General features: G+C 47.2%; 4 protein-coding genes across 5 annotated transcripts; all 4 read right to left on the bottom strand.

The window, feature by feature from the left end:
* Positions 1-7122: 7122 nt before the first annotated feature.
* On the bottom strand, positions 7123-31057 carry LOC144125403 (solute carrier family 22 member 7-like). 2 transcript variants are annotated; one of them, XM_077658759.1, is made up of 10 exons: positions 26009-26233; positions 23370-23788; positions 21655-21758; positions 20585-20739; positions 18335-18503; positions 15302-15431; positions 14887-14996; positions 12651-12865; positions 9615-9796; positions 7123-8154 (listed from the first exon to the last, which is right to left on the bottom strand). In XM_077658759.1, the coding sequence occupies exons 2-10, from the start codon at positions 23709-23711 to the stop codon at positions 7819-7821; spliced, it is 1743 nt and encodes a 580-aa protein (XP_077514885.1). In that variant the 5' UTR covers positions 23712-23788; positions 26009-26233; the 3' UTR covers positions 7123-7818. The 2 variants fall into 2 exon arrangements, with proteins under 2 accessions (XP_077514885.1, XP_077514886.1); XM_077658760.1 differs by lacking the exon at positions 26009-26233 and adding an exon at positions 30918-31057 and having other exon boundaries at positions 7678-8154.
* A 1051-nt stretch (positions 31058-32108) lies between these two features.
* On the bottom strand, positions 32109-50992 carry LOC144123463 (solute carrier family 22 member 7-like). Its single transcript, XM_077656283.1, has 10 exons — positions 50678-50992; positions 48897-49316; positions 46661-46764; positions 43666-43820; positions 41612-41780; positions 40202-40331; positions 39743-39852; positions 38314-38528; positions 35724-35905; positions 32109-34313 (listed from the first exon to the last, which is right to left on the bottom strand). Exons 2-10 carry the CDS (start codon positions 49236-49238, stop codon positions 34041-34043), a joined length of 1680 nt encoding a protein of 559 aa, XP_077512409.1. The 5' UTR covers positions 49239-49316; positions 50678-50992; the 3' UTR covers positions 32109-34040.
* Positions 50993-56789: 5797 nt separating this feature from the next.
* Positions 56790-59986, bottom strand: LOC144124251 (uncharacterized). Its single transcript, XM_077656893.1, has 3 exons — positions 59843-59986; positions 57375-57391; positions 56790-57192 (listed from the first exon to the last, which is right to left on the bottom strand). The coding sequence occupies exons 1-3, from the start codon at positions 59984-59986 to the stop codon at positions 56799-56801; spliced, it is 555 nt and encodes a 184-aa protein (XP_077513019.1). The 3' UTR covers positions 56790-56798.
* A 10150-nt stretch (positions 59987-70136) lies between these two features.
* LOC144125402 (solute carrier family 22 member 3-like) lies at positions 70137-110291 on the bottom strand. Its single transcript, XM_077658758.1, has 10 exons — positions 109013-110291; positions 106932-107035; positions 105317-105471; positions 92479-92647; positions 80689-80818; positions 75325-75443; positions 73554-73768; positions 72571-72752; positions 71012-71211; positions 70137-70301 (listed from the first exon to the last, which is right to left on the bottom strand). Exons 1-10 carry the CDS (start codon positions 109385-109387, stop codon positions 70244-70246), a joined length of 1707 nt encoding a protein of 568 aa, XP_077514884.1. The 5' UTR covers positions 109388-110291; the 3' UTR covers positions 70137-70243.
* Between the last annotated feature and the right edge of the window lie 18047 nt (positions 110292-128338).

Raw genomic sequence — 128338 nt, 5'->3', positions numbered from 1 at the left:
AAGGAAAGGGCGCAGTATCTGTCTCATATATCTTTGGACACCTGAACCGCGCCGTTAGGAAAGGGATAAGAGAGGGAGTGAAAGAAGAAACGAAGAATAGGTGCCGTAGTGGAGGGCTCCGGAATAATTTCGACCACCTGGGGACTTTAACGTGCACTGACATCGCACAGCACACGGGCGCCTTAGCGTTTTTCCTCCATAAAAACGCAGCCGCCGCGGTCGGGTTCGAACCCGGGAACTCCGGATCAGTAGCCGAGCGCCCTAACCACTGAGCCACCGCGGCGGGGCGAAGAAGAAGAAGAAGGCCAGAAAAAAAAACCAGGGTGGAGGTAGTTTTGTTACAAATCCACCCTGGAAGGAGGTGGATGAGGCGGAACAAAAAATAAAAGGAAAATTTTAAGATATGGGGGGCGGCGAAGTGGGGGGGAGGGGGGGGTGAAGAAAAACTTCGATAGAACACAATCCTACCAAGGCAAAAACACCGACGACCGAGGAAGCAAAAAAACGCCACCGAAGACGGGCACAGGAGAAGGAAAAACCTATTTTCTATTACGGAACGCTCATGCAATTGCCTTGGAGCTGTTAATTTTGAAAGCCTTCTATTATTTCCCCATTGAGTCGATAAGCTGTTTTTTTTTTCTGATTATGGATCAGCTCCCGGAGGACGGTAGCCAGCCGAATACATGCATCGAGCACCCAAGCTCCCAGAAATCAATTTCTCCAAGTTACATTGTGCGATCACTGACGTACCTGCTAGTTCGGGCAATGTATACTGCGCCATAGCTTAAGGACATGGAGTCAACTCTGACACTGCATGGCACTAAATGCAACCTGTAGTTCATGGTACATGCGCTTCCCTCTTTTAGGCAGGTTGGCGAGACTGGAAAGCGTAGAAAGCTTGTTTGAGGTACAGAACATCACGTCTACATTGGCGCGTTGCTAATTCTTTTCAGGTGGTGGGAGAAATTGTGGCTGTGACTTACAGACCTACACCGCGTTTACAAACAAAGGAGACGCTCGCGGCAGCCGGAATCTACCTGTGTTGAAGAGTAGGCTTAGCGCCCATAAGAATACAAGTAAACGAATGTTTTCAGGGCACTTTCCTGGTTTCACAGTCCGCATATATGATGTTATGACTTCATCAACAGTAACCTTGTACATTCTAGAACCTCTTGTGAAAGTATGAAACGTCACTCCGAAGGCGTTGTATTTCTAAAACACCATGAAACCTGAGCATGAGAGTCGACAGCCGCTGAGGGTATACGAGGTGATAGCGCGACCCACAGAAACACATGTAAGTGTACACATGTTAAAAAAAAAAAACAGCTTCGAATTGACCTAGCGTACTCTGCCCGAATCGAATCATGTACTCGCCAACTGTTAACGATAAGCGGCCCCCATGGGTGCCGTGTGAAACGAGAAAAATGTATCGGTAAGTTTGGCTTGAACATTTTTCAATCCATGGGTCGCGCACTCGCCTCGTATCGCCAGCGGCGGGTGACTCGCATGCGCACGTTTCGCGCTGCTTTAAAAGTACTCCGCCTTTAAAATGACGTTTCATACTTGCACAATCAGTTCTTGGATGTGCATTGTTACTTTTTACCGCGGGGCGAAATTGCTGTCCCGCTCTGAAATCACAAAACTGCTTTGAAAACTTGTTTCAATGTAAACTTAAAGGCGCTAAACCGACTTTTCTCCCCAGGTCGGCCCATCCGGAGACAGCAGCGCCACCCCATCTTGCTTTAGTCACATATTGGTGTAGGTCTACAAGGAATGGTGGGGTTTATCTTGTTTTTCGACGGATCCTTGCAAGCCACCTGTTTCTTTAACTAAACTTTCAGGTTCCTTGCAGCTGCCAAGGCTTTTAAGATATTTGGAGGGAATCCGGCGGCGGTGAGTCACTCAACGTGTTGGATGAAGCTAGACTTCATGGAGTGGATTCAGGATCTGCTGAGGGCATTAAGAAATCACTTTCTCACAATGGTTTGTTTTATTAGTTTGAAGGGAGTTAGCCCAATGGTGCGATCGAACTGGTTTCTCCTCTATTGATTCCTAGGAACATCAATCATGGGCGGAATTAAAGACTAGCCTTCGGTCAAGAAATTTGATATAGTGTTTTAAAGGGAATTCATTGGTTCCCACGGGGTGGGGGTGGCAAGGCGCCACTAAAACTCTGGAACATCAAACATGCCGGTCTGGGAAAATTCACGGATATTCCCCAAAAGAAGATATACAGACATCGACGTACCTGAAAGTCTTGGCGACTGCTGGGAAACCTTCTAAGAGCAGGGAGAGATATTGGCCCTTAGAAGCGAGATACAGGACACGAACAGCGGCAGTGCGAGATCCAATACACATTCGATTTCGCTGAATAAATATTCCCACCTCCCAAACGGAGAAAGTAGAGCAAAGGTAAAAGTTTAGTAACTCAAGGTCTTCAACGTCCTCTTGAACGCTAGAAGCAATTCTTCCTGAGGGATAGAGTAAAACAATTCCTTAATTGGCGTCGACCGAAAAGGTTGACAGGAACTGGGTCTCATCTAAAACACATCACCTCAGAAAAGCTCTTAATGAAAGCTGGTCAACCACTTGGACGTCCGTAAGTTGTTTTTAGTATATAGGGCAACGGATTTCTTTCAAATTCTCTTTTCAGAAAAAGGAACGCGGAGCGGTCAATCTAGTTTTTATGTTTTAGCTCTGAAGAACTTTTTCATCCCGAAGAATACGCTGTTATTCACGAATTGTGCAAGGCGATAGAGCTTACGTTATGTGCACAGCAGCTTTGCCCTCTGCTTGAATAGCACAAAAAGAAACGGCGAAGACATAAACCACGAGTCTCAAAACAGTCCCTGCACTGTTGGTGAGGGAGCGCGAAAGAAAGACCCTCAAAACCTTCTGTGACACAAAAGGTCAATTGTGAAGCAACGCACGCCGTTTATTAAAGGGTCCCTGAAAAGGGTGTTTGAGGTTGGCTATAATGGGTTTGCATTATGTAGTGTACAGGCCGCCGAGCGTTCGTGCCGCGTACAAGACCTCAAAAGCGAGCCGATCATTTACAATACATTTTTAAAATTTTGCGCTTCTACGCTTCGGGGCGACCAGCGGCGCCGTGCTTGCGCCCCAATAAGCGCTCAACGCGTCATGCAGCGCTCGTTACGTCAGCAGCGGACGGCTATCATTGGTTCGCCGTGCGAACTCTTTCTGATGTCACGGAGCTACCATGGCCGCAGCCGGAAGCTCCGCGCCCGGAGAACTCCGGCGCGCGTCGGCAGCCGGTGGAGGGGTCGAAAGTTTGGGACCAGCGCAGGAGCGCCGACATTTCAGCGTGCAAAAGCGACGAGGAGAGAAAGGAGCGAGAACGCGGAAATTCAAATTTTAAATACAGATAACTCAGCTCCCACAGAACGCATTAAAAAAAATCTTGCTGGAGGGTATTTGTGAAGCGGTGTCCTTTAACATCCTAGGCATACCGCAACACTATTTACAGCCCCTTTCAGAGCTCCTTTGCAGCATAGTAATGACAATTTGTTACTAATGAAATATACAAAATTTCAGGTATCTGGTGCTAACGGTTTCCGAGAACAAAGTGAGACATATGCCTCCCACTGCCCTGTGAAAGCATCGGAAAAAGTGGGTCGTATGTGTCCCACTGAACACTGAAAGACAGTCGCTTCAGAAAAAAAAAAGTAATTTTATCATCCGATGTGAACTTAGCATAGGTATACAAACAACAACTGAGAGACTGAAAACTAAATGTGTTGACGGATTTGCCTGTCTGGTTGGGTTTAATGACTTATAATGAGCTCTGACATCTCCAACCAAAAACTTCAATTAAAAACTTAACATTTGGGAGCCGGCTCGGCTCCTTCTTCAGCGGTCGAAAGAAGGAAAGCGGTTTTAAATTAAATTTTTGGGTTGTGGATTTATCAGAGTTTATTATAAAACAACTGAGAGAACACACGAAGACTTACTTTCTATAGGATATAGTCAATAAATGTTCATGCTACTTCCAGTCGCTGCCTCCATTCGGACAACGGACACTGGCATGCCTGCAGCAGGCGACTTTCTGTTTTGAAAATGCAGGAAGTAAACTTCACAAAGAGAGCACTCCACAAACTTTACTAGTGGATCTTGTTCTCACTTTTCTGAATTTTGTCGAGCACCACCTGATTTTAAAAACATACAGAAATAATTTAGAGCACAGACAAAATATGTCGCTACGTTGTGAATTACATGTTGCACAAATTTTTCAGGAATCAGTGTGGGCAGGACAGGAAAAAACAAAGTAAATGAGGATTTTAGGGGCTCGTGAGTAAGAAACAAACTTTTACAGATACTACTCTTTACTTAACGCATGGAGAGAGCGCTAAACTCCTTTGTAAAACACATGCAGCGCGCTTGAGCGGAATGGTTCGTTTTAGGCATGGGTATGTGCTGCCGCCGGGTGATATATTGTTAAAGCAAAAGCAGAAAAGCTTCTTTAGACATCCACGAGGTGGGGCTAGAGATACGAAAGCAGTAAAGTAGTAGGAAAGGAAAAGTCCCACTGTCCTATAAAGGGTTAAAAGCAGCGAATCAGTAGGGTGCCTCGGAGTTCTGACACCAAGCCCCCAAGCAGCCTTTCATTGAAACAGTCGCGACCATACAGCCGTGTGTAGCCGCTGTCAGCCTTGCGTACAGCAGTGCCTGAGGTAAGGCGACTGTGCGGAGGCGGCATGAGCGGGGACAGCTGCGGGAGGTGGAGGAACCTCTGGCGAACATCCTGCGGCATAAGGAGGATCGTCACAGGATGGGTCGAACAGATCGGTCGTCCAAAGAAGGCGTTTGTGCTCCTGCCATTAAACTGCAGTTCTTCTTAAGTTTTTTTTTATTTAGCCGTCGCCCCTGTGTCCACATTTGTTCTGGAATCGGTTGCGGCCTGGACGAGAAGCTTAAGCCAGGATAGGTATCACCTTTATGACACACCCTCAGCCCATGCATCTTTTCCTCCCGCACTCTCACCTCTTAGCACTTCTGCCCTCCCTCACATTCGCCCTCACAAATTCTTATGCGCCAATCCTCGGTCGCCCTCACCTCACCGAGTGGATTCCTCGTGGCGGTGGCCATCACGTCTGGTCAGCAATGTGTCGTAGAAGTGTGACCCGCCTGTCACCTGGTGCCCGGCCTGTAATTTCTCGGGTGAACTCGTGTGCGCGCTCGTTGCCAGTAAGAGACGCCTGTCTGGAGTCCACGTGACGCGTACCATGGAGAGTGTGCTGGGATCGGGGAGATCCTTGAGTACGTATTGCGCATGGGGAATGAGCAGTCCGAATGCGTACACCCGGCAGGCAGCCTGCACGGAAGTCCTTGACGACGTGTATTGTGCTCCACTCATAGTATGGCGGATGGCTTCGCCTCCTTTGGTCATCTCGTGAGGATATTGTGCATTCGTAAGCGTTTAAGATTGTCTCGCCGTGCGATGTCTTTTTTTATAATTTATTTCTTTCCTTCTTGTACTTTGCTGCTTACAATCTTAAAGCCAGTTTTTAGCAACACTTTTGTTATTATCACAGTTATTGCAAGTTATCTAGTACATGAGCAAGCTTTGCATAAACTTCTGTGACCCGCGTGCCAGGTGACAAGGCGGTACAGGGGTTATCTGCTGCTACAGCAATCGCTTGGGCAAACGCGCTAGCTACGAAGCTCCTGTTTATCCGGTCCGATGCTGTGACGAGCTGCGCAGCCCAAGCATGCGCAGTAACGGTGCATAAGCTGCGCCCGCTCTCCCGACCACCTCTCTCATCCAGCGCATCTCCTCTTGCGTGTGATTTTTGACACCCCGTTAACCTCATGGTAAATCGCGTGGCAAAATAATTACAGCTCTAGTTGTAAAAAATGCTCATGCGATCATATACGATGTTATGTGACAAATCTGGGTTTCAAGTTTAGGTTGCACGTTTCGTTTTCAAACTGATCGCCCTCCCACAGCGCCTTTAAATTTGCTTTCGCCGTAGGTTCCTGTTACGTGGAGGTATCTGGAGGGTGGAGATGTGGGGAGTGGTGGGTGCAGGCTCGTATGAGAGGTGCACTTTTACCGACAGATGCCCGGAGGCCCGCCCATCGCCCGAAATATTAACGCGTTCTGACGACAAAGAGGCTACCTTCAATGAAAATGAAGCTTTTATAAGATAGAAAGGTTCAAAACACTAAATACGGGTGTCGCCACCACCGGTCGATTTCGCAAGTAAACTGAGGGGCGCCAGGGCAGTTTTTGAATGCGGATCCCAGATGATACAGGCTACGCCTCCATTCACTTCAGACCGGCGATAATGAAGTCCTTTTTGCTCTTAACGTCACGAGTGTTTAATCAGGTGTCGGGGAAATTTATAGGTGCAATATTTTGAGCAATAAATGTGTTCTTTGCTGCCGCACAAACATCGACGTGCCCAGGGATCGGTGTTTACCCCCGATTTCCTGCTCTAATCGGTGTTTACCAAGAACAACAATTGGATGAAGTTTTGTTTATAGTCCCCTAATGCACTGGTAATTTCGCAAGGTACTTTCTTGGGAGGGGTAGGTGTCTTGAAAGAGTACAAATTCGTAAACAATTTCTGCGCGTGTTCATAACAGCGAGCAGCGAAGAAACATGGAGGCTCCCACTAATATGCATGACCCACCATGTTCATGGATATCTATCCATTGTGCTCCACCGAACAAGAAGCGACCTGATGTGCCTGCTGTTGTCAGCTACACGCTTTTCCAGAGCACTGGCTTCGGTAACTTCGGAGGCTGCGTACCGATGATTGTGCTGTCTGTTGCAGGCTTCATCGCCCTTCAAGTCTAGTTTTTCTAAAGCATACAGAGTGAAACAGGCGGGACTCAAGAGGACCATTCGACAAACACAGCAGTTGTAGTCTATAGCGTCCTATCTGTTTCACATCAACCAGACTGCCCAGTCCTTCAGCCTCATGATGTCATGTTATTTGAACGACCAGACCATCTCAAGATGGTCCAGCTGTCTCTTTGTGTACCGGCTGCAGTAACCGGCTCGACGCCTCTGGCTGAGCACTGGGAAACACCTCAAAGCTGCACGCTATTGTGCCAAAGTGGCGAGGCTTGTGATAGTTCGTTGTGTGCATGGATGGATGGATGAAAAAAAACTTTATTTATCGAGCGAGTTTGGACCCTTCAAGGGCCCAGGGCCACCGCACAGCCCCCGCATTTCATGTGCGTGTCCAGGCCACGCAGGGTCATGACGCTGGCAGAAGATATGATGACATTACGACAACGACGCCACTGATCTAGACCCCCACCGCTTGACCTGAGACCCCGCTGACCACCCCACATAAGAAAACAGTACCCTCGCCCCTGCCGTTCAAGGAGCCTATGGGCCATCATTTTCGCGCCAGCCTTCATCCGTTCATCGTACTCTCATCTCCTTCACCGTGGCGGCAAGCCCTTCGCCTCCTCTTCTCTCTGCTACCATCCAGCCACGCCCATCGTCACGTCCTGCATCTCTTCGACCGTACCACGTTTTCAATTTCGCGATCGAAATGATCGCTCGGTGTTCTCGGGTCGTATCACGGACTAGGAAACGAATAAGCAGTCAGTGATATTTGCAGAGTGTTCGCGCTATAAGTCTGCGGCCATTTAATGATATCATAACCATCCGTCACGTCGTTCTGTGTTCTTCGGCTTGCCGTCACGCAAAAATATAACCACGATTATCATTAAGCATTTTCCCTCCTTTCGTTGCATGATTCTAGCCGATGAATCGTGCACTTGATGCCCTACCTTATTCGAAATAAGAGCGTTGAGTAAGCTCGCCAACTAACGTGACTAATCTTCCTGGCACTCTTTCAGCAAGCGCTGTGGCCTTTCGGGCGATGCACCCCGGGGCACACTCTCCTCCGCGTCGTTCTCGGTTCGCGCCACGCTTTCCACAAGTCCGCTGCTTGAGCGTCCGTTGCGATGGTCGCCTCGTCTCTTGAGGAAGAGCTCCGCGGCGGATACGGGGCAGAAGCAGAGACCCCGGTCTCTCGCCAGCCCCTCGCCGTCTTCCAGGGTCTGCGGCAACGCCAGGTGCACCGTGTCCGGGAGGAAGAAGGCGAACACCGACGCCGCCAGCGCCGTGGCACCCATCACCGTCACCGGCAGGAACCGGTCCCGCTCGGCCTGCGCCCAGGGTTGGACGGCAGGGGAAGGGATGAGGACGCGGGGCGCGCCTTGTAGCATCGGTCAGCAGCACTTAGCACATCATTGCGCGTTCTCCGCAGTGGCGATGAGCCAGGATCTTGCCAAGCTCCTAGTATGCACCCCTTCCTTGAACACGTGTTCATGTTGACCCTCCGCTGTTTCTCAGTGGCTAGCGCGCTCAGCTACTGAGCCGGAGTACCCGGGTTCGATCGGCCGCGTTTCAATTCTTTGTTCGTATTGTGTGAAAGCGACAGTTTTTGAGCGGAATCGGATAGAAATTCAAGCTGGGGAAAACAGGCTTCGGATGTTGGATTCAATCCAGAATATTTCACGTTTCTTAATAATTTGAAAATGGCGAAAAAGACGAGGTTGTAAATAAGTAATATTTGTATCTTTCACAAATCGCAATGCTGTTTACAATTGCGAGGAGGTAAATGAGTGCTCGCTTAGCTTAGCAGTACACGTAACTGAGCAACGAGTGAGAGGCCACCACAGTTTTCGTTACAGTAAGAACCGCTGCAGTATCTCTGTGTCAATGTAGTTCTTGTCTTCTTGAAAACCGCCACAATATCAGAACAGTTTTTGTTATCATGAAAACCTTCACAGTATTGCAGGCCTGATTTTTGCTATTATGAAAATCGCTACATGGCCGCAGTTTTTTCTATAAGAACCGCCATAATATCGTAAAAATAACCCACAGTTTTTGGTATCGAAATAATAATAATTGGTCTTGGGGGGAAACGAAATGGCACAGTATCTGTCTCATATATCGTTGGACACCTGAACCGCGCCGTAAGGGAAGAGTAAAGGAGGGAGTGAAAGAAGAAAGGAAGAGAGAGGTGCCGTAATGGAGGGCTCCGGAATAATTTCGACCAACTGGGGATCTTAAACGTGCACTGACATCGCACAGCACACGGGCGCCTTAGCGTTTTTGCTCCATAAAAACGCAGCCGGCGCGGTCGGGTTCGAACCCGGGAACCGGCACAGTATCCCTAACTACCACAGTTCTCGGTATCATGAGAGCCGCTGCTATTTCACAAATCAACGGTTCGTGAATGTACGTGCTTAGAAAGGTCTACTGACAAATTCAACGTAAATGTGCAATTCACATGCGAAGAAAATTAAGAAGAGATTTCGTAAGAACGCAACCAGTGTCACGTCTCGTTCCAGCAATAGAATAAAACTGGCTCCTGTATATTAAAAAAAAAAGTATCGGAATGAACCATATATCACACTGTCCAGTCGAATACAAGACAACTAACGAGAGGCATTTGACGAGTAAACAGAATTTCTTCCATGCGCGCACCCCTAAACACGACTTCTTTGTATTTCTTTAGTCCGTTACTGCGCTACTTGCTTGGCATTGGGTGAATTTCTAGTGCGCCAAGCTAAGGGCACCTTTGCAAAGCCGTAAAGCCCCTCTACAAAGCCGCACTCACCAGCGCCGCCACGTGCATGCCAGCCAGTCCTCCGAGCTCCCCGACGAGGCGCTGAAGCTGCACTGACCGACCACGAATCACGGTGGGAAAGATCTCTGAGGACAGCTGGTAGGTGATCATATAGCAACCAGCGAACGCCGAAAGGCACAGAGCTCCCATTGCCAGAGTCCATGATTCCGAAGCTGAGAGAGAGAGAAATAGAGAGAGGAAAAATAGCGGTCATCATCGACTGCCGCGGATGCAGCCTTCGGTGCGCATAAGGTATAACCCCAATTGTCAATCCTAGATAGCGCCATTCTTTCCTGTTTCCGCCGTCCTCTTCACTTTTACTCTTGCTATATATCTTCCCTCGCTTCTGTGCGGCCACGTGGTGTATGGCAATACTAGTGGTTATTTTTATTTTGCTTCGGAAAATGGTCAAAACGTGAATGCATGTGAAATACACGCCAGAGTCGAAACCGAATCCATTAGGGATTGCATGAATTATTAGCAGTGGGAGAACAAAATTTTACGTCAAAACTAATAATAATCGAGGTCCGAAATGATTGCGCAAGTTCGGGTCCTTTCTTTTCAATGCTCTAATTCCAACTATTTTTGTTGGCGCGCTTGGTGCATTGATTGTCAATTACGTTTCAGGAAGCCGGCAGGAAAGAGGACCACAGACATGTAAGCATTCTGTCGCCTCCTTTAAACGAGATGGCGCTCCGTGGCACATGACGGGGCTCCTGCCATTCATAAAATTCTTCATCATCAAGACTCCAGCTGCCATCCTGCCAGCTGCTGCCGCCTCCGTGATGATGATGGGGGTGTCCTCAGGCTTAATGGCACATACCCGCTGCGGGGGATTGGCCAGGGTGCATTGCGGATACAAACGCACTCATGGACAAGGGGTGGAGTAAATGGATAATTTTGTGTCTAAAGCTGGAACCGCATGGCGCGTTTTCTGCGAGCGAAAAACGCGACGCGCGGCGAACGCCCGCGTTGCCGCCGACGCGCGAGCACCCGCACGAAAAAAGGGAGCGGCGCTTTCGCGTCGCGGCGGCATGCTCTCTGCCAGCGAGATAAATACGAAAACGGCGGGTAAACATGCCAAGTTCACACGCTTGTCGAGGCGAATGTACATAGAACATGCAGGGCAGCCACATCACGTGTGCACAGATTCAGATTTGGTGCATACCGTCTACGCTGAGGGCATCTGCTATATCGCTCGCCAAGCCTGGCCACGTTTCATGTCGTTTTTGTAGTTGCGGTCGCGTACGTCCCACAGGACGCGACGCTTCTCCACTTAAGTTATTAGGGTCTAGTTGAAGGTTGCTTTGTCCATTTCAGGTGAACACGATTCGCGAACGAAATCACGGTAGCACGTGTTTTCTTTGACGCACGCGCAAGTTCAGCCGAGCAAGTTCAGCAAGGCCATCTGGTGGCAAAACCACAAACCCAAAATGCCACGTGACTTACCTGAACTCTGATTGGCGGACGCGCCGCGTGAGGCGTTTTTTTCTACTCCGAGTAGGAGCACGCGACGGCGCGATTTCGTGACGGATCATACTGGGCACGCGTCAAAATGACGCGCGCGTCCCACCATCCGCGCGTCAATCGCGCCTGAAATCGCGCCATGCGGTTCCGCCCTTAGACTAGACGTGGTACACAGTTACCGCGCCTTCCTTTTATTCAGAAGAGTCATAAACTCCAACACCACCACCTATTTATGGGTGGGCCAACTTCCAAATTTTTTGGAGTTCTCAGATTTTCGAGAATTTGGTGGTTACCTGTTATTGGTCCACTGGTGGTAATGTGGCGTTGATAACGTCACGACCCTCTCTATCGCAATAGTAAATCGCGGTGAGTCCTCATGTCACTGGTGGCGTAGTGATGCAGCGGTTAAGCGATGCGCCACTGTCCCGGCAGGTGGCTGTTTCAAACACAACCACCGGTGCGGCTATAGTGAGACCCAGGTTGCTCTTCCCGAGCTCCCGTAAGGCTCATGCGCAGCGCCACGGTGGGCGGGTGGCAGTTGCATTCAATATTATTTTAATTACTTTCATCAACACTGGCCACGGGGTCAGGTAGCTCACAACATAGAGTTTCTTACTATTAACTAGAGGGAAAGCTGGCGCCCCGCCTATGGGAGTTTGCATGGAGCTTCCTCGAGACCACCTGTACCACAATGGGCGCTCTAAGCATCATGGGGCGGAGAGCTGCCGACTGCAGAACTACAACTTTTGGACAAAAAATAATGAAAAAACAAACGTTGCTCAATAATTAAGAATGTCCTATCATTCAATATCCTGTCTATAAATTTTAACAAACGAACAGAAAAGCATGTAATTGCAAATTTTGCTGATAATAAGCAATAGCTTGCTCTCCTATTGGCCAAGCATTGCAGACCACAAAAGCCAATATTTCATGCTTAACGGGCGCACTTTTAAAAAGAAATATGTTGTTGAAAAAAATATTGTCGCATCAACTTTTTAAAAGGCTTTTCCATAACATTTTGGAAAGCAAAAACCTCTTATTGGCGTTGTGTGCTGTTGCGTTTTCGCTACTATGGCTTTTGCACACTACGTTTGCGCTGAAGTCGTCTGCGCGCGGAGCGCACCATGGATACGGAATGGAACGTCTTAGTAACGTAACTCTATGTTCCTGAGAAAAACCTACTGTCCCGCACAAAGTAGCTCATCGCCCCATGATGATTTGCGCGCCTATGGAGGTACAGGTGCAGCGCCACCAGCTTTCCCTCTAGTTAATAGTAAGAAACTCTATGGCTCACAACCCGGTGGGCAGGTTGCCACGTGCCATGGTGGCCAAGATGTGATGACGTCACAAGGTCACGTTACCTTTCTTGACCAATCAACTCCACCTGCCACGGTGGGCATTTTGCTCACAATCCAGTGGACAGGTTGCCACCTTCCATGGTGGGCAGATTATGACGTGACCTCTCTTTCCAGTCATGGAAATTCTTGACAGATAAGCCCAAAAAAAAAGTTTTTGTTGAGACGACCACCTAAACGCTATCGCATTAACAGCTATCCTTACTAGTTCTCGCGAGGCCCATGGTGATGCTGCTGATGCCTCCAACAACCAAGAAAGTCACGTTCGGCCAGCGACGACCGAGCACATCCAGGGAGACAATGCAGATTATGTTCACCGGCAGCTCCAAGGCCATGGCGATCGAGTAAGTGGTGTAAATGTTGAGGCCCAACCGGCCCAGCTCAAGTGTGCAGCCGTGGTAGCAGAGGCAGACGGAGAACCTGAAACGCAGACCAAGTCGTGCTGGGGCGTCATTGTTCAAAGGCGGACGGTGTTATTTCGGACTAGCGCGTTTCGTGGGAAGAGGACACAGGCGAGAAAGGCATGCGGCTGCGCTCACCAGCAACCTAACTAGACTTAAATTGGCTTTTCAACGTTTCTCGAGCACAGTAAATAAACTCGGCCAGTCGTTAGATGTGTTGTCCTGAAAACATGAGCTAAATATTGCGCTCCACACCCAGCAGAGAACACAGAATCACGCTTCAAAGTTTGTTCGCTCTTTCATTCGACTTGTTAAGCTCGTGCCCTCTTCATGTAAGAGATCTACATACCGTCTTTTTTTTTAAGTAACCAGGCAACGGGATTTGTTTCTCAGCCACGTAGGGAAGCGCTTATGGCACCCCTTAAGCTCTAAATCTATGCAGCGTAAGGGTAACGCTTGTCCTCACCTTTGGTTACCGTTTAGTCTCTAGGGGAGCCATAAGAGCTCCACTATTCAATTGAGAAGGAAGCTCCGTTGCCTGGTTACTTTTGGAACAGACGATATATATGTTTCGAACAGGTATTTGCCAGGTACCTCCAGCCATCACAGGGACGCGACGCAGAAAGTACAGCGGAGCGGAATATGAAATAACGAGCAGGCAAAGTGCGTCGGCAACCCGGCCAAACACGTGCGCCGCGGCTGGACGTAGCTGCCTTGAGAACTAAAAAGCGAAGTGGAAAAACTAATTATGTCACAATTGCATCAACGATAGCGTTTCACTCAGTGGGGCTGGTAAAGAGGTTCCCAGCTTTGAGTGGGCTGGGAATCACGAGACGAGAATGAAAGTTGCTAAAAGGGCGAAGAGCGAATTTTGATTCCTGATAATTCCGCGTCTATAAAAAGTATCATTCTTTTCTTTCTCTGGAGGAGTTTCATCAACTAGTGTATTTCATCATCGAATGCATACTGCACCGTTTATGAAAAGTGTTTCTGGACTTCTTTAATATATTGGAGAATAGGTTAGTTCACGTATTTAAATTCTAAAGGAGGTGACTACTCATGCCGTAGCTTCTGGCGACGCTTTCTCCTAATGAGTGAACGCTCAGGCGACACTGTCTTACTCTGAATTTTTTTTACGTGAACACGTTCAGTATAATTATCATTTGGAACTTGAACAAATATGTAGAAAGCGATCATCCCAGGTACCTCGTCTCACATAACTTCGACCCATTTACGAACCTTGATTCATTTTAGATTTCCGCTCATACACTGGAGGCCATGACAGGGGCCATGCGCGAAATTCTGAAAGAGGGCGCTGTTTCCAAAGGTACTTTATTTGCAGCCTGCATTATTTCACGGTGTTTTGTTCGTGTTGTTTTTTTGTCTTCTTGTTAATGTTTGTGTACTTAAAATCATTTAGAGGTCATTTTAAAGGTATTGAAAGCTATAAATTGAGTTTTCTTGTATTTCAGAAGTTGTAACTTAAGCTGACTAGCCTTTTAGCTTCCTCGCGAATGAAGTACTGAAGAATATCCCTAGTATGTCAGGCAGTCGCCAAAAATGTCAGACCCCATTTACTTCAAATTACATGAAACACTCGACGCACATGCGTAACCTCTCTTAGGCCCTCGGTAGCCCTACACCAGAGATGACGATGATTCCCGTGTTTGTTTTGTTACTATTTTCACGTATAATTGACGTATTAAATAAGGCTGCGCGCTACTTCTAGACCTGCTACCAGGAATGTCAAGAAGATCTAACTATTCGATGTAGTCAATGCTTTAAGTTGCACCAGTACCCACCAGTAAGTTGCACCGGTGCACCATTAGCCCTCATAGCTCTCCTCATAGTACTTACCGAAACTGAAACTATTCCGCACGTCCCGCGATGTTAACCCCGCGGCCACCGCTCCTCCGCTTTTTTTTTTTCATCAAGCGTTTCACCGTACAAGCTTAGCCTAAACTGTACCAGTCGGTCAGTAGCACACATCGCCTGTCATGGTGCGCATCAAGCGTGCTGAATTCAACTCGAGTCTCATACCATGTCACGTAGATTAGCAACGTCATCCTGCGGAGCCGGGGTAACTTCAGCATTGCCTTGGTACTCTCGTAGAAGCTTGGAACCTTTGCATTTGACTGCTTGTTTCCGCCCTGCGAAATCGAACGTCGTCAAGTTACGTTGGTAGCTTCTTCAAACCTTCACGCCGTAGATTTGAACAGAAGGAAACTATTGTCCGAACATACTGTCCGACATATGGTGCTCTACAGAAGCTCAGCGAACAGGACAGGAATTTTTATAACGTTGAATAACATCCGTGACAAAAGCAACGAAATGTTGAGGCGCTGAGGCATCGTCAGAAGCTCGCTTCGCGATAACGAAGGCAATGCAATTTGACTTGCTATGAGCGCAATGTGATTTTCTACGTAGCTTAGGGGTACACACGTGGCACACTCACAAGCAAGAGTTCCAGGACTGCTTCTCTCGTGACGCTTCTGCCGTTCCTCGAAGCTAGACGTTGTAGGTGATGGACCGCCTCAGAAGTGCGGCCAACCGAAAGTAGCCAGCTTGAGGACTCGGGGAACCACCTGCGACCAACACCCGCATGCATTCGTGCGCTGCATTCTATTAAGCCCGACGTTTGTACTTCAGTCAAGCTTCTTCATAGTTTGGCTGTTTAATCTACGGTAGAATGAAAATTCGCCTGCCAGGTATTACGGCAAAGCGAAGTAAAGAGCACCTACTGGCCAAGTCAACGGAGGGGGCTACGAAGGCCTTACAAATATGCACGTATCAAGTTTCAACTGACCGCTTATTGAGTTGTCGTCAAATTAAGAAGTCAGAGCAAGAAGTCAAAGCCTCTGGAGTTCGTGGCCGCTTTGAGCTGTGTCGGCGAGAAGCGTGTAGGGGACATGCTGAGGACAGGCAAATGATTTTTCGATGCAATATATATTTCGCCAACGAGGCGTTCATGTGGCAAGTTATGAAAGTGGCGAACATTCTGGGGCCCTTATGTCCTCATGTGTTCCAAAGAGGACAAGGTAACCGTAGTACAAGGGACCAAATAGACCCGCCTGAAGAGCAGGAGACCGCCACGACAAGACGCCGGCACGTAAGCTCGCACCGCCAGCCTGTGCGCCGTAAATATCGGCAAATTGTATACGCAGTGCTCGAGAAAACAAAATTTCAAACCATTTTTTTGTCTGTTTACTTGTTCGACCAGTGTATCCCAGCGCACTAATGAGGCCGACAGATTTTACGCCAGAAGTGGGGCAGATTGAACATATGATGGTCGTCTGATGTACTGTCATGGACAAAAGTTTACAGGATGCGGGTTCACGAAAAAAAAAATAAATATGTCTGTGCGGTCATGCAAAGCAGGTCAGTGATAAGCATAGATGCATGAGGGGAACATTCATGTTTCATTTGCTGGAAGAATATCTCCCGCCTGGCTACCGGGACTAAGCAGAAAAAAAACATTTTTTCCGTGAACCCGTATCCCGCAAACTTTTGTCTATGACTGCACTCGTAAAAGGAAGCATACTTGCGTATGCTCACTCGATGGTCAGAGTATCACTCCTTTCTTCCCGTTTTCTCTCCTGTTCACATTTTTTTTAAATCCTCCATTTTCACTGTTTTGCAGGAGGCAACGGCCCTTTTTAAAACAAGTAGTCCTCCGTTCACATCTTCAATGTAACCCTTTTTTTTTCTGTGCAAAAAATGGTTTGAATATTATAAATCCTTTTATGCCAGAACTGTTCTGACAGGCAGTCACGGATGCCGAGGTGCTGAGGTACGTGTTTAATTTCGGACACCAAACATTCCTTACATAGGCACCGAAATTTACGTTCCAGCATTCCGCTCTCGTCGAAAGGCAACAGAATGCAGTATCAAGCCCACGTCTTTGTAAGCATGCGGCATTTTTAATGAAGATTCCCCAAGCAAGCAAGCGCGACGGACCCTGTGAGCGCCTTCCGAACGAACGGCACCCTGCTGCGCGGGGAAGATGCGGGAAAGTGAAAAACAATGAACCCTCCCCCCGCCTTTTATCTTAGTGAAGAGTGATACTCCTGTCCGTAATGTGCACTGTCCTTTGCCGGCATGCCTCTTCCCGTGCCCATGCTTAGAAAACACCTGTGACTAGTTTTGGCGCGATCGTCTCAAGGCTCTGCCAAAACATCACTATAAGAGTTTCCTTCCGTTTGTCAGTGCGCGACAACTAGGCATATTATGCACCACACAATAGATTAAACGCGGACTCAGCAACAGAACACCGTAGCTTCTGCACCACCACGACAAGGGCCGGAAGAAAGGCGCATCCTTTTTGAATCATACGAAACAGATTGGCATGACAACCTTACGGCGGTAGGCAATTGATATGGGAATCATAAAATTGAAGATTCTTGGGGGGGGGGGGGGGGGGGGATAACAACAAACGCCGCATGTCTACAAGCTCCTAGGAAAATTAAAAAAGTCAGACGTATTTGGGTGCATTGATGAGTTTGATCACTTCCGGAAGAAAAATTTTATGCCTCCTCTCAGCAAAGAGAGAGAGAGAGAGAGATCTGAAATAAATAGTCGCGAGATTATCCAGTCTTGAAGCGATCCTACACATACGAGTCAAGAGCTTGCGGGAAAGGATGGAGACAGGAAAAAAAGTGGTAGGGTTTTAACGCAGCTAAACTTGGTAGACGTGCGAAAGCATGTGGTTAGCCTTGTTGGCTTATGGTTTTGATTTGCTGGGTCGTGAGCACGTCTGGCGACCATATTATACTCGGGTCAAGCACTGCTCGAGGTTAACCTGATCTGATCTGTTCGCGCCACAGGTGGAAGTTGATGAAAATGACGGTGTGCAATGCACAGCGCGAGAGTGTGTTGCAGTTTAACACGAGGCGTGTTCATATGCGGCTGTAGTGTAGTGCCCTCGTGCAGGGGCCAGCGAAGCTGATCTGTTCGCGCAGCCGTGGGTTCGTAACCCAGTCGCGGCAATATTTATTTTATTTCTGCATGGGATGTTGCTATGCTAGGTTTTGCCAAGGTAAAGCTTCACACAAACTCTGTGAGCCGGTTAGACCTCGTGAAGTAGTTCTTTCGCAATAAAAATACACACAGTATATATGTGTGAATCTACTGTTAGAATCACTTAATTCTAATGTGATCACTTTAGGCTCAAACCATCCGGATTAAGATGCTCTATCGAAGTTTATTTTGCGAGGTCGAACAAAATACATAAGCATAACTGACTCATCCGCTTCTATATCCTGTATGAAGTGCGAGTGACTGTCAAACCGCGGAAAGTGCATTGGCCGTGGCGAGCTGAAACGGAAACCGATTACCTTCATATCGACTGTGGCTGCACAGGTGCCGACTCGAGCCTTTCTCCTTCAACTGCCAAAGTGACTTACTAAGCATTTAAAAAGTGAAGTCACAGCGCTAACATTTTGGCGGCGCCAAAAGGCGCGACCTCGTCGGATTCCAACAGAGTACTCACGCTAGGCAGGAGAGCAGGAGGACATCGGCAACGACGGCCGCGTACAGCAGGGATCGCCAACTCTGCGTCAGGTATCCGTACCAGGGCGCCACACTGCTCAGCAAGCCCCACATGGTCACCCACACGAAGGACACCAGCGTCCTTCGCTGAGACACCGTGTACTCGATCGCTGCGTTGCGCGTATGCGATTATGAAGCTTCGTAAACGCTCAAGGAACGTTACTGCTAGTTACGCCGCACTGTTTTGATTGTCATTAAGCGTCCAAGCCACACAAAGATAAGCCACGCCAACGCCTTGGTCTTAGGGCCGCTGTCGGATGACGTAGCGATCAGCTGGCAGGGCGAAAAAATATTTCCATTCTATATCGTCATACCAATTGAGAAAAAAAACTGTGTGCCTCCCTTAGGTGCTCTTTCTACTTAACAATTCGCGCAATATCGCCCCTTCAGGAACTGTACGACGTGCATTAAGAGACACATATTACTCTACACTTGCGTTTCCTAGACTCCAAGCGGGTCCTTCGCCAGAAAGCCTGTAAATGCCTAAATGAGCAACAGCATGCACGCTCACACACGCGCACACTGTGTTCAACATCATTGTAATCTTCTATATGGCGGTATGGGAGTCCATAACTTAGTGTCTCCGCGGTAATCGAAAAGTGACGCGTCCTGTTCCCTACCGTGAGTTCCGCGCTTTCAGCTAATTCAAGGCTCGGGCGAAATTTTTTTTTCGCGACATATCTTTCTTGGCTGCATGAGACGGCGGACATCTACCGGAGGAGTCCCATCAGGAGGATGGGGCTGTGTATAGAATGAAAGACTCTCGCTTCCTGCTCGATGGACGCCACAAGTCCAACCAGGGAAATATTGAAGTAAGAGAAAGCGCTAAGAGTTCCAAGCATTTCTTTTTTTTTTTTTTGTAGCGATCTATCGCTGCCAGCTAGGTTGGCAGCGACATCTTGCCTGGCTATACCTGCTCCTTGGAAGGCTACGAGGAAGTTAGTCAAGCTACAGCTTTCAAGCCAGTTGCGCCAGTTAGCCGCAAGGTCCGGTCAGCTAGCGTTACTTAAAACCTAATTAAGTGCCTAGCGGTAAAGGCCTCCAAGGCACTGCTCCACTTCTTACGAACTTCTGACCTGCACGATAGGCTGTGACTTTTGCGAACGCTACTTTTCATAGTGACTCTCCTTCCGACCGATTATTCTTCCGGTCAACCTCCCTGCATTTCTTCTTCTTCCTCCTGCTCCTAATTAAGTGCCACCACACCTAATTCTAAGCGTAGCAAACGTAAAGTTCGCACCTCACACGTTTCGCAGGCTTGGATGGATTTGTGTTCGTCGCAGATAAGTTGAACACGACAAACCAGCTCCGCATAGAACTGATAGTACACTACTCCATTCTTTGCTATAGGTGTCACGCAACGAATGACTTTTCTTGAATCGATCTTCGAGCAAGTCATACAGCAGTCGCTAATGCATGAACTGCATTCAGAACAGGAGTTCCTTACATGTGCTTGTGTAAGAAAACATTCACTGTGCTGCACTGCAAAGTCGAACTTATAACGTGGAGAATATACAAGAAGGCAGCGACATGCCTCATGACGAATATGAAACTCATATTATGAACATCAACATCGATAGTATACGTGACAGCTGGACATCCAAGTTCACCTGTCATTGTTTGTCTTTTATGGGTGGAGAAGCCTGAAGCATGTTAAGAAAAAGTGATTCAGAGATTCGAGAGGAAACACATTAAAGAAGAGGCAATATATAAAATACCGAATTTCTTTTCATCAACCACGAGCTTATTATATCAGTCAACAAAAATATTATGTTACCTAGCTAGATAGGCTCACATTCTGTTCTAGTTATAATTTGGTCACAAGGGACTAAACAAAGGAAAGATCACATGACTGCAGTGTCATGCTGTCTGTCACGGTCACTGAGTACCCATTTGCGAATGTTAGTGGCTAACTACGAATTTGTTATTGCGAAACTATTTATATTATATGCTGTCAAAATGTTCAAACACTAAAGATTGGCAGAGTCTATAGTCCAGTCCCTTACACTAGACGCAGCCTTCTGTGCACTAGACATTGCTACAGTATATTACACGCTGCTTTATACTGTTCTTAAAGCTGGAAACTATCCAGCCTTATCGACTAAGCGCTTAAAATAATATCTCTGCCCATGCCTGTGCGTACTTACTACGGAGAGGCGAGAAAAAGCATATTGAAGTTAACGTCACTTACCCAGCACAAAGACTACGCTGTTTATGGTCAAAGCAGCCATCCCTGTGAAAAACCGAAGCACAGAGAACCCAACAAATCCGCTGAAGTAAGTACCAGCCAGGCTGGCAGTGGATCCGATGACGGTCAGTATCATGATTGTCTTCTTTCTTCCAATTCTGCACTGAAGCAAGAAACGGGCATTTAGGGACGACGTCGCCGAACGTGCCACAACTGGCCAGAACTGGCCAACGCTTACAGAAACTTTTTCGAGAAGTGGGAACGTCTTTTGCTGGAATAATTACCGCGCACTGCTGGTGCCTACGGATGCGCGACATGAAGTTGCGAACGTTCTGGTTCGGCCCTTAAGATGAGGCTGTGCAACAAAGAAACAAAAGCGGACTCAGCTATCAGAACAAAGCGATTCCATTCCTAAAAAGAGCTGACAGGGCAGTTACCACTGCGTAAAGCAAGATTCAGCGACAGCTGTCTGCGGTGGTGACTATAACATTGTTTATTAATTATGTTTATTTTATTTTCTTGTAGAGTACTTGTTGCGTCACTTTGCTGTCACTCGCCTTCACTGTGTTCGGAACACAACGTGCTGCGTTGCCACATAACGTTACAGCGACGTCATTCGTCACTTCGCCATTGAGCGTGGGGCGGTGTTACGCCGACACCAACGCAGAACCGGGAAACGTGCCTTTAACAGCTGTCGCTGTAAAATCATACTTTTTCGAGAAGCCGTAGACGGAGACGCGGAGAAAACTGGCGCCAAGGAGGAACTCAATGACAACATAGCTAGTGCAAACGTAATATATATCAGGATAAATAAAGCAATAATTATACGCTCCCTTCACATTATTACGGCCGTCTTTCAGTGCCGAGGCATGAACCGCACCAACGCAACTGAATACTCCAGTCACTGTGCGTTTTGCTGTTGCAGCAATCCCGCCAGTGCATTGCACCTGGAACATTTCCGATGAAAACTGTGAGGCCTAGCAGAGCCTCACACACTTGTTCATACAACTTCACTTTTGCCGCATTAATATAAGGCGCTGGACTTCCTATCTCATGATGCCTAAAATACGTACCTGTCAGACAAGACTCCGCAGATTAAGTACCCAGCCATGGAGCCAAGCCAGTACGTCGTGTGAACCGTGTACAACTTCCAGCTGTCGCCGCAAACCCATTCGTTCTTCGAAGAAAAAAAAAAGAAACATATCAGATCACAATTGCCTACGAAGCCGAAACCTATCCAATAGCTTCCTCAGCCCAGCATATTATGGGCGCGGCATCTAAGCAATAACTTCTCGAATGATCAAAAAAACATCGTATAAATCACGGGTAAGAGAACAAACGTTTAATGATTCAAAATAACCTAAAGCTCCCCTATGTCGGCGCTCCATTGGCGGCGGACACCTTGCTCTCCCGGCCGACCAGCCATTGTGAAACCAGTGATTCACAATGTTTTTTTTTTGTGTGTGCGTGTGAAGCGTGGTTTGCAAATGACGCAAGCAGCTCGTTGGTTTCAAAGCACTGGCGCTTCCGCTTTCTTCCGACGGCATCATATTTGAAAGGAACAGAGCAAAGGGGAAATGTGGTGCGGTATGGTATGGTATGGTATGGTATGGTATGGTATGGTATGGTATGGTATGGTATGGTATGGTATGGTATGGTATGGTATGGTATGGTATGGTATGGTATGGCATGGTATGGCATGGTATGGTGCGTGGAGTTTAACGTCTCAGAGCAGCAGACGAGCTTTGAGGGACGCGGTAGAGTAAGGCTCCCGAATAATAAGATATTGGAGAGAATATTTGGAAGTTGGTATAGTCCGTGAACATGTAGACATCACGGTCCATCGGGTAGCGAGTAAATGGTGCGAGTTGTATTGCATGATACAAGGACATTGGCACCAGACTTCCTAACAAGGGCTCCTACCCGCCACCCGTTGTCTCGAGAATGCAACAGATAAGATAATGACACCTTTAGAAAAAAAAGGTTACCCGGTTACGACGGCGCCACCGCTCTCTCGATTTTACTGCAGATAAGATGCCGAGATATAGAAAACAAAAAGGGGAAGGGTGCATGGGATTTATCTTATAACAGCGCCTTATCTAACAAAAGGTCCTGCTAAGATGTAAGATGTTAAGATGCACTGTTATGCGCCTGAAACGGCCTTCAGTTTTACAGCTGGACCTGGTGTGATAAATATAATCGCTGTGCGAAAGGTGTCGGTGGCAGTGCAGGAGATAGTGATGACTGTTAACTTATAGGGCTGTTTTAAGGGCGTCATAATTCTTGACAGACAGCTAGGCGATTGCCGCAACGGCGAACGATTAGAAGCCAATGTTAAGCACAGGAGGTTTTGTGACAGTGGCCGTACATACTGATGTTCTATAAAAGCGTAACATAAAATCTTGACAAGCAGCGGACCGCAATTCAATGCCTGGATATTAAACTCGCACACGCGTGTTAAACAAACCTCAAACATATATTCTCTTGCAAAAAATGGGAACTAGGCAGGCCATTTTATTAAAGCTATGGCAGTTTCAAGCGAGTGCCGATATATTCACTTTTGCGGGGACGGTCTTAATTGACAAAAATAGTTTTTCTTCCAGTACTCAATTGTTCTTCGTGGCATAACTAGAAGTCTTCACTGCTTCTTTTTTATTTTTATTGGCGCATGACAGCCTTAGATGCTTATGCGCCACTAAACCCAACACAGCACTTCTTTTTTTGAACAAATTTTTACAACAGCTACAAATTTTCGAGTTTTCATATTTATATCCTCAGCCTCACATACCTCCATTGTTACCGTCGGGAAAAACTCGTTGGGGTCGTACTGCCACCCAGAAGGGCAGGCCTTCAGTCCTTCCTGGAAGGTTGTTCCATTGTGGTGGCCGTCCTCTGCGGAATGCATTGCGACGCCTTGACACCTTCCTCTCGGCAAGGCGCTTATCTCCTCCGCTGAAGGAACACTGTAGTTGTGGAAGCACCACTGGCTGAACGGCGTCACTAAGATCAGGTAGTGGCCGAAAGCGTACAGGGCTGTGTGCAGGCCGCTCAGCATCAACGCCAGCACCATCACGGTTTTTTGGAAGCGGCCAAAGCCGCCGGTTTTGACGAGCACTTGCTCGAACTCCATGCCTCAGTTGTCGCAACACCTACCCACAACAGCGCCGCGATTTCCTCCGCCTTTGCGGTCAGTTGGGCCACCGGCTTCTGAAACGAATAAAAGAGAAAATGCATTTTTTTTTTCGACGCTAACGAAATTGCAAGCCACAGAACGCTGACAGTTGCCTTTTTTTTTAAGAAACTTTCATTCCTACCATGGCTGGGGGGCTTCGTGTGACATGAAAATATACAGGGTACGGAATCAGGTAAATGGAACTGAAAGATTATTGTCCTATCAGAATATTCAACAAGGCATATATCCCTTGTTTTATAACATTTTGTTTGTTTGCGGTTAGCAGTAAGGCCGCAGTACCATGGCGGGGGTGTACTACGAGTGTATGTTGCGCTAGGATGTATAGCTATAGGCGAGTTCTTAATACATTCAGGAATACAGTGCGCAGGCATCCAGAAAGTGCTGACAAAGCGGCCAAAAGCCAGCGCTTTACAAAGCAACACAAGGAATTAGTCGGTGCAACGGAGCAAGTCAGAAAATAAACATTCCCGTACACGTATGTACATCAGTACAAACTGGCCATATAAATAATTTTACAGCCCCCATTGCGCGGCCATATGCTCAGCTGTCGCAGCCATACATGCTACAATACTGCCTTGCAATATTTTTTTCTGAACCTACGGTTATGCTCTCGGTACCTTTCATAACCCACCGATCGAGCTCACATCGGCCCAGTCACTGCGCTATGTTATGAACGGAATCCACACCGCTGATTAAAGCGAAGATTCATCAACCGGCAGCGATTAAAGCGAAGATTCATCGACTTGAATGACCACGTAGTAGCGGCAATTTCGTCAGATCGATGACCCCATGAGGACCTCACGAGGACCCCACGAAAAAAAAATTTGCTGGGAACCTGCCTGCGGAATCTTTCCCACGCTATTAGGAAGGGAGAGAGATGACCTTCCCTTTGTCTGTTCCCTCGCAAGACGCAACCGACGGTGGTCAGAACACAGGGGAAGAGGGCAGCGGCGCTTCCCGAAATTAACCGTGACTGACAGCTCCGGACGAAGTAGCAGCGGACCTCCGAACCCCCCTCGCCCATTCTCACGTTGTTCCGCGTGTTATGTGCGGTGACTCTTTCGATTTGTGCCTCGTGTGGTGAAAGGGGTGGAGCCTCAGTGTATTTAACGAGCGTCCTGAGTACGAACGAACGATTGTCCGGATAGCGATTGTCCGGACCCCGTAGAGTATCTGTTACGGGTCCAAGTTGGACTTATTTTTGGACATGTGGCGGAGAGTTTGAAGGATGCTTCACTCCCGCCACCGGTTGGCCCGCTATTGCACTACCTCCGGGATCGGCCTTGCCTTTAGCGCGTCTTTACTATCCTGTCTTTCTATCCCATCTTTCAAGTCTCCTTCTATCTGCACGTGGTAGCGATTGTGGCTCGGCTTGAGTCAGTGAGCAGGACTGCGCACTTTCCTTTTCTTTCTTCCTGGCAACAACAGACAGACAGACGAACGAACGCTCTGGGCCTTGGCGACAAGGCTCATCCAGTCGCTCGACGCTGTGAACTCTTAATTTGTGTTTGTTCGCTCTATTCTAAAATATGTAAATGAGTTTCTCTAAGTGCCAGTAAACCCGCTTGTGTTTTTGTTGTCCAAAATGTCAGCTTCCAGCCTTCCTTTTCCCTTCTCCGGTCAAACAACGCTACCTTGCGGCACAACAACTGGCCATGCTACCCGGCCCGTAACAACTGGTGGCAGAGGTGGGATCCAAAGCCTGGGCGCCCCAACAGCTAGAATTCGGCTGGCCCACCGGGAAACCAGGCTCGAATTATTATCTTAGAGGAGGCGGTATGTTGCCACAGACCGTCAGTGATATTTGATGCCGTAACCAAAACTTTACTCAATTATACAAAAAAAAACATTTATTTCAGGGTCTTTTTTCTCCTGCATCGGCTTTGAAGCTCGGTCAATCTCAAAAAGTTTGACCATTTCGATTCTTAAAATTTCAGTAAGTTCTGTAAAAACTCCCTTTAGGCCAAATTTTACCCCCTCAAATTGCCTAAAGAAGGAAGATTCTCTGAATGGAACATCACTGCTGTCCGCCGTCCTCTAGAAGGTAAAACAAATGTCAGAGAAAAAGCAGCAGTAAAGGCACTGACCTAGGAAGAGAAGTGACACTACTGAGCGCTGACATCGAGGGACAATTGGCTAGCGTGACTTCAGTCAACTATTCGGCGCACACGCGACGATTCCGGCGGCATTCAAACATGCAATATCACCGAAAAGCATCTCTCGAATTTGCTCACATTCCAACGTCACTCCAAGAGGCCCTCCAATGACCGCCAGCTGAGCACCCCTGCACATTTTTCGTCATCCACGCTTGAACAGTTGCAGCCCGCTGTCGTTGTTTCAGCGGGATGTATAAAAGCTCCCCCACTCCCCCACACAGTCTTGCAGCCCACTGCCGCCGCAAGCTATCGCAAAGCTGCGGGCACGTGTCCACTACGCTGGACGATGGGCGTTTTCTGTTTAGCAGTAAAGCAGCGCCCGCTCCGACGAACCGCGGATAAGAGTTATTGTGCTAGCTAGGAGCGCAGGGCGTATCAGTTATTCTGACTCGCGGTGAGACCGCCGGTTGTTTCTGCCGCGCAGAAGTTGCTGCAGCTACCCAACTGTTCCAGAAGCATGCCGCTGGCGTTGCCAAGAGCGTTCCGAATGAAGACGGGGTTGTGCAATACGCACAAGTGCAGCGCGGCCGCAAGACAAAAATATCTGTTGCGGCTCGGATGGAATCAACAAAAGTAGAAGCATGAAGCTTCATTCGCTTTCCTAGTTCTCTCGGCCTTTCCACTAATATGCTGCCCACCCGCTGGTCCCACTCGTTGCTCAGTTTAATGAAAAGACAGACAGACAGACAGACAGACAGACAGACAGACAGACAGACAGACAGACAGACAGACAGACGGACGGACGGACGGACGGACGGACGGACGGACGGACGGACAGACAGACAGACAGACAGACAGACAGACAGACAGACAGACAGACAGACAGACAGACAGACAGACAGACGGACGGACGGACGGACGGACGGACGGACGGACAGACAGACAGACAGACAGACAGACAGACAGACAGACAGACAGACAGACAGACAGACAGACAGACAGACAGACGGACGGACGGACGGACGGACGGACGGACGGACGGACGGACGGACGGACGGACGGACGGACGGACAGACAGACAGACAGACAGACAGACAGACAGACAGACAGACAGACAGACAGACAGACAGACAGACAGACAGACAGACAGACAGACAGACAGACAGACAGACCGGACGGACGGACGGACGGACGGACGGACGGACGGACGGACGGACGGACAGACAGACAGACAGACAGACAGACACAGACAGACAGACAGACAGACAGACACAGACAGACAGACAGACAGACAGACAGACAGACGGACGGACGGACGGACGGACGGACGGACAGACAGACAGACAGACAGACAGACAGACAGACAGACAGACAGACAGACAGACAGACGGACGGACGGACGGACGGACGGACGGACGGACGGACAGACAGACAGACAGACAGACAGACAGACAGACAGACAGACAGACAGACAGACAGACAGACAGACAGACGGACGGACGGACGGACGGACGGACGGACGGACGGACGGACGGACGGACGGACGGACGGACGGACGGACGGACAGACAGACAGACAGACAGACAGACAGACAGACAGACAGACAGACAGACAGACAGACAGACAGACAGACAGACAGACAGACAGACAGACAGACAGACGGACGGACGGACGGACGGACGGACGGACGGACGGACGGACGGACGGACGGACGGACGGACGGACGGACGGACGGACGGACAGACAGACAGACAGACAGACAGACAGACAGACAGACAGACAGACAGACAGACAGACAGACGGACGGACGGACGGACGGACGGACGGACGGACGGACGGACGGACGGACGGACGGACAGACAGACAGACAGACAGACAGACAGACACAGACAGACAGACAGACACAGACAGACAGACAGACACAGACAGACAGACAGACAGACAGACAGACAGACAGACAGACGGACGGACGGACGGACGGACGGACGGACGGACAGACAGACAGACAGACAGACAGACAGACAGACAGACAGACAGACAGACAGACAGACAGACAGACAGACGGACGGACGGACGGACGGACGGACGGACGGACGGACGGACGGACAGACAGACAGACAGACAGACAGACAGACAGACACAGACAGACAGACAGACACAGACAGACAGACAGACAGACAGACAGACAGACAGACGGACGGACGGACGGACGGACGGACGGACGGACAGACAGACAGACAGACAGACAGACAGACAGACAGACAGACAGACGGACGGACGGACGGACGGACGGACGGACGGACGGACGGACGGACAGACAGACGTGTAGCTGCTGGTTGGATGGATGAACTTATTGTTTGTTTGTTTCCTTCTTTTTTTCTTTCTTTTTTCTTTATTTGCTTGCTTGCTTGCTTGCTTGCTTGTTTGCTTGCTTGCTTGCTTGCTTGCCTATTTGTTTGCTTGCTTGCTTGCTTGTTTGTTTGTTTGTTTGTTTGTTTGTTTGTTTGTTTGTTTGTTTGTTTGTTTGCTTGCTTGCTTGCTTGTTTGCTTGCTTGTTTGGGACGCCATAGTGAAGGGCTCCGGAAATTTCGACCAACTGGGGTTCTTTAACATCCACTGACATCGCGCAGTACACAGGCCTCTAGAATTTCGGCGTCATCGAAATTCGACCGCCACAGCCGGGATCGAACCCGCGCCTTTCGGGTCAGCAGCCGAGCGTCATAACCGCGGTGGCCCCGTATAGATAGACGCCATGTTTCCCTGAAGAAAAAAGGTGCACGCCTAAGGGGTATGCACGTGAAGCTACCAACCTCGCCTGGTCGCCATATTGTGCCCCAGAATGTGCCACGGTTGCCGCCATTGCCAAGTAATGGCTGGAGAATTTTTTCGGCAATATGCACTCATTTAAGCCCACTTTTGGTGATCTTCAAGGAGATTTTTACTTTGTCAGCGAATGGCTAGTGTTGCGAACTACAACACATTACAAAAAGCTTGCGGAAACCGCACTTCTATCCACAGCGCTCTCCTACCTGCAACTATGCCAGGCTATTTATTTTGCTTATTTTCAGTCTACTGGCAACCCCCAATGAAACATTACAGGAATGGGGGAATGTAAACAGGCACTTCTTTACAACTCAATTTGTGACTGTTGTTTAGAGCATAAAAAATGCGTAGTAGTTTGGAGCATATGCAGAGGCGCAAACATGTAAAAAAAAAAGAAAAAGAAACACCGACCAAGGGTTGTTAAAAAAGTGGTTAAGACGTTTGGGCTTCCGTACGTTAGTCTTCGTCATAAGCATAAAGCCCAAAGCAAGGAGCCTAAGCTCAAGACAATTTTCGTGCTTTGGGCATTCCGTTTAGTGAACAAGGCCTCCGCACAGAAGTTGAAACGTCCTAACGTTTTTAACTACCTTTGGCAAGCGATCCTTTTTTCCTTCTGACGTGAGTTTACTACCCGGCCAGAAGAGCTCTCGTCAAACCTTAGATTTCAGACGCAAACATCAGCGTGAATTGGTAAAGAAAATGCCGCTTTCGCAGCAGGCTCAGCAAATTTCTCGAGCGTTGTCTGTGCGGTAACACAACGATGCACGAATACATTGTAGTGATGACAGGGAAAGCAGTGGCGAAATCTAATGACAATTTATGGTTTATCTTTGGTAATGCAGAAGAGAATTTGTGGAATAAACAAAAACAGGCTGACCCGAAAAGGTCCTTTGCAAAACAGCAAACTCACTCTTTGTACGACATTCATTACGAATAAAGACGTTTGAAATGGTTTTGCACATAGTTTCAATTAGTTGCACAAAGTGAACCAAATACTTATTATTGCGTATTAGCAACATACCCATTTCTCAAATTTCAGTAGTGCTAATAAATTTTTGTACATATGATTTTGAATGTTTATGATTTTTTCTTTACATTCCTTCATAATTTGTGTTTTAATGAGTTAAGATGTAAACTAACTGCGAACTGAAGTGCACTGATTTCGTAACTCCACATCGGATGGATTAGATTTACACTAAAATTGTGCGTATAGTACTTTTTCAAAGCTGAATCGAATACGAATAGTGACGCTTCGCTACCGAATCGAATACGAATAGTGCAGCTAATAGTCGGATCGAATTCGCATAGCGTAGTTAAAACCGAATCGAGTACGAGCCCAATACTGCTAGAATCGAATAGAATACGAACCGAATATTTTCATGAATATCCGCTACTTTGAGAAGTACTCGTACAAAACTACTCATCATGCAAAACAGCGAAGAGCGGCGACGCTGCGGTACGGCGCTATACCTTATGGAAGTGTAGATATAGCTGCCAAAAGACTGATCTCCACTAACGGCACGCAGTACATTTACTCTGTGACTGTCATTTATTATGTATAGGAAAATTACCATTTGCAAGTGATTGCGGCTAATCACACTAGATGAGAGGGGATAGAGCTACTGTGTATCATAGGACATCGGCGTGCGAATGGCCCGTGTCGTGGAGCTGGGTTGCTCATAATGCGCAGACCTATCCGGCCAGCCCGCGGTGCGACCCTGGGCACCCTGTTTGTGGAACAGTAGTCGAAGAAAACTACAGCGTGTCTTCTTCGGAATTTCTGCCAATTATTCGCAAACTAATTAATCAATAACTTGATAAAATATGCGATTCGTTCGAAAACTTCTGAACGTTCATTATCTGATTCGTTCAAAGAATCGAATAGGAGGATATTCAATCCGCTATTTCGAACATTTCAATTATTCGCACAACCCTTATTAACACAGATGCCACAGCTTACTTACTTTTTTACAGAGGAAGGCGCCTATGACAACAGGTGGACACAAATACACAATTAGGCGGACGCTACAGACGAGAGTCGAAGGATGCTTCCCGTGTTTATGTTTACAGTGTAATCCTTTAAAATGTTGACCGTATCTACGCTTCGCGAAACATAAACTTTACTCCCTACCAATCACCAGCTGTTTTCCAAAACGACAAATATTTAGGCGCATATTACGTCAGTGCATTCTCCTAGGTGATCACGGTGATACTTGGCACTTACAATCGATTTTGGTCACGGATGGGAGCGCACGCCTGTTCGGAAAGCTTGAGTATAGTTATGCCCGTGACTCCGGGCTGCGTTCACGCTGTGCTTGCGCAGCGAATTGTTTGCAGGCTCCATCGTTTCCGGCTGCACTCCAGGAGCGCACCTGTATCTGTTCCTGATGGGTCGTTCACAGCACACCGCAGCATGTGGTATTTTAGCAGGTTTTCTGCTTACCCGGAGGCCGTGTTGAGCGCTTTCCGAGCAGTCGCTTTGGGGAGAGACCTTGGCGAGCAACTGGCTGCGTTCGTCAACAAGGGACTTTGGCGTGCCGGCCCACAGCTGGAACGCTGATGATTGCAAAGAGTGCGTGTAATGAACGCAAAAGTAAGAAAATCGCTCCAGTAGAACAGAACGAATACCCTAGTTACAAATGAGCGAGAAAGAAAAACAGGAAATCGCGGAACATTGGTGCTAAAGGCTGTAGGTACGAGGGTGCTGTGACAATTGTGGAATAAACAAAACGTATTCGCCTTTACGTAGAAAAAGGAAACCCATGTTGTCTCTAAATATTTTCGCCGCTGAGGGTTCCAAACTTCGGGCACCGAAGGGCTGAAGGGCTGCAAACAACAAGGTGATTTTGCTTCGCAGGACACCCTTTCATAAAAATTGCTTGGAAGAAGCAGCCAATGTGGAACTTTGTTGGTCACTCCCCTTAAGAAAATAATAATTGCTGTTTGCTGTGGGTTTTTGTCCTGCTCAAAAAAGCATTTCGCACCCATATTCATTCAACGCGCTTCATATTCACTCCCCCCCCCCCCCCCCTGTTCCTCTGCCGCCGCGATGCGAGAATTAGAAGACTACAAATAGAATAAGTAGCTCAGGAAAAGTAGAAGATGCCAGTGTATTAATGTCACAATACTGGAAAGCCACGATAAGAGCCCTCCTCTTACGGTATGGGACCCACCCTCCATGTCGTTACCAGGCCGCTTGGAGTCTTAGAAAGACAAAAAGAACAAGCGCAAAAGATGACCAATTCTCAACTTACCTTGTAAATTTTAATGCCCAGTTTGTAGGCATACGTGTGTTTTTTTTTCCTTTAATTCTGTGCTCCCGCTGGAAAAAAGCCCCTGGACTCTCCAGTTCAACGTGCAGAAAGTCACGCTTCAGACTCCCTCGACGACGTCGCTAAATCCGTGAAACTGGTCGATAAAAAATTCTTTATTGTTTCAACATTCTAATAGCCCTCATCCTCGATGGCGTTGCTAAGCTGACCAGATACACGTCTGCGGCACTTTCTACGAAACACGAGCCTTGCGTTTCTTGCAAGCACTTACAAATACTCGTAGTTCCGTCTGAATAGGCGATGTATTTGGCTGTGGGTTTAAGAACGCGTGACTAGTCAATGAGAGAAGCAGGTATACAATAGAAACTTGAACCCCTGAAGGCAATGAAGCTTCCTGTTTTAGTACAGGACCAAGTCGTGTTTAAGTGTAGGAGACAGAACAAGAAAAAATTCCGGGAACAAAAAGCACAGTGAGCTCAAGCAGTGAAGACCTGCTGTAGCGCCTCAAAGACATCTTAATGAACTGCTAAAAGGCGGCAGCATATTAAACGCAGTCAACTGACGGCATATTCGGTTGTCTTTCTTCAAGACGCATGCTCCGTGAAAGCCTCGTGGAGTGTTTAAAGTGACCGGAGAACGGCATTCTTTGAACCAACCGCATGTATGGGTGCGATCAAATGAGTGATGACGTTATGATTCTGAGAACCAGTCAGAATCGTCGGCGGGGTCACTCGATCTGGTTACGCCGCTACAGCCAACGATCGCCGCTGAACCGGCAAATAGGCCATTAACAGGTGCGCTGTAAAAGATCGTTTCCAGTATACTTGACTCCCCACGGGAGGTGATCGCCAATCCATCGGGCTCTCCAGAACGAGCGGCGACAGGGTTATGCTGTTGTTATCGTCTGCAGGCTGCTCTAGAGCATTCTTTTGGCCGACAAAGACGGCGGCATACCAATGCTTTTGCTGTCTGTTGCAGGCTGCCTTTTCAAGTCATGTATTGCTCTTGAAAATCATGTAGCGGGAAACGGGTGAAACACGAAACGGCAATGGCCACAACGATTTCGTTCTGCCGCGTTTCGTCTGTTTCGAGCAAGAACTGAAACTTGCTAGGCCCTTCAACGTAATGATGCCACGTCATCTCAGGACGCTTCGGCTGTCTTTCCGGGCTCTGGGCGCGGTAGCCGGCTTGATGCCTCTAGCTGACTCCTAAGATACCTCTAGGTTGCACGGTATTATCACAACGTGGCGGCGCTATGGTTCAGTGCTTTCGAATGTCTCAGAAGAAGGCTAACTTTGCCGGGATTGTGACGCGTCGATGGCGTATGCCGACGAGCTTGTTCACAGCAACGCTAGCGAACCAGATTGTTCGATGAGTCGGAGCACCTGATCCTCGGCACACGCCATTGAACTGCCACATAAGAGCAGGAAATACGCTAACGTTCATCGTGCGCCTCATTAATTGCTAGGTGAATGCGGCACGTAGTCCTGAAGTGCGCAGCATAATATACTGTACCTGAACTAAGCAGACTGAAAATTTATTCATTCCCGCCGAAACTTCTGATGTCGAGATTATGCTTTCGGTCTGATGAAGAATACGTGAGAGTTCCTAAAATTAATTCACTCGAGCGTCGGTTCCAATGAAGGCCGGGGACAGCAGTGTCATTCATACGAAATGTTCTTTGTTGAAATATCTATCAGCCTGGCCGAGCGACAGCGGGCTAACAAGCAAGTTGCAAAAGCAAAGGCAATGAAAAAAAAATACCGCTCAGAAACGTCCACACTGGAATCACAGATTCTATTATATATGTAGCTACACTCCAATAGTCTTTGGCTTCAGGGTGTTGTGATCATCGCGAGGATAGAAATGAATGACATGGCTAATATAAACACATATGTTGCTGGACATTTTCTTCCCTTCCTGCGCACAGCTCCGGTAACTCAGTCATACATTTCACGCCCACTATAGCATATATATGCAACGTAACTTGGTGTATCTCTCAGACACTCTTTCAGCGAGCACAGCGAACTTCCATGCGGTGCATCAAGGAGCACACTGTCCCCCTTATCCTCTGTTCACGCCTCGCTCGCCACCGTTTCGCTGCTTGGGCGTCCAGTGTTGGGGTTGACGCAGTACACGTTGCGATGACCACCTCGTCTCTTGAAAAACAAGTCCGCGGCGGATACGGGGCAGAAGCAGAGACCCCGGTCTCTCGCCAGCCCCTCGCCGTCTTCCAGGGTCTGCGGCAACGCCAGGTGCACCGTGTCCGGGAGGAAGAAGGCAAACACCGACGCCGCTAACGCCGTGGCACCCATCACCGTCACCGGCAGGAACCGGTCTCTCTCGGCCTGCGTTCAGGGTTGGACGACACAGGGCAGGGCGGGGTGAGGACAGGGTCACGTGGCGCATCTTTTAACAACGCTTGGGGCGGCATATATAATCGGTGTCATTACCGCTGCATCAACTTGTTAAGTACTCGACTATGGTACTCTGAAATTCATTGTTGTGGGCCCCAGAGCGCTCGTACAACAACGCTACACGTTGAGTTTGGGTGTTTAGTGATGCAAGATTCATGCTGTGTCTTTTCGTAACGTGAACGTCATACTTCTGGTACGCGGTAATGAATGAAGGCAAATCTGAGGCGCAAGTTTGTGAAAGAAGCCTGGTGATGAGGGCTTCAAACACTTCATGATTACCCCACACCCAAATTTTACTGTCAACTTCCGCAGAAAAACAGAAAATTGTTCGGTTTGAGTGTTTTGTCTTGGAAAAAGTGTCCGCGGAAGTATGTCATCGCTTTCGCGCTAAATGAATATATTGACCTTTCAATTTACCGCCATGCCGGAGAGGCAAGAATGTAACAGCTAGTTCTGGTCACCCGACAGGAAGCAGGAAACAGTCCGCCATGAAAGTTTAAAGGAAAGATCACAGTGCCACGCGATTACATGCTACGCACAGGTGTCATCCGCATCGCGATTACCAGGCTTCAAGTAGGAATATGATCTTCATGAAAATGAGCCTTACGTTTATCATAGGAAGCTGAATCATGTGTGTTCGAAAACTAGCCGAAGCCAAATGCAAGCCGGAAAAAGCTGGCTTCCAATATCTAATTTGATGAAGTGCATTACCGGTTTGTTATAAAACTTAATACGAAGAAGCCGAGGGAGGAAATAAACGATATTTTTATCTTTCAGGACACGCACTGCTGTTTACAACTGCGAGCAGGTTGCTGAGTGCGCTCTGAACTGAGCAGTGCACATAGTCGGGCAACGATTGAGCGAGTAGACGCAGCAGGTTTTTTTTATTATGATAACTGCCACAATATCGCAACATCCCCAGAGTTTTTGTAAGCATGAAGAGCACCCCAATACTACAAAATAGACGGCTCGTGACTGTACGCAGCAGTCTTGGCTGACAACGTACTAACGTGGAAATTACATGTAAAAAGAAATAAGGAATCGATTCCGGTGCAACACATTCAGGATCCCTCTTCGGTCGACAACAAAAGGTAACCGATGCCAGTATATTCGAGAGAAAACAAGTCGGAAGGCGCCAAATATTAAATACTCGAATTGAATGCGAGACGACTAGCGATAGGTATTTGAAGTGTAAATAAATTTTTGAAATTGAAAATTTTCGCAAGTGCGCGCAACCCTAAACAAAATAAATTCAAGTATATCTCTTTTAACTTACTTGGTTTGCGTTTTGCGGGCTATCAATGAATCAAGCTCAAGGGTTTAGTGCAGAGTCACACTCACTAACGTCGCCACGTGCATGCCAGCAAGACCACCGAGCTCTCCGACGAGGCGCTGAAGCTGCACAGCTCGACCACGAATTACGGTGGGGAAGATCTCGGAGGCCAGCTGATAGGTGATCATATAGCAGCCAGAGAACGCCGATAGACACAGGGCAGCCATTGTCATAGTCCACGTTTGCGAAGCTGCGAGAGAGAGAGAGAGTGTGTGAAAATTAGTCGTTGTCCACTGCGATGAACTCAGCCTGGGTGCACATGGTTGACCGCATGGCTGGCGGTTATATTTATTTAACTTTGGAAAGGCTCAAGACCTGAACGCATGATAAAGAAACAGCCTAGCAGTAGCCGAATGCACGAGTGATAGAAAAACGGAGGGAAGAAAGTTCCACATCAAAACTGATTATTACGGGGGTGCCAAACAACGTCACACCCCAAGTTTTTTTTTTTTTGCATGCGCTAACAAGTGCTGATTTTTTGGCGGCGCTTTATACCGTGGTGGCCAAGGAGATTTCAGATAGCCCTAAGGAAAGAGAAAATTTCGCTGCCTTTTCGCGCTACAGGTTCCTTACAGGTATGCATACACTGTCACGCTATCTCTTCTAAAATACAAGCGCAACAAAGACAGCATACAGAAAGGAGCACGACGATACATACGCTTTCTTTCGCTTGAATTCTCTAAGCTATGCACCAACTTGCCCCGCTAAATGTTTTACCGTCATGTCATCTCTTTTAAATGAGATACCACGTAGCAGTAAATGACCCAGAGCCAGCACATGAAAAAATTTTCTTGCCCTGCAGTCGCACTTGCCATCCTGGTAGCCGCCGCCGCCTAACCCAGGTACCGCACTTTTCCTTTCTACATAACCTCCACCACTGCAGCCTCCCATGGGCACATGGACCCATGCCATTCAATCGATATGAAATCAGTTTCAGTCCACTCCAAGGGTCTTTCGGCTTTTAATGATATGGTTCCGTGCGCTGTAGGAAGCTGGTAACAGTATTTGCTTTGACTTCCAGAAATTCGGCGTTGTGCGCCCTGTCGCCGGCACAAGTCCTGAAAGTCCGCCAAAGAGGAGCCGGACGTGTTGTCTTGGGCGTGTACCGATGCGTCCCCAATGTCTCTATCGAGGGGGACGCTGGTTGCTCTGCGTTTGAAGCACGTGAAGCCAAGACCGAAGTCTTATTCGGTGACGACTAGGCGCCCTACCTGACGGCAAGGGGGCCAAAGATGTGTTCAAATACGCTCATCTTCACTGCTTGAACTCCAGGCGGATAAAACGGATTTGACGGCTCGAGGAGATGTTCGACGTAGCCGGAGTGGCAATGACAGCGGCACGCGACCCCACCTGGCACCGAAAGGTGTATGAGCAGATAAAAGAGGCTGAGACGGCCGTGTGGAGGTGGAGGCGGCGCGCAAGTCGTCCCTATCAGTCTAAAGCGCCAACAAAGCAGTGATCAAAAAGTAAACCATCTATGAGACACCACAGGCAGTGCCCTCCTGTGCGAGGCTGGGACTGCGCATGCGTCGATGCCAAACTGCGAGAATATCCGGCAAGTTATGCTCGAGTGCCCACATCTACCGCCACCACCGCCTCCAACCATGCAGGTCATGACGGAAGCCAGTGTTGCGGAAGCTGATTTCGTGCTGGGGATGGCGCTCGGACTGCGTCATGGCATGCGTACCACGAACGATCACAACGACACTAGTGAGTCAAGCAGCGCCGGGCGCATGACCACAAAACTTAGTTCTGCAACACCCCGGCATTGTGCGGAACTCTCTTTTAGGTCTGATTCAGACCGCACTGTGGTCACCCGTTGAGCAGAGTTTAGGCCGCATCATCATCATCATCACCACCATCATCAAAAACCACAGCATGATTAGAAAGCAGTGCCAGCAAGAGCACAAGCATTGTTGTACGTTTTACTATCAATTTCCAGGTGTCTCCTCCGCTTGGCATGTACACCAGAGTGAGCATCTTATCATTAGCCTGACTTTTCTTTTTTTGTGTGCGAGGAAAGAGTGAATCCAGTTGAAATTAGCGTCGAATGGAAGTTCATAATGCTGGCGCGTGTTTCTCACTACGCAGGTCTACGAGAAGCCCAGACACTTCAGAAACGGAGTGACATTGGTGACGAGTGCATTGAGACCGGACCATGCATAACGAGAGCTGACATCAAACAAGTATTTACCATGGAGGAGTTCGTGAAAGAACAGCGACGTATTGAAGTGGACCAAATAGCCGCACTTTTATGGTATGAGTCGAGGATGAGCGCATCATATTGTCCATGAAGTATGACTTTTTACAGTTCAACTCTTGGAAAGGAATCGGGCCAGCAAATACCCATTTGCCATAACAAAACCGACTCTTTAAGCCTTAAATGCCACGGCATAAACACTGCACTGCGGTGAAGTACTAAGACCCCCTTTTGCGTGTTTTCTTCTTTATGGAAAACGTGTTCTCACCTTGAATTACCAGTGATGCAAGAATTACCGAACAGAAGTGTTTTTGTTCTACAGGACGAATATGCGGGGACAGTTGAGATAGTGCTGTCAGTTAAAGCAGTGGGTATAAAAGTATAACAATTTTCCTTACTAGTTCTCGCAAGGCCCATGGTAATACAGCTGACGCCTCCGACAACCAAGAAAGTCACGTTCGGCCAGCGACGACCGAGCACATCGAGGGAGATGATGCAGATTATGCTTACGGGCAGCTCCAAGGCCATGGCGATCGAGTAAGTGGTGTAAATGTTGAGGCCCAGCCGGCCCAGCTCAAGCGTGCAGCCGTTGTAGCAAAAACTGACGAAGAACCTGAAACGCAGAGCAATAGCAAGATGACGCGCTCCCACTCGTACCGGACGGGGAAGAGGACGGGGGAGTGTGGGAAGAGGTGTGCAGGACGCAGCACCGACTAAAAGGACCTAAAACGACGCTGCTATTTATGGTCATACACTCTCAGTATACCTTTGTCTATAGACAGACATACTTAGAATAGACGAAAGGAAATATCTAAAGGAAGACAATAGAGTCTATAAGAAGTGTATTAAAAATGTATGAACCATTTATTCAAGGGTCACAACACCCTAGTCAGACAGCTGTCCGCCGACGATCATTTCAAGCACGCCGTCGCACTGCTGTGCAAAGCGGGGAACTTGCTACGCTAGCAACTGATAGTACTCTGAGAATGAAGCAGCTGTGCATTCATCGAAATTAAAGCATTTTTGGCTACGAGCCACCTGTGACGCCGCGCAACATAGAATAGTAGGTATTATTGTTACAGCCTTAGTATTACAAAACAAATACAGGGAGGAGGGGGCGGGGAATGACGTCTCTTTTGAAGCTTCGGGAGGCGGCCTCCAACTGCGGCGGTACGATAGAAAACCTCGGAAATAATATGCCTACGATCCTTCTCTGCGAGAAAGCTCACTGTATTTATTAATTTTAGCATCTCTTCTCTCGTTAGCATGAAGAACTGCACCTGAAGAAGTTTAGCTCATAATCCCTTTATTAAATTGTTCGGCACCGCATTTGAAGACAGTAGTATGAGCAGCGCACAGTCTAGACAGGGCGCACAGAAAAAGTGTGCATTAGTGTGCTGAAGCAACCAACGCTTAGGTTCCACGTTTATTTGTAATGCACTTGTCTTGCTTTTCCGTCGAGCTTTCAGCCGTCCGTTGACTTCAGTATAGCCGACCGCTTTTTTTGCAAGTTATTGCTGCGCGAAGGTATAATCCACGTGTTAACCCTGCTTGCTGCTTCTATTCTCAAAAAAATATAGCAGCTTCGTATAGCCACGCTTTCGCCTAATTAAGTTGCCCACCAGTACAACCCGTATATAGTGTCTCGCACATTACTGAATATGCCGAATTAGGAACTGTTTAGCAAGTCCCGCTGTGCTGAGTGAGCAGTCATCGGAAGTCCGCTTCTGTTCCGTTCAGGGCTGCGTAACCAGAACTACACCAGTGGGTCAGTAGAACACATCGTCTCTCATGGGGCGGAGCATGCCAGAAGCTCTGTACTCGTACCATGTAGCGTAGATTAGCAACGTCGTCCTGCGGAGCCGGGGTAGCTTCAGCGTGGCTATGGTGCTCTCGCAGAAGCTTAGAACCTTCGAAGTGGACTGCTTGTCTTCGCCCTGCCAAAGTGAATGTTTTCATGTTGCTTTATCAGGCCTTTCAAATTTTCGCGCCGTAGCTGAGCTGTTTGATTCAAGTCAAGTGAAAACGTCGAATGAAGGAAGTGAATATTTCGTTCTCACATTTTGTGCCACAAGCTGCTCTACACAAATTCAGCAAGCAGTACACACGTTTTGGTAGCGTTCTATAATATGTGCCACATAACCAACAAAAAGTTTGAGCGCTGTGGAATCATCAAAGGCTGGTTTTCTTGGAACATTTGTTTCAACTTTCTATAGATGGGGTGCAAACTGCACAGTCTTCATTAATTTCCTTCCATGCTGAGTAGTATTCATGTCGCAGACTCACCGGCAAGAGTTCCAGGACTGCATCTCTTGTGAGGCTTACGCCATTCCTCGAAGCTAGACGTTGTAGGTGATGGACCGCTTCAGAAGTGCGGCCAACCGAAAGGAGCCAGCTTGAGGACTCGGGGAACCATCTGCGACCAATACCCACATGTAATCACGCCCTTCTACCTTCTACCTTTACGAACCTTGTCGAAACTACCTTTACAAAGGTACCGGCTAGGCGCTTGTACCTTGGTCAAGCGTTTTCACAACTCGGCTGAGGCTGTGCAGGCAGTAAGGAAAACCGTAAATCCGTCTGTCCAGGTAGTACGGTTGAACGAAGCAGATGATAGCCATTGGCCAAGTGAAGGCAGTGGTCTAGGATGAAGTTGACCTTTCGTAGATTTTACAGGTTTAGATCCGTCGCCGCGCCGAGCCTCTTAACTCTTTAACTTGCTCAGTGAATGCTGCAGCCAGTTGGCTGGGAGATTGACAGCTAACAGTGAGCGTGAGAATTCGGTGTTCAAGTCATCATCAGCAACAGCAGCAGCCTAAATACCTCCATTCCAGGGCCAAGGCCTTTTCCATATCCCTTCCATTAACCCTGTCCTATGCCAGCTGCGACCATCATCCGCGGTGTTCAGATATGGAGAGCGAAATCCACCGAAGGCCCATTCTTCTCTTTTCCTTTTTTCTTTCACTCCTCATTAATATTTGAGTGTTGAGGGTTATGCCAGAAGGGTGAAATATCCTATACCTCCAAGCGGCCACGAACTACAGACGCTAGCGCCAAATCATCCTTCAGTTACGTTCCCAGCGGTTGGCGTACGCAACGGGCTCAACCACTCAGGCACTGGTGCTGTTTGGGGCAACCCATAAAACAGCGCCTAGAAAGGGAGGGGGGGGGGGGGGGGGGGAATTGGCATTTGGAGGTCGCATGTAGTATGCACGGACGCGCGCTAGCCAGCTTGCTTTTTTTGCCGTTTTTTTTGTGTGTGTGTGTCCAGATTGCCCTTGCTGCTTTTAGCTGGTAACGCCAGAGGTGAACGCTATTTATTTATCGCAGTGCAAGAAATTGCACAAAAGAAGACATTGTTTTGATGTCTTTATTGAACTCCTGCGCGCGAGATGATTTTTTTTTTTTGCAAATAAAAGCATTATGCCGAGCGCAAAAGATTTGCCATATCATACATAATGTAAAGAAGAAATATGATATATCATAGATAACAATGCGTGGTTACAATACATGTTTTTGTTCGTGGCGCATGTTGGCCTCAGTTGCCTATGTGCCATAAAACCCAACACAACACAAACAATACATGTTTTAAAATGTGCAGCAGCTTTCCTTGCCGACACTGTGATATTGTATGCAAAACAAATGCGCAATACAAAAGTCAGTTCATGCGTTCTAAGCAGCCGACAGAGTACTCACGCTAGGCAGGAGAGCAGTAGGACATCGGCAACGACGGCCGCGTACAGCAGGGATCGCCAACTCTGCGTCAGGTATCCGTACCAGGGCGCCACACTGTTCAGCGAGCCCCACGTGGCGACCCACACGAAGGACACCAGCGTCCTTCGCTGAGACACCGTGTACTCGATCGCTGCATTGCGCACACGTAAACGCGCCACCGTGTATAAAAGATCAGGAGAATGGTATTTCCAGTTTGACCTAATTCGATACAGACTGCTTCCAGTGCACGAACCACGGAAGACGAAGCTAGTCCACACCAAATTGATTGTATTAATGCGTTGCCGGATGACGAGGCGATCAAGCCGACGGAGTTTCACGCAAAAAAAAAAATACATTGTATCTCGTCACTTAGAGAAAACAACCGGTTGCACTCAGTGTGAGTTGCAACGCGTGTATACAGTTGACGAAGAGGTTTTCCCTTTATAGCAATATAATGCGGCTTCACGCAGACCAGCCTACTTAGGCTAGTATTAAGTACTCTTCGTTTTTTGCTTCGGCGGCTAAATGATTTATTTATTTATTTATTTATTTATTTATTTATTTATTTATTTATTTATTTATTTATTTATTTATTTATTTATTTATTTATTTATTTATTTATTTATTTATTTATTTATTTATTTATCACATACTGTGGACCAAATACGGTCCAAGCAGGAGAGGCACAGTACAAAACAATAGAGTAAAAAACTTCTACCTTGAAAGAAAAAAAGAAACATGACGACGAAACAAGTACTAAAAAGCACGACCAACACTTATACAACGCTAAATAGGCACAGGATGAAAGAAACAATACGCAGTGTCAACAACCCAGCGCGTCACATGTAGGCAGCGCCAACCGACGGTTTAAATTACTCAGGGCAGGCAAGCAAAGGAGAATCATAAGGCAGTGCATTCCAATCAGTAATCGTATTAGGAAAAAATGAATACTTATACGCATTCGTGCGGACAAAAATGGGTTCAATGTAGTGTTCATGCTTATTACGAGATTTCTTAGATGACTGTTTAGGTAAGAAATCCTAGGGGTATATGCCTAGTTTTGAAAAATACAAACGACCAAGAAATTTAATTCGAGCCGTTTTTCTTCGTTCTCTTAAGCATTCAAGCTTTGCTTCTTGCAACATAGCAGATGGAGAGTCCCGGCGATTGTAACGGTTGTATATAAGACGCGCGACTAGCCTCTGAATTTTTTCAATTTTTTCTATATCTACCGTTGTGTGAGGGTCCCACAGAATGCTAATTTAGAGCAACGCTGGTCTCGTAGTGGATTGAGAACTGAGCTCCAACTACATACCGTGCGCTGCAGCTCATATTGAGCGTTCTCTATGCTTAACATCAGAAACGTGTAATATTTTAACCTGTTTCCATTCGTCGCTTCGAGAAGTTCAGACTGCCATAGAAATCCAATGGGGGACGCTTTTGACGATATCAAAAACGTAAATATGAAAAAAAGCAATACTCCAGTCTGGTGAACTGCGGATATATTAATTGTTATACTGAAATCCTAAATTGTATGAAAAAAAAAAGCCCGCCGCGGTGGCTCAGTGGTTAGAGCGCTCGGTTACTGATCCGGTGTTCCCGGGTTCGAACCCGACCGCGGCGGCTGCGTTTCGATGGAGGCGAAACGCTAAGGCGCCCGTGTGCTGTGCGATGTCAGTGCATGTTAAAGATCCCCAGGTGGTCGAAATTATTCCGGAGCCCTCCACTACGGCACCTCTCTCCTCCTTTCTTCTTTCACTCCCTCCTTTAGCCATTCCCTTACGGCGCGGTTCAGGTGTCCAACGATATATATGAGACAGATACTTCGGCTTTTCCTTTCCCCCAAAAACCAATTATTACTATTTTATGAAAAAATGTTTTTTTTTACTGTTTCCGGCTCAGAAACGCATCTGTTCAGAATTGTTGGGTATGCATCCAAGCTTTTCGACTAAGCTTAAAGAGCGGTGTCACTGAACATGCTTTAGTATCTAATGCGTGTAGGCGAGTAGGAGTAATTCGCTGTTCACATCACTTACCAAGCACGAAGACTACGCTGTTTACGGTCAAGGCACCAATCCCAGTGAAAAAACGAAGGATAGAGAATGCAACGAGGTCACTGAAGATAGTAGCGGCCAGGTTGGCAGTTGATCCGATGACAGTGAGTGTCATGATTGTCTTCTTCCTTCCAATTCTGCATTGAAGCAGGGAAACCGGTGTTTAGGGACCCTCGTTGCAAAACAAAAAGGTTTACAGCAAAATGTGCACACGTCACGACAGAAAATCTCGTTTTCACTGGCATATATATCACGGGCTGCTCCGTGGTGTCTACTTTTGTACAAAGTCAAGCTTAGATTTTGCTAATACAAGTCCCCGAGGTGAGCTCAAAGTATGCGCAAAGATGCTGCGAATGCGGGCTCTAATGGAACAGAGCGGTTGTGCTTTCCTGAAAGGCTAAATAATAAAAGTGCTTTCCTGAAAGGCTAAATAATACCGCTGCGAGAAACCCCAGACAGATTTTCCCAGAAAATCGCAGCCGTGGTACAACTCTATGAGCGTGGTTTTGTAACTTGACCGCGTAATTACTGCAAATTGACCTTTTGCACGACGGATCAAGCATAATTTATTTCCTCACTTCATGACATTGCAGCAAACTGTTTTTGGTGATACATGATTAGTGCTGAGGCAACTTAATGTCCTTATAGCTGTGGAATTTTCAGTTATAGCAATGCCACGAATTAAGGGTGTGTGGATACTGAAATTTTCGAATACGATTTGAATACAAATCTGCAGAATAAAAGTCTTCGAATATCTGTTCAGTATAAAAACAAATTTCAGAAAAAATAAATTATCAATTGTTGTTCATAATTTTTTAATTAGTGTATGACATTTGCAGCCGAAATAAGCAAGCAGCTTCAAACATGACGTGTCTTTAATACATAATGCTTGTTTAGACAGCATAACTGCATGCAACCTGTAATGTGGTCATGCGAAATGAGTGACAAAATGAAATTCACGAATTGACGCATGTGCTAAAAAAACGTGATGGCTTGTAAAACCACATCGTTAATTCAGCCTAAAGGTACAGGAAGGAATTCCGTAACTATTCGAATTATAAAATGCGCCCCCCCCCCCCCCTCGCTCTACTCAAAACATTAAAACTGCCGAAAATGGGGTGAAACCTTAAGAGGCGGCTTCATCGCACAGTGAAAAACGCAGTTTCGGTGAGCTGGAATAACTACGCGAACCTAAACGAAGTAAATGGACATTAGCGTCGAAAGGTATAGGCTGTATCTATGAAGGAAAAGAAATGACCTCCGACCCTTCAGTCGGCGTCCAAAAGCGGTACGGAAAAGGGTGCGCACGGCTCGAGACCGCGCGGCCGTTAGCCGCAGGCGCCACGGGTTGGCGTCGAGGTCCAGAAACCAAAACTGCACGGACAGGGTATTTCTTGGCCTAGCGACAGTGGCCCTCCGATCGTCGTCACAACTGCCATTGCGCACACAGTGAGCACGTGGGCTGCAATGCAACATGCAATAAATAGGTGGGATTTTTAGGCGGCAGCGTAAGGCCCCTGCTCTGCTGAAAAGCCAGCGTCGCCATTGCCGTCGGCGTTTAAGTTGTTACTGAAAAATCCGGATTGGTCAAAAAAGTGGTTGTTCCAAGAGGCTCCCATAGATGGCGCCAGCCACACATCGGATCTTGAGCGATCGGAGCAACCGCGAGCAACGCGCACTAACCGCACGGGCCGTCGGCCACCGCCTCCTCGTCACAGTCATATAAATACGCAGCAAACGACGAGTCACGTTACAAGCGTCGCCTCACAAACCATCGCTGTTGTCAGGCAGACACGCTATCACTAGGCCACGCGTGCGTGCGGCTTGTATGTGCGGGCGTGCGTGCGTAAGGGATTTATGTGTATGTCGTGTAGTCTTTCACATAAGGATTGTGATTGTGGGAGAGGACTCAGTGTCAATGTCTGCATGGGCAAGAGGAACCGCTGTCGTGTCATACCCTTAAAAGCAACGCTTAAGTGCCCCTTCAATTTTTAAATTCTTGTTGTTGTTTTTTTGTGCGGTCATTTGCCGCTTCGGTGACGCCTCTTAATCGATCCCCCTTCGCGATATTCCACGCAAAATTCCGCAAGTGGACTTTCCGAAATGGCGAAGCTCCCGCTAGAAGAGCTGTGGAGGCGACAGGACGAGTGCCATGGATTTATTTACTTATTCAGAATACCTGCAGCGCCCGGGGGGGAGGGGGGGATGCGTGTTGTTTGCATGAGGCCAACATAAGGAAAGAAAGAAAAGGAAAAATTTAAGGGCATAGCAATGAAAAGCAAAAAAAAAAGGAAGTGAACAGCAAATTAAAGAATAGCAACAAAAAAAAAGGCATCGCGCAAGTTTTTATGCATCCAACAACAGGGCCTGAAAGAGCATGTCACTCTGGCATTCAGTCATTTTCTCTGGTAGTTGATTCTATTCAGTGATAGTGTGTGGAAAAAAAATTAATAATGAAAAAGATTTGTCGGACAAATAAACTACCTTGAATGTAACAGATTATGCCAGAATGAAACATAAAACAGCGCACTTTCTCGTTGTGACTGTTCGAAGGGGATGGTCGGCCATCTTGCTCTCACCAATTGAGATATGTGGGAAAGCCCACTTGCGAAATTCTGACCAACCCTTAGCAGTGTCCGAATGTGATCGGTCCACGTAGTATGCGGCGTTGAAGAAATCGAAGAGGACGTCTAGCTTTGTAGTGTTTTTTTTTTTCTGAAACTTTCAGTCTGATCTTCGGAAAATTTGTCCAGATATTCTGCTTTGCCTCGGTCGGATTAATGAAAGCCGGCGTGGTATTCGATTGCTGCCAAATAATCGGAAATTTTAGAATACCTGAAAATTCTTGAGTATCAGTTTTTCGCATCGAATGCGAAGCGAATAGCAAACATAGTCTATTCATATTTGAAAGTTTAAATATACGCACACCCCTACCACAAATACATTACCCAATCGCATGACGCCTAAAATACATTACCTGTCGGACAAGACTCCGCAGATTAAGTACCCAACCATGGAACCAAGCCAAAACGCCGTATGAACCGTGTACAACTTCCAGCTGTCGCCGCAAACCCATTCGTTCTGCGCAGAGGGAGAAATAAAAAAGCGGGGAGGGCTGAGATGATCACTGCCATACAGAGCTGATGCCGGTGATCCAGCAGATTCTTCAATCAGAAATTACAGTCCAGCTACCTCGAAACAGTAAAGGCCTATAGTAATCGCATTAAAAATTTAGTTGTTAATTGAATAACTGGGTAATAATTGAAAGTGCCGGGAATACGAGTGTCAGCAAACTAACCTATCGATCACAGAAAAAGAGGTAAGAGATCTTAAACAGAAGTAAAACCCAACTCACCCAGCTTCATGCCTCAAGCCCCAACTCGATGGACGGCGGACGGCGGAGCGCGTACGGCGGAGCGCCTACGCGCCCAGCGCCGCGCCGCGACGGGCGTCGAAAATAGGCATCCACCTCCATGCTCCGTGTGCTGGTGGTGGTGGTGGTAGTGGTTTATTTAAATACCATAAAAGGAAGGTAAAAGATTTTGCTAGCCCCGGCATCTGCCATCACGTGCGGCGGCACCTGAGCTCGTTCCCCCTCTTGAGCCGACAGAAGGAATTTCAAGCGTGAAGAATTGGGATATGGGGGGGGGGGGGGGGGGGGGGGGCGCTGAAAGGACCGCTTAAACCGCGAAGAAAAGTTCCAAGAACCTGGGAGAGCTTCAAGCCATGAAGAAAAGAGTCCCCGAGAGCCCCGCGGTCCTCCTATTGTTGTAAACCGGACCCCGCTTCCGACGCGCGCTCAAGCAAGCGCGCTCAGGCGCGGATATCTGAAATGTACAGATATCTGCGCCCTGCTCGCGCATGCGCAGACAGGATCCAGCGTACGCCCGTGCGCGTAGGCGCTCCGCCGGTACGTGTAGGATGTGTCCATCGAGTTCGGGCTTAAGGCGGACGAGATAACCAATGAGATATCATAAGCTTCCTTTGTGATCTTCTTTTGTTGTTAGGAACAGTTACTGAATAAAAGCAGGGTTCCTTCAATAAAAAATAGAGTTGTTAGCTGTGTCCCGTCACCTTCGTTTCTTTTTCCTCGTCTTTCTGCGGTAGAAATCCGGCAAAAACATCATTAGGTCAAAAAGATGGGTGAGGGAATGAACTCTTAATGACTTGAAGGAGGAAAAAAGCTCTCTGGCTGGAGCCCCCGCTTAGCAGCAGCCGCCCTGTCCGTCCGGTCGAACAACCATTACGTCTCTGTGAGAGCAGAGATTCACTCAAATCTTTCCATGAAACGAGGCTCGTAAATGATGAAACTAACTCGTTTATAGCGCTATGGTGCCGCTTTTCCCTGATGATGTCAGGCCGGAATGAAAAGGAACAACGAGGAATTAGGCTGGCGAATAATAAATGTTGAAATGCTGAGACTAGATATATTAGTTTACGAATGTATACAGACCTTTCCATACGGCGGCAAGAACCCTATATGGAATGGAATGTTGCGCATGAGAGAGAAAGAAATCCTCTTCTCACTGGCATTTCCTTGATCCCATCAACTATACGGCCGGACTGAAGCGGCTGTGGTGGCGTCGCAACCTCCTCTCTCTCGAGTATGCAGCAGATAAGATTGTGAGACCTTGAAAAATAAAGGGGACTGTGTACTATGTATGCGCCGTAGCCTAGCTTCTCTTTCATAGTAGGCTCTGGTAAAATAAATGTGATCGGTGCGCCACGGGTGTCCATGGCCGTGCGTAGACAACCGAGCGAGGAAAGGGCGGTGATTCTTACGCATACGACTCCTTTATTGGAATTATAATTCACGACAGAGAACCACGCTATCGTCAAGATGACAGCCAATCACAGACCAGTTATAGCATCGAAGAAACTTTGTGACAGCGGCCGAATATAGGAGTGCTCTAATAAATCGTCAACTAAGAGTTTCCCGAGCAGTTGAACGCTATGTACACTGTGATGCACCTCCTGAACACACTCGTACACCCGACTTTCAACTCGCCCAGAAAATGTTAACATGGAGCACTATGTTAATCCTGTGATGCAAATTTCAACCAAATTTTGTCACTTCCACAGATGCAACAGAGGATCTTGTACTAGACAAATTTTTCTTGCTCTACTGAATCTTTTTCTGGTGTCAAAAGTCTACACAGCCTTTCCGGGAAAAGAGTTTTCAGCGGCATATTTATATCCTCTCCTTCACCCACCTCCATTGTTACCGTCGGGAAGAACTCGCTGGGGTCATACTGCCACCCAGAAGGGCAGGCCTTCAGTACTTCCTGGAAGGTTGTTCCATTCTGGTGGCCGTCCACTCCGGAATGCATTGCGACGCCTTGACACCTTCCCCTCGGCAAAGCGCTTATCTCCTCCGCTGAAGGAGCACTGTAGTTGTGGAAGCACCACTGGCTGAATGGCGTCACCAAGATCAGGTAGTGGCCGAAAGCGCTGAGTGATGTGTGCAAGCCACTCAGTATCAACGCCAGCACCATCACGGTCTTTTGGAACCGGCCAAAGCCTCCGGTTTTGACGAGCACTTGCTCGAACTCCATGCCTCAGTTGTCGAAACACGTACCCACAACAGCGCTGCAAGCTCCCCGAGCTCGGCCGGTCAGTACAGCCGCTTGCTTCTGAAAAACAAAAATTAACACTGTTTTCCCTCTCTGCCCGCGCTAACAAGGTTGCAAGTCAGAGAGCAGTGACAGCTGCCTCAACAAACTACACTCCTGCCATGGTTTGACGACTTCGTGTGACGCGAAAATGTGCAATGCATGGAGTCGGATAAATTAAGCCTGAAAATAATTCTTCTGCGGGATTATGAAACCGTTGTATATTCCTCGGTTTTTTTCGTTTCTTTTTTTTTCTTTTCTTTTGACAGAGAGGACTTTTAGTAACATTGCCGCAATACCGCGGCGATGGCGTCACACTATACGGCGTCCTGCCTCAATGGATAGTAGGGGAAGTTAATGCCTTTTTGACCGCAGTACAAATGATATGGATGCAGAGAGCACTGGCAAGACTGCCAAGAACCATCGCACCAAACGAAAATATATTTCTCTGCTTTAGAAAAAACGAGGCATCGATCGATATCACGGGAAAAAATAGATGAGCGCATACGTCAGCGCATTCCATCTAGCCTTTGTAACAATATTGCAGCGCCTTTTGATGAGTGCAACCAGCGAAAACGGATAAGACACAGTAGAATATGCTGGCCTTCCTGTCTGCATCTTGTCCGTTTTTGCTGAGTTCACCCATCAAACAAAATGCACTAACTCGCCCACCAAGGCTACGCTTTTACAGCGCCTATATTGTGCCGTTCCTGCTGTTCTTGCTACCCAGGATAGTTAGGGCCTTTTGGCCCAAATCGATGCACACATCCTAGGCGTACGGCGGAGCGCCTGCGCGCCCAGCGCCGCGCCGCGACGGGCGTCGATGCTCCCTCCATGCTCCCTGTGCTGACGCGTTCCCGCTCTCGAGCCGACCGAAGCAATTTCAAGCGTGAAGAAAGGAGATTTGGGGGGGGGGGGGGGGGGGGGCGCTGAAAGGACAACTTAAACCGCGAAGAAAAGTTCCAGGAACCTGAGAGAGCTTCAAGCCATGAAGAAAAGAGTCCCCGAGAGCCCGGCGGTCCTCCTATTGTTGTAAACCGGACCCCGCTTCCGACGCGCGCGCAAGCGCCCGAGCGCAGGCGCGGATATCTGACATGTACAGATATCTGCGCCCTGCTCACGCATGCGCGCGCGTCGCGCTTTGCGCATGCGCAGACAGGATCCAGCGTACGCCCGTGCGCGTAGGCGCTCCGCCGGTACGCGTAGGATGTGTCCATCGAGTTGGGGCTGAAGGCGCGATGTTGACGCGTTCCGTCGGCCTCAAGCAAGCAGAATGAATCGCGGAGAAAGAGAGAGAGAGGGGGGGGGGGGTAAAGTTAAGAGCCCGAGCGGCACGAGAGAAGCGACTCGGAAGGCGAGCTTCACTTCCTTCAGAGACTCACCATGCGCGTGTCGATTCCGCAGCGATTCAAAGCCTCGCTCGAATTCGCTCACATTTCAGGGTCACTCGAACAAAGTCCTCGGTGACTGCCGGCTGCTGTTAGACACGCATACAGCTATCACCATCAGCGCTGGCCCATATGAAGCTCGCTCTCGTTACGCAAGCGGGATATACGAGTTTCCAAGTTCCCCACACAGCGTCCCACGGCATGCTGTCGTCTCCATTCGTCCGGGCGCGTGTCAACTAATATGGGCTACGATGTAATAAAACAGGGCATGCTCCGACAAAGTTCGGATAGAAGTTATAGCGCTCGGTAGGAATGCGAAACGTATCAGGTGCTTGGAGTTTCAGGACAACCGCCAGTTGTTTCGGTTGTGCAGCTGTTTCTGGAGCCGACGAGTAGTTCCGCCTGCCACTGCCGAGGGTATTCCGCACGTTAGTGGCAGCTCGGAAATAAGCCCAGCTCCAGCAACTACTGGCACGGCCTCGAGTCAAAATAGCAGCTGTGGCATGGTTCTAAGTAAAATGAAGGCCGAAGCATATAGACTATCGGAAAGAAAAAAGACGCACAGAAAATAATGTAAAAAGTAGCTCTTCATTCTCTCCTTTTCGTAAATGTGTTCATCCTCTGCTCTTTAACAGAAAACAGGCAGACAAAGCAACAGTAGGAAAGGTAGGCAAACGGGCTGGCAATCACGCAAACGGGCAGGCAAACAGGCAGGCATGCAGGCATGCATGCAGACATGCAGGCAGGCAGGCAGGCAGGCAGGCAGGCAGGCAGGCAGGCAGGTGATGCAAGGGCAAATGCAAGGCAGGTTATTTTTTATCTCTTAACGTTACATCTATTCTTTCTGTTTTTATGGTTCGCTGCGCTGTCTTTAACCGGATTCCATATCAGCGAACAACAGCTGCTAAAAGTCCCTGATACGGGCTTGCTGTTAGTAAACGTAAGAAAAGAAATATATGGTGTCATGCGTAGTCTTTGGTGGTATACATATATAGGCTTACGACCTGCCCTGGAGACAGAACTACATGCGCTGCGAGTGAGCTATGGACCCTCCGAGGTGCCCGTCTGTGCACTTACCTGCCGAAGAAAGAGTGCCGGCCGAACAGCAGCAGCAGCAGGGATTTCGCCATCGAAAGCAAATAAAAGCCGTAATGCGTGAAGGAAACAGGACGAGGCCATGCCATTTATTTTAGTCCCCCGGCCGCTGAGCACGAAGGAGGAGAGGAAGGCGTAATGACTTTTTTAGTGGGAGTGCTGTGCGGTCCCTGTTTTGTACTGCCGCTGTGCTGTTTTTCGCAGTGCCATTTTCACACCGCGCTGTTTTGTCGACGTGTTGTTTAGGCTCGTGCTGTTTTTTCGTGCGCTATTCTGTCGTCGCGTTGTTCCTTACCCCTGTTGTTTTATAGTTTGCTATTTTGTCGTTCCTTCCTTTTCACGGCTGTCGGTCAGCTCCTCTACACGCCTTGCTAGAGATAAGATTCATCCGACGTATACTCCGTGTTAATGCGAATTTATCCAAATGCTGACGCCCGTGATAGCCTGCATGTGCAGCCGCGTGCGTTTATGCCGATACAGTTGCATTAGCGTCGCGGATCTGCAAATGCCTTCTGTTGACGGTGTTGTAGTGGACGGGGGCAGCAGACAGTCGCAGGTTATGTGGTTGGTGGGAGAGGGGGAATGGTTGTAGGGGTATAGGGTAGGCGTGCATCACACCGTGCGCTCACCCAGAGGAAGGTGGAGAGGAGGAGAGCGCGGATGATGCCGATGGCGACTCCGTGACTTCGCGGAACGTACGTGCCTTATGCAGACGCCACAGTAAAAATATGTACTTAAAGGGCTGTTCACGTGACACCACCAGCGTCGCCTTAGCGCCATACTGCGGTGCACTGGTTTCCGCCCATGTCACAGTAACCGCAGCAGAATTTTTCCAGCCATGCGCGCATATCCAAACACTTTGTGCGTGTGTGCTGGGGGCCCCTCCCGCACAGACGCACAAAGTGCCTCGAAAAGCTGCTTGCTACTATTATCCTGTTGTTTCTTTGTCCGAGAAGCGCCATTATTACCAACGTCAGCACACTGTTCGAAGTTTTCCGAAACAGCACTTACATGCACGGGTGACTCTTCGCACCAACAGCATTAGGATAGGCTGTTCACACTTTTTGATCGTGCGTTTAGGAGGTTATGTATAGATAATCTTGAATATTCCTAAATTGAATTTAGGCCGCCGCGGTGGCTGAGTGGTTATGGCGCTCGGCTGCCGGCCCGAAACACGCGGATTCGATCCCGTTCGCGGCGGTCGAATTTCGGTGGAGGCGAAATTCTACAGGCCCGTGTGCGGTACGATATCAGTGCACGTTAAAGAAAACCAGGTGGTCGAAATTTCCGGAGCCCTTCACTACGGCGTCTCTCATAGCCTGAGTCGCTTTGGGACATCAAACCCTCATAAACCATAAACCTAAACCGAATTCTACCAACAGTTCTCGGCCACTGCTGGGGCCCACATCATTGTTTTCAACTGGCTTTTCGCCGGTAATTTTCCGGCATCCTTTAGCATGCATGTCACAAATTACAATTGTCGACTGCGTTTTAATGCAGGAATACACTTTATATACCGCATACACACCACTAAGGGCCGCACTTTTTTTTTCGCGATTTTCGCTAGAAGCTCTTACTCGAATGCGGCATCATTCGCCGCATCATGCGACATTCCGCCGTGTGTTCCGGGGAATCTACTTTTCCGAACCATGTAGTCTGGTGCTATATTTGGGGCCCAGTTACGGAAACCTTTTAAGATTCTTCATCGCGATAGCTGCCACCGCACTCGTAATTTAAGTCATCTTCAGCGTATTTTTTTAAATTACAACACTTGCCATAAGGCATAATTTGCGCTGGCTGTACGCTATAGAAAGTCGTGTGGCCAATTTTCTTGCAGGAAACTGCGCAGGCTCCTGCTCTTAATATCGTCCCGTCAGTCTCTTGCAGAATTCTTTCTTACTTACAGCCGTGAGTCGCACTTCCTGTAATATTCGTGTCCTTGGAGCCATTGTCCCTGCACAAGTCCACAGCAGGTGGCGAACATCCATCTCAGAGGCCAGCATGGAACACTTCGGGAATGTGCTGGTTCCTTCTAAAGGACACGTCGGCTAATTTTGTGAACTTACGAGGGAGGGGGAAAGTGCACTGGGGAATGAGGGCCGGTGCACTTTTTCTTAAAGAGATTATTAAGATGGGAAGCGCGGAGCGGGCATCAAAGGGAGGCTAGTGGTGGATGCGTTATTGTTCGGAACTGGGAGTGTGAGGGTATCCATTTTCCCCTCAACAGCGTTCTCAGCATCTCTTTGTGTCCAGTGTATGTGGATACGTTTGTTTATTTGCTTCTTGAGACCCTCCATTCCATTCGAATTTCTTGCAACATTAAAATCTTCGGTGAAAGCTTAATACTGACGCCATCACCGCCACCGCCGGACAGTTTTCGCCTTCACGGCACTCCTAATCCTAATGCATTAGAAACCTTCGTTTCCTTGTTCGTAATTTAGACGAAAGCTTATTTGCGGATTGTGCTGTGCTGGTTTCGTAACTCCATGTAGAACGAATTATACCTTCACAGTTTAAAGAGCTTATTTATATAAAAGGTACATGGCGCCTATCAAAAAGGCGGATACAATTACACAACTAAGCGGACGCACAAAAGTGGAGTCGAAGCATGCACTCCGTGTTCGTGTTTGGCGCGCCGTCCAAAATTTCAAACACAACTATATGCGCTACGAGGAATAAACTTTGCCTCTGTTCCCCTCCTACCACCAACGATTCGCCGAAATGTAAAAAAAATTATGTGCATCTTACAGCCTCCTAGCCAATTGCGCTGACACTTATAGCCCGAGGCGTTCCAAACTTCCGCGGCCCTTCACTAGGGCGTCCCTCATAGCCTGACCCGCTTTATGACTTTAAAGCGCCATAAACCAAACCAAACTTTTAAACTCACGTTTTGGAACACGTGGGCGCTAATACAAAGACCGAAATTCAATTAATTGGCACTAACAGTCTATTTCAGTGGCGGATGGCTATGTCAGAAGGCGGGGGACCGAGCAACAGTGCAAAAAGCCTGAAAATTATACCCACGATTTCATGCTTTGTGCAAGAGCCCTGTTTGTGTGCAGGATTTGGCGCAGGCTCCGCGTTTCCGGCGACACTACTATAGAAGCGCCCAGCTGTTCCTGATATGGGTCCTGCTTGGCAGATGCTGTGGAACTTCAGCATATTTTATACTCGCCACAGAATCCAGCTATGCGTTTGCCGAGCAGTCGCGTTTTTGAAGGACCTTGGCGAGTAACAGACCTCCCTCGTTAATAAAAAAGTTCGGCACTCCAGCGCACAGCTGAGGAGTCGGAGAATGTGTAAAGCACGTGTCGTGACCGCAAGAAGTAATAATAATAATAATTGTTGTAATAATTGTTTTTTGGGGGAAAGGAAATGGCGCAGTATCTGTCTCATATATCGTTGGACACCTGAACCGCGCCATAAGGGAAGGGATAAAGGAGGGAGTGAAAGAAGAAAGGAAGAAGAGGTGCCGTAGTGGAGGGCTCCGGAATAATTTCGACCACCTGGGGATCTTTAATGTGCACTGACATCGCACAGCACACGGGCGCCTTAGCGTTTTTCCTCCATAAAAACGCAGCCGCCGCGGTCGGGTTCGAACCCGGGAACTCCGGATCAGTAGTCGAGCGCCCTAACTACTGAGCCGCCGCGGCGGGTCCGCAAGAAGTCAGAAACGCTTTTCAGTTGAATATAGCGAATGGACGGGTAAGAAGATAACACATAGGAAACAATGAAAATCGTTGGACCTTGGCGCTAAATGTATGTACCTGGTATGAACGCAACTTTAACGCTGTTTTCCTGGGAGAAAATTTGTCGTTTCTGGACAAATAGATCATCGATATATACGCACTTGATGCACGGAGTGTCTTTATTGTTGTTTTGTTACGGCAGAACAGTAGGCATTGTTGTTGACAGCGAAATACGATATGCCGACTGGTGGCGGCGAGAGCATCTTCATTAAACTCGGACTTCTCCTCTAATGCTTACGAAACAGCGCAGTGGCACGAGGCCAAATAAGAGAGCAGAGGGAAGAGAAGAAAGGAACACAGCGCTGAACTTAGAAGCGGCGTTTATTTGGCGCGCTACGCAGATACAAATTGAAGCTAGCAAACCAAAAATGGAAAACGAAAATAGAAATGAACATGGTGAACCCTCATACACCTGTCTCCGTCAGACTTGGCATTTTTTTACAATCAGATCGATAGTCTAGTCACTTATGGCTACCCGCTTCACGTCCTCTCGTCAGTGGCAGAGGGGTTGCTAAAGATATGGAAAAGCAGCCCGGCACATCTTTCTGTGCGCAAAGAAATGACACAATGTGTTTGTCTGTACCCTCGGACAGTGAAGTATCACCCACCAGCCAAATCCCCACCTTAGCTGCCCACCCACCCACTGCCACCCTCACCCCACCCCACCTCCACTGTACAGAAGCGCCACTGTCACCAGCCTTCTCCCTCGAGAAAACTTCTGTGACGTGTGTGATACCTGGCTTAGAGTTAAAGCGTTCATTGGAGTAAAAGCATCAAAGCAGTCACCGAAGGCAAATCCAGCTGTTTTTGTAGAACTTTCGCATCGGGTGCATCTGATCGTCTCGTAACACTTTTTCTTGTCCTCGACGGCAGACCAGTGAGATACACTGGAAAAAAATTAAATCAAACGTTCAAGAATCCATGTTAGATCGCGGTGTAAGCAGCACTCTGTACAAAACGTATGATTTGCAGTACTGCAACGGAGATCAAGTAGTCAAACACGCACTTGGTGTCAAAGAGTATCCCTGAACAGATCCTCAACAAACTCCCTGCCGGCGTGAATTATATATATATATATATATATATATATATATATATATATATATATATATATATATATATATATATATATATATATATATATATATATATATATATATATATTGTTGGTTTCGGCAAAGGTAAACCACCCTTCCAGCATCCTAGTCCAACTTTTCGTGAGCAGTGTAATTTGAACTAACAGACTAGCGTATACACGCCAACTAACGCGACTAATCTTCCTGGCACTCTTTCAGCAAGCGCTGTGGCCTTTCGAGCGATGCACCCCGGGACACACTCTCCTCCGCGTCGTTCTCGGTTCGCGCCACGCTTTCCACAAGTCCGCTGCTTGAGCGTCCGTTGCGATGACCACCTCGTCTCTTGAAAAACAGGTCCGCGGCGGAGACGGGGCAGAAGCAGAGGCCCCTGTCTCTCGCCAGCCCCTCGCCGTCATCCATGGTCTGCGGCAACGCCAGGTGCACCGTGTCCGGGAGGAAGAAGGCGAACACCGACGCCGCCAGCGCCGTGGCACCCATCACCGTCACCGGCAGGAACCGGTCCCGCTCGGTCTGCGCCCAGGGTTGGACGGCAGGGGAAGGGATGAGAATTCGGAGGAACGCGGAGCATCTGTAATATAGAGGTTATTAAGAAACTGGAATTGCGCAAACTGCCTCAGTTGGGTGAGTGGACCCCTGGCACCTGTTGTGATCCCTCAGAGGACAAACAGGTCTGGTAGGAAAAGAAGGTACAGTGAAAACACCATGCTCTGTAAAGGGCGAGCCTGTCTGGGCGGGTTGGACTCCACGCACCGTGAATGGGCACTCAGCTGTGGATATTGCAGTGCGAAACAATTACCTCTGTCGTAGCGACGCCCTGAAAAGACGAATTATTAATCTAATCATTGCTGTTGGCAGATATGCAGGATACGCTGGCTACTTTGCTCTGAGTCGGAGGTTACACTTTGAGATGGGACAATCATAGCGAGAAAGTGCCCGAAAGCGGTAGAAGAAAGCATACTTGAATGCACAGAACAGCCACCGTGTTCGCCGTATAGCGAAGATGACTACTTGCAAATTCAAATACTTTTTTTTTCTCTCCAACGAAGAAAGAGGAAGCTGAGGCAAAGGGCATTTAACTCCTGGCGAGGCCTCAGCTCCCACTTGCAAATTTATACCACCACCTTGTACAGTTTGCAGTACAGTGCAACAAAAATGCGAACGTGCTTCACAGAAAAGGGCTCGCAAATTCCATGAAATGCAGTCACAACAGAGCAGCAAAGTGCAACATAAAACCATATTTTATGCACAGAGAAAAAAAGATGCAAAATACAAGGTAGCGCGACTGTTTTCACAAAAGAAAGCAGGATAGTATATATGTGACAATTTTAATATGAACGTGCCAGAAAACCACAGCCCCCAGGTTTAGGATATTACATAACGTTTCTCTTCAGACAATGTTCGGTAATTTATTTAATAGTTTTCAGAGAAACACTGAATTCAGTATTTAAGGCGGTTGACGCATGGTAGCTAATTTTCTGTTTAATTCTTAGCTGCTGCGAGTTCCGGGACCACTTGCTAGTATCCAGTTAAAGGAACGTTGCAATGCATCCATAATGCGCAATGGTGCTAAAGCTGCTGTTTACGCGATGTTCTCATTTCCTTCCGAACGTTAATGCACGATGTCACTGGAATCTAGTTTTCCAAATATACTTGTGTCTATATATTTACCAAGGCAATAGTGGCACTGCGAGCGCAGAGAGACCGAATACTGGGAATATGATTATGCTACAGAACACAAGGTGACTGCACACGTGTCCCTTTCATGCCCGGCGGCGTGTAAATGAAGAATGTGGTACTGTTAAAAAATTTACCGTGACTCCAGGGCAGGTGAGTTGCGTGCACAGGTGGTAGCGAGTCGTCGTATAGTAACAAAACGCTTAGTGTTTTTCTACGGTGCTGTCACACCAAAAACATCTCATTCAAGAATTTCACAACGCTGCAAACGTGGGGTTTCTTGCCCGAGCAAGGAACACGGGACATATATTCAAACATAGAGACAAAACTTCGAACAAACTTTCAATAAAGTACACCTGCATTATAAAATTTACTGCGCGCAAATTGCTGAAAACACTTATTTTTTGTGGCTATATTGCATGCTGGATGGAATGTTATTCTTAATCTAATTATTGCTGTTGGCAGATATGCAAGACATGCAGCTGGTGCATATGTGCGCGAACGGCAGAGTGCATCCGTGAAGTTGGGATAATTAGACATGGTTGCAAAAATTCAACGTTTTTCTAAGAGGTAACACCGTAAACTTTTGGCCACGGGTTTGCACTGACCTAGCAGTCCTCCGAGATAGTAGGTTCTTGCAGAATCGTGGTTACTGCGCACGCAGTGCGTTGGTGTTATGTCGGTGTCGGGCATACGCACACGAGGTGCAAATAAAAGGCAGCAACAGTGTGTGTAGTTTTTGCGATAGCTGATGGCAATAAAGAGCATATTTTTGCCTCCATAAATAAGGCGTTCGGTGCCCTCTACCTGTTCCTCGGAGGAGAATACTCTATATATAACGTTGATCCTATAATGCAGCTTTCTTGCAATTGTACTGGACCTGCCTTTGCGCGTATACACAAGCTACCTTTTTTCTTCGTTAAAATAAACTACGCCACCGAATCAATAAGAAAGATTAAGAGAACCCAGCCTGGCTGTAAATATAGCAAGCGGACGGCAGAGATAATAGCGCGAAATTGTACCGATGTTGACTGCGTGATGGTGGTGGCTTAAAAGCTATGCTGCATTTAAAGAAAGGAAAGGTGATGTGGATCTGTTTTCTTGAGTCAATCATTCGTGCACACCTGTACGATATCTGACCATGTAGCATAGACGTTAAAGAAAGTAAACGATTTCACTACGATTGACTGAAATGCAAAGGACTTGAAAACTCCCAGACATGGTTGCGCCGCTTAGTATGTTCATTTTACTGGCTTCTACAGCAATGTAGTCATAACTCAAGGTTTGTCCTGTCGTAGGAAGCTATCAAGTACTCACCTTCTCTCCCTCCATCGAATTGAAACAAATGCAAATCGAACAAGGCACGCAACAATCAATTCTTATTTGAATTTTAGGATATTCGTTTGCCCCTAACCAAAGCTGATTCAGCATGATTTTTTAAACTCTCACGTTCTAAGCAAAATTCCCCGCCCACAACACCGATGTGCTGCCATCGTTGTACGAAGGCTAAATGTATACCCATCTCAAGACACAACTGCACCCACCATCGCCGCCACGTGCATGTGCATGTCAGCGAGGCCACCGAGGTCGCCCAAAAGGCGCTGAAGCTGCACAGCTCGTCCGCGAACCACGGTGAGGAAAAGCTCGGAGGACAGCTGGGTGGTGACCGTGTATGCCCCCGCAAACATCGAGATACTCAAAGCTGCCATTACCAAAGTCCATGAACTTGAACCTGAGGGAGGGGGGGGGGGGGGGGGGGGCAAGAAGATTGACCAGAAGACATTCTGGAGGAAGTAACAGGACGCAGCATTGAAATAAGCACAGAAGAAACAAAAAATAACAAAAGGGGTGTGAAAAGGCGGCAGCAACAAGAAAGCTCTCGACACTGTTATAGCCTATCACGGACTCCGACGACTTCAAAGCACGCGAAACGTTAAAGCTATATACTGTTCTCCGTCAGTGGGTGGAAGTCGAGCAGAGCACAGCAAGGGGTAAGCTCCTTTCTGGAGGACTTTCCGCAAGTTACAGCGCCTGCCTCACACACCTCCATTGTTACCGTCGGGAAAAACTCGCTGTGGTCGTACTGCCATTCAGTAGGACAGGCTTCTTGCTGGAAGCTTGTTTCGTTGTGGTGGCCACCCTCTTCGGAAAATACGCCTTGACACTTCCCTCTGGGCAAGGCGCTCAGCTCTTTCGTTGAATTGAGGCTGTCGTTGAGGAAGCACCACTGGCTGAACGGCGTCACCAAAACCAAAAAATGGCCGAAAGAGTACAGGGGTGTGTGGAGGCCGCTGCGTATCAATGTCACTACCATGAGTGTCCTTTGGAACCGGCCAAACCCGCCGGTTTTAATCAGCACTTGCCCGAACTCCATCATTGTCCGTGCTCTTCAGGTTAGCACCGTGGGTGCATGGTTTCTGAAAACAAACAAACCGAGTGCTTGTTTGGGTAAAAATTGTCGCCCCGAAGTTATGTACTACTAGCAATCACCTGAGCAAAAAGCATCCCTGCAACCGGTGGATGGCTTTGGACAGTGACAAGCAATGTGTTCGAGGGTGTAATCGTAACCTGAAAACAGCTCCTCCTTCCAGAACATCAAAGTTATTGTTTTTTTTCTTCCTCTCCATTGTTTTCCTCATAATATCGCGTGCCGTCTCATAATGCATGCATGCTTTCTGCCACTCACCACTCACTCATCAGAAAACACGTTTAACACCTGTTATCCTCCGCCACGAACCCAGATCGTAAAAATGCTTAGGTAACACGTTTTTAACAATATCGATAAAATCTCTCAGAAAAATAGCGACCACACAATATATATCTTGTCTGCTATAAAATAACTATTTGCGAAATTCTTAGCGAAGCAAGCCTTATGGTTTCATTAAAATATGATATAGCTCTTAACCAAACACTGTTTGCGGACGAATAAATCGATAAGTACAACCGGCACGTATGTTGTAATAATAATAATTGGTTTTTTGGGGAAACGAAATGGCGCAGTATCTGTCTCATATATCGTTGGACACCTGAACCGCGCCGTAAGGGAAGGGATAAGGGAGGGAGTGAAAGAAGAAAGGAAGAATTAGGTGCCGTAGTGGAGGGCTCCGGAGTAATTTCGACCACCTGGGGATCTTTAACGTGCACTGACATCGCACAGCACACGGGCGCCTTAGCGTGTAAAAATTATATTTTTTTGCATGCTTAAAAACATTTTAACATAATATTAGGCCTAAAAGTGCTGCTCATCATCAATAATGAGAATTACAAATGAAGCTCGGACATTGCGGATTACATGATGTAACAATTTTTTTTCTTTCCGACGCCAAGAAAGTGCACATATCGAAACATTTCTGACTTCTTACCAGCGTGACACAAGTGCCGCAGAAATACGTACTGGGACCGGTCATACTTTCTTCGTACAAGAATGATTTCCCTAACATATACATACGGTGGTGACTGAATTGATTATGCTAGCAGTACCTCTGTATACTTTCCTGGTGTAGATAATTATACACAGAAAAAGCTACATATAAAACTAAACAGTGTAGGTAAATGGTTCAGTGCCAATAATTTAATTGGCATGAAATTTCACTAAAACAAATTGTAAAACAATTTACCTCTTCCGGCAATAAATATAAAGGTAAATTTAAGAATGGTCACAAACTAACAGCCCAAATTGAATCGCTGAGCTACTTCAGCGTTCAGAGTTTCATGTTACTGTTATTTGTTTTGCTTGATTACTGCTGTAAAAATTGTTTTTTTTTTCGGTTACAGTCTTTTTCTAAGCATTTTACACTTCATCGAATGAATAATGTATTCGCCCCATTCTCGTTTTCTGAGTGATACAAGGTGGTGTTGTCGATACTTTTTTATGTCTACTTTTTGACGCATCTCTTTTCACTTGCGACTGCGATTTGTTTATGTATCCTTACTGAATGACCTCGAGCTGCAGAAAACCGTTAAATGCCCTATTTATTACACCTTTTCCCGCTTTTGTTGCGAAATAAAATGTAATACACTAAACGTAAACCACCAGCCGCTCTCAACCCTTTAACTGCGGACGCTTTGCGGCAGCGGAATCCTTGGGCGCCTCCCACATGTACGTTCCGCGCGAAGCTCCTGCTGTGTGATGACGCAGTTAAATTAGGAAACTAAACATAGAAAGCAACCGTACCGCGTCCCACGGCCGCACCGCCACTGCAGCTTCCCGCAGTCGTCGACACTTGCATCCGGATAAGCCGTGGCGTAGGCTCACGTGACAGCAACGAGGGACCGCCCATATCTCGGGATATTGTAGCGCATGTATGTTGTGACGTGTCACTCATCCGCATACTGGGGTCTTCAACAGGTACAGAGGGCAAAACGCTTGTCTAAAACACGTTCTGGGCGTGTTTCTGGCTGAACACGCGATGTCTAGCGATAACATTTGGTTAAAAATGGTCTGGATGTAAGCATGCGCAGTTAAGCTCATGGGATTTCATCATCATTTCTTTGCCTTCCTGGTAGCAGCGGCCTTGGGAGCTGCCACGCAGCTCGGTCGTTCTGGACACGTGTTTTGTCCGCTGTATTCTGTCACGGGCGGAAATACTGCACAGGCTGTACTTTTCAGGCGTGATCGGATTTACACATGCATCCTTTATTGGGTACTGCATGCAGTGGTTGTAGATTCGCGCAGCTCCGGTTTCGCGAGCTATTTTGTAAACATATGTTATCAGGGCTTAAATTCAGGGGGTCTCGGGGGGTTTCAGACACCTCTCCAATATTGACGAAGGGTCTGAGACCCCCCCCCCCCCCCCCCCCCGCACCCTCCTCGCCTTCATTGTCTTTGGGTATTGCCGAATCGGAATCTGCACACAGCGATCTTTTCCTTTTTTTTTTTACAAGCGAGCATGCACAGACCCGCCCTCAAAATTCGTGCACGCACGCACCACGGTCCACTGTTCAGGTAGCTTTACCGCCTTAGAACGGAGCTTCTTTCTTTCTCCATGAATTTTGTATGAAACTATGTTATGAGGAAAAAGAACCACCCTCAAATTTATTTCTCTCCTTTGTTTAAAACTATGCGTAAAACAGCCTGCCAGCCGCTTTCTTTCTCTATTACCCTCTCCACATGTGCTCGAATGACTAGAGACCCCCCCTCCGATGGAGCCAGACTTTAAGCCCTGTCTGTTATCAAGCTTAATGAAGAGCTTTGAGCACGTTCTGAAAGAAGAGTTTTAACGTACCCACCGCCTGGAAACACGGCATACGTGGTAATATCCTTACTGTGTCATGCCGGCCTGCACGACTAAAACGCCAGACATGGTCCGTGATGCCATGATAGCGAGCAACTGTTCGGAAAAATTATTTTTCTTCATCCATGGCTTGAACACGTAGCACGAGCGCTCACGCTCCTCGAGCGGCTTGCCACCACGCTATATACAAAACAAACACTGTGCACAAAACTGCCCACTGGAGGTTCGTGTACAACGCCTTTTGGCGCACCGCTAACAGAAAACCAAGCAATTCGTTAAGTACACCTACGCTGAGCCTCTTCTTCCTACGCCGCCGCTCACTGCTGCCTCCGTTCATAAACAGCAACTACCACGCCGTTGCTAAGCCACCCTGATAAGGTTGCCTCCCGACCAAAAAATAAAAAGTCCACGTGACTTCTTTCGCACTTTTGTGCGATCGGGTGCGATCGACTTTTGTGGTCGTTTGGGTGCATTGTGTGTATGAATGAGTGTATTAGTAGGACTTCTGTCTTTCCTTTGCTTGGCAGCACGGAGGTAGCACACTCTGACGGGTGGGGCACGAAACTGTAGTAAACGCGAGCAGTGCGTGGCGCCCTCTCTTACCACCTCTGAAAACCTCCTTTGTAATTCGCAGAAAATGCGCCAATTTCGGCTGTAGAAGGGGCGAACTGAAAGAGGCAGGGGTTACGCCTTACATCCTATATCTCAGGAATCTGTAGATACAAACTATAAAGAAAGACTTACCTTAGTGAACGACTATTAAGCACGACATCACCAAGTCCTCATCCTTGTAGTTAAAGGGAAGGGAAGCAATTGAGAAGTTACGATAGACCTGAGAACCCTTCGACAACACCATTATCGCTTTTGATGGGCGCAAAGATTACGTTATCATTATCGGAACAGGCCAAAGACGTGGGCTTGAAAACCGGCCTGTTTGTGTCCTTTTTTTTTTTTCACGTCTACGTCTCTGCGCTGTTCCGATAATGTTGAACCAAATCGCCCAAGCTTCTACTTTGGAAGAACTGCAGATTGGGCTAGTTGGTGTTGATTCATAATGGCGGTTCAACAGCACAACAACAGTGATTGCAGCAGCATACATAACATTGCATAACAGCATAACAACATAGCAGTGGTTCAATTACTTTGTCTGCATTCGATCATTACATTATCACTGCGAAAATTGAAAATTAATTTCCCTACTCTTGTCCCCATTCACACCCGACGGAGAAAGAGAGTGTGATGCCATTTCGTGACGTTATAATCCCCGTTCGACATGTGTTAGGAGTGCGTTGCGCATAAAGAATCTAACCTGTAACGATAAGGACACAAGGAATTTACTTTGACTAACCCGGGTATCTCCGCATGGACAGCTCGATATCCTATAAACCTTACGCTTGTAATACCGCGAGAGCTCAGACAATAAACTTAACAAGAATCAGAATGATGGAATTAGTGTGCGGTTAAAGCCTGTATAACACCACTTGAAAGTGGACCTGAGCAGGATTTGGGACTCACCGAAGCGCACGCCTTCGCGTTTCCAACCACTCGCCAGCTATAGTGCCCGTGGAGCTGCGCGGTGCCTACGAGAACAGCCGTTGCAGGAAGGGTGCGCGTTGAACAAGATCAGCGCGCAGCTAGGCCGACGCCATAACTAAATAAAACCGAGAAGACGGGAGCGAAGTGGAGCAAGTGGTGTTATCTATTTAGGGCCTCCGCCCCTGCCCACGATGGGACGGCTCGGCGTGCCCCATGCTGTATAGAGCAGTTGAATCCTCAAAACAAGCAGCTGGCAGCTAGAACCGCGCTTTCGATGCTAGACGTAAATAAGGCTGCTATTGACATATTCCCACAAGACTGCATTGCGGCCACTGCGATCAGATTTAGTGACGGGAGCCTTAAGCATGGTGAGCAGCGCCAAATTGTTGTTGTTGTTGTTGTTCCCCTCACAAAATGGCAATTACCCACAAGGGTGATTGGCCATAACCAGGCGGTGACTGTTTAAATTGCAGATTGCATATGGCAAGCGTGGGATAACCTAACAAAAATTGTGTAACTCTGATTCCGTAGCAGATGAGGTTGCAGGAGGTTAGGGCGACCTAACAAACTGAAAATTAGGTAAGTAAATAACACTAGAAAGCTTCCTCGTTTTCTTCCTTGCCTTAATTAGTGTTTCCTGAATCACAGCCATTCCTATGTCGCTCGTTTAACTTGTGAAGTTCATTTCTTTGAACGACCAACTTTACGTATATATGTAGCTGAAGAAGCATTTTTTTTCCTAATTTTGTGTTCCTTTTGTCTGTTGCTTAAGTCATGAGTTCGCAAAAACTATATAGCTCGGACGGCCTTTAATCTGAATACGCTGTGTTGGGACTCAGGTAGCGTGGTCGGGCCCGAGAGGGGCTAGGAATATCGGAGACGGGATTACGAGGAAGGCACGGAAAGCTTCATACAAGTATATACACTATATACACGTACAGAGCAACTGAGAGTGTGTCTCAGTAAGAGTCTCAATGATATGGAGCTTCTCGGCCGTACTCGGGTGCGGAGTTTTATAGGGATTTCCTTCCCTGAAATCCCTAGATGGAGGCCGGGCCTGCCGATGAAGGCGTGTCCTGAAAAGTTCACTGTGGCACTCATCGCACACTCTCTTCCTAGGGAACAAGCCCCCGTCACGTGTTGAGCTTGAGATGAGGATGCCATCTACATCGCGCAGACGCCGGAAGGTCCGCGAATGGCGTTCCCGCGGTTTGGTTTGCAGGTGGACGCACGTGCTCCTCATCAGTGCAAGGCCCAGGCTACACGCAAGGCCACGCAGAGTAGGGAAACCGCTCGCCGTCAACTCCTTTGAAGAAGGTTGCCGCTGTTAACCATGATGACTGGACCCAGCTGACCCAGCTGACATTGGATCCTCATGCAGATGAGTATCCAATGGCAGAACTGCGCTGGCTGCTTTCAGGGGAGGATTATTGTCGCCGCTGCTGTGGCTATGCCGGGAGTTGACCCCGCGTCGCCTTTCCTCACTCATCGGCAGCCCGTGGGAGAGGCCGCTGCAGCCGCGGCGGTTTCCCTCACGGCGAAGGCGAAACGTAACAGCTGCAGTGGCGCAACAACTTTGCTCGGCAGGCACTGCTCCAGTTTGATATTATTCTCTGCATTTAAGTGGAATCGTGAACTCTATTTAAATCCTAATTATCACCTAGGCAGTCAGTTTTGTAATAAACTACCTTAAATCCATGAATCTGCAAATAGTAAGGTTAACTGCTAAATTTTCTATTCCACAACAACGAATTTCAGCAAAATTTTGCAGTGCCTTTTAAGAGGTTCATATGGGCATGACAAATAGTTCGCTGTGTCAATGTTTTGTGGTTTATACTTTGCAAGACTGTTGTAATTTAGCGCTCTTTAATTGTCATATCGTGCAGTTCGTTATTTTTGTCTCTGGTTTTGTTACAGAAATAAGAGTGGGTTAAGAAGGTGGGTAAAGCAATAAAGGTCACTCTTTTCCGTAGTCGGCTATACTTTTAATGTTTGGTGAACATCTCCGTAACACTCTTCCTACCAAGAATATAACTTTTTTTTTAAATACAATTAATGTCATCAGGTAATTACAACGATCATATAATAAGAACATATATGTTCTACACATACACAATTAATTTAATCAGGTAATAATAAACGGTTACATAATGCTCTATACATGGCAATATACGTGGAAAAGAAAACTGTCTTTTGTCCTGTGCCAACGGTGTGCTCTTTAGAGCCACTAAACCTATTTTCGTATATCGCTCATCCTGTTCCATGATCGTTTAGGCGCTTTTTTACTTTGTTTTTTCACTTCGAAAGTGTCCTAAATGGGGATGGTACCTCGCAACCTCAACATATGACTGTGCTTGCACTTGTGTGGGCGCAGAAACGTGTGCATTCTGTCTAGCACACCGCGTGCGCATCTTATTATGCCACGGCATCATCACCTCACGCTCTCCCTCTCTCGTTTTCTTTTTCTTTTTTTCTGCTGAGCCTTTTCCCTCCGTGTGTATAAGAAGACCATAGACAGGTTCCTCTGGTCACAATCTGCACCTTTACCTGCAACAAACCCTTCTCTCCCGTCTTTAACTAAACGGGGAGGATGAGTCCATCCGTGAAGTTATTTAATAGCCCTCACGAGCGAGTTGGGGATTGTATTTGCTGCGATATAAGCAGTATGGTCACTTGGCTTGCTCATGCTAGCCAAACGAAAAAGAACGTCTTGCTGGGCAAGTTGGTAACTGTATATCTTTGGTTACAGGCGCGAAAACAGACACAACACAAGGCAGAAAGACGGACGCGGGGCGGAGCCCCGTCCCGTCTTTTTGCCTTGTGTCTGTTTTTTGCGCGCCTGTAACCAAAGATGGCCAAGCGAGATTCGTGAATGGAGCTTGTGACCCCAGCAACGTGCAAATATCGTCACCCGCTTCATATGGATCAGAAGAAGGCCGATTTTTCTTGTTTGAGTGCAGAGGAACTCTATTCCCGATAATACAATTTTTGAAGCGTGTTTTCAACCTCTCTGGCTTTGAAAGAAGCATTGTTCATTAGAGGTAAATAATGTAATAAGAGAGAAGCAAATGCATTCTAGAAGTTTCCAGAACCAGCGGCATAGCTTGCTCCTCACCTCCCGCGCTGCCCCAAGGTCCGCAAACAAGTGGTATCAACACCCCCCTTTCCCTTTGTCCGAACCGCGAGTAGTGAAAGCACATACTTTTAAGGGCGCCACCTCATTTCAAGCACTCCTAGTGAATTACTGAGACTGGAATTAAGAAGGATGTCTGGTTCCCTGCCTCGAAACGATAGCACGTAAAAAAGCCACAGGTCTTAGATACTCTCTTCTAGAGGGCACATATAAGTGCAGGCACTCAAAGAACATACCGCTGCTGCACTGTGGTTCCAAACGTGTCCATAACGCCGGAGCATCGACCTCGAACAGGTGCAGACACGAACTATACTAACATTAGGCGTAGCGGCAGCTCCTATTACCGTTGCATTCACACTAAGTTTATGGGGATGGCAGTGGCTATAAAGCCCAGACTCGGTCTAGTTGGTGCGTGACAGTCTGTGGCGCGTTTTATTGGCCAGGGTAAGGTCTCAGCCCTCACTTGTGGCCGGCTTTGGCGTGCCCGTAGAGAGAAACCAGAAAGGGGCCAGCTTCAAGAGGGCTTGGCTTGGCTTGGCTTGCGGATGTCGGCCGCATGCATAACGTAAGGCTCCCTTCAGAGATTTAATTTTTTTAACCATGATGCCGGCAGTCAGTCAGCCCGAGCGCCGCCATTTGTTAGTTGTGGATCACAGAGCAAAAATAACGTGCAGGGCACACACACAAAAAAAGGCTGCATAGGCGCTAACTCCGAACGGAGCAGTGCCCCCTGTACTAGATATAAATCCTATATAAGAAAGTTGAGCAAGTTGGTGATGGTTATGAGAATCATACTGCAATGAAAATAAATGTGCACAACGCACAACTTTTAATTCCGAGCATTACAAGCCCCATGGGGCCAAATGCATCGTCGGTCAGAAAATTCGTCCATTGTTCGAAGGAAAGTGACGTCATCAAACCGGAAGTGGCGTCACTCTCGGTAAAGGCATCATCAGCTGCTAATCCTTTGGCATTGCCAACATATAATGGAATTAGCTGCACCTGCGAATTTTTGCACTGTCTCTGTGTTTTACCAGCTCCTTTTCACCGCTGATTCCCAACCGCCACCGCCAACTTCCCGAACTTTCCGATCTTCCGCCTGCTGCGGCTATAGACGACAGCCGTAAGCCTAATAATGGAAAATGGGGAATAATGGAAAGTTGGGCGGAATGGTTCTGCATGTACGTAGAGCAAGAAAACAAGGCCATCAGATCAGAATACGAGGCAAGCCCTAAACTACAGTGCTTGTCACGTCTTCCAGCCTGTTGTCCTTGCTTTCACGCGCTACGATAAGTACGCGCATCTTCAAGGAAATCAAGCGATATTGGGTGCAGCGCAAATCGATAGCTTGCGCACCGCGCAGCCGGCGTGAACTATACATGACAAGTATACGTCGTGCTTAGCTTACAGTATTCGTTAAGGTGGAATATGGGAGGACAGAGAAATCTTGGCGCTTCATATGGAAACAAATAAACAGCGCACTAGCAGGACGATCATAAGGGGAAAAGGAAGCGCTGACCTACATCCAAACTTCATCGCGTGCGACGAAAGATACAGGAAGCAATAACGACGCATCATAATCGCGAAAGGCCGGTTATCGTGCTAGATTCAAGCGTCGTAGGTCTCGCCCACAACGGCGCCATGTAGGAAGGAATAACATACACCCACCATGAACCATGATAACTTTTTTTTTTTCACGATAGCCTGGTATTGTTCAGATCACGAGAAAAACAATTTGTCAAGATCGGGGCCCAGGTGCCTAATACATATTTAATTGGCGCTCAGATCCGAGCCGCGATAACCAGTTTCTTCGTGGCTATGCTTTGTTATTCTATGTTGTGTCTCCGGTTTATGTACTCAAGACAATTAACCACATTAATAACGCACTTTGATTGTTTTCTGCTCAGTTGTTGCTCCGAAAAAGTCGATCGGACGTGTGGAGTTATGTAAGAAATTTATTTCTAGTCTCAACCGATGTCTTCGTCCTCGTTTTCCCGGCGTAAACACGTCCACAGAGAGCAGATGTCCATTGCTGTTCAGAACTATAAGTGAGTAACTACATCTTGATCTTTGATGGGCTCGCCATTCGATTTGTTCCCTCTGCAAGAAAAAAATATAACAGTTACTACAAGCTTCATGAGAATAACTTCTTTGTCTCAAGAAAACAGCATGCTTGTGTAGCCCTTCCTCCCTATAGTCCGTGTAAAAAAAGTTCGCAAGTATGCCTATGTTTCGGCATCTATTTTGACGTTTTAAGTTAAGTCCAGTGGTAGACCAAAACATGGTAACTATTTGTGCTTAGCATAAATTTTGCTTTCGAACGGTTAAATTGCGGCTTCTGATCAATGGGCATGACACAGAACCATATGATGACAGGCGCGGCTGGCGAAAGAAAGCTGATGCAGGAATAGACAAGTGTAGTTTATATTATCATGTCGCAGTGTCACGGCCTATAAAACTACATTTTAGTCTCACGTTTGCGTTGACTGCGTTGCGTTATCATATCCAATTGGCGAAAAGCAACTTTTGTACCTCCTACGGACAACCACCCATGGTAATCACACATACAGCACAAGCTATTACAGTGACAACGTTTTGTTGTTGGCAGGGTTTTTTTTTTTCTTACTAAGTAACTCTTAGCTCAGCATTTCACCCTCGCAAAAGGATTTAAAGCTTACTGATTGGGGCGTTTTCCAACAGAATGCAATCCTTAATGATCTGTGTCGTGCAAGGGCCTGGGCTGGTCTCAGACCCTTGATGTCAACCGATACCGTATAGTATCGAGAGGAACAAGAAGCGGTCGTGGTCACCTGTCCTTGTCCTGGTCGGGCAGGCTGGTGACCAGCACGGGGCAGAAGCACAGTGGCTGGCCCTTGGCGAACTCCTCGCCGTCCTCGATGGTCTGCGGCAGCGGCTCGTGCACCGTGTCCGGAACGAAGAAGAGGAGCAAGGCAGCCAGCAGTGACAGCACGCCCATCACCAGCAGCGGCAGGTACCGGTCGTACTCCACCTGCAAACGGGCACACACGAACAACCTTTGAAAGAAAAGGATTTAACAAAAAAAGGTCAACAATCGCTGTAGGGTTTACTGCCGTCAGCCTGACAAAGATAAATGTTCTTAATTTAGCCTGATAGAGATAAATGTTCTTGATTTTTTGGAGAGACAGAAAACAATTCGACAATTCTGCGAAAGGAATCGGATTTACCCTCGATGATTAACTTGATGATTTTACTCTAAGCCGAGGCTTCACGCGCGCGACAGAATTTATTTGAACGGTGAAGGTGGACAGAAGTGGATAGAGGGTGGCGGTGGATCTGCCTCGCATTCAGGAGGTGCTGGTTTCGACTTCCAGGGGGCTGTTACCCATGGGTGGCATGTGGCAGCCCCTAGCTATCGATGGGTGGGGTTGGGTGAGAAAGCGGCTGGTGGGTGGTGCTTCTGAGGGGTGAAGGCTCCTCGCTGGGTCTGGAGGCTTCACTTCAACAGACATCAGATTTGCGGGAGAAGGACGCGGGGGGGGGGGGGGGGGGGGGTTGACAGTAGCACTGCTTTGTGCTACTGGCCGTAGTTCAGTGTGGTTTGACGGTTACCAAACACGTAAGTAATGTGGCTTACCTAGAGCGGCAACACTGCTGGGGAGAGTACAGCACGAGTAGCGAACATTGATCTTGAAGCAAGAGAGCATGAACAAAGGACACAGAGTGAAAAACAAAGGCATCTCCAACATCCAGCTACGTTAGCGTATATTTTCTCTTTGGTTTGTATGTTTTGTTTGATGGAGACGCTAGGTCGAAGAAAAGACCAGCTAGTCTTGCTAAGCTCACGCATATCAATATCTACCTCAAGCCGACCGTGGCGAGGATTTCTACTGGTGTATTTGCGAATCAGTGCCAGTTAGGTCATCGGCAAATGGTTCCGCAACGTTGCCATTCGCCAATAACAGCCTGAACGCGACACACTTCAACTTTAGCAAAGAAAGTGCGGTGCATTGTTCCCCAACGTTAGACACAATAAACATGCATTCATGCTTTCAATTTGCAACGCCCGTTTACTGGTCTTGAAGTAGCACTCGGCCACAGAGCTTAGCTACTTGACAAGCTTCTCAGTGCTGCCCATTTCAATCGGTAATGCTCGTCCAGACAGGGACCCTGATTGATCGCACTCGTTTCCGAGACATTCATAACGGTGTGCCGTGTCTCGCAAAAAAAAAAAAAAAACTTCACAGGCTTTCATTATACGTAAACTTGCCGACCTCTTTACCGTTCCTCATGTTAAAGCTTTGCGTTCCTTCTTCACATGCGGACTCTACGGAGACCGAAGAGCAGTAGTAGAAAGTATCCATTATAGAAGAAAGCGAGGACGTCTAACCAGGTAGGCGACGTCCGCGCCCAAGCAGCTGCCGATGTCGCCGAAGAGCCGTTTGATGAGCACGCCCCTGCCCCGTATCTCGGTCGGAAATATCTCTGAGGCCAGCTGGTAGGTGATGTTGTAGCCGCCCGCGTAGCACACGATTGTGATCACCGCCATAGCGAGCGTGGCCGCCGATGAATCTGCACAAGGATAAATAACGTGGGTAAGGAGAAGGGGGAGGAAGGTTGAAGGGGGAGATGACCAACTAATGACAATGCTTAGGCACCTGCAAGAAGCAGAATCTGTGGGACACGCTTGGGTCACCGCTAGTGGAACCGCACAATAGACGAGAACGTAAACTCCCAATGAACGCGCTCGGAATATTTAATGTAGGTTAGAAGGCTAGGATTCACGGAAAAAGGCAAAAGGTGAAGAAACATGCAATATTTGTTTTCGCATGCTATCGTTTCGGTTGTTTCTTGTCTGACGCTGATTTGGAAAAACTTCACATACCCAGCAGTTCTGGACAGAAGCATTTTTGAATGGGAAAGCATTTATGAAGGCATTTTTTTATATAATGTAAGATTTCACTGTAACCATCAACATATCTACAGGTCATCCGACGGCAGTCTTGTTTTTTTTCTATTAAATATTTTCGCTATCGTCAAAAGCGTTCCCCATTAGTTTTCTATGGCAGTCTTAACTGTTCGATGTGACCGATGGAAACACTTTAAAGAAATATTTTGCTACATATCAGAATAATGGACCATTACCTTCAATACTGCTGTAAAAGTATCTTACAATTTTACAATTTTTAAAAATTTTGCCCGAAGTTGCGGGGCATTCACTCAGAAATAGGCAGATTCCAGGGGCAGTTAAGGGCTCTCCATTTTGGTGCAAAAAAAAAAGAATGTAAAGTAAGCGATTTTGAATGCTCTGCGTGTTGCTGCGCGTTTCCGCGGTGTTAATTCATGAAAGTGGGCGGTTTCTGGCCTGCATACCTGTTCTGAGGAGCGCCATGACGAGCGAGATGGTGCCACCGATGAACATGAAGGCTACGTTGGGCCACCTTCGGCCCAGCCTGTCCAGTGCCATGATTGTAAACAGGTTGACGGGCAGCTCGAACGCAATGGCCGTCGAGTAGGTGCCGTACACGTTCAGGCCCAAGTGACTGAGCTCCAGCGTGTTCGCGTTGTAGCACAAGCAGATTAGGAACCTGCACGAGCATCCATTGGTTTGCGGAATGGTTCCTACGTTGGAAGGTGCCTAAGTCAGTGAGTACGCGCTACCAACACAAGTTTAGCTGCAGCCTTCATGACAATCCGCTCAGTATCTCTAGTGCAACTGATGCATTTCGTGAACGGGGCCGCAAGAGAGTTGTACACATTGATAGCAGCATTTTTGGTGCGTATATGGGGCATTTAGCGTACGTTCCTGCATAGCAGCGTTGATGGCTTTGCTCCAGACGTTCGTATTTGTCTCGACTTCTTTGGTAGCTTCTTCTGTGCCTAGCCTTACGTGTTTCTTTTTGTTTGTTAGTTCTCTACTGGTTGGTTAACCGACGCTGCGGAGTAACTGCGCCTTAATCTTTTGTGATTGAACAAGGAAATTCTTTAAGCCTAGTGGATAAAGCTTTCGTGCTAATCTTATACATAAACACTTTATTGTCCTGAGTACACTTGCCTTCTCCATAGATGTGACCGATGCAGTAAAAATAACGGGATCACTCAAATTTCGCGCGCATCTTGTTAAAGTAAACGGTCCATCTCGTGGACATCCAGTGTTGGCTATAGTGAAGCCATATCATTCAATGCAATATTCCGACAAGATTGGAAGATACCAAACTTCAATAGCATGTATTGTTACTATTCGACTGCTAGACGAGGTTATTTAATGTCGCTATGTTCGGTTGACATTAGTTATCGAAAAAGTTCTCCACAGACTCATTCAGACTTGATTTATAACGGTCAATTCAGTTGCAGAAAGCTGCCTCTGTGTTGCAGGCTGTGAGAGAGAACTGTTACTATCAATTTCATTAGCACCCCGGCACCACCGTGCGAGTTGACAATTTTAAGCAATTTCTCTCGCGCCTACTCCTTGAACACGATTGCTAAGACCACTTGATATTCTATACGTTTACAATGGCTCTGCTTGCTATTGAGAGACCTTGGCATCGTGACTACTAGTCCTGAACACTTACTTCTTGCAGCTCAGTGCTGTCGTCCTTAAGGAGATAAAGCACAGAGAGTAGGTTGCGCTAACCCTGTGATATGCTATCATGGTACTCCTACCTTGTGTGAACAAAACGCATCGGTCATCAAGCTGCCTTTGTGCCATTAACATCAAATTATCATCATCAAAAACAATGGTTGGACAAATTATGGACTGACTTTTTCAGCGGGTGTTGGAACCTGTTTAAGGAGCACATTTCCGTGATTTCCGCACTTCTGGGCACCCTCATCTTGTAAACTTTGCAGGAATGTTGTCTGTGGCAAGGATATCATGGTACTGGCTGGAAATGAATCCAAAAGTACACCCTAAACACGAATACGACTACACGGGAGTAAAAAGAGGGTAGGCTGTCCTCTAAGGAGTGCATTAAAACCTGCACTCTGAACACGAAATGAGTAAAATGGTAGTAAGCTGTGCTCTAGCACATTGCCTTCTATAAAAGAGAGTGGACTAGAGTACAGCTTACTCCATTTTTACTTCTTTCGTATTTAGAATGTAGTGGCCGAAGGCTTCGGTCACGTAAACAGCGACCAGGCTCACCATCCTGCAAACAGCACCAACGTGTTCCTCCTTAGGCGGGGCGTTGCGACCAGCGCGAACGTGTCCTTCCAGAAACTTTTCTTCTGCTGCTGCGACTGCTCTGCCTCCGCTGTCTTTATCTGCATCATCGCAAATATATATAAAAAGACATTTGGCAGCAGCATTTATCCGTGCATTTATTTGTCGCCACAGCGAAACTGCAACTTGAACCCTTCAGGAACTTTGAATGCGCACTGAGATGACGTTGACCATTCAAAAAACGTATGTACTCATCGTTGGTGGTGATCTAAAGTTGTTTGCACAAGCTCTCGGAAAGCCTAGGAAGCCACGAAAAAAGTGAATATCCTCTCTGCTGTATAGGCGCGCCCTGATATTGAGACGTCGATTATGCTGGTTGCGCATAGAAGTGCAGATCATACCCCTCATTTCGTGGCTACGTGCTCAGACTGCCGATAAATTTGGCTTTTTTTTATGGCTTCCTTGTTCCGAAAATTGTGTGCACCCCTGTACATTTAAGAAGATACACCACGAATACTTTGTGGGGGTGCCACCTTGTTTCAGCTTTCAGTGGAAGTAGAAGGAAGGAATCACTTTAGGCCCTGTGGATAAGGCATTGCTAGTTTTCCCAGAGATTCAAGGATCAAGAATTATTTACCCCATTATCCCATAAAAACAAAAAGGAAATGAGGCCAGCCAGTAGTTCATACAAACATTACCATATACATCAGCCTTTAGCGATGCATTAGCGCGAAACTAGCTTGCAACATTGCTTGAATTACATGAGAATGTCGCTTCCATGTGAGTTCCAGTATCACTATGCACACTGTGACAGCCAGGAAGATTAAAACTACCATTACTCGCTTCGTCTTGTGCTTCGGACAGGTGTACTAAACGTACACAGTGGTCGGAGACAGTTTGCATTAATGATACGCTTCCTGCTGTTTCTGCTGTTCCTGCTGATACACCACGAATACTTTGTGGGGGTGCCAACTTGTTTCAGCTTTCAGTGGAAGTAGAAGGAAGGAATCACTTTAGGCCCTGTGGATAAGGCATTGCTAGTTTTCCCAGAGATTCAAGGATCAAGAATTATTTACCCCATTATCCCATAAAAACAAAAAGGAAATGAGGCCAGCCAGTAGTTCATACAAACATTACCATATAGATCACCCTTTACTGATGCATTAGGGTGAAACCAGCTCGCAACATCGCTTGAATTACATGAGACTGTCGCTTCCATGTGAGTTCCAGTATCACTGCGCACACTGTGACAGCCAGGAAGATTAAAACTACCATTACTCGCTTCGTCTTGTGCTTCGGACAGGTGTACTAAACGTACACAGTGGTCGGAGACAGTTTGCATTAATGATATGCTTCCTGCTCTCTACACGTGAAAATACGACACATGCTAAACATGTCTTGTCCGAAAAGGCTGGCTGATAAGAGCTGAGGATTTTTCGGCGTCTGTCAATGAGTTTGACGTGAAAATGGAAAACAAGCTAACTACCGAATGTCCACATCCTTTGCAAGACACTGCAAGAACTTCGGATTATTTTGAAACGAATTTTACGAACGGCTCTGCCAATATATGTTCTCTGGAATCATACTCCGCTCAGAACTATGAGTGGGCTGCAGTGATGGGCTATGATGCTACCGAATTATGTGAAAACTCGTGTACTTATGCTTTCAGGCGAACAGACAGAAGACTGCGACGATAACGTTTTACACATTGGGCAAACAGAGCAGACGCACAGAAAGCAAAACGCGACTCTCTTGTAATATCCGGTCACCTGTACGGTCACCTGTATCCGGTCAGTGCACGTTAAAGAACCCCAGGTGGTCGAAATTTCCGGAGCCCTCCACTATGGCGTCCCTCATAGCCTGAGACGCTTTGGGACGTTAAGCCCCCATAAACCATAGACCGTAATTGAGACAGTTATTAACCGTACAGTTGCTAGCCGGAGCGCAGGTTTAACTTTCTAAAACAAAACAGCAGCCATCTAGGTATGAATTTTCGTTTTTCGTTATTTGCTTTTTCTTCGCTTTCACCTTGCATTTCACATAACGTCTCCTGTTTCCTGCGATGTTGTTCGACTAACCACTAAAATCCCAGTCAAATGGAGCGTATCATATCAGAGGCTCGAAAGCTAAGTATGAATTTCAGAATGTGATGTGATTTGCTGTATCGATGCTCTTATTCTTTCCCTTCGATTGCCCTATAGAGTAAATAACTGAAAAAAAAACCGTGCAAGTTATTGCCCCTGTGTCGCCGCAAATTCCAGCGAAGGAACGCGCAGTTGCGGGTAGCAACAGTAATCTCTCCTGACGCAGAAGGTGCATGCCCCGGCTGCAGTGTCACTTGATGTCAATGAATGCAAAGGGGCTTTTGAACTCGGGAGTTATTTTTGCGTTCTTTTTTGTTTGCCTCTACAATTGCTTCCACATTCGTTTCCAAAGTTTAATGCACAGTTTGGTTGCAGTGTTTGCTGGCGTCAGTGTTCCACAGACGCCCGTGTGGTCCCAATGCCGATGTAGTTACCGATTGCCCGAAACGGTTAGCAAGACTGCTCAAGATAGCCTAATATACTGATAGTGCTTAGAGCGAGAAAACAATATTAATATTAATAGTAAAGTAAAAGGTGCAATTACTGTCTCATTAAGGATGGACATACGAATCGCGCCGTGAGGGAAGGAATAAAGGAGGAGGTTAAAGGAGGGAGAGAAAGAATCACCGAATATAAGGCTCCGGATTAATTTCTTGACTTGCCGGGTCAGAGCACCGGCTGCCGCTGGCCCTACTGAGCTTTGCTACCTGCTACTGTTTCCGCGCTCGAAATAGCAGTGGCTATAGATTACATCTGTTAGGCGGAAATACCATTGCGAACATGTTTCCTGCCGAAAACATAGCATCAGTAAGGCACGGCAATTGGCAAAGTAGAATGGGCCATCAAATTAACTCACTCTAGCTAACCATTCACCATCACTTTAAATAACACGCCATCCGATCAAATGTTTTTCTGCGTCGACATCGTTTTCAGTTCATTCGACAGATGGCGCTACCAGTCGCAAGTGTTGTCGCAGTTGACGTTTTAAACCGCCGCCTGTCCTAGCGTCACAAAAAAAGTTCGCAAAGCTCGAGACAATACATGCCTTAAACCGCCCGTTCTTTATTACCGTTGTTTAGTGACAAGAACGAAATGTAAAGGGGTAGAACAAACGGCGATTTCCACACAAAGCCTTCTTCACATTCGGCCGTTCCTCTCTCATGCAAGCTTATGCGACGCCGAAACGTTCGCTCGCGGTATTGAAAAGCCAGCAGCTCTGCGTCTTCGATAATCAACACGAAGGAATCCGAGATGTAGTGCGCACGGCGAGCGCGTGCGTCACCGTCTTCGCTGACGCACGGAAGCCGTGCATGCGGTCGAAAGGAACGCGTCGTGCGTCATCAAGAAGAATACTACCGGTGCGCTGCTCGTTTTTCGCCTGTCGTAAGGGAACGTCACTCTGCATGCGCGCTGAGCGCCTGAACAAGCTTGAAACTAGACGTTCGCATACGCATGTATCGCTGAGGGGCTGAAGACACGACAATCGGCAGCAGTTCTTGGGGTAGAGAAGACAGGACAACGACCTTACATCTCCCTCTCTCTAATTCTTGTGCGCCCTTTTGACTTTGTTGTGTGCAAAGTGTTGTGCCCGTGTGTTTTTATGTTTATTTTTATCGTTGTCTGTACACGCGCACGACCTGAACAACTTTATTTTGATTCTCTGTAAATAGTGTATATATGACCTCTCCCAGTGTCCTTTCTTGCTGTCCCCTCACCTCTTTCATTTCTCTTCTTCATACTGCCTTCTATCCTTTATTTCCGCTGCCCCAGCTCAGGTGCCGCCGACACAGTGAAGGCAGATGCCGGGGTGAGCAAATATCTTTTAACTTCCTTTTTATTATATTTTTATGATTAAACACTTACTACTACTACTTGACATTGTACTGTTCTTGTTTTGGCAAAGGAAAACAAGTGATATAGGGGCGGCATTCATGCTGCACGTTGTACAAGAGCCTGAAGATGACAGCGAAAAAAATGTTCTCGGTTCGTTCTTCAGTCCCAGGCTGACAGCCAGCAAGCTATTAATAATGTCGAGGCTGACCTGAAGAATGACAGAGAAGCAGCGGAACGAATCGAGTAGAGAAGGTTTAAAGAAACTTGCCCAAGAATACTCCGATTTTTCGATGCACGCATGCAGGGTAGCACATGCTGGTTTAGCTGGAATTTAAGCGAAAACTGTCACGCATTGGGCGAGCATAAAACTAACGCTTTAATCTGGCAGCTCTTTCATCCTCGTTAAATTGCTTACAGTACTTACGTTCAGCCAACTGTGCATTTTACTCGCCGGAATTATGATAGCCGTCATTGTAGGATGTCAAAATGAACGCTTCATGCCAGCATACGCGCAAGCATCACCGTTATAGTCATCGGCTAGGTTATGTTCAGCACAGAACACAGACGTCCGCCACTGATCTCAATTAGGCTCACCTACATCAGACGCGGCCGCCCTCTCCCAGCAAATTTCCTAATCGCATCTCCTCCCAACCTGATTATCTGCCTTCCTCGTCTAACTCTCCTTTCTCTTGATACTCACTCTCTTGGTCTAACAGACGACCGATTATAACCTAATAGCCACTGAAACTCCCTTGGATGTCTTGTGGACGTGTAGAACGTCTATAGGATGTCCAAAGGAGTTTGGATGCCCTTTGGGAATGTTTCCCTCATCGCATATGTCCCCCATAGGTACTCCATAGTTTCGACCCTTAAGTAAGCACTAGCAAGAAACGTCAGTTATAGTCTTTCCTTTGTCAATGATATGGGTAAGCTCAGGGGCGGATTTAGGGGGGGAAGAGGGATGGTCGGCGCCCCCTCATCCCCAGGCAAGAAATCTGACACAGAAAAACAACGTTGAACCCCGTTTTGTTGACGAAAAAAGTCCAAGATATGCATAGCAGAAAGCCCCCCGCCCTCCGACCCCTCCAAAGGTGGTCCATACATCCGTGAGTATAGAATACACAGCTCAATACAGAGGACACAAAGCCGTGTCCTCTGCGCTGTGTATTCTGTATACTCTCGAAATGAATAACCAACTAATCTAAGCACAAATTTGATAAATCCTCCCCTTGGTAAGCTGTTTTCGATAACGTGTGACAGCTAAATACAGTCTAATTTGATACAGTCTAATTGGAAAATCTTACAGCATGACTTAACGTCACCTGCTCGGCAATATTCGTTCAACGTCTTACTAACCTCTGGCAGTGCCAGCAAAATACGGGAATTAGCAACTGCTTCTTAGACCCAGAAAGTGCGGATATGACATCACCTGGAGTGTCTTGAAGTCGTCCTCCGTAATCTCGTGACGTCCATTGAACCTGGCCATCTTGGTCAGAGTGCGGACGGCCTCCTCCCTTCTCCCTGCTGTCAGGTGCCAGCTCGGGGACTCTGGCACGAACCTTCGTATTCGCGCAAACACAGGGCAGGAGTGTTAATGTCCATCGAGGTAGAGCCAAGGGTCGGATTATTAGCGGCGAAAGGACGGATCGATGCCTTTAGGCGACAAATCATAGTAAAACAATGCTGGAACCCCCCCTCCTTCAAGAGGGGCACATAAATTCGCGTCTGGTAGGGCCCCGGCAAAGAAACGGGTACCTGTGTTTTTGGGGCCCTTCCTGCTTCAACCTTACCTCAAGAAAGAGCGTAACAAAGGCTATTTTTACAATTACATGAGCATCAGCGTTGCTGATGCGAATTAAGAAGAGGAAATAGTGCCAACCAGCGACTTCAGCAATCTCATTGTCTAAGTGGTGGCATCTACAGAGCCAAGCGTAGTTTTATATACAGTCAATTGTGGGGCACCTTGACTTTTCGGAGACATAGACCACATGCTCCAGCCTCCGGAGGCGAAGTTGTACCTCCGGAATGGCGCTATTGATTGAATTTTTAGAGCGAAAGCTCTACTTCAAGACCAAAGCTGAAAAAGACGGGTCATTGCTGAAGCCTCGACCTTGACCTTGAATAAATAAATAAATATTGCTGCGACTGGAATTGGAACCCACGGCGGCGCGAACAGATCAGCTTCGCTGGGCACTGCATGAAAGCACTATGCTACCGCCGCAACAGATCTCGCCTCGTGTTACAGTGCAACACATTTTCGCGCTGTTCACTGCACATCGTCTTCATCAGCTTCCATCGGCGGCGCGAACAGACGAGATCAGCTTAACCTCGATCAGAGTTTAACCTGGGTCTAACATCGTCGCAAGACATGCCGACGACCCAGCATAGCAATACCATGAGTCAAACAGGCTATAATATAAGCACATGCTTTCGCACGTCCGTTCGGTTTAACTACATTAAAACCGTACCATTTCTTTTACTAGGCTTGATTCCGACGACTTAACATGTGTTTTTATAACCTCCTTTGATAGCACCGGCAGACCGTATGCGGGTACTTCTAGCGCTTATGTAGACAAACCGATAATGGTTCCAATCGAAAACAGCGCCAAGTGAACTGGAGATGACAGCTTTGAAGGCATGCTGTGGGAAAGTGAAGGTCGCGGCGATTCCACCTGAAATGGTGATCAGAGGAGTATTCAGTTCAAAAGATGACGAAGATGCGACAAGGCATTACGAGACACCTCAAACTTTTTTGCTACCTTAACGTCCACAATTTTCTTCTTCATATTTTTTTCCTTGAGTAAAGAAGTTTGAAAGCAGGAACAAGAGAAATTCTGGTTTTAACGGGTTTAACGGTCCACAGTGACTCAGGCTATGAGGGACACCGTAGTGGAGGGCTCCGGTAATTTCGACCGCGTGAGGTTCTTTAACGCGAACTGACATCGCACGGTACACAAGTATTTAGCATTTTGCCTCCATCAAAATGCGACCGCCAAGGCCGGGATCGAACGCGTGTCTTTCTCAACAGTCGAGCACCATAACGACTTAGCCTCCGCGGCGGACCTATAAACGAAGGCAAAAAAAGACGAACTGCGCAACAAGAACACGGACGAAAGGGAGGCAGACACACACTAACGCAGACTTACAACTTTACTAAAGGAAGGAATACAGGGCAAATATATATAGCGATCCCCAACGCACTTCAAATCTGATCAATATGGCACGTGACAATCTGCCCAGGCGATAAACAGACCACACAAGGACCAACCGCTTACAAGATAATCTTATACCGGGCCGGCCCTTTCTATGAAAACAAAAAGCAAAGGAACGCTTAGCGACAGTGCACGCTTGAGAATTACGCGTTCTGCAAAGTAAGGAAATTCATAACAAAAACCACACCACTGTAGCCATCTGATACCACTGAAGCTCGAACCGCTTACAAGCGCAGGGGCTGACACCAAAACCAAGGGACGAAGCACTCCCCCTTTTGAAAGCAAACGAAACGGGAAACAAAAACAACCACATCGGTCATCGTCAAAAACAAAAAAACAGTGAAAAAAGGCACCAGGTCAAAAAGGTAAAAAACAAAAAATCATGAATCAGCTCAAGAAGCCACGTCACAAAAACAGGGAAAATAGGCACCGAGTCATTTAAAAAAACAAAAAGATGAACGACGGGACAACAGTTTAAGACAACAACGGTTTTAAAAAAGGGGGTGAATGAAATCCAAAGCGTAGGAAAACATCTCAAACCATGACAGAACCGAAACAAAACTGAGATCGCTAATCAAATGAACAACGAAAGCATCACCGCAATCAGGAGGCACTGCTCAATCACCAGGGCACAAACAGGCCACTAGGCTACACATGCCCCCGCAAAAAAGAAAATTCTTTGGATGATAAGGAAATGGAAGCCTTGCTAACGCAGTTGTCCGTAGTGCCGATGTAAAATGTTTCGACGACGAGACGCTCCCATTTGTCATTCAATCTGGCCAGAAAATCCGTCTTTTCGAACCATGGTACACAGTCCCGTTGCTTCATTTTTGTGCAGTCCGCACAATGCTTAGCCAAAAACCCTCCATCGTTGTTTGCCACGCTCAACCGGTGCTCCCTTGCTCTTTCATCGTTGAGCGTGGCAAACAACGATGGAGGGTTTTTGGCTAAGCATTGTGCGGACTGCACAAAAATGAAGCAACGGGACTGTGTACCATGGTTCGAAAAGACGGTTTTTCTGGCCAGATTGAATGACAAATGGGAGCGTCTCGTCGTCGAAACATTTTACATCGGCACTACGGACAACTGCGTTAGCAAGGCTTCCATTTCCTTATCATCCAAAGAATTTTCTTTTTTGCGGGGGCATGTGTAGCCTAGTGGCCTGTTTGTGCCCTGGTGATTGAGCAGTGCCTCCTGATTGCGGTGATGCTTTCGTTGTTCATTTGATTAGCGATCTCAGTTTTGTTTCGGTTCTGTCATGGTTTGAGATGTTTTCCTACGCTTTGGATTTCATTCACCCCCTTTTTTAAAACCGTTGTTGTCTTAAACTGTTGTCCCGTCGTTCATCTTTTTGTTTTTTTAAATGACTCGGTGCCTATTTTCCCTGTTTTTGTGACGTGGCTTCTTGAGCTGATTCATGATTTTTTGTTTTTTACCTTTTTGACCTGGTGCCTTTTTTCACTGTTTTTTTGTTTTTGACGATGACCGATGTGGTTGTTTTTGTTTCCCGTTTCGTTTGCTTTCAAAAGGGGGAGTGCTTCGTCCCTTGGTTTTGGTGTCAGCCCCTGCGCTTGTAAGCGGTTCGAGCTTCAGTGGTATCAGATGGCTACAGTGGTGTGGTTTTTGTTATGAATTTCCTTACTTTGCAGAACGCGTAATTCTCAAGCGTGCACTGTCGCTAAGCGTTCCTTTGCTTTTTGTTTTCATAGAAAGGGCCGGCCCGGTATAAGATTATCTTGTAAGCGGTTGGTCCTTGTGTGGTCTGTTTATCGCCTGGGCAGATTGTCACGTGCCATATTGATCAGATTTGAAGTGCGTTGGGGATCGCTATATATATTTGCCCTGTATTCCTTCCTTTAGTAAAGTTGTAAGTCTGCGTTAGTGTGTGTCTGCCTCCCTTTCGTCCGTGTTCTTGTTGCGCAGTTCGTCTTTTTTGCATTATGATCAACCAACTAGCCCGACAAGTCCTGCTATAAACGAAATTAGGTTTATGTGAATCGAGTGAAACAATCAAAGAAACACATACTAAACAGAAGCGCACAAGATAGCGCTATAGACTGATGACCGACCTTTTAATCCAATATGCGATGCGACAAGAAAAGCGCCAGCTTGGGAATATGTACTCTCAGCGATGAAAACAAAGTGAGGAGAAGAAAAACGCAAGATAGAGGCCAATAGCAAAATTGACGTTAAAACTCCCATAGATATCCTGCGGACGTTCAGGACGTCCAAGGGAGTTCCAATGCCCACTGGGGGGTCTAAATGTGAGAAACACACTCACACAGAAAACACTGCCATGCCTGAACTAATTTCGACGTGTTCATCTTAAAGCCAGATTGATACTGGTGTTGTGAGCGAAGTGAAATACTGTACGTTTTTTAAAAGTGACAAAGAAGACACACACACGCAAGTGCTAGCTCCCCGATTTTCTATTCCAAACGCTTCACTAATTTCATCCTCAAAGCGTCGTCTCCAGCGGCTGGCAATGGTCACGCTAGCGTGATGACCCACAGCATGATGTCTTGGCGCGGTACCGACCGATAAGCCACATTTGAAAAGGATGGCGGGCATCTATCTCGGTGCTCACGCAGTCTTATATACATGCTGGTCTGTCTGTTCGCTATATAGACCCATCTCCATGGCAGTAAAGGCAATGCAAAGGCAAGATGCAAAATTTCTTCAACATTATTTATTTTTTTATCGGCGAAGCAAAAACCAGCAGCGTTTAGTAACCTTACAGCTCCCATTACACTCTGCTTGTGTTGCTAGTACAGAGCAGAATATCTGAAGTTGTAAAAAGTTCCTTGCCTAAAGCGTCCGCAATTAGGGATGTAGCGGACCCATATCTTGGCGTGACAACGGTGTTAATTCGTTCACAAATCACGGAGCGAGAACGGAATTCTGAATCTTGAATCTGTAATATTTCTTTAACCTGTGGTCTGTAATGTTTAATCTGTAAACCATAGTCCCGAGGCCACTCGAGTTACGACGGTACTGGTAACCTGCGAAATCTTTCTGCGGGTGATATGCATGCGCATTTTCTTTCGCTTGTTATGGTAATATAGTTTTAAGAGTGAAATAAATTACTTCCAACTCCCGTTCTCGGCAGACGGAAACCGCGTTGAACATGACGCTGAATCTTAGGATGAATACGAAGCAAAGTTGTCAAAAAGTATACGCTGAGGCCGTGCGTGGTACACGCACCGAAGCCATAAACTTCGTCTGTGTGTGCTTGCGTACAGCATGATATAGCTTTGTGGCCTAGTAAGCGCTGTGGTTCGTAGATGGCGCCTCTGAGCCGAGGAGTCTAAAAAGGAGTCCAGACCGAGTAAATGAAAGCTTATTTATAGCGGCGCGCCATAAACACTACAGGGAAGACCTAGCCTCGCTCGGAAGATGATGGAGTGCTCGTTCGCCCGCCAGAGCCAGGAAATCGCGGAAAGTTTCCGACGCCTGAAAAACACATACACAGAGCGCATCTCATTCGGTATATGTAGTATATGAATATACCCGGTCTCACAAGTTGATCGTAGATGAGCGGCAGCTACGGGCGCGATGAGACTGCTTCCACAAGTGGCGCTATTCTTAAGCAACTACTTTTTAGTCTATCCCAATTATATTTTTTTGTTCTTTCTAATTAGATCAACGACTCCCGTGCCATCGTTTAGTAAGAGCTCATGATGCCAATCCCTAATGGCGACAAAAAATTCGGCAGACACATTTAAGACTGCTAACGTGTGGGAACGCGAAAACATTACTCTCCCTGTGAGCATTGTTTAAGTGCAATGTTTGGACATGCATTAAAATACTTTTCTGAGAGTTTATTTGCATATTGGTTGCGCACCAGACCGCAAACGTTGGGACCCTCTCGTTGCATGCGGCGACGAGGTTCGCCGAGTTTGCATGTCGTGGACGCAAGACGTGGACGTTCGGAACGCGACCACATACACGCGCGCGCGTATGACACCATCCGGAAAGTTGTACGACGACCGGTTGCATCACGATTTTGATACGAAAGTTTGGGAAGGCACACAATTGAAGTTGCATATGTCGTCGGTTAGAATCCCTGTCGCAAGCTAGCCTCCAGCTTGACTAGCATAAGTCTGCTATATGCAACGAGAAATCGTATGGCATATCGGGAGCGCTGTACGACGAACGGTTGCGTCACAATTTTTGGAACGAATGTAGGGCAAACTGGTGCCACATTGAGGTCGGCCAATATCGTGTGTACACTCGTTATTCTGCCTGTTATCCGTTATTTCCGCTACCCCAGCTCAGGTGCTTCAGTATCGACGGCAGATGACGGGGCTAGCAAAAATCTTTTCCTTCCTTTTTATTGTTATTTTAATAAAAACCACTTACTGCTACTATATGAGGATCCATAGCGCACAAAATTGAGGGGACACAACACGAGCGCTATGGATCCTCATGTTGACTACCCACTAGCCCGAACCCTCACCCTTCTAAGTTACTGCTACTACTTCTTTCGCTCCCACTTTTCTCCGTCCCTCACGTCGCGGTTGATGTGTCCATCAAAAATGGGACAGTTACTGCGTCATTTCCTTCCCTCCAGAACCGCTAACGCGTTCGATGGCCAATGCGTTCGGCTGCACGGAGCCTCTCCGCAGCTGGCCTTGCGATATAAGTGATTTTTTCTATAAATTTCCATTGAATTGAAATTTAAGGTAAAAAACTTACATAACAGGTCCGCGAAATAATCCTAACACGTTCAGGTAGCCAGCGGACACAATGTTCGTAGGAATTATTCAAAAGTGTTTGGTTTTGGTTTTATGGGGTTTAACGTCCCAAAGCGACTCAGGCTATGAGAGACGCCGTAGTGAAGGTCTCCGGGAATTTCGACCACCTGGGGTTCTGTAACGTGCACTGACATCGCACAGTACACGGGCCTCTAGAACTTCGCCTCTATCGAAATTCGACCGCCGCGGCCGGGATCGAACCCGCGTCTTTCGGGCCAGCAGCCAAGCGCCATAACCACTAAGCCACCGCGGCGGCCCTATTCAAAAGTGTGGTCGTGTTCACCATCGCATGTGTTTAGATCACAAACTGGGCGCTTCGAGGCAGGGGGTAATACGACGTCCCGACCTCAGCTGTTACAAGCTGGTCCTCGTTCGTACCGAGTGAGTTGGTTGCATTCGTTCGCTTCATCACAAACGCTAAAGTAAACTTTTGCTCAACACAGAGCAGCTGGGAGTTTACAACAATCGAGTTGTTGTTAGTGGCTATTTATTAATAGAATAACAATGGAAGGAAAAGATGTTGCTAGCCGTGGCATCTGCCACCCAAACCTGAAGCACCTGATCTGCGGCTAGCGGGAATAAAAGGACAGGGAGAGGGAAACAAAGTGGGGAACGATAGTAAGAATAGGAGTACGGGGTAATATACACTGTAAGAAATGCTGCGCCGCGCATGATAGCAGTAGACAAAAGAGTTCCGCCTCCACTTTTTCCATGCCTCATTTCATAACCCTCTCGCTAATTAATTGCCTCAAATGTATGTTCACGTGTCCTTTAGGGCCAGCTTCGGGCTCTACAAAGCGTGAGAGAACAACCCCCCCCCCCCCTTACGTAAGGCAGCCGTTTAGCAATGTTTTCGCAAGGCGTAGAAATCGGCAGCTGATTTTGTCCTGAAGCCAGGGTGAATTCCCTATTAAAGCGAAAGCTTTACTGGCCGCGATCTTGCGATTTCGCCGTGGCGGTGCTCCGAGGAGGCACATGACGTCACAAAGCGCGCCTCGCTGCGGCTATTTCTCTCTCTCTCTCTTTCGCTCCCGTCACTACTGCGCATGCGCCACTATTAGCACCGAGCCACAGATGTACCGCCGCATCGCAGCACCACGCCTTTCCTCAAAATCTAACTCAATTTTCATTTCCTCTTCCATCTTTTCCTCCCTCCTTTATCCCTTCCTTTACGGCGTGGTTCGGGTGTCCACCAAGATATGTGAGACGGTTACTGTGTCATTTCCTTTCCTCAACAACCAAACAAAATAAGTGAGCCGACGGCGTTTATAGAGTTCATTGGCGTTGACAACTTTGCAAAGGCCGTTAATTTTCACGAAAGGAAAGGCACACAACCGGCTCCGTGGGTCGGTGGAGACCTCAATCTCGCTTTCATGTACGTGGCGTTGGTGTCCAACTGCAAAAGCCTGCTTTGATTGCGTCCCGCACACTGGATAGGCAGCGCGCCCTTCCTGGCACGCTGGGAGGTGGCATGCAGTTAATGGTTAATGGTTGATCGCGAGAGATTGATCAGCAAATAAACGCTGCGGCCTAGCTATTGCTGCAGTGCCGCATGTCAGCCACAACGCTGTCAGCGCTAATGCATTCAGGCCACATCTCTTTCTCACCACCGCCACATGTATCAAACCACGAATGACGCGTCCGCATATCCAGAGAGCCAGTTATGCGCCCTTCCTTTCCTCAAAGCTATCGCCGTCTAGACCATTGTCAACGCCATCGCCAATGAACACAGTGAACGCCGACATCTTTCCCTTTGTATATCCTGGATTAGCTGAGCTAATCCACATTAATTTTTAATTCGCTGTGTTTGCAGATCTCATCCCCGTACGTAAAGCCAACTTTAGAGCTCCACGAACAAGAGGCCACGTAGCCGCTGGAAATAACAAAGAATCTGTAGCATAAATCTTATCATTAGCGCAGCGGGGACGAGCAAGAGGAAGAAATAAAAAAAAGAGCACAGCCTGCGCGTGGTAATCGCCTCTCCTTGAGTGAGTATCGATAAATATAGCATAGCTCGCTGCCGAAACAGCGCTGCTTATCTGTCGGGTGGTGTCTCGCTCGGTCTTTCCCAAGGGTGATTCCCCGCTGGAGTTTTTTTTTTAATTTCCTGGGCACGAAAATAGACCTCCAGACAGCGCAGCGCGTGCTCGCTGTGTAAGACGGCATTGGCGTGTACCCATGCCGCGGCCGAGATCGATATCTGTCCCTTGCAGAACGCGGAGAATCCCAGTCGGGGGTTTCTGCGGCTTTGAGCGCACTGACGTCAAGAAACGGCTTTGCGGCTGTTTTTGTGGCTTCGTCGCATGCCTTTCTTCGTTTTCTTGAGTTAGTTTTTTCTGTTTGTTTGTGTGTGTGTGTGTGTGTGTGTGTGTGTTTTTTTCCAATGAGTGCATTGCGCTAGCTCTAACAGTCCATCCAACGACACCACGTACTCAGATTTGTCACGAACATGTGTGTACCCTGAAAGGGCTGCTTACACTTCGATAGTCGGAACATAGCGAGCACATCAGTGAAGTAGCTTTTGGATCCAATAAAACAACTTGAGCTACTGAATGGACGAGACAGCCTCTTTGGCTTTCTCTATCTTTCCTTCTCTCCCACCCTCCCTCTTTCTCTCTCACTACTTCTTTTTTCTACCTGAGTGCATCATAGACAAAGCGCATACTCTATAGCAAGTCTGCTCAGTCTGAATAAATGTGCCAAACAAAAAATCAAGTAGAGGACCACTTTTTTGAAAAGTCAATGGCCACCCAGAGATTAAATTCGATTATAATTATCTCGCTGTTACCACTAGATCCCCTGCTTTTTTCTTGGGCTTCGAGCAGATGTACTGCACGCAACAGTGAGTGATGGCGCGTCTCAATCATCGGCAAGCATTTTGCACAAGAATGTCTTGCAAGAGTTCGAGCTTCTCGCTTTAGCAATGACTGCACATTCTGCTGTTTCAGCTTGGCGTCTTTTTTTTTTAGCTTTCCAGACAACGAGCATACTTATTTTTTGAGTCGGGAAGAAAAGCGTTTTATAGTCGTTTGCTAACCATAAACAGCATTCAGAGGAACTAGTGATGACTACCTTGAAGATACTGATTTTTTTTATTCCTATGTCCCTTCTGAATCATTCAAAGCACTCAAGCAATAAATGACGTCATGCCGGTGGCCCATTATATGACGCTGTGCGAATACAAGCGACTTTCCGCTATAGATGACCACGTTAACTTTCATAAGGTGAAAGCAAGTCGTCGAACCTGAAGATGACGAGCTTTCTTGAGCGCACCAAAGCCATGCTAAGGTAACCACGGCTCTTCATAATGATGTTGCTAATTTATGCTGCCTCGTATGCGCTTCCAGATGAGTATTGTCTGCTCGCTATGCTGATCACTGCGCCTCGGCCACCAGATCAGGAAGCCTAAAAACATAACGTTACTGTCAGCCGCCACCGACAGGTCTAGTGCGGGCATGGAGAACGCGCATCTAGCCGCCAACTGCGTAAGTGCAGCCGGTGGCGCAGTCGGTGGCGCTGATTTAAAACTACGTTTGCTCCAAGTCACCGACCGCTTACCTGTTGATATAAGTGGAGTGTAGCCCTCTACAGTATAGCTCGGAGCACTGAAGTTATCACGGTATATGCCTCTTGCTATGTACCCCGCTATATTCGAGACAGGCAGTTTTGGTTCTCTGCGTGTTTCCATAGCCGTGCCGTTGTCTAGAGGACGAAGTATTGAAATGTCAAGCGACGAGTGGTGGTTTGAAATCGCGATGCTGACGCGCTTTTGTTTCTTCTTTTGGGCAGCTGCAGTTCCATGGAACTTTTAATAACGATTCTTCGAAAGTTTTTCAAAAAAAAAGAAACATATACACCGATGTAGACAGAGCCGAAACGCATTTAGCGTTAAAACCTGCAATACCAGAACGTTCGTATCTTATAGATGTTGCGTGCTCGCGATATTTTCAAAATGTGGCTATTGTGCTATGTACAGGGCTGATGGTTCACGCGAGCCTCGCTGTCCTCAATGAATAAGGCCCACCTTTCACAGCAGATTATTTGTGCACGCAGAATTGTTAACGAGTAGAATCTTGTTACTGAATGTTTTGCGATCTTTATATACACTAGTTTGACCGACTCCGCGTGGTTGGCAAGAGTTCGTCCAAGAGTGGAAACATTCTTCCCGCTCTAAATTTCATATGTTAACTTCGCTATGTGTTTTGCATGCCTTAATTTCCTTCTTTCCCATAATAAGGAAATCGGGGAGACGTATATTTTACTTGCTTCCTCTTCCTTCACCTCGACGGCATTGCGCACTTTTATGCAGTATGGCACCCCACTCCCCGTCCTCTCAGAACATCGAAGTAAAAATTGAGACCGGAGAAATTTACAGTTGATGAGCTACTGTATTTTTCAGAGTCTATTTCGATAAGTATGATGTGTATTGCTATTCATGCGTGTCATCTCCATGGATCGCTTAATTTTTTTGAAAGCTCCTTCAGTGGCTAGTGCGGTTAATCCACAGCGTTTTGCTTCTGTTCTTACTAATCGTGATTAGCCAAAGAATTGGTACGTGACAAGTTGCGATTATCAGCAGGGTCATGCCGATGAACCAGGAGCGCAAAACTTTCCAAATCTTACCCTTGTTTCAAATGAAGCGGAGAAATATTCCGTTATTTCCGTACTGTAGTCTGTGCCCGGTGTTGGTCCAAAGGGCTCAGTTTTGGCAGGGAATAAAGTTTTTTTTATTAGATTGGCCGCATTCGGTATATCGGCCGCAAGGGCCTTCTACAGGAAAATGTTGACTGCATTAGTTTCAACAAGGGCACAGCTTGAGGAATGCTCCTCTTTTCGTAGGTATCATGGCCACGTTTCTACTGCGCTGTCGTTGCTGTGTTCGTGCCTGCATTATGAAGCACGCAGTAGTGCATGCTTTATAGAAGTCAAGCGCTAATGATTAGACATGTGCTTTATTTTTACTTAAGGAAGAAGTCCATCGAACTATACTTTTCGAAATCAAGGTGCCAGTAAGCAAGTTCTACCGTTAAAAAGAAAACAAAACAAAATTATGAGCATCACGTTGGACATGACATGCTATGATCAGCAACTTCCAAAACAGAAGTACTGTATAGCCCGCATCTGTTGACAGGCCGCAGAGAGCAAAACTTTTCTAACCTTTAAATATATGTATAGTCTGCGGGCTGCATACCGGAAACAACTGTATATTTCTTAATATATTCATGTCGGAGGGGTTTCAAGGGCACTTACCACAAGATGACCAGTATAGCAACGCTGAGTGCCGAGTTGGTAAGTACCAGGCCCCGCCAGCTCTGGATGAGGTCGGCGTACCATGGATAGGAAGACGCCATGATGGTCCAGCTGAAGGCCCACACGAAACCAATCAGGGTACGCCGCTCCGGAATGGTGAATTCGATCACTGCGCAGATAATAACGAAGCCATTAGTCGGAATTCACTGCGAAAGTGCATGCTAAACTGGGGCAGTTGGATGGCGTTGCGCCTAATATACAACGCCGCCGAAAGAGGAGGAGGAGGGAAAAATTCTCCGCCAGTACTGCCTCAGTGTTCGACTTAAGAGCGTTAGCTACGAGAACTTCAAGTGCTTACATCGGTGTGCTCAGCAAACGTGGAGAAGACGAAATCCAAACATCCGCGCATGTTTCCTTTCCGGAAAAACATCCCTGCTAAGACGCAAGCAGCACCATCTACCTCATGAATTTTGCACTACTATTGCGATTTACACCCACCTTCTCTATACACGGTATATTTCTTCGTTATATCAGTTAATAAATTTTATAAGCGTGTGCATCACAACACGACGAATCGTTTGACACCATCTGGAACCACCTGCGACAAACGGTTCGGATCGATGGCCGTCTGGAGGTCCTCGGAATGCACGGTTTGGGGGTGGAAAGGTCGTCGTTGCGAATCCCACACATATTTGGGCCTTCATCTCAATTAGTAATTTTACCCTAAGGAACATACAAAGTCGTTTGACACCACTTCGAACATTTTGAGTCAAACGGGTGGCCCCCAAATATTTTATGCAAATGGTGGTCTCGGGGGGTTGTCCCATGTCCCACTTCGATGGCCGCTGTACTGGCGCATATATAACGGGTCGAAGGTACAGGTATCAACTGAGGCGCCACTGTTGCTATGGGATATAGTGTGGTCACGTGATTACCGTTTTGGCCAATTTGACCTTCATTGCAGACAGACGCGTTCTTGACATATGTCAGTAGGAAGAGCTGACGCGCTCAAACCTTTATTTGGGCCAGCGTTAAGGCCCTGCTAGGAAGAGCGCTTGCTCCGCAAAGGCCCGCTGTTAATCTGCCGGGCGCGAGTGAAGCCAAGCACTCGAGGAAGGAGGGGGAGGGAAATAAGGAGAGGTAATTGCAGTGTTACATGAGTAGAGAATGTGTTCTGTGTCTTTATCTCTGGACTGTTGAGACATTTAGCTGTGTCACGCCATCCGAAGTTGTAGAGCGTTACTGGAGTCAGGAGAATGTTAGTGAGAACTGGCTTGGCGCTGAAGGGGAAGAAGAACAGCGGCTTCTGGTCGCCCAGGCGGTCGACATGCTCGGCCTATAAATTATGGTCGAATAAAAGTCTTTACTACTACTACTACTACTTAGTGAGAACTTTGCGAAGGACGTGTGCTTTTTTTTAACCGATGTTTATTGCCTCAGTGCATAAAAGGGTATGCAATGACGGATGACGAGGATGATTAAATAAATGAAAAAAGATTCGCTGATCTAATGAAGTCAAGGAGTGAACGATGATGTGGTCCCTGCGTCCATGCGATATATGAACCGTGATTGTTCGGCGAGAGACCCGCTGCCACCAGGTGCCGAATTCTCGTCGGCTTCAGCGCCGGGCAAACCCACAGCAGGTGGTGAATAATGGCTTCAGTATTTCTGTTCTTGAAGACTGTACACCCGGGGCGGGGATATAAAACTTGAAATTGCGGCCACTTTCGTGGCCAGCTGCAGGGATCGAAGGCGCCCGAATGTTGATTTCTCGGGCCCGTTGATGAGCCAACTCATTTCCCTCGATCCCAGCATTACCAGGCATCCAACGCAGGGTGATTATAATGTTCGGATTGCAGTTATGAAATTCTACTAGAATGTCATGTAGGTGAGTTTCTAGTAGTCCGCGTTGTATATTGCGCATGGCTTTGCAGGAGTTGGCATAGACGTTGATGTTAGTGGTCTGGTGTTTAGTGAGTAAAGATGCTTCCTGTATGGCATATATTATCGCGTGAGTTTCTAGAGTGGTTAAGTTGGGAGGGTTGGAAAATGGCCCAGCTGTGCGGGCGATTGGTTCTGTCTGTCCGGGGGCAAGTGTTGCATACGCTTCCTAATAAACAGCGAGACCTATCTGAATAATTAAATTGTTTGTGAGCTCGGCATTACGACCCGCCGCGGTGGCTCAGTGGTTAGAGCGCTCTGCTACTGATCCGGAGTTACCGCGGCGGCAGCGTTTTTATGGAGGCAAAAGGCTAAGGCGCCCGTGTGTTGTGCGATGTCAGTGCACGTTAAAGATCCCCAGGTGGTCGAAATTATTCCGGACCCTCCAATACGGCACCTCTTTCTTCCTTTCTTCTTTCATTCCCTCCTTTATCCCTTCCCATACGGTGCGGTTCAGGTGTCCAACAATATATGAGACAGATACTGCGCCATTTTCTTCCCCCCAAAACCAATTATTGTTATTATTAGCTCGGCATTACAGATTGCGAACTGTATTATTGCTACTATTCTTGTTATTACCGCTAGTAGTAGTAGTAGTAGTAGTAGTAGTAGTAGTAGTAGTAGTAGTAGTAGTAGTAGTAGTAGTAGTAGTAGTAGTAGTAGTAGTAGTAGCAGCAGTAGTAGTAGCAGTAGTAGTAGCAGTAGTAGGTAATAGTACAACTGGTATCAGCTGCAGCTGTAATTGCAGTACCAGTAACATTGTGCTAGATGTAGCGATATGAAATGTAGAAATAGTAGTGGCCTTTGCTACCCTGCCAACATCAGACATTGATCTAAAACTGGGTGCAGCTCTCAACTCGACGCTAGTACACCTAATAGTGCACCTTGCTTGTGATGATGATGATGAGTTTTCTTGTTTTTTTTTTTTTCTGGTGCAGAGGCGTCTATGGCCAAAAAGCACCATAGCACAACGTGTTTTCCCCTGAACAAGGTAGGGTCATAGGCCCATTTTCCAAACATTTGACCCTAATGAAGCCGAGCACTAGGCCAGGGCAAAGCTTTTACCCTTTTCATCTCATTTAGTTTACCCTCAGGCCCGACGGCATTGAAGAGGGGAGGGGTTGTTACAGTGGTTGTGTACAGGGCGTCTCAATTCTTTCACCGCCCGGTTCCGGTGGCACTGGAAATCGAACCCCGCACCTCCTGCATGTGAGGCAATATTGCACCTTACTTTCGCGCCTATTCGCGTATTCGTTATGAAGGGCATAACGTCCAAACTCATCTGACATTGCCACATCTCCATTCGCTTCCGGATCACGATGAGCGAACCGTTCGATATTTATGCGCTGCATCTGGTATACACTGTTGCATCATAACTGTAAGCATCTGCACACCAACATAACTTTGTGCACATCGCACTTCCGTCAGGGTAGCACAGATGAGGATCAAACTCGAGTTGGGTACGCGAATGAAACCAGTCCTGCTCGATCTGCAGCAGCTTAAGACGAGCATAAATTCAATCCGCAACAGGACACAGCCCCCAGTCCAACAGCTGCTTCATAACGGCGTGTTCTCTGGCTTTGTATACAAGCACCGAGACGAAGATGGTCTGGCGCTCTCGTGCCCTCAGCTCCCGAAGTCCAATCGCGCAAGCCGAGCTCGGCCCTAGATTAGCCCTCGCGCGGATCCTGATGATTTAAGAAGTCGATGGAAGAGATTGCCGGCCAGCTGGAACGCACCACAACATCGGGTCCATTATGAGACCCCTCGTGAGCCACCCGGTGTCATTGTTTGTTCGGGTGTGTTATCTGCGAATGCTTCGCCTCGGTCTTTGAAAGGAGCCGCCGCCGTCAGCGCAGTGATAGCATCAAGCCGCCGCGTACGCCTACAGCAACCATGGAGCGCGTGGCTTCACCGAGGCCGCCTCGTGATGAACGATTTAATGCGCTCTACACGGCTTTAATCCCAGAGACAACTTACATTTGTCTTTCTTCGGCCCTTATGTTGATTATGTTGCCTTGGATGGAAAAGCGAAGGAAGAGTGAAGGACGGAAGGGAAGGTAGGGTGCTTGAATCGCACGGTCGGTGCTTAGAAACGCTGTACGAGCCGACGACGGCCCGTATTTGGCTCTTGTCTGCACAGCAACGTTCCGGAAGATATACGAGTGTCCGCTATATATGATTTGTAGAAGAACAGATAAATGCGGAAACGATGGAGAAGGCAGTTAGGGCAGCGAACCCACGAGTGCTCGCGTGGTTTTTCTCGAGTAAATGTCCCTTTGCGCAAAGGACCACTGCAGATATAGTAGTGAAGAGCTTTACATGACTTCGCTAAGGATTTCAGCTGGATTTTCTGTAGTAGTGGACACCACCTAAACGCTCAACCCGAAACCCTTTCGGGCCGGGTCTATATATTCGAGAGACTGTCGACACCGCTTTGTCCATGCGCTGCTCTCGGTAGGCACGAATTGGACAGAATTTGCGTGCAGATGCTGATGCTCTAGAGGGCGTTCCACTGTTGCACAGATTTCAAGTTTGATTTGAGGTCGTGGCGACGGTATAACCTAAATCGGTGCGAGTGAAATGCGAACACGCCCATGCGCTGAGATTTCGGCGATCGGGAAAGAACCTGTCCTGTTGAGGCCGACATTCATCCGGAGTATCATAGCACATCGCAAGATGTCGCTGTTAGCCCAGGCTGTTTGCTCTGGAGCGTAGCGCCCTTACTTCACCTGCGCCGCCTCCATTCGTCTTCCCCGAAGACAGCTGTGAACATCTTGTGAGTTTTTGTTTTGCTCTCTTATCTGCATGAAACTAAGGATCTCGCTTGGCAACCCAAAAGCAAGAAAGGCAAGAACTTGCGATAACGACCGCTCTAGCAACCGCCGTCCCAACAGCAACACAATGAAAATACACTTCAGGAAAATGTTGGACCTACGCCCATCTCAGCAATTTGATAACGAGAACTTTAGTTTACACAAAGTCGACGGTGAAACACACTGAGATCCCGGAATAGGGGGGAGGCAAGGGGGGGCGGTCGCCCCCCCCCCCTCCCCCCCCCCCCCCCCAACATTTTTTTTCCAGATGGGGCAGCGCCCACCCCCAGTCTCCAACTTTTTGCTCTTGGATCAGATTTCTCACAATTGAAACGCAATTCTAGGACACGTTCAATGAAAATCACAATGGGGCTGAGCTACTTGGCTTCGTAGCCAGTTGTAAAGTATTTCGTATACAAGTAGCCTAAACCAGTCATGTCACAACAGAAGTCGACTGTCTCACCTTTGTACATGATCATGCTATGCACAAACTTTTTTTAAGCAATTGATCACTCCTCCTGCGTAAAGCTTCCCATCTATAAAGCTTCCCATTTCAATTCGTTTTATATTGCCGTGAATCTTTGCACCGTTTGTTCGTTCGCACTCAAAACCACCGGCACGCGGCTTTATCATTTTGTTTTGTAATGCGAGATGCGACCAGACTTATCTTCATTGATCGTGGCTGCGTGCAAATGCTTCCACATTTTTCCAGATTGTTGTAGTTGCTTTTGGTTCTTTATCTCGAAGGTTCCTTGCCAGCTTTAAATTAAGCGCGGCCAAAAACTGCAGACATTCAGTTCGGTGTCCGCCGAGAACGCTTGTGGCTATCGCCACCGCCGAGTCATTCAGTTTTTAGTGGGCGGGAGTCGGCCCCAGTTTCTTTTGGAAGCCTTTCGTTGTCTTCCTGACTGCTGGAGTGTCGTCACCACAACGTGACAGTTTGCATCAACCTTTGGACATTGAAAAATAAAGAATAATAGAACTATAAAATTTATTAGTATGTAAATTAGCATTAAATAAATAAATAACAAAATAAGCTCGAAGTCTTGACCCCCACTCAAAAAAAAAAAGTTCCGGAGCCCCTAGATACATACCATCAAAAAGGGGAGCGTAAGGATGTGAGGTTTATGGAGGTTTAATGTCCCAAAGCGACTCAGGCTATGATTAGTTTGGTTTATGGGAGTTTAACGTCCCAAAGCGACTCAGGCTATGAGAGACGCCGTAGTGAAGGGCTCCGGAAATTTCGACCACTTGGGGTTCTTTAACGTGCACTGACATCGCACAGCACACGGGCCTCTAGAATTTCGCCTCCATCGAAATTCAACCGCCGCGGCCGGGATGGAACCCGCGTCTTTCGGGCCAGCAGCCGAGCGCCATAACCACTCAGCCACCGCGGCGGCCACTCAGGCTATGAGAGACGCCGTAGTGAAGGGCTCCGGAAATTTCGACCACATGAGGTTCTTTAGCGTGCACTGACATCGCACAGTGCACGGGCCTCTAGAATTTCGCCTCCGTCGAAATTCGACCTCCGCGGCCGGGATCGCACCCGCTTCTTTTGGGCCAGCAGCCGGGCGCCATCACCGCTGAGCCACCGCAGCGGCTATGGATGCAAGGAATACGAAACGACGTGTTCGTTGCGAAGGGACGAATCATTAACTACAATATTACGCCACTTGCTTCAATGAGTTATAATGAGAGTCAAAGCACTGCATGCTCAACGTTGTGCTTGAAACGTATACTCGGAGTATGTTGGCTTCTTTCTGGCCGGATCTAACTACAGGGTGCATATATGTCTACCTTGCGCTGCATGCCTAACTGTACGGCCTGCAAGTTAGTAACACTGAACGTATGCAGCGAGACTATCTTAGAGGTGAAAAAAAAAAAACATAATGACGCGCTCGAGCCAACTGTGTTTTATGCATATGCCGCATTTCCTCACATATACCCCCTGCTGATCAGTCGAGTGTAGGCAGTCTTTTCATAAAAATGGACTGCCTGGCACTGGCAGCACCGGCATGCAGCTGGCCCTGGTCCGCTCCTCTTCGTACCATTCACTGTGCACGCCGTCATTAAGCGCATTATCGGCGTGCATCGCCGGCAGTGTTTATCCCCTGGCGTCTCGCCAACGCTCGTGCGTGGGCGCGGTTCGAGCCCAATGTGGCCTGCCCTTGCGGCCCGTCGTCACGTAGGCGGAACCACGCGCAGAGAATAGGTAATGCTCCAAGAACGCTGCATCGGCCCGACGGCGCGTCGTGCGACCGCTGCAAGAAATTCTGGGAATGCCGCAGACAACACCCCATCCGCGGGGGCGACGGTCCGCTACGAGCGGCGAGGAAGCGTATACGCCTGCACGTATACCATGTGGCGTGGTGAGCGTTAGGCGGTGGTGGTGCGTTGCTTCGGGACTCGGCATGAACTATGGCCTTGGACGGCAGTGGCTCACATAATTGCGAGCTGAGCTGTAACGCGCTCTGTGAATCAGCCAGTCTTTCGGGAAAGGCGTGAGGGGACTCTGCAGCGGTGTTCTCGGCTGTTGATGCTTTCTGCGATGTCTCGAAGGGAGGGAGCCCAGGCTGCAAACGCTTGGAGCGAATATGGTCGGCTGGGTGATTTGTTATCCATCGCAGTGAAACATAAGATATAGTAAACGACATCACACTGTAGCCCGTTCCCTTGTTTTGTCAAGTTGATGGCAGTTGCGCTCTTCGTCAAGTGTCCTTGCGTCTTGATGGTGATTTCAGTTTAATGGCTCAAGGGAAGCTTGGCCAAAAAGCGCCATAACTAACACATTTTTGCATACTTTAGTTGAATCAATCAATCAATCAAATAGTTTATTTCCATCAAAGAGATGGAGGGGGATGCAAGTAAAACCTGCCCGAAGGAACGGCGGCTTGGCCAATGCCCACAGCCCCCTCCAGGGTTGGGGTCAAAGATCCATTTTCACAAGCATTTCATCCCAGCGAAGCCGAGCAACAGTCCAGGGGGATATCCTGTACCCATCGGGAAACTGGTGGATACCAGGCGGCACTGGGGATCGAACCCTGCGCTTCCTGTTGTTCCGTGTCAATGGTGCTTCTTGTCGCTGGGTTCTACGGTCCAAGCACCGTGGTTCCAAGCCTTGCTCGCAGCACTCTCGGTTACAGGAGGGGGCGTTATGGCTACCAAGGTCCTAAAATTATCCTGTGACACTCAACAATGTGCTGAGTGCTCGAACGCCACTTCCTGGTAACTGTGGCGGCGATGATGACATGTTGTCGGGCACAAAGAATCACACTTGGCATTCTGTTCACAGAAAGGGTATCTCCGCTAGCTTGTCACTTATTCGCTGCTACACAAACGCGGTGTTACTTTGGCACCGTAGTGCCAAGGGGTTTCTTCAAGCAAGTATAAGAAACGTGCGACATTCCTAGCCTGTGTGAGCCTTAGATTTTGCACGCCACCTTTTATCGTTGACCGTTGTACGAAGGGAAGTATATTTGGAGGTGGTGTTGCTTTGCTGAGGTAATGACGTTGCTTTTTTGAGCCATGCTCGTGTGGGAGCTCATCCGGACCGCCGTATGTAGATAAGGATAACGTTACATGGACACAAATCTTCCCTGATACAGGTAACGCCTGACTGGCTTCGAAGGTACAAAGATAGGGCAGACACTGCATTATTTTCTTACTTCGTTGCGCATTGTAATGTTGAAAAAACTGCGCGATGCGTCAGAGCTAGCGCCCTTAGTAAGCTGCACTTAGTTGGAGAACGTACGCTGAATACGCGGGGCGCACTTCTACACGAAGGTTTCAACACCCACTCTCTTCAGCGGACCTTCTTCAGCGGTATGTTTTTGGTCGCATTCATTCACATACTGCTAACTTCTAACGCAAAAGTAAGTTCGCGCTCTCTAGGACAACACATGACTTCAATGAGATAGCCTTTACCAGATGGTACCTCCTGCTGTGAGGTGCTCTGCAGCGAAATTCTCTATAGGGGTTAAGTAATGAGTCATTCCAAGCAGGGCACATGCCAAGATTTAATTGTCTACTTCTGCAATGAGTGCGAGAAACGTCACACTAAACAGTGCCCTTAAAGGGTGCCTTGAAAAAGCTGGAGGCCATTGAATGCAATCGGTCTTCGCCCTTGTAGGCTTGCGAAAATTTTCGAATAGAGAAATTGATCTCAGAATGAGTTATAACAACACTACACACAAACCATTAGCAAGTTCTGGAACATCCTTAAACATCACGGGATGTCGAATGCAGGGAAATGAATACCGAGTCCATTTTTTTTTCTTTGCTTAAAAGCCTCCGTAGCCATCCCGGCATACAGACTGGGGAGGGATTTGAGTTCGTAAAACCTCAGACGCTACCCAGTCGTCACTGACGGAATTCTATGCTATGACTGAATTACTGAAAGCTACTGCATAACTGAGGTTCACTATATGTTCTTCAAGGCCCGAGGCGTGGAGACCATGCACAGATTTTATATACTCGGTACACGTGCTCAGTCGTATTACCTAACTAAAAAGAAACACCCGGCTAAGGTAAATGTAAGGGCCCACTCATTTGGCTATCAGAAGCTTTGCACTCGACATCGTAGTCATTAACATCACAACTTATTTACACGCATATAGCGTTCAGTTCCGAGCACAATGTTTCTTTCAGAGCCGAACCCTGACGTGTTCGGTCTCAAAACAAGAACCACTCAGTCTCCGACTGTCTCCGCAGGTAACTGTCCTATACAGCACATTCCTAGCGGTAAACGGCAGTCTATAGCGCTACAAATTCTGGCTACTTTGCCTGCATTTACAGCTGCGGACTGCAGAGCGTAGCTGGGATGAATTAATGGGCTTTAGGCGTCTCTTTTCACCCTCTCCTGATGCCAAATTGTACGCCATGTGCTGGGATAATGTGAAAAGCGCTCGACTAGGTTTTGCATTACTCTACCACCCTACATTCCTCGCAGTCTGAGCATTCACGCAAGAGTTTACGCCTACTATCTGCGCAGGCAAGCAGAAAAATGCAGCGACTGTGTGTATAGCAACCGGTACCGAGCGGCGAGATATGCGAGAATGGGAATGTGAGAAGGAGGGATTCCTCACCGGGGGGAACGATCCAGTGAGCTTTCAAGGAAATCTCGTGCCACAAGTGGCGCTAACGTTTCTAACACTTAATGCCGCCCCGAAAACGAAACAAATAAATGAGTGAAAACCAGAGAAAAAGGAATGACAATGAGTGAGAAGGGTGAATGAGGGGGAGGGGGTGGAATTCTTCGATCGCATAGGCGCTATGTATCTTGTATGAAGTGCAATCTGGTGGAGGGGGGGGGGGGGGGGGCGTAGAAGAAGAAAAGAAAAAAAGGAGGAAAGAAAAAATAAGGAAATAAAAGTCAGCAGCTTGTCTGCGGAGGAGCAATCATCGCGCCAAATGCCAATGCAAATCTCGCCGCCGAGTATATCGAAACGCGGCGGAATGCGTCGCGTCGATATGGCGCCTCCTTCGGCACGTCGGCGGCGATGGACGCCTGCGTGTCTGCGCTGTTAAACACGCCCCGGTCTTCCTCGTTCCGTCATGAAGTGGCCGCACGAGGTCGCGTTTGGAAACGTAACGCAACTGCCGCAGTGTCTGTCCGCATGAAAGAACTCGATGCCGATCTTTATGTGTGTGTAGTACCTTTCTTTGTTTCTTTATGTTGGTCTGCTTTATTTATTTTTTGCTCTCTTCTTGATCTCTTTCCTTGTACGGACACGTTCACGGTACCGCTGTTCGTAGGCAGGCTCAACACATTCTCCCCCCCCCCCCCCCCCGCATACAGTGAGAATGATTGCATCAGTCATTATGGTGCGCCTTAATGCTTCGATGCTATGTGAGCAGGTCCTCGCCTTACCTCGCACACAGTTGCCAACCTCCACATTCCTAGATACATAGGAGGAATCAGGGAAACAAGCTGTAAGCAAAATTGGGTTGACGTACGATGGGAAAAAGGCACTGCTGTGTGCCAGACTGCATTACTGGCGCACTTTGGTGCAGATTTATGCAGCGCTTGATGCAGCACGGTTGGTCGATTAACCGGTAGCGTCTGCAGTGCGTGACAGAGTGCGCTAGTTTGCAGGGACGTGAGAGGCACCGAACGCGAGAACTCAAAGAACGTGCGGACGCTTGAAAGCGCATATCACGTAGCGTTTGTGTTGTGAACAAGCGACTGCCTCCAACGAACATTCAAGGTTGTTATTTGCGGAATGCGTGTCGTAAGAGTAGGCTTCGCATGGGAATAAAGATGTTTGAGCAATTTTCCCTCTCATGGAACGTCCGTGTTTCGACATGGTGTCGATATTAGTTTTTTGTTGACTTTTGAATTTCTTTTTTCGTTTTTATTGCAGAATTTGACATTGGCTGCCGCTGAGAGGCCATGTCAAAGAGAAGAGCGTTTGGAGTGGATGCATGTCCAGCATTCTTGGACAAACATTTTAAATTTTGGAATATTACAAGGTACTGTTATAGAAATAATCAAGGTAATGTTCCATTCTTGCGATGCGTAGCAAAATCTTTCTTTGAAAGTTTTTCCATCGCTTGCATCGAGCAGTTCAGATTGCCATATAAAACAAATGGGAAACGTTTTTGGCCATAGCAAAAACGTTAATAGCAAAAAAAAGCAAGCTTGCCCACAGGATATCTGCGGTTATAGTGATTGTTATCGTGAAATCTTACGATAGATGAAAAAGTTGCGTTCATAAACTAATTCCGGTTGAAAAAAATGCCTTTGTACAAATTGCTAGGTATGGAAATGTGAGCTCCACTACATGCCTGGCCTGCGTTTATGCGTAAATGCCACAGAATAAGCTTTTCATTTTTTTTTTGCCTGCCATACACTTTTTTTTTTTAGAAAGCGACAGGCGACGGAGTGGTAAGGAAACATGGGCACATGTACGCCGTGGTAGTTAGCAAATATCAATGAAAGGTAATTTTATTGCCTCCTTAACCGTGCGTTTGCTATTAACAGCACTACTCTGACAGAACTTTTTTACATATATAAATGAAAATTAAACTATATAAGTTATATATTCGCTTAACTGTTCGCAGGACAATACCATGACATAAAACATTTACGGCATTGCAATAATCAGAAATGCCGTAGTTTCGTTCTCAGAGAATAGTAGCTATCCGATGAAAGCAGATGTCCATATTTAATGAAGTGCTCCTCTTGGAAGGCTTAGAAGAGGATTAAAGTAAGGTCCCGTTAAACGCTGTATTATTTAAAATTTTAGGTATTTGCGGATCGTGTGCAAATGGCGTAAGAAATTAGCGTAAGCTGTATTTCAAGTTCAAAATTTCGCCTGCTTTAAGCCCCCTTACATGCATGATTTACAAAATTTTAATATCTATTTTTGTTACGAAGCTGCAAGAGCATGATTTTGGTGATTCGTGCAAGTTTTTTTTTTGTTAACGAAGAGCTAAATCGAAATTATGCTTCCGTCAGTCACTGAAGCAACTTTCCTGCTTTAAATGAAAACCGATTTTATCGTCTTCATCAGAGGGAACGCAGCGCTTGCTTAATTGGAGTATATCTGCCTTCTTTGTGCATATATGAGTTGGCCCAGTCAGCTATCTCTGGCGAAGAGGTCACTACCAGCTAGCTCTTGCTCTGAGCAACGGCGGTAAAGCTAAAAACTTTATTTATTGTGTGTGTGTGCGCGGCCAACCTAGCGATGCATGCGCAATCTCTTGAGTAGTTCTGGTTCGGTTCTGGAGTCGCTCAATTTGCACCTGAGCGTGTCGCAGCCCGTGTGAATCAGCGTGATAAAAAGAGACGCTTCATACAACAAGAGTAGTCTTTTTTTTTTTTACACCACCAGAGTGAGCAAATCTGCGTCAGTTTACAGCACGCGTTCTGCTCTAGGATTACTTGCACCTATAGCGCCGGGAATAAACAGTGCAGTTTCCTCAAATAAACCCAAACAACCGCCCTTACCCTTTGGGACCACTTGGATGAAAGTCGTAGGTTCTTTCTGTTTTGTTCTTTGTTTTTTTTCACTTTTTTTTCTAACGCTCTCTGGTTCACGCACCGCAATGGTCGCACAGCGGATCGAAGGGAAACTCACCGAGCACGAAAATGGTGGAACAGACACTCTCGGCGCCCATGCCGGCGATGAGCCTGGCGACGGCCAAGCCCCAGTGCTGCACTATGAAGAGCGGCATCAGGTTGGAGAGGGCGCTCACCGCAGACAGGCAGCCGATGGCCACGCGGCGACCGAACCTGCGCGTACGAAGGAGGGCGAAGCGAACTCGTGTTTGACGCAGCCCTCTTCTATAGAGTGTCAGGCCGAAGACATGTTTCTCTTCATTTGAATTTGGCGCGTCCAACTCCCTACGTATAAAGCATGCGATGCGCGGATTTCTATGGTCCGTTGGCGTCATCGCGATCGCTTCCAGACAGCGCTTGTGGGTGTAGTGGAAGGTTGTTAATGTCGATGAATGTCGTTGGTTCGCCAGGGCTATAAGCACGTCTAATATGGCACAAAATATTATTTAATACATACATACATACATACATACATACATACATACATACATACATACATACATACATACATACATACATACATACATACATACATACATACATACATACATACATACATACATACATACATACATACATACATACATACATACATACATACATACATACATACATACATACATACATACATACATACATACATACATACATACATACATACATACATACATACATACATACATACATACATACATACATACATACATACATACATACATACATACATACATACATACATACATACATACATACATACATACATACATACATACATACATACGTTTCGCAAGTAAAATGAGTGCTCCGACACCGACATCTTTTTGCGTATCCCGGAGACTAGGCTACACCGCTATTCACTTCAAAACGGTGGCAACCTGTTATTTTCGGTGAGAACGTCACCAGTTTGCATCGGCTGGCGGAAAGGTATTTAAATTAAATCTCCTTGGCTATAAATGCGTCTTTTGCTGCTGAGCAAACGCCAACGCAGCCAGAAAGAGCCAGAGAGTCAATTTTTAGTGAGGACAGTAAATGGATAGATTTCTCCTCAGTGTCCCTTTAATATGGAACACAATTACACTGAGTTAGATTCTCGTAATCGCATCATTAGCGATTTATGTCAAAGAAGCCTACCAATTGGACGCCGCAGTTTCTTTTGCAGCCATAGCTGTATATGGGAAGGCCACCGGGCTTCGCCCGCCATTACCGGTCACGTGACCTGATGAACCCCGAACGGCGTGCGAGTGCGTATGCCTCACTTCCACACATCGGCTGCTCGATGACGATGAGGAGGAGTCGGGTTTCGGCTTGAAGGTTAGCCCTTGAGCGATACATCACTTTGCAGCTTGTTCCATGGCCAGAGAAGGTAGATCGGTCTAAACGTTACATCGCGGAAAAAAATGCAATGATGACTCCGTGAACTGGTTGGAAGATCACTAGCTATGCCATGCAGTAGATCATATTGTTTTATTGTCAAAGCTTACAAGCCGTGGAGCACTTGTCACACACATCCTGCTAAAGCCACACATCCTGTTATAAAGGTGAAGATGTTTCTGTGTGTACACTGCAGTCATACGACCGATCTGTTTTATGAGCCGCTACTCTATTCACCCCCTAGAAACAGCCTGTTTACTCACCTGTCTGCGAGAAATCCCGATGTCACGTATCCCGCCATCGAGCCAATCCAGAAAGTCGTGTGCAGCACATACTGCTTCCAGCTGTCCCCACAGACCCAGTCGTACTGCGGGAAGATAAGACGGTCTCTCTCAAAATGCCTGTCTTAGTATTATGCGTCGTCACCATGAGAGCGTATAGAAAAGCCTTTGCGCTTCCGAAGATTTTACTGACTTTTATGTGGTCTCTTCACGTACATTTGGTTAACATCCCTGCATTTCCCTCCTCCTCTTTATCTATCTATCTATCTTATATACATCATATTTTCGTGGCTTTCATAATCTGCACTTGTCTGGCTTACTGTATATAAAGGGCAGAAATATATTTTCAGTGACTGTGATTAAATCTGTCTAATGTGTCCTGAAAGGTAGCTAGGCGAATGACGCACCTGTTTAAATCTGCTTACCATTCCCCCATTCTTGTGGTTTCATTACTGCGAAGCATTTAGGGTCTCGTCTTGCAAAGACCACCCGATTTCTTCGTAACAAAGTTCTCTGATTGGTCAGTTTGGAGAAGACGTCATCAGGGTCGCATGAACCCACAGGAAACAGAGAACTTCGTATCAGAGAACCTCGTCAAATTTGAAATTCCGAAAGACTCTCAGAATTTGGCGTTTGGCAGAGAGCATATCAAATCTGAGAATCCGAAGGAACCCCCAAATTTGCCACTTGGCCCACCCACAATATATTTCACTTGTCCCACCCCAGAAATTTGACAGGTGGCCCACCCGCAAAACTTTGCAATTGGCCCAACCCGAAAATTTGGCACTTGGCTCACCTCCAAAATTTAGCAGTTATACGAGGCGAGTACTTTCTCCAAGAATCGTTTTACTAACGCAGGCGCGCACAAGCACGTATACACTTGTATTTTGTACAAGCTGTAATCGCAATACTGCACTGCTCAAGCGTTGCCATCTACGAACATGCTTAACTTCCTACGTGTTTATTCGTTCGTACACATTTTCACCTGATTTCCGGTGCACAAATAGGAAATGCCTGTATAGTAGCGTATACGATATTTATCTATACCATTATTCCTCATTCACGCTTTAGTGCCACTTATAAGTTGCAGAACGCTGTGCTCGAGACTTGATTGAAGAGCATCCGGACGCCCCCCAAAAGCCAACTGAAATCGTGCACCACTTCGCATCTACTGGATACACTTTCGTGTAGTGAGCCGTTGTATCTATTCATCTTTTCTTTCTTCTTTTACTACGTTTTGCGGGCGTTGTAATGCGTAGAACGACCAGATTTCTTAAGTACAAATTTGCATAAGCTGCCCGCTCCCCCAAGAATAGCTAATGAGATGCAAAGTGTCCCTGTTACTTTACGGATCGTTCATTAAAAGAACAAAGGCCGTGTGGTGCTGCATAGAAATTAAAAGATCCACTAAGCGCTCCAAGCTATGAAATTACACTTAGGTCAATTTTCTTCGTGTTTAAATTCTTATTCAGCAATCACTGATCCGGAGTTCCCGGGTTCGAACCCGACCGCGGCGGCTGCGTTTTTATGAAGGAAAAACGGCGCCCGTGTGCTGTGCGATGTCAGTGCACGTTAAAGATCCCCAGGTGGTCGAAATTATTCCGGAGCCCTCCACTACGGCACCTCCTCTTCCTTTCTTCTTTCACTCCCTCCTTTATCCCTTCCCTAACCGCGCGGTTCAGGTGTCCAACGATATATGAGACAGATACTGCGCCATTTCATTTCCCCAAAAACCAGTTATTATTAATGACAAGTGAATTCGTGTGCGCCATCCGGAGTTCCCGGGTTCGAACCCGACCGCGGCGGCTGCGTTTTTATGGAGGCGAAACGCTAAGGCGCCCGTGTGCTGTGCGATCTCAGTGCACGTTAAAGATCCCCAGGTGGTCGAAATTATTCCGGAGCCCTCCACTACAGCACCTCTTTCTTCCTTTCTTCTTTCACTCCCTACTTTATCCCTTCCCTTACGGCGCGTTTCAGGTGTCCAACGATATATGAGACAGATACTGCGCCATTTCCTTTCCCCGAAAACCAATTATTATTATTGTCATTATCATCCACGTTACCTCGGTGGACATGGTCGCGTAGAGGTCACCGTACTCGAAGTGCCACCCTTCCGGACATTGCTCTGTTGTCGTCCCGTTAACGTCCACTGCACCGATGCCGAGTTCAAGGCGACACGTCTGTCTGGACGCGATGACGGAACCGTTCCACGCGTAGTCCTCGCTTTCCGAGAAGTTAGTTGCGGCCCTAGAGCTCACAGCGTCGCTTTCAGGCGCTACGGTGGGACACCAGTAGTTCTCGGGCACGATGAGTATGAACACTTGGGCCATGTGGTTGAACGAGAAGTGCGCGGTGGCAGTCGTGAGGAAGACGAGGGCGAGCGTGGTTTGGAAGCGGCCGAAGCCGCCGCTCTTTATCAAGGCAGCGTCGAAATCCATGGCGCTTAGTTGCTTGCAGTGTTCTTGCTGTTTCTTCAGCCTTCAGGTACTTAAAGTATTAGCACTTCTACAGCCTACGGATGATGTGCGGCTTGAGCAAAAAGAAGTTTTTGAACTCGAAACTGGTTGCAAAGGCGTGAAAAAAAGAAGCCGTGATCTGAAAACAGTTTTCAACGCTAACTGCGGTGGAGCGTAGAATTTGTAAAATTGTTATCGCAGCCGGCAAAGCACGTGACAGTATGGCTGCTGAACTTGAAAACTGCAAATTGGTGGCTGTAAAACCTGATTGACATCCAATCTGCAGCCACGGTGTGCAAGATCTTTGTACCTTTTCTGCACCTGTGTAATCACTGTAGTTAATCCACTGGTGTGCACACTCGGTCGATTTACGTGACAGCTATACCGCAAGCGACTTTCGGCAGAAGAAAAAAATGATAGTGCACTACGGTGCTTACAAGCGAAGATAAGCTGTCTACTTTGAGTGAAACAACGCGCAGCAGAGCAAAAAGAACAATAAAAGACAGCTGCAATCCGACGACGGATTACTGAACGTCAACTACGATACTGAACAAAACACTCCGGCTATTCTCAAGATTGTCTGGAGTTTACGATGCCTTTTGTTTGTCAACCACGTCTTGTACAAACACACAGCGATTGCGTATAGACTTATACAGGCGAGGACTTTGGTGCCTATCGCGGTGGAAGGCTTAGCTTTAGCGAGAGCAGCAGCTGCTTCAGGTGTTCGGTCAACTCGACTTGAGTCGCTGGTTTCGGGCGGTACTGCAATGTAGACGCCGAATCCACTTGTAGGACCATGTAGATCGCGACGGGAGCACGCCGTAGGCGGTCGTCCAGAGCGCAGCTCCCACGCACTGCCCCTCGGCGTATCTTCACAGCAGTCTGTGGACTCATTCGGCCGAGACGCATCGTCTCCGCGCGCAATGCTTCCTCCGCGAGGGAGAGAAAGGTTGTAAACCGGGCCAGAAACAAAGAATAGAAAAAATTGTCTACGCCTGCGGGACGCCTGGCACTTATCTGGGCCCCAAGCTGCACGTATAAAGGCTGCGAAGAAAGCACGCGTCTGAAGAAAGACACTGCTTGTCTGATGCGAGGAGCGGAAATGGCGAAGGCACACGACTGACTGTCCGGGGTGCCTCCGATGCTCCGCGTCCGCAAACACACTTCCTTAAAAGAAAGAAAGAAAAGGTTATCAAGCTGCTGTCGTAGCACGTGCTGACTCGTGTTTATCAGATCTTTTAAGATGTTTTGACACCGTTGTGCCGAGCACAAGTGGGGTGAATCCACTAACGCATGGCCTGCCATGTGAGGTTATCTAACTGCATTTTTTCCTTCTCTTTTTGCCTCCTTCAGCCATTCGTTGAAGACGTGGTGCATGTGTCCCCCCAAGCTGAGATAGTTAACGTGGCTTCTCATTCTTTATACAAGCCGCCGCGTGGCTCAGTGGTTATGGTTCTCGGCTGCTGACTTGAAAGACGCGGCTTCGATCCCGGCCACTGCGGTCGTATTTCGATGGAGGCAAAACGCAAAAGGCGCCCGTGTGCTGTGCGATGTGAGTGCACGTTAAAGAACCCCAGGTGGTCGAAAATATCCGGAGCCCTCCACTACGACGTTCCTCATAGCCTGAGTCACTTTGGGACGTTAACGCCCAATAAACTAAGCCATTTACTACACTTTCTTCTCTCCTCTCTATCAATAATAATAATAATAATAATAATAATTCGTTTTTAAGGGAAAAGAAATGGCGCAGTATCTGTCTCATATATCGTTGGACCCCTGAACCGCGCCTTTAGGGAAGGGATAAAGGAGGGACTGAAAGAAGAAAGGAAGAAGAGGTGCCGTAGTGGAGGGCTCCGGAATAATTTCGACCACCTGGGGATCTTTAACGTGCATAGACATCGCACAGCACACGGGTGCCTTTGCGTTTCGCCTCCATCGAAACGCGGCCGCCGCGGTCAGGTTCGAACCCGGGTACTCCGGATGAGTAGCCGAGCGCCCTAACCACTGAGCCACCGCGGCGGGTTTTGCATTGTCTTTCTATACGCCACGTTGGTTCAATGGCTACGGCATTTGTCTACCGTGACCCAAGAGCATGGGTCCTAATTTTGAGCCACGGCGGCCACGTTTCGATGGAGGCGAAACACGAAAGAGGCCTGTGCGATGGATGATGTCAGTGCATGTTAAAAGAACCTCAGATGGTCGAAATTAATCGTTGCCGTCTTCTACGGCACCTCTTTATCTCGGCTTTCTTTCACTCCCTACTTCCTCTCTTCCATTACGGCGCTGTTGAGGTGTACATCGAGAAGTGAGACAGTTACTGAGCCATTTGCTTTCCTCAAAACCGTTTTTCAAGTATCGCACAAGAGGTTATTTAGGTTATTACTGAACGACAAAAATTATTGTGGGACTATAGGACTGGTCCAGCATGCGTATGAGGTAGCAAGACTCAGTGGGGCGCTGGAATAAGGGCACCACCCCTGGAATACTCGGAACTTCAACATGAAGACACCCGGGTCCCGCTGAATCTACCAATTTTTGGTGCCAATAAAGTTTTTTTTCTCTCTCTCTCTCTCTGTGGGACTATAAGGAGAACTAAAAATAAAGTGTCCCTGCCCATGCCACTATGAACGACAGTTGGACGTTTATAAAATGTATACGCCATCATTCCATTGAACCGATAGAGTATGCGTTGGCATTAGTTTCCCCCCGGACGGGGTAACCGGGCTGTCGGGTTCAGGCCGTGCGAGCGCGTTGCGTAGTCCAGTGCGTCAGTCACCGTATGACACTCCATACCCCCGCTCCATAGTCCCGATCCAGTCCAGCGACCACAGTGTGACAGGCCATACCTCCTCTCCACACCACACCGCCTGCCACCTCCCACACTCTCTTCTTCTGTCTCACACTTCCCTCTCCTCTCACCTGAATGTGGAGAGGGAGACATTTCCCCTCTCTGCTTCGCAACCTGCCGCCTCCCACCCTTACTTTGTCTTCACTTCCATCTCTCCCTCTGCCGTGAAAGTAGAGAGGAGGATTTCCCTTTATCGACCTTGTCACCTGCCAGCCGAAGCTTCAGACGGATGGACAACCGCAGCAATGTCTCATTGGTTGGGGCACTCGGCTAGTGAGCAGGAGGACCCGGGTTCGAACCCGACCACCGCGGCCGCGCTTCGATAGAGGCGATATACAAAAAGCGTCCGTGCACTGTGCGATGTCAGTACACGTTAAAGATCCCCAGGTGGTCGAAATTATTCCGGAGCCCTCCACTACGGCACCTCTTTCTTCCTTTCTTCTTTCACTCCATCCTTCATCCCTTCCCTAACGGCGCGGTTGAGGTGCCTACCTAGAAGTGAGGAAGTTACTGCGGCATTTCCTTTCCTAAAAAAATCTATTTTTTTTTTCTCAGACTGACGGACGGACGGGGAGGTTTTTCCAAGAAAGGGTTCTAATGCTCACGAAATAAAAAACTGAGCACGATGTGTAATCGATGCGTCCAGCCGTTGCTGTTGTTTCCGATATGATATGATTTATTCCCCACTTAAAGTATGTCTTTTTTAGTAGAACGCTGTCAGCTCCACAGGGTTTGTAGTCGACAGCTGCCTTAGGTGGTACAAAATTATTTCGGAGCCCTCCACTACGTCGTCCCTCATAACCCGATGTGTCGCTTCGGGACACCACATGCCATTCCTCGTCTTCCTTCTTAGACGAAAACTTAATCCTCAAGCAGCTTGCTTGCAAAACATGGAGCAAGTGGTGGTTTGGACTGCAAGGATTGTGTTTCGCCTCACTTGCTCCAGGGTCATATTTCTAGACGTAGTTTTATGTGAATTTCATAGCCTCAGCAAGGCCAGTGCGTCGTTGTCGGCGCTATCTCTTTCGCCGTCATATTATACTGCCGTTTTATTGCAAACGCCACGATTCCGGCTACGAACGGAGCTGAAATCCGTGTTTAACGACAGTACCACGCGGATGTAGCTCCGCGGCTCGAGAGCAATGTGTCGTAACGGTTTTGGTGTGTGCAGCGTCGAGTAATTCCTTGAATGGTCACCGAGAACAACTGTTGCCAACATTTGTTCTTAGTAAAAATCGATTCTGTGGCTCTTTCTGCGTTTCTCATTGATGTCCGGCAGTAAAAAACAAATCATTTACTGATAAAATTTTATTTGAGAATTTTATCGACACTCTATTCAAACTAGTGACGTCTACACCGAGACGGACTTCGCGGTCACCGTTTTGAAGGGAATGGCGCTTATTATATTCTTAACGACAATACTGCAGAACTAACAACATACAAGTACCCTGGCATGCACCTTCAAGTTGACCTAACATGGCATCACCATATAGACCTCACCCTGGCGTCTGCTAACCGCTCACTTGGTCTTCTTAAACGTAACCTCAGACACGCCCCTGTACACGTTAAAAAACTGGCTTATGTAACTCTAATACGCCCTAAAATCGATTATGCTGCGGCCATTTGGGACCCTGAGCAAGCCTACATTATCAATAACATCGAATCCTTGCAGAACCGTGCTGTTCGCTTCATATTTTCTGAGTACTCACCCTTCACACGTGTTACAGCATTAAAAAAACGTGCCGAACTGGAAGATTTGTCACATCGCCGTAAACTTGCTCGTTTAACACTTTTCCATAAGCTTTATCACCACCCATCCCTCCGAAGTGATTTGCTTCAGTCACTTCATGCCATTTTTCCACGCCGTGATCATTCTTTCAAAATTAAACGCGTGAACTGTCATTCATCGTCTAACGCCAATTCATTCACTCCCCGTACTATCATTGAATGGAATAGTTTACCATCAGTCATTGCCACAGAAACTTACATCATAAAACTTCAAGAGTTTCTTCGCTGTGACGAAAATGTGTAAAATTTGCTGTTTTTGTTTGTTCATTTTTTCTTTCTGTGTTATGCCTTATATGTTTTAATGTTTTTTTGTTGTTGTTGTTGTATTGCACTTTTTACTGAAATGTATCGCGTTTATTAATGACTGTACCGCCCCCCCCCACCCCCCCACCCCCCATGTAATACCCTCTCCTGGAGTGCCTTTAGGGGTAATGTGAAAAAATAAATATCCTAGCCTCTGGGATCCGCGCCGAAAAACTGTACACGCATGGCCGCACATTTGGGAATCAGCCGGTGGTGGCGACACCTGTATTTTATTTTCTAGCCTTTTCTAGCGTATAAATGCTCCGTTTTCAGTGAACGTAGCGTATTTGTCCTTAGAGGGCGGTAATTTTCGATACAGGACAACTTCTAGTTGTCTAGTTAAGCTCGCATTGGAATACCGGCCAACCAGGAGCTGGCATTGCGTTAGTGATAAGGGTAAGCAGTTTCCTGCATGCGACCACTGTCCTTACATTAAAGTATAAAACCATTTTTAAACTTTAATTGGGATATCATTGGCTCTTAAATGACAAGAAAGAGGAATCAAAGAGAAAGAGAGCCACCGACGTTATGTTCGGTTAATTCTCCGGAAGAGAGAAGCACAGATGAAGCGTAAACAACGTAGCGTGCTTATAACTCGGATAAACATCTTCACTAACTGCCCGCCTAAACAGAATTTAATGAAAGAGCAGCTGACTGGCTTTATTCGCCATCGACCGACAAGGCAAGGTTCAAAGTGCCTTGGCTTCTGAGAAAGTCCCGGTGTGCAACTGACATAAGAACCGAGAAGAGGACTGCTAAGCGAGGACGGAGGCAGAGGAGAGCTGCCTTATAGCTTCCTAGCATCCGCAACTGTCCCACACCGGAGTCTCTGTCGTTCCTCGTAAATAGGAACAGGTTTTTTTTTTTCTAAACGAAACATTCAAACACAGACTGCGCAGCGAAGTTTCATCGTAGCACGAGAGCTGGCAAGCGATGTTGTAGGGATGTAGTGTGGCGATGTGGCTAAAATTCGGTAACTTGCCGACTTCCAACTTGCAATTTTGTGACAACTTTCAGTTGTGTTTCCTGAAATTTCAAATTTGAGAGTAAAGATTTCAACGTTCAAGCAAAATTTTCAACCGTGGGAAGCTGGCCCAACCTTCGTAACGGTGGTCAGATGTCACATAATTCTTATCTACGTCGTACAAAATGTATCCTAAAGTTTCACTAGATGGTGCTGCCCCTTCTGCCCTGCTTCTGCTAGTAAGGCGACATTACCTCACTTTCTGCTTATTTGCCCCGTACTTAGGGACCCACGCAAGCGACACCGCGGCATACAGGGTTACCACCCCAGCCGACCATTGGACTCTAGAATCTGGACCCACGGGCCCCCAATACCGGGCCTTGTTGGCATTCATAGCCGACACCGGCCTGCACATGTAAGTACATATAACTCTCTTATGACGAAGGGCATATTTGCGCAATTAAAAAAAAACTGCACCTTAGTTACCGTGAGCTAACATTGATACTAGTGCACCAGAGGCGCAGTCTTGTGGGCAGACTTGCAAAGCAGATTTCCAAGATCCCTAATTCCAAAATATCTGCCTCGGCATTTGCCAATATCATATTCAATGGGACATAGCTGGCTTCTAAGGCCAGCTGACTTGTCTGTTAGTTTGTTCGGCAAACTAACACAGATTAACTTCAAAAATTAAAGGCGATCGAGCAGTATCTGTCATGAGAACAATGCCATCCTAAAATTTTTTTATCATTGACCGCATTTGTGTCCTAAGTTGATGTAAATTTCACTGTAAGGGGATGAAAAGTAGTTTTGAAGTAAGCATGCCGATCGCAAAAGGCTATGTATTTTTAACGTTAAGCACCTAAAACAGTTTTCAAGCTTGTATCGCGCATCGTCACCGCGAATGCGAGAGAATTATGCTCTTCTTTAATGTGCGCAATATTACTCATGTGAAAGACATCCCATAGCGCACTTCCAGACTGTGAACATTACCGCATACAGTTCTCGCGGTCGCCGCTCCCTGCAGTGCAGTTGCTGCAGAAAAATACTGCAGGAAAAATCCCATATTAATGTCACATCTCTTTATTAAGGCTAAAAAAATCGACTCTTGAGACATAGATTGAGATGCGGCAGTCATCTCCACATGGTTATGATTTCTAATAGACAGAACTTACAAGCGGTGGTATCTTAAAGAAATATGTTATTAAAAAAATATGCTGGAACAACGTGGCCATGGTATGTGGAAAACAAGAATAATTGGTGCTCATTGGGAGAGTTATTTTGCCTGCAATGTATCAAAATGAGATTAATGATTTAATGTTTCTCGGCAGCGGCCGAATATTTAGGCGAGCTGTAGCTTTGGCGTTTTCATTCGCGCATTTCTGGGTGGATTTTTGTTTGCTGTGTTTTGTGCACCGATTTCTGTCCGCAGCCGGTTCAGTTCATCACGGCACTGAGGGCCTTCTCGTTCTCAAATCTGGATCCGCGAACCGCATCTTTTAGCGGCCCGAAAAGATGAAAATCAGACGGTGCCAAGTCGTGTAAGGAGAATGGGGCAGTAAAGCGCGGCCAAATTAGGCAATCGCTTCGTTCGCTTTCAAAAAAAAAAAAAACGAACGTCAAACATCGACGCCATTTTTTTTTATTGTTACAGTGACGCCATCTGTGTAACGGAAGTGAAAGAGAGCATATGTACGCGGGATGCATCACGCTGGCCTGTGAAACTTTATCCCATTATCTTTTTCTGAGAGGAATAGAAAAAAAAAGAGGAATATTACCTTTTGGACACCGCTCGTTGAATGCGTCGATACCGATTAGAGGCTAGGCAACAGCACCATTCGCTTCAAAACGCTGGCATCCAGACATTTTCGATGTAAACGTCACAGTTTGAATCGAGCGGTGGGAAAATTTTAACTCGAATTTTCTCAGCCATAAATGCATCTTTTGCTGCCTGACATTACGCAACATACCAGGTAAGAGCCAGGAAATCAGTTTTGCTGAGAACAATATTTGGAGCAATAACTTGACCAATAAGTCTTGCCCTAAGCTATAACCATCGTTTAAAGCCGTAGCACGTTAACTCTAACTGTGCTAATCGCTTCCGTAAACGTTATTTGCATGAATATAGTGAGCAATCTGCCTGAGAATTTAATGTTGCGTTGGAAATGACGCCTTAATGCAGTTGAAAGCAACGGCCACTGATAGTCAGCATGGTTTTCATTTAACGCCTGAAAAAAAAAGAGAATGAAACGACAGGAGAAAAGGCATACGAGAGGTCCTCTAGTCAGCTATGAGAATACCAACTGCTGAAAGACAATAAAAATTATGGTGCTATAAATAAGGGGTACTGATAAAGAGACTTCACAAGCCTGTTTGCGCATTCCTAGGGTGCCTAACGACCTAATTGCCTCCTTATGGTGGCTGGCCCTTCAAGGCAGAAGCTTGGTTGTTAATGTTTCTTTTTACATTATGTGCGCCTGTACTGGAAAAGCGTGTCAGCTTCTTCCACGCCCATTCCTAACCTTGAACATTCGCTCAGCTCTCTGGCGTACGTGAGATGGCTAAACCCGAGAAATGCTCTGGGGCCAAGCGACCTTCTTGGCTCATCCGTGTGTTTCTATCTCGCCATGCTCGCGGCTTATCTGCGTAGCGAAAACTCCAATAGAGGTATTCATACCGGGTCTAATTTATTCCTTTATTCGCTGTATAAGTCTCCTATTAGTCTGATACGGACCTGAATCATACTAAGAGGAAGCAACATGTGCAATTACAGTGCATGCTTTAGCTGTACAGTTCGTCTCCTATTGGTCTGATACAGACCTGAATCATACTAAGAGGAAGCAACATGTGCAATTTCAGTGCATGTTTTAGCTGTACAGTTCGTCTCCTATTAGTCTGATACGGACCTGAATCATACTAAGAGGAAGCAACATGTGCAATTTCAGTGCATGTTTTAGCTGTACAGTTCGTCTCCTATTAGTCTGATACGGACCTGAATCATACTAAGAGGAAGCAACATGTGCAATTTCAGTGCATGTTTTAGCTGTACAGTTCGTCTCCTATTAGTCTGATACGGACCTGAATCATACTAAGAGGAAGCAACATGTGCAATTTCAGTGCATCTTTTAGCTGTACAGTTCGTCTCCTATTAGTCTGATACAGACCTGAATCATACTAAGAGGAAGCAACATGTGCAATTTCAGTGCATGTTTTAGCTGTACAGTTCGTCTCCTATTAGTCTGATACGGACCTGAATCATACTAAGAGGAAGCAACATGTGCAATTTCAGTGCATGTTTTAGCTGTACAGTTCGTCTCCTATTAGTCTGATACGGACCTGAATCATACTAAGAGGAAGCAACATGTGCAATTTCAGTGCATGTTTTAGCTGTACAGTTCGTCTCCTATTAGTCTGATACGGACCTGAATCATACTAAGAGGAAGCAACATGTGCAATTTCAGTGCATGCTTTAGCTGTACAGTTCGTCTCCTATTGGTCTGATACGGACCTGAATCATACTAAGAGGAAGCAACATGTGCAATTTCAGTGCATGTTTTAGCTGTACAGTTCGTCTCCTATTAGTCTGATACGGACCTGAATCATACTAAGAGGAAGCAACATGTGCAATTTCAGTGCATGTTTTTGCTGTACAGTTCGTCTCCTATTAGTCTGATACGGACCTGAATCATACTAAGAGGAAGCAACATGTGCAATTTCAGTGCATGTTTTAGCTGTACAGTTCGTCTCCTATTACTCTGATACGGACCTGAATCATACTAAGAGGAAGCAACATGTGCAATTTCAGTGCATGTTTTAGCTGTACAGTTCGTCTCCTATTAGTCTGATACGGACCTGAATCATACTAAGAGGAAGCAACATGTGCAATTTCAGTGCATGTTTTAGCTGTACAGTTCGTCTCCTATTAGTCTGATACAGACCTGAATCATACTAAGAGGAAGCAACATGTGCAATTTCAGTGCATGTTTTAGCTGTACAGTTCGTCTCCTATTAGTCTGATACGGACCTGAATCATACTAAGAGGAAGCAACATGTGCAATTTCAGTGCATGTTTTAGCTGTACAGTTCGTCTCCTATTAGTCTGATACGGACCTGAATCATACTAAGAGGAAGCAACATGTGCAATTTCAGTGCATGTTTTAGCTGTACAGTTCGTCTCCTATTAGTCTGATACGGACCTGAATCATACTAAGAGGAAGCAACATGTGCAATTTCAGTGCATGCTTTAGCTGTACAGTTCGTCTCCTATTGGTCTGATACGGACCTGAATCATACTAAGAGGAAGCAACATGTGCAATTTCAGTGCATGTTTTAGCTGTACAGTTCGTCTCCTATTAGTCTGATACGGACCTGAATCATACTAAGAGGAAGCAACATGTGCAATTTCAGTGCATGTTTTAGCTGTACAGTTCGTCTCCTATTAGTCTGATACGGACCTGAATCATACTAAGAGGAAGCAACATGTGCAATTTCAGTGCATGTTTTAGCTGTACAGTTCGTCTCCTATTACTCTGATACGGACCTGAATCATACTAAGAGGAAGCAACATGTGCAATATCAGTGCATGTTTTAGCTGTACAGTTCGTCTCCTATTAGTCTGATACGGACCTGAATCATACTAAGAGGAAGCAACATGTGCAATTTCAGTGCATGTTTTAGCTGTACAGTTCGTCTCCTATTAGTCTGATACGGACCTGAATCATACTAAGAGGAAGCAACATGTGCAATTTCAGTGCATGTTTTAGCTGTACAGTTCGTCTCCTATTAGTCTGATACGGACCTGAATCATACTAAGAGGAAGCAACATGTGCAATTTCAGTGCATGTTTTAGCTGTACAGTTCGTCTCCTATTAGTCTGATACGGACCTGAATCATACTAAGAGGAAGCAACATGTGCAATTTCAGTGCATGTTTTAGCTGTACAGTTCGTCTCCTATTAGTCTGATACGGACCTGAATCATACTAAGAGGAAGCAACATGTGCAATTTCAGTGCATGTTTTAGCTGTACAATTCGTCTCCTATTAGTCTGATACAGACCTGAATCATACTATGAGGAAGCAACATGTGCAATTTCAGTGCATGTTTTAGCTGTACATTTCAGAGCCCGCGTACAGTTCACATCTCACCAGTTCGGCGTCCCTTAACAGCTCCGGAGTAGCTTAGACTGCGAGAAAATCGCTTTGTTTTTACTGCATGCCAACCTCTTTCTCCTTCAGGAGCGCAGTCTATTCCTACTTGACTCATGTGACACACAATCTAGCACAAAGATTTGTTTGGGCTCGGTAAGTGAGCTTTACCGCACTAGGAGGTTTTAAGTTGTTTGACGGCGGAACTAATCAGTGACCCATCAACACAACGGTTCGGTCCAAGTCCCTTTCCCAAACATTTCACCTCAGAAAAGCCAAGCACCATGCTGGGGTAAATCTTGTATCCATTGGAAAACCGGTGGGTATACCCGGGGACTCTGGGGATCACGAATACGAGGCGGATACACTACCACAAGACAGCTTTGTTTTTTTTTCTTCATTGTCCTCCGCAGACTCTTGGCACTTTCAGTGCACACGCGTTGCATGTCGTGATGACTTTCAGGGGAAGCACCACGTTATGCGGTCGCTTGACTCGCGATGAAAGCTATCCACGGCCCGTAGCGCGTTATAAATCAAGATCCTGGATTCGCTGTGCCAGTGCTTAAAATATGCGACGCGCATTGTGTTGTTCCTGCGTGTACGAATAACGGCAAGAAGCCATGCGTCGTGAAACTTTTCAGCATGTCTTCGATCTTCCCCTGCCTCATTACACCAAGCCGTCGCCAAGGCTTGGGACTTTCTGCCAAGAAGAATATTGATCTTCTCGACGTCTAAAAAAAAAATGTCGATGGATGACGTGCTCTTTTGTCCTCGAGCTGTAAATACAAGACCACGTCGCATGTTTACACATCGCCTCCATTGTCGTGACCTTCCACAACGCAAGCGAAGTATGTGTTTTCAATTCACGGCGTGCACCAACCGTCAACAGCAGGCAGCGTCCGTGACCTTTGCCAAGTGCTCAGAATTGCTAGTTGTAGATTTTCAAGGAGGTTCAAGACCACAGCAAATCAGTCGGCCTGTTGCCTCAGGAAATGTACACTAGCCGTCACTTAACGCACTCAAAGCACGCTTTTAGCATTCTTGAGCACCATGTACAAATTACAAAGGCATGTGTGCCTTATGTGAGTCTGTGTACTTTACTGTGATGAGAGCCTGGACGGTTGAAAGTTGAGGTCTGCATCTTTATTAGCACAGGAAACGCCTGGCAGGCTGACGACCGATTTTAATAATCATGACGTTCCAAAGAGTGGAAGGTCAGGAATTCTTAGATGCACGGGCTGTTAAGACTCCAGAGTTCGATAAATGACCTTCTTTATACAAACGAAGAGAATAGTCGCTGTGTGCAGAGTGTGGTTTGATGTCAATCACCGCCTCCATTATGGCATCAATCAACTGCGGTTCATTCATGACGGTTGGCCAAGAAAACGTTGCGAAGAGTTCCACGTAACTCAAGGATATGCTCCGTTGAAACGAAGTGTTCAGCACGCAAGAGCCTAGCGAGATGAACGCATAGGCGTGCTGGCTTGCCGCACATATTGAATAAAAACTGGCTCAGGTAGGCACATATAATGGTGACCACCATGTATATATATTGTTCCGTAATGAAACCTTCCGATCCGCGGTTTATGGTTTGTAGTTAATGGTTTATGGGAGTTTAACGTCCTAAAGCGACTCCGGAATTATCAAACACCTGGGGTTCTTTAACGTGCAATGACATCGCACAGTGCACGGGCCTCAGGAGCCGAGGGTTTCGCGGAACTCAAAGAACTGACTTCAAAGCGTGGAAGCAAGTATGGATTACGAATAAGTACCTTTCACATAGTGAATGCCGGGCAAGTATGCAGGGATTGAACGTCTGCAATGTTATTGTAGTGAGCCCACTCAGGATTCCTTTCTGTGTAAAATAGGTTGAGCACACTTTAGCTCCATACTCTTACTGCGCGTGCATCGATAAACAGAAAGGCGGAATGATATTGCGGACAAACACCTTCTTCCTTGAGCGACGGTTGCAGGGAACCAAGGCTTCTTCGCTTTTCCCCCTCACTAGCTTGAGATACTTCCCTGCATAGATAAACCACGAGGTCAGTGCACTCAGTGAGCCTTGAAAGACGGATGAAGTAAGTTTTCCTAGCTGGAATATTTTCGGAGCGTACATGCGTCAAGATAACAGTTTGCCCTTTGTCTCCATTCATCACATGCCTCTGAAATGAACAGAGGCGCGCAAATATTTCGCAGCTCCCAACGTGGCTAGCAGCTGTGGGCGGCGGCGGCGTCGCACGGGGTTGCAGCACGTATAGCATACACACACAGGCTGCTCGGTTTCTCTGCTCAACAAACAGGAGCCTGGAGATAGGGTAGTGCCGACGGCGAATGTAGATACGCCGTCCGTAACGCTGTATTGCTTTAAGGAGATAACCTCCTCAGGCGGGAAATTACAACCCCGCTTCGAAACGCCTGTTTGCGGAGCAAAGTCTTTGGTCTGTGAATGCAGCAGGATATCAGCACTCGTGGTGCTTGGCCTTTCTCTTTTTGAACTCTGCCCTACCGCCTTCTACGCTGAAGGGACGCGAAATGCTACAAACGGGGTCACGTGTGTGTCGCGCAGAGAGGAGATGGCTTGTGAATGCATGGCAATCAAAGCCGTTTTCACTTAAACCAGCAATGAAATGCGTAGCAGCCCCTCCAATGGCGGCCACGCGCAACACGCACACACGTACACGCACGCGCACGCACGCACACACACACACACACACACACACACACACACACACACACACACATATATATATATATATATATATATATATATATATATATATATATATATATATATATATATATATATATATATATATATATATATATATATATATATATATATATATATATATGCGCCGAAATAATCTATCGCGTGCATTTTGTGTTTGATACTGCATCGGTCTCAACTTCCAGACGGTACATTTTCCAAATGTTTCAAGGAAACGAGTTTAAGAAAAACGTCTTTGTGGGTCGTTGACAATACCGGGGTTCGAGCTTAGTATATCCAGCGTACGGGGTGGGTGCTCCATAAGGCCACCGTTGCGTTTGAAATTATAGTTATGAGAAATCCATGCTAAGCCGGAAGTGGGGCCAGGCGGCGCATTTTCTGGGCGTTTCTCTCATGGCATGGCTGAGCGCCAGGTCGGAAGAGGAGTAGGGCGTTACAAACATATATACTGCTGGCAGCACGAGGATTCGAACGTATGCGTGATAATCAAAGGAAAAGTGTCTGCTCCTAAGGCACCGCTACGGTGTCTATGCGGAAGCAATGGTCTCTGTAACGCTGAGAGGCGCGGACTGTGAGCCCAGATATATAATTTCAGTTACAATGAACAAGTCACTGCCGCAGGTTCTGTGACACTCGGCTCTTAACCTCACAGCTGACTAATCCGAATTCTCCAGGAGTCACGTCTAACCTGTGTACGCGTAAACGAAGGAGTGAACAAGTCACTGCCGCAGGTTCTGTGACACTCGGCTCTTAACCTCACAGCTGACTAATCCGAATTCTCCAGGAGTCACGTCTAACCTGCGTACGCGTAAACGAAGGAGGACTGGCGCTTTTTTATTCTTATATACGTACGAAAAGTGCGCACTGCAGAAATGCCACCGACAAAGTACATACTGACGTCTTTGAGAAGACGACAGCGCGGACGTTTGAGCGAGAACTGCACGCTCTGCGCCAACCTTATACGCTCTGCATGCTGACAGCGCTCTCGGAGAGAGCTGGTTGGAATACATGCATGGACAGAGGAGGGACGACGCCGTCACCTCCTGCTTCAGTTTGATGGCCTCTCGGGTCCCTCTTTATTGCAGACCGACGGCTGGACGCTGGCTACTAAGCTCGTCGCCACTGCCAAGTAAACGTGAGGAAGGTAACAAGGGGGGGGGGGGGGGGGGGAGCGGAATGAGCGGAATGGGGCTGTTTTTACAACCGTCCGGACGGAACTGCCGCTTATTTGTGCTCTTTCGCGGCCGCCTCGCGTACAAGCTCTTATCTACCTCCGCCCTGCCAGACGGCTCATTCTGGTTATACTATCATTTTATGCGTCTCGGTTTCGCGAATCCCTTCCCCCGCGGTCACTGTATGGCGCTGCGAATTTAAAAGCAAAAAAAAAAGGAATCCGCACAAGAAGATGCAGTGAGATGCAGCAGTGTCTTCGTGGTGGAGAAACAGGAGCGAAGCAAACACAAATAAACGCCGACTCACTGGGCGAGCGCGTACGGAAGCTGCCGCGCGAAACAGGGGCCAGACAGTGCACGCCGTGAATTCAAAGTAGTCCCAACCCGTTCACTGCTCTTACGCGTGGCACGATTTCCCACGCGCTCTCTTGGCTGGCGAGACGCGATGTGACCGTTGGGTGAATGAACCGCGTGTTCCCTGTGTCGGCCCCGGCGTGAAGACATCGCGGACGTCCTGCCTGCTGGGTCCTGCACAAGAGCCGGCAAATGGAACACACTTTCTTCCCTTTTCTGTGTTTTATTCCCATTACTTTACGTTTTTCGTGACTACTTTTGCCCCGGGATATGGGTAGCTTCTGAATTAAGTCACTGAAAACGAAATGTCCGTAATATCCCGTTTCTCGAATACCAGTGGAGAAAAGGACAAAAAGTATGGTGGGGCAGCCAGAAAAAGAATGTAAACCAATAGGCCCCTGCCTGTGCCACTAACAGGCGGAGCGCTGGTTACCGCTCTTAGTTGGACTAGTTCTTGCTAGCATTTGTCACGTCTTCTTGTGCCACGACTGCGTCTTTTAGCCCGCTAGCGATCAAGAATTTAGAAACAAGACATGGGAAACACGTTTAGCAAGTCTGTTGTTGCCAGGAAGAAAGAAAAGGAAAGTGCACAGGCCTGCCCACTGGCTCAAGCCGAGCCACAATCGCTACCACGTGCAGATAGTAGGAGAGTTGAAAGATGGGATAGAAAGACAGGATAGTACAGACGCGCTAAAGACAAGGCTGATCCCGGAGGTAGTGCAATACCGGGCCAACCGGTGGCGGGAGTGAAGCATCCTTCAAACTCTCCGCCACATTTCCAAAAATAAGTCCATTGGACCCGTAACAGATACTCTACGGGGTTCGGACATTCCGACCCCCCGACCTGATACGACACGTTTAGCAAGTGTTTCTTCAAAAAGGTAATAAAAGCTGTCGGTCGATCCAGCCTTGCATGTCACAGATCGTCTGTTTGCTGCACGCAAAACCACTTCACTTATGCATCCTTTCAATGAGTCTCGTCTAAGCCATGTGCATGGGAAACTCTGTGGTTCACCTCTATTGCCGTATTGCAAGAGTCCCGAACGGTGCCTAACAGGAAACGGTGATGGTGCATCCATAGCTGAAGCTTCTTCGTGCAAGGAATGGCGAGAAGTCGTCAGGTTTTCTACAGCGATAGCTACTGAAGGCACGTTTCCCGGCTCTAAGGAGTTCGCGTTGGCGACGTTGGCGTAGCACTGCGCCAAAGTCAGCATGCAGTGACGACACGCATGACAGCACTATAACGCGCCGTGGTAACGCTCCGCGCTGAGTGGTCCGAACATAGTGGCGTCACGAGTGATAGCATAGTGACATCACATGTACTCAACTAGTTAAGATAAATAATAATGAATAATATATTCACAACCGAAAACAGCTGTCGTTGAATCTCATGCTACACAGTAGTAACTCTACTGTGAGTTTTTTGTTTTGTTTTGTTTTTTGTGAGGGGGGGAAGGGCAGTTGTGTGGCTTTGACAACATCGCATCTGAAGGAAACCGCTGGTGAGAGACGTAGCAAGTGGGAGCATGATCGCCCGGAGTTTGCGTGAGCTGTCCGCTGCACTCAACAATATCCGAAACCTATTTATCTCTGTGTTCCGTTAACGTTTTGAAGTATTTGCACTAGGTCTAACCGCTCAGCTAAACCGGCTTCCAGCCAATTGTTCAGGTTATCCTTAGCAGTTAAAACCTCAGGAAAATGTTGTATTCTTGATTCGTTTTCACGTGTTTTCACCGTCGCAAAACAAGAAGCCTTCTTTTCAATCGTACGGCACAACTCGAATCCGCGGGGCTTTGTACTGTTATGCCTTCCTTATGCTTAACCCGACTTTCTCAACATTTAGTGCAGATAACAAAGTGAAGTTAGATGCTTGGCAACTGACTCGACCAAATACGAGAGCCTGTCTTCGAGTGGTCTGTTGTTTAGAGCGTCGCCTTTTTTCGCGGCGTGATTAGGTAATGCTTCTCCGACACCTTACGCACATGCCGGCTGTACACGCTAAACGGGATGCGCACTCTTAGCATTTACTGCCAGAGATTGCGGTTGAATAGACTGAGGCTGTCGGCTCGAATCCGGCACGCTCCGCCCAGTCCTAGCAGTCAAATTTGCCGCTTATAGCCATAAAAGCCATGAATATGGCGTAGTTCTGAAGTGTCCAGGAGTCTTCCACTCTCGGCGTGCTCCTGACCGACAGGACTGGAGAAGATATGCTCCAGCCTATCAGGAATTAATCGTTACTGCGCACTTTGTTGCCTATAGTTTCGGTTTCAGTTTCGACGGGCTGTGACAAACGCCGCAGTGTCAGAAGCCCTTTAGAGGAGGCACTCCAGCCAAATGGTGTCTACTAATTGTCATGACGACGCGGTTAATCGCGTAGCGTGACATCGGAGATGGCTGTCAGGTGGCTCCGTGAAACAGGGTTAACTAGAGCGCCATGACAGTCGGCCGACGCCATTGCATGGGGGTCCATCCCTAATCGCGTGGGCTTACAGAGGAGTGACGTATTCAGGTTCGCCGTTCGCCGGGAGCGCGCGCATCTGGTGGTTGCTCTATGATTTCCAGAAGGCTGTGAATGGCAGCGATGACGTCAACGTTCTATGAGCGCCAGCGACGGGTGGCGGCTCTGCATGTTGTCTTTCTACGTCACAACCCGCGGAAGTCTAAACTGAGGCCGTAGTCGAAAAACTGTGGTTTATTAAATTATTTAAAGCTCACTGGGGCGTATCTTCTCCAATTCTTTCGATCGCATGGCCCTGCACACCGTTGTCAAGAAAAAAAACAGAGCAAAAAAATTTGAAGTCTCTTGTGCTTTAATTCATCTCATAATATTGATTATGATACTTTTTTTCCGGTTCTGATTGTATTTATTTGCGTTACAGGAAGGGCAATATCTAAAAGTCATTACTTCCTTCAAAAACAACATCAGGATTACAACACGTTTCACGAGTACTACAGCCGCATCTATCCACTTTTTGGGAATTGTTACAACCTGAGAGCCAACGAAACGCTTGAAAAAGGGGCCCATGACCCCACCTTGCCTAGACAAAAAATACCTTGTGCAATGTCGCTCATTGGCCGAAAGGTGCCCTTGCGCCATAAAAGCTGATTATCATCATTCATTCAGTCGATATGCATCGCGAGTTCCTCTTGTGAGTTCTGAGGAGGTATGCGTCCGTGCAGTCATCATTATAGACCGTCTTGATAGCGTTTAATAATGACAAAAACATGAGTTCTCACCTGTATGAACCTAGTCACAAGTCCGGAAGAGAACTGATGCTAGATTTGAATCGTATTTTCCCATACGTTTATAGGTTGAGCACGTACCTTCTACGCCGTGCCTTGTATCTTCCCATTCCTTTATTATCGTCCTCCAAGAGTATAGCGAACATGGTGCAGGGCAATGTGTCAGCCTCTGCATTCCCTTCATTCTGCATATTTGTTCAAGCATTGAAAGGAAGTGAATAATTTTCAAGAATTCGAGCTAGTTTCTCTCAGGTTCCTGTGCGCGAAAGTAGCATAACCAAAAGCCTCTCTTGCTCAAACAAAACCGGTACGCGAAACAAAATGTCCAAATGTGACTTTTAGAGAGCGAGAGAGGTTTGCTCACAAAGAAAAAAACACAGAAGTCACCCAG

The sequence above is a fragment of the Amblyomma americanum genome, chromosome 3 (assembly GCF_052857255.1).
Source record: "Amblyomma americanum isolate KBUSLIRL-KWMA chromosome 3, ASM5285725v1, whole genome shotgun sequence".
Taxonomy (NCBI): domain Eukaryota; kingdom Metazoa; phylum Arthropoda; class Arachnida; order Ixodida; family Ixodidae; genus Amblyomma; species Amblyomma americanum.
Note: the sequence above shows the minus strand (reverse complement) of the source record. Positions and strands in the feature narration are given on the sequence as shown.

Bases quoted from the DNA above. Each gene is read 5' to 3' on its own strand.
- LOC144125403 (XM_077658760.1), bottom strand. From the start codon at position 23,711: ATGGAGTTCGAGCAAGTGCTCGTCAAAACCGGCGGCTTTGGCCGCTTC. The intron at 20,740-21,654 runs GTACGTATTTTA...GCTTCAGTGCAG, and splicing joins TGCGGAGTCTTGTCTGACAG to AATTGGAAGAAAGAAGACAA. The intron at 12,866-14,886 runs GTATGAGACTCG...TCTGCGTTTCAG, and splicing joins TTGCTAATCTACGTGACATG to GTTCTCCGTCTGCCTCTGCT.
- LOC144123463 (XM_077656283.1), bottom strand. From the start codon at position 49,238: ATGGAGTTCGAGCAAGTGCTCGTCAAAACCGGAGGCTTTGGCCGGTTC. The intron at 46,765-48,896 runs GTGGGTGAAGGA...CCCTCTGCGCAG, and splicing joins TCCCGACGGTAACAATGGAG to AACGAATGGGTTTGCGGCGA. The intron at 43,821-46,660 runs GTAATGTATTTT...GCTTCAATGCAG, and splicing joins TGCGGAGTCTTGTCCGACAG to AATTGGAAGGAAGAAGACAA.
- LOC144124251 (XM_077656893.1), bottom strand. From the start codon at position 59,986: ATGTTTGCGGGGGCATACACGGTCACCACCCAGCTGTCCTCCGAGCTT.
- LOC144125402 (XM_077658758.1), bottom strand. From the start codon at position 109,387: ATGGATTTCGACGCTGCCTTGATAAAGAGCGGCGGCTTCGGCCGCTTC. The intron at 92,648-105,316 runs GTGAGTTTCCCT...TTATCTGCGCAG, and splicing joins TTCCACCATTTTCGTGCTCG to TGATCGAATTCACCATTCCG. The intron at 71,212-72,570 runs GTTAGACGTCCT...GCCCGTTTGCAG, and splicing joins GCGCGGACGTCGCCTACCTG to GTGGAGTACGACCGGTACCT.